At 43.1% G+C, this 144,179-nt stretch overlaps 1 protein-coding gene across 2 annotated transcripts; it reads left to right on the plus strand.

Annotated features, from left to right (window-relative positions):
- Positions 1–31,588: 31,588 nt before the first annotated feature.
- On the plus strand, positions 31,589–98,271 carry TMEM170B (transmembrane protein 170B). 2 transcript variants are annotated; one of them, XM_077492194.1, is made up of 3 exons: positions 31,699–32,210; positions 72,818–72,988; positions 89,556–98,271. In XM_077492194.1, the coding sequence occupies exons 1-3, from the start codon at positions 32,114–32,116 to the stop codon at positions 89,684–89,686; spliced, it is 399 nt and encodes a 132-aa protein (XP_077348320.1). In that variant the 5' UTR covers positions 31,699–32,113; the 3' UTR covers positions 89,687–98,271. The 2 variants fall into 2 exon arrangements, 1 of the variants encoding a protein (XP_077348320.1); XR_013277610.1 differs by lacking the exons at positions 72,818–72,988; positions 89,556–98,271 and adding an exon at positions 47,001–47,810 and having other exon boundaries at positions 31,589–32,210.
- Positions 98,272–144,179: the final 45,908 nt, after the last annotated feature.

Below are 144,179 nucleotides of genomic sequence, written 5' to 3' on the forward strand. Positions count from 1 at the left end.
ATCTTATTTTACCGTCGAGAGGGCGCATCAGGTTCCCCCCACCCCGGGCCCCCCGGGGGTGCGACCGCGCACGCTTATCTTTAGGCTCCTGCATTTTCGAGACCGGGACGAAGCACTCCGGGCGGCCCGTCGGATGGGAGACCTGAAGTACCAGAATGCCACCATCATGATGTTCCCGGATTACTCCTTGGAGACGCAGAAATTGCGAAGATCCTTTGACCATGTGAAGGCTGGATTGCGAGCCCGGAATATTAAATATAGCGTTCTCTTCCCGGCTCGGTTGCGGGTGCAGGATGGTGAGGCCACCCGATTCTTCACCGACCCGCGTGAGGCTGCGGCCTGGCTGGACTCCCTCCCTCCACGTCGGTGAGCCTTAGCGATGGAGCTACATGACTGTTGTTATCCCTGATCAGTCTCATCTATGTTTTTTCCCCCCTGGTTTGTTCTCCCTACTGTATGTGCGAGACTCTCCTGTTGGAGGTAAGCTGGGGGGATTTGGATTTCTTTTGGATTTCTTTTGGATCTCTTATGTTTTTGTGCTCATGACCTGCCTTCAGGTGCGGGACTGTACACCAGCGGATGTTCGGGTGCAAACACTTGAACCTAGCGCCCACCATGAGCCTGGATGGATACTGTCCTCACCTGTGACAGCCGCTGCGGACCTCATGGGGGCCCGAGATTGTGGTCATTTGCCTCCGCAGGACTTGTTGGAAACTGAACATACAATATGGAGGTGGGGATGGAGCTTTGGACATATAGGGCTCTGAAACAATGTTAACCGCTGTAGCGTGGGGTAACTCTAGCGGCATACCCACTCCACCTGGTTGTGACTGAGGCTGCATACAGCTCCGGGGGGGACATGTCCTGCAAACGGTTACCTTCCAGCAGGCAATTGAGCAGTCTTCTTATCCTGCAAGCTTTCTGATCGAGGTGATGTTTCAGGGATTAACTGTTGTTGTAACTTACGTTTGAAACCCCTACCGGGAGGTGGGAGACTCGTTCTGCATCAGTCAGCATCTCTACGGCCCACATATGCCTTTGGGCAAAACCTCTAGCTATGTACTAGTACCCTCCTTAGTGGATGACTTGGTTACGAGTTTGGGAGATTGAGGTACCCCGGGGTTTGGGGGGGGGGGGGGGGTGCGGGGAGGGGGGAGGTGTTCCTGTTATCTGCTGTTGCAGATGGGGTGTTTTTCCTTTTTTTAGTTCTGTTTTTTTGTTATTTTAGTTCCTGTTGGAGTGGCTTTATGATTCAGGGGAATGTGCTCACTTTTCACTGCTGTCGGGTATGGATGGGTTCTGCGGGCACCTTCTCATCTGGTTTTGATGTGGGGGGGCACCTGTGGATTGTGACACATTATACACTTTCTTGGCCTGATGGGTGAAGTCTCGGTTATTTCTTGGAATGTCCGAGGTCTCAACTCGGCGACCAAGCGATCTCTAGTATTGAAATTTTTGCAAAGGTTTAATCCTCACATCTGTATACTTCAAGAAACTCACCTGATTGGTTCGCGGATTCTAGGGGTCCGTAGGGCCTGGGTAGGTACTCACTACCACGCCACTTACTCTAATTACGCTAGAGGTGTCAGTGTCCTGATCCACAGGTTCCTCCCGATCCAAGTCAAGGGGGTGCGGACGGACCCTGGATGCCGTTATGTAATTATACATATGTCTGTGTATGACAAAGATATGGTATTGGTGGGACTCTACCTGCCCCCCCCCCCCCCCGTAAACGGTCAGTTGCTATACGACATTATGCAAATAGCCTTAGGATTCCATACTCCGGAGGTCCTCCTGGTTGGGGATTTCAACTTGGTCCCCCAGCAGGACCTGGACAGACTGCACCCTACTTCCCGGGCTGGTGATGAGCTCCGGAGTTGGGCGAACACTTTTTCCCTAACTGACCTCTGGCGCCACTATCATCCCGATGGCCGCGAATTTACTTGTCACTCGGCCACCCACCGGGCAATGTCTCACATAGACCTGGCCTATGCATCCCGATCATGCCCCGCTCATGCTTGTGTTGTCTCTATCAAACCCACCAAATTCGAGGGTGTGGCGTCTGTCTGGGTTCTGGGCCACTGATGAGCGACTGAGGGAGAAAACTGATGAGGCTGTTAGTAATTTTTGGCAGCATAACGATGACCCTGAGAGAGGTCCTATTGTATGGGATGCATTTAAAGCTGTACTCCGGGGCCACTACATCGCTAATATTGCCTCCTTGCGCAGGGAGGCGATGGCTTCCCTTACAGACCTAGAGGAGCAATGTGGTAGGCGGGAGGTGGAGTATGTTAGATCGGGAGGGGAGGAGGCTTACCGGAGGTGGCAGGAGGTGGTCCGGGAGGTCTCCCTGGTGGCGGTGACCCATACTCAGCAGTCGATGCTACACTCTAAACAGAGGATTTTTGAGTGTGGGAACAAGAATGGTAGGCTATTGGCGTGGTTGGCAAAGGTTCGTTCAGCCTCCACACACATTGCCAGTATCCGTGATGCTCAAGGGCAGGAGCTCACCTCCCCTGGGGACATCAATGCCCGGTTTTATGAATTCTTTAAGGGGGTGTATGAATCTAGGCGGGATTACTCGGACGCGGCGCTTCAGGACTATTTAGCGGGCATCCCCTTTCCAGTGTTGTCTGCGGATCATAGGGCGCTGCTGGACGAGGGGATTTCGCTGGAGGAGATCCAGTCGGCGATCGGCAGCCTTCAAAAGGGTAAGGCCCCGGGCGCTGGCGGTCTGCCGGCTGAGTTTTACTCCCAACATGCTGATGTGCTGGCTCCTAAATTTAAGAAGCTCCTTGATGGGCTCGGAGGGGAGGACTCTCTCCCGGAGTCTATGGGGGATGCAATCATTGTTTTGATTCTGAAGCCGGGTAAGGATCCTCAGGATTGTGGGGCTTACCGTCCCATTTCCCTCCTAAATGTGGACGCCAAACTGTTGGCAAAAATCCTGGCCGCTAGGTTGAAGATAGTGATCTCCACACTGATTCATGCTGACCAAACCGGCTTTATGCCCGGAAAGGGCACTGACATCAACATTAGACGTCTACTCCTTAATCTCTCTATAGCTCCTGAGACTCCGGGGTCCCGTGCGATTGCCTCTCTCGACGCCGACAAGGCATTCGACTCGGTGGAGTGGGAGTTCCTTTGGGGAGTGCTCCGTTGCTTTGGGTTTGGCCCTAAATTTACCGGATGGCTTAGGTTGCTCTATAGGGCTCCCAGGGCCAGAGTGAGTACCAACGCTTGGCTATCGGAACCTTTTTCTCTTCGAAGGGGTACTCGGCAGGGGTGCCCTCTCTCGCCGGGACTGTTTGCCCTGGCCCTGGAACCCCTGGCAATCCTCATTCGGGAGTCACCGGTTATTAGAGGTTTTTGTACGGGGGGCTTGGAGGAACGGATTTCCCTATATGCCGACGATGCCCTACTATACTTGAATGACACCGGCCCGTCGCTATCGGAGGCGCTCGCGATTTTTGACAAATTTGGTTCCTTCTCGGGGATTTGTATAAATTGGTCCAAGTCAATTTTGTTTCCCGTGGATGACCGGGCGTCCTTACTGGACAGTAATATTCCATTACAGAGGGCCGCCGAGTTCAGGTAACTTGGGGTGCAGGTGACCAAAGACCCTAATCAGTATTACACTCTGAATGTGCTCCCCCTTCTCCGCACCCTGCGAGAGAGATGCCGGTCTTGGTCCGGGCTCCCTCTGAATCTCATAGGGCGTATAAATATTCTGAAAATGGTGCTGTTACCCAAATTTAATTATATCTTTCGGAACTGCCCTGGCTGGATTCCGGGGTCTTTCTTCCAGGAGGCGGATAAAGTTATAGGTTCGTTTATATGGAATGGATCGTCCCCCAGGCTGGCGAAATCTATTCTACAGTCTCCGACGAGTATTGGGGGCCTATCCCTCCCCAACCTACGGGCTTACTATTGGGCAGCTATACTAGTCACAGTGTCGTGGTGGTTTGCCGCGTCGGAGTCAAACGGGGCTGTGCGCTTGGAGGCGGCTGTCGCGGGCTCTTTACAGGTCCTGCGGGAGCTAATCTACAGGGGGGTGAGGGCAAACGCGACGCTTCCCGGCCCGACGAGGACGACGCTTAGGGTGTGGCGGGTGGCTGGGTGACGATTTGCGAGACCGAACTGCTGGTCCCCGGCCCAACCATTATGGGACAACCCGAACTTGCCGCAATTCAGGTCGATCCCAGACCCGCAGGTGTGGGTGCGCTTTGGAATCTGCAAGCTGGGGGACATTATGCCGAAGGGGGGGCTGCTCTCCTTTGCTCGGCTGACAGAGTTGCACGCCATGCCTGGTTGGATGTACTTCCGCTACATCCAGCTGCGCCATGCCGTCAGAGCCCAGTTCCCTGAACCTCCGACCCTACAATATACTCCACTGGAGGAATTGTTTACGGGGGAGGGCCTAAAGAAACCTCTTTCCGATGTGTACCGGGTGGTCTTCCCGGTGGAACCAGCGAGGCTGACTTTGCTCTGGAATAAATGGCAGGTTGACATCCCGGGGCTGGAGAGGGAAGATTGGGAGGACTGCCTGGAGAGGGGTACTAAACTAGTTATATCCGCGAGTGACAAACTCATTCAGACGAAGTTCCTTCATCGGGTGTACCTTACTCCAGTACGTCTATCCAGAATTTACCCCACTAGAGACCCCCATTGCCCCCGGTGTCAAACTAGGTTGGAACGTACCTGCATATGTTCTGGGAATGTCGACGCCTGCATGACTTCTGGTCAGGTGTTTTTGAACATTTGAATGTACGGCTGGAGCTGGGGGTTCCCCGGACCCCTGCACTAGCCTTATTGGGCATTCATCCAGATGATCTCATGCCTTACCACTCGAAGTTGTTGCTTTTTTATCTCCTCTTCTATGCGAAGAAAGCGATCCTGTGCAAATGGCTGTCGACTCGCCCCCCTAGCTTGGCCCAGTGGGAACGAGACATCAATGCTGCCCTTCCATTATATAAACTTACATACCACAATAGGGGTTGTCCGTGGAAATTTGACAAAATCTGGCTTCCATGGACCTCTGGGGATACCGCTTGAGGGATAAGTGATGACAATGGCATGCATGTCCCCTGCTGTTGATGGCGCCGGCTCCCCCCCTCTTCTCCCCCCCTCCCCCCCCCTCGCCCGGTCTTCATCATGTTGGCCAACGCCAATTATATACTGTGTATATTAAGTGATGTGTTTGGTAACAGGTACCATGCTCTGAGAGTTAATGTAGGTGTATTTAACTGCTTCCTTTTCACTGTATGACACTCTGTGTTATAATGATTGTCTCCATTCCCTAGATTGTAAGATGAGTTGCTCTTCTGTCTCATTCTGCTGTATCCTGTCATGATTTCTTTGAAATAAAGCACTCCTGTTGTTTAAAAAAAACATGCACTAATGCACCTTTTAATATACTGCAGTAAGCATGCACCAGCGTTAGTGCACCTTTACTACAGTATATTGAACTATATACTGTAGTAAAGGTGCACTAACGCATGTCAATATACTGCCGTAAAGGTGCATTAATGCACGTCAATATACTGCAGTAAACGTGCACTTACATACCTCAATATACTGCAGTAAAAGTACACTAATGCACCTCAATATACCGCAGTAGATATGCCCTAAAAATCTCAACTGACACTAAAGTAAAAACGGAGGGTTGCACTACACTCAAACTGCACTATCACTATATTCACACTAAACTCACACTCTACACTTACAATAGAATCACCATAACACACTAATGCCACATACACGCGATCGGAAATTCAGCTAGCAAAAGACCGATGAGAGCTTTTGGTCGGAAAATGCGACCGTGTGTATGCTTCATCTGAATTTTGCTGGCCGAATTCCTGGCAGCAAAAGTTTGAGAGCATGTTCTCTATTTTTCAGCCGTATGATCGTCCAATCGTCAGTACAAATTTCCGATGCACAAAATTCCTACGCATGCTCAGAAACAATTTGACGCATGCTCGGAAGCATTGAACTTAATTTTCTCGGCTCGTCGTAGTGTTGTACGTCACTGCGTTCTTGACGGTCAAAAGTTCAGATAACTTTTGTGTGACCGTGTGTATGCAAGGCAAAATTGAGCGGAAATTCCGTCAGAAAAACCATCCAAGTTTTTTCTGATGGAATTTCTGATCGTGTGTATGGGGTATTACTTGCTAGTAGCAATGAGAAAATATCTGCAAATATCTGCTGTGGGAAGGATCTTTTTATAGAAGGGGGTGGGTCTATGAGCAATGAGCCATGATTGGGCACATTCATCATTATTTTCTCCAATCATGCCTCTGACAGTGTTCTGTGCCCTGATTGGGGAAATCCTTCATTTCTTTAGCCAATCAGGGCTTCCAATGCACTGTGCAGTACACAGTACACTGTGGGGCACTCGGCGAGCCAAATGGTCGAAAAAAAAAAAACTATTCCATAGTTGCCAACATTGTAAAAAAATGTAATGGGACACTTTTTTCCTGTGGGGGGGGGGGGCATTAGTTTGTGGGGCGTGACATAGCGGGTAAAGAAAATGGGCGTGATTTAAGCAGAAATGTGGGCATCGCTTAAAGGGGCATGGCTCAAATTGGGGTGTGGTTAGAGTCTGAGATGAACAAGGGATTTGGAGGGAGAAAGAAAGTGAGAAAGAGGGAGAGAGAGAAAGAAAGAGATGGAGAGGGAAGGAGCGAGAAGCAAGGAAAGAGGGATGGAGGGACAGCAGGCCCAGATCCTACACCACAATATAAATGTGTATTCCAGAGTTTAACAATCAGCAGATAAAGATACTCTGATCTGGTGTTAGCGCTTCAATCATCACAGCACCATGGTGTCAGGGCTGGCTTAGCCCTTCCTTCTCTGGGCTGGCCGCTCAGCTGTCGGCTAATTGCCAGCTCTTTTCTCTCTCCACAGTTACCAGTTGTTCCTGATGATGCTCGTCTGACCTGCCTACTTAAAGCCTTCCAGCTCACTTCACCTCTGCCTTCGCCTTGGTCACATCACTAGAAACCATCTCCTGTGGTTTGTTTAAAGACTGGCTTGCTGATATCGCTTCTGGCTCCTTATCCTGCTTGCTGTTGCTCTCCTTGGATCCCTGACTTCTGGCCTGGCTGACTACCCGATCTGGTTACTGGACTCTGGCTATGCTTGACTACGCTTTTTCTATTTATCTTTTTATTTTTATTAATAAACAAGTGTGATTTAACTGTACTTCTGTCTTAGTCTGATTCATGGTCTCTGACAGTAGGCGAAGGCTATGAATTCAGAAGATACAGTCAATCCACTTGTTGAGCAAGATCCATGGATCAGTTTGCCATGGCGTTACAAACGCTCCTGAATCGGCTCACCTGGAATCCCCCACGGTGGCTGCTCCGGTACAACCTGAGTTGCAGTCCATCCCTGCTGCTGCGCAAGTCTCTGTGCAGGCACCCGCCTCGAGTATTACCTCTATAAGAGGTATGTCTGGTTCTGCTCCGCTTCCCCAGCGATTTGGGGGCAATCCAGTTCAATGCAGAGGGTTTCTCAATCAGGTTGAGATATACTTTGAGATGCTGCTCCAGGCGTTTCCCACGGACAGAAGCAAAGTAGGTTTTGTGATATCTTTGCTTTCTGAGAGAGCCTTGGCCTGGGCTAACCCTCTATGATAGACGCAACAACCTGTTGTCTTGAGTTACCCTCAGTTTGTGGCCTCCTTTAAAAGGGTATTTGACGTTCCTGCACGCTCCGCTTCTGCTGCCAAGTGCCTCATGTCCATCAAACAGAGTACGAGAACTGTTGCCGACTACGCCATTGAATTCCGTACTCTGGCAGCTGATGTTGCTTGGAACAATGAGGCCATCGTGGCTGCTTTTTTTCATGGTCTCTCGGATTCCATCAAGGATGAGATAGCAGCCCGAGATATACCCACTGAGCTGGAGAGCTTGATCTCCAGCTTAGTGGGTATCTCTTGTTCATTGACTCCAGACTCAGAGAAAGACTTTCTCTTAAGGAGCGCTTGTGGAAGCCTCCTGTATGTTTGCCTCCGAGCTTTGTAGTCCCACCCATGCCTCCCTCACCTCCCATGCCTCCTGGTACCGAGTCGGTCAGTGAAGATGAACCCATGCACCTGGGCTTCACGTGTCTCTCTGCAGATGAGAGAGCCTTTAGGAGGAGGGAGAGATTGTGCCTTTATTGTGGCCAGGCAGGTCACTTTTTGAAGTCTTGAAGTCTTTTTGAAGTCCAGGGAACACCCGAACCTTGAGGTCCTGTCATGGACAGACCTTCGGTGGCGTTGTTTCGTCCCCAGTTATCCAGAAGGATAAGCCCCTGGTTTTGGTCACCCTTTCTTGGGCTGAGTCATCCATCAAGATACAGGCTCTAATTGACTCTGGGGCTGCAGGCCTGTTCATTGATGCTGCATTTGTTTCCCAGCACTCGATTCTGCTGCAGCTGCGTGACACTCCACTTGCCATTGAGGCTCTTGACGGGAGACCTTTACAGCCTGCCCATGTGACTCATGATCCGGTTCAGTTTTCCATGGCCGTAGGGGCTCTTCACCATGAGATAATCCAATTCCAAGTTATTTCCTCACCCAGGTTTCCGCTGGTTATTGGTTATCCTTGGTTACAGAGGCACAACCCCTCTTTTGATTGGCTCCGTGCTGAGGTTCTCTCATGGTCACCACAATGCAGTGAGACATGCTTCCTGAAGGTATCCAAGGTCCTGTGCACCTCTTCATTCCCCTCCCTGCCGGAGGATTACCGCGATTTTAGCAATGTTTTTGATAAAGGTCAAGACGGTAGTTTGCCTCCACACCGGTCTTATGATTGCGTAATTGACATTCAACCTGGTGCCAGACCTCCTCGTGGCCGGGTTTACCCTTTGTCGGTCTTGGAGGATAAGGCCATGGAGGAGTATGTTGCTGACGCACTTTTTCCTTGTCTCCTGCTGGTGCTGGTTTCTTCTTTGTGAAGAAGAGGAGCGTTGAACTGAGACCTTGTATAGATTATAGGGGTCTCAATCGTTTCGCGATTAAGAATGCCTACCCGATTCCATTGATTACAGAGTTATTTGACCGCCTCAAGGGAGCAACGGTTTTCACAAAGCTTGACTTGAGGGGGGCATACAATCTCATGTGCATTAACCACCTTCAGACCGGACCATTTTGCTGGTAAATGACCAGAGGTCTTTTTACAATTTGGCACTGCGCTGCTTTAACTGGTAATTGCGCGGTCATGCAATGTTGTACCCAAACAAAATTTGCGTCCTTTTCTTCCCACAAATAGAGCTTTCTTTTGATGGTATTTGATTGCCTCTGCGATTTTTATTTTTTGCGATATAAACGTAAAAAGACCGCAAATTTTGAAAAAAAATGATATTTTCTACTTTTTGTTATTAGAAAAATCCAATAAACTCAATTTTAGTCATACATTTAGGCCAAAATGTATTCAGCCACATGTCTTTGGTAAAAAAAAAGTCAATAATTGTATATTTATTGGTTTGCGCAAAAGTTGTCACATCTACAAACTAAGGTACGTTTTCTGGAATTTACGCAGCTTTTAGTTTACGACTGCCTATCTCATTTCTTGAGGTGCTAAAATGGCAGGGCAGTACAAAACCCGCCCAAATGACCCCATTTTGGAAAGTAGACACCCTAAGGAAATTGATAAGTGGCATGTTGAGCCCATTGAATATTTTATTTTTTTGCCTCAAGCGATTGAATAATGACAAAAAATATATATTTTTTTTTTTTTACACAAAGTTGTCACTAAATGATATATTGCTCACACATGCTATGGGCATATGTGAAATGACACCCCAAAATAAATTCTGCTGCTTCTCCTGAGTATGGGGATACCACATATGTGGGACTTTTTGGGAGCCTAGCCGCGTACGGGGCCCCGAAAACCAAGCACCACCTTCAGGCTTTCTAAGGGCGTAAATTTTTGATTTCACTTCTCACTACCTATTACAGTTTTGAAGGCCATAAAATGCCAAGATGGCACAAAACCCCCACAAATGACCCCATTTTAGAAAGTAGACACCCCAAGCTATTTGCTGAGAGGCATTTTGAGTCCATGGAATATTTTATATTTTGCCACAAGTTGCGGGAAAATTACAAACTTTAATTTTTTTTAATTTTTTTTTCACAAAAAGTTGTCACTAAATGATATATTGCTCACACATGATATGGGCATATGTGAAATGACACCCCAAAATAAATTCTGCTGCTTCTCCTAAGTACGGGGATACCACATATATGGGACTTTTTGGGAGCCTAGCCACGTACGGGGCCCCGAAAACCAAGAACCGCCTTCAGGTTTTCTAAGGGCGTAAATATTTGACTTCACTCCTCACTACCTATTACAGTTTTGAAGGCCATAAAATGCCAAGATGGCACAAAACCCCCACAAATGACCCCATTTTAGAAAGTAGACACCCCAAGCTATTTGCTGAGAGGCATGTTGAGTCCATGGAATATTTTATATTTTGCCATAAGTTGCGGGAAAATTACAAACTTTTATTTTTTTTTTCACAAAGTTGTCACTAAATGATATATTGCTCACGCATGCCATGGGCATATGTGAAATGACACCCCAAAATAAATTCTGCTGCTTCTCCTGAGTACGGGGATACCACATATGTGGGACTTTTTGGGAGCCTAGCTGCGTACGGGGCCCCGAAAACCAAGCACCGCCTTCAGGCTTTCTAAGGGCGTTACAGTTTTGAAGGCCATAAAATGCCAAGATGGCACAAACCCCCCCCAAATGACCCCATTTTGGAAAGTAGACACCCCTAAATTTAGGGGTACACTAGTGAGACTAGGTAATAAATGGCGGGTGCCCTGAAACTATAAAAAAAATAACTAACCAACCAGCGTCACCTGTAACAGTTATATGGTGATCACTGGTGAAAGGGTTAACTAGGGGGCAATCAGGGGGCTTTATGCGGTAGTATATGGGGGTCCCTGGCGCTATAAAAACCTGCGGCGAACCTAAATACCTACCTGCCTAACTAGCGTCACCTGTGACACTAATACAGTGATCAGAAAAACGATCGCTTATTAGGCTGGGTTCACACTGGAGCGATGTGGGAACGCCACGAATGCGCGGCGGGTTCCCGCATCGCATGCCTCCCGGCGGCAGTTCACACTGCCCTATGCGAACTGCTGGGAGTGTCAGTGAAATGTTAATGACACCCCCAGATCAGTTCGCATATCGCAGTGCGATCTGCAAACTCGGATCGCATGGTGTGAACACCCATGCGATCCGATTCTGCTGCGGACCAAAAAAAGGGTCCCGTGCGAGTTTGCGACGGGTGCGGCGGGTGCGACACGAATTCAGCCATACTATCTGTATGGCTGAACTCGAATCGCACAGAGATCGGATGTGATTTGCACTGCAGTGCGGTGCGAATCACATCCGTTCTCATAAACCGCTGCAATGTGAACCCAGCCTTAGTGACACTGGCGACGGGGGGTGATCACGGGGTTAAACCTTTATTGGGGGGGTTAGGGGGGTACCTTAGAACTAAAGGGGGCTAACCCTAACTGCCCTAACAGTTATTACAGTCACAAATGACACCCGCCGGGTGATCAGGGGGTTAAACCTTTATTAGGTAATAAATGGCGGGTGCCCTGAAACTATAAAAAAATAACTAACCAACCAGCGTCACCTGTAACAGTTATATGGTGATCACTGGTGAAAGGGTTAACTAGGGGGAAATCAGGGGGCTTTATGCGGTAGTATATGGGGGTCCCTGGCGCTATAAAAAGCTGCGGCGAACCTAAATACCTACCTGCCTAACTAGCGTCACCTGTGACACTAATACAGCGATCAGAAAAATGATCGCTTATTAGGCTGGGTTCACACTGGAGCGATGCGGGAACGCCACGAATCCGCGGCGGGTTCCCGCATCGCATGCCTCCCGGCGGCAGTTCACACTGCCCTATGCGAACTGCTGGGAGTGTCAGTGAAATGTTAATGACACCCCCAGATCAGTTCGCATATCGCAGTGGGTTCTGCAAACTCGGATCGCATGGTGTGAACACCCATGCGATCCGATTCTGCTGCGGGCCAAAAAAAGGGTCCCGTGCGAATTTGCGGCGGGTGCGGCGGGTGCGACACGAATTCAGCCATACTATCTGTATGGCTGAACTCGAATCGCACAGAGATCGGATGTGATTTGCACTGCAGTGCGGTGCGAATCACATTCGTTCTCATAAACCGCTGCAATGTGAACCCAGCCTTAGTGACACTGGCGAGGGGGGGTGATCACGGGGTTAAACCTTTATTGGGGGGGTTAGGGGGGCACATTAGAACTAAAGGGGGCTAACCCTAACTGCCCTAACAGTTATTACAGTCACAAATGACACCAATGCAAAAAAAAAAAAAAAAAAAAAGCAATTGGTGTCACTGTGACTGGGGGGGCAGGGGTAATTGGGGGGTGATCGGGGGGTAAAGGGGGGGTGTGAGTGTGCCTGGCATGTTCTACTGTGTAGTGTAGTGCTTGTGCAACTCACCGATGCTCTCTCCTCGGTGCCGGAACGAAAAATACCGACACGGAGGAGAGAATACATCACTTCCTCTCCTGTGTTTACATTACAGGAGAGGAAGTGATGTCACCGGACATTTTCATTCGTCGGGAGCGATCGCGAGGGGGTGGCCATGAATGAATGGCCGTCCCCTCGTCCGGGATCGCTCCCGAACGAATACCGACCGCCGCAGGCAAGGACGTACATGTAAGCCCTTATGCCTGCCCGTGCCATTCTGTCGACGTACATCGTCGTGCGGCGGTCGGCAAGTGGTTAAGGAGGGTGATGAGTGGAAAACTGCGTTTAATACCAGAACAGGCCTTTATGAATGCCTGGTAATGCCTTTTGGCCTTTGTAACGCCCCGGTAGTTTTCCAGGACTTTATTAACAATGTCCTCCGAGATTTGTTGCAGTTATGTGTGGTGGTTTCTCTCAATGATATCCTCATATTTTCCAAGTCCCTGGAGAGCCACCACACAGATGTCTGACGTGTGCTTCAGAAACTAAGAGAGAACAATCTCTGCTGTAAACTGGAGAAGTGTGAGTTCCATCGTGAGCAGGTTACATTCCTGTGCTATGCCATTTCCACTGCTGGTTTTTCGATGGACCCAGAGAAACTTTCAGCAGTCCTACAGTGGCCTCGACCCGTGGGTTTACGTCCTCTGCAGCGTTTCCTGGGCTTTGCCAACTACTATCGGAAGTTTATTCGTAACTTCTCGTCTCTGGTCAAGCCCCTGACTGATATGACAGAAAGGACGGTAACCCACAGAGTTGGTCTCCAGAGTCCATTAAGGCCTTTGAGACTCTCAAGGCTGCCTTTGTTTCTGCTCCTGCGTTGGCACATCCTGATCCTATGTTGCCTTTTATCCTAGAAGTTGCTGCTTCTGAGACTGGAGTTGGCGCCCTTCTGTCTCAACGTCCTAACTCTGAGAGCGCTATGCATCCGTGTGGCTACTTTTCCAAGAAATTGTCACCTGCTGAGTGCAATTATGAGATTAGTGACAGAGAGCTGTTGGTCATCATTTTAGCCCTGAAAGAACGGAGGCATCTCCTTGAAGGTACCACTGTGCCTGTTCTTATTCTTACTGACCATAAGAATCTTACATTCTTGTCTAAGGCTAAGTGACTCTCTCCCAGAAGGGCGCGATGGGCTCTTTTCTTGTGGAGCTTTAATTACATTGTCTCATTCTTACCTGGTGCTAAGAATGTAAGGGCTGTTGCCTTGTCATGACAATTTTCCTGCACTTCCAAGTCTGAGTTGGTTTCGGTTCCTGTGATTCCTCCTGATCGTATCTTGGCTACGATTCGCACCAGTCTTACTTCTCCTTTGGGTGACAAAATTCTTGCTGCTCAGGTCCATGCTCCTCCTGAGAAACCTTGTGACCGCTGCTTTGTCCCAGAGAGTCTCTGTACTGCTGTGCTCCAGACTTACCATTCTCCCAAGGCAGCTGGCCGTCCTGGGAAGAATCAACTCATTTGGGCCATTTCCCAACAATTCTGGTGGCCTAGTCTACGGGCTGATGTTACTGCCTTCGTAGCTGCCTGTCCCGTGTGTGCTCAGAGTAAGACTCCATGACATCTTCCAGTGGGCCTGCTACAACCCATACCCAATGGAGAGAGGCCCTGGACTCACCTGTCAATGGATTTCATTGTGGAGTTGCCCAACTCCCAAGGCAACACTGTTATCCTTATGGTGGTTGACCGGTTCTCAAAGATGTGTCATTGTATTCCACTTAAGAAGTTGCCTACCTTCCATTTTTGCTCGGGAGACCTTTTGCTTACATGGGCTACCCAAGGTGATTGTCTCGGACAGGGGCAGTCAGTCTGCCTCCCGGTTCTGGCAAGCCTTTTGTTCACATTTGGGAATCCAGCTTGCGTTCTCTTCTGCGTATCACCCGCAGTCTAATGGGGCCGTAGAGCGAGCCAATCCATCCTTGGAGCAATTCCATCATTGCTATATTTCTGACCACCATAACAACACGTCAGACCTATTACCAAGGGCAGAGTTTGCTCACAACAGTGCCTTGAAATCTGCCTCCCGATTGTTTCCATTTATGGCAAATTATGGTTTCCAACCTTCCATGTTGCCTGACTCGTTTGTTCTACAGAGTACTCCTGCGTTACAGGAGCATCTCCGTGGTCTTCGTTCCACTTGGGTACAAGTCCAGGAGGCTTTGCGTCACGCTAATGATAGGTACAGACTCCATGCTGACCACAGACGCCTGCTTGCGCCTTCCTACCAGGTTGGGGATAGGGTCTGGCTGTCATCTCGCAACCTCCGGCTTCGTGTTCCCTCACTGAAGTTTGCACCTTGGTTTATTGGGCCTTTCCGTATCCTTTCGCAGGATTAACCCAGTGGCTTAGGCTTTGGACCCTCCTCCTGGTATGCGTATCTCCAATGTATTTCATGTCTCCTTATTGAAACCGTTGGTCTGTAACCAATTTACCACCTCGGTGCCACGCCCTCACCCTATTCAGGTTGAGAACCATGAGGAGTATGAGGTACAATCCATTGTTGACTCCCGTAGGTTCCATGGGCTCATACAGTACCTCGTGCATTGGAAGGGGTATGGTCCGGAGGAATGCTCCTGGGTTTCATTCTCGGACGTACATGCCCCTGTCCTCCTCCGCGGGTTCCATAGACAGTTTCCTCTCAAGCCCGGGGGCCCTCCAAGGGAGATGGGTCATTGAGGAGGAGGTACTGTCAGGGCTGGCTTAGCCCTTCCTTCTCTGGGCTGGCTGCTCAGCTGTCGGCTAATTGCCAGCTCTCATCTCTCTCCAGAATTAACATCTGTTCCTGATCATGTTCGCCTGACCTGCCTACCGTACTTAAAGCTGTCCAGCTCACTTCACCTCTGCCTTCGCCTTGGTCACATCACAAGAAACCATCTCCTGCAGTTCTGTTTAAAGACTGGCTTGCTGACATCCCTTCTGGCTCCTTATCCTGCTTGCTGTTGCTCTACTTGGATCCCTGACTTCTGGCCTGGCTGATTACCCGATCTGGTTATTGAACTCTGGCCTGGCTGACTACTCGATCCAGTTACTGGACTCTGACTATGCTTTAACTACGCTTTTTCTATTTATTTTTATTTAATAAACAAGTGTGATTTAATTGTACTTCTGTCTCGGTCTGATTCATGGTTTCTGACATCTGTTCTGTAGGTAAGTTACAGTCATGACTGCTTCTCCCCAGTACATGTGAGGTAGGTTGGCATCCAACAACATGCATCTGGCCATTTCTATAAGAGTGCGATTTTTTTCCTTTCTACTATGCAGTTTTGTTCAGGAGTGTATGGTGCGGTTGTCTGGTGTACTATTCCTTGTCTCTTCTTTGCTTTTGTTTTCTCCCCCCAATATGGTTATCATTGATGTCCTCTCTGATGGTGCAGCTACTCTGTGATTTCTAGCATAGCTTTCACGTGGTCACACATATGCTGGCCTTCTTCTAGTCTCATATTATATAACTTTCTTAGTAGAAAGAGCTTGCTGTTTAGGCTTGAATGCTGATGCAGTTTTTGTAATGAAGTCCACATACCTTTGGCCGTTATCTCTGTTCTTATGTGGATAAGCTGGTCATCTTCAACTAGTAAGCTTATGTCACATTTGCCTGTCTGTCCTTCCTGTCCTATTCCTCCATCTCTCACAAGTCATCCTTGCTAAGAAACATTTCCAGTTTAAACTTCCACAGCTGGTAATTAGCATTGTTCAGCTTTGCAAATGTCACTGAACCACTTGCCATCTTTCAAAATCATTGTAGAATTCTTTGCTCTAGTGCCTGCTGGGTGCCTGGGGTATTCTCTCCAATGCCTGGGTGCAGCTGGGCCATAACATGTTGTCAGAGTATTGAGATAATGCGCTGGAAGCTTCTTGGATGCAGAAAATACTTTATTTTCATGGAGGATATTAGATTATGTCTGTAGCGGTACCCTCTTGACTGCGGAGTCTTGTAGGCCATCTGTCATCCTGCCCAGCCAAGCACACAGTTCTCCCTCACCCTCAGACAGAAAACCAGTCCTTGAACTTTGTTTTTATTTTTTATTGAGAGGAATAGACTTGGATGGGGATGGGATTTTCATGAGATGCCCAAACTGATTAGCAGAACAATATATATGGGACCAAATATATACACCTCTGGTATATACAACTTCAATTCCAGTACAACACTTGCTTGTAGACTATCTCTCCTCAACACCTCCAGCACATCACTTGCTTGCACTTCCCAGACCAGCTAGCACAGATTTATAAAGTGGACATTGACTCAGCCAGGCCTAAGGTGAATTCCCTTTGCAGGCAGGGACCGAGGGCCCCTTTAGTGTAGCAAAACCACGGTAGTCCTTAGTTCTAGCTGTCTACATGGGTACTGAGCCCAGTACCACATTTTCAGGCCCTGCCAGCCCTCATGGCTGCAGCTGCCTCTCTCCACTGCCCGTAACACCTCAGTCCACTCCTCTGGCTCTGCATCCATCTCAGACTGCAATCTCCCAGTCCTCTCAGGCGTGCCTCCTCAATCCTCTCCTGACTGTGTGTCACTCACCAGCCCTCTTGGCTGCAACCTGTTGTTCCTCTCCTGGAGACTTTGCCTGGCAGTACTCTCCTACTGTCGTCTCTTGCTCCCGTGCCACCTGTCCAGGACCCCTCCGTGTGTGGTGAGAAGGGTCCTGTCCACACCCAAGCCTCAGGCCAAATGTCACCTCCCCCAGACTGGGGAGCTCCCTCAAAGGCCCCAACAGCCTAACACTTCATCTCCAGCTTCCACCCAAACAACTCCTCCCCAGCTGGGCTGACCCTCATTATTTAAGGAGGCCTGCCCCCTGCCAATTCAGATTGAGGATTGGTCAGGGCTCTTTAAAACATCTCATACAGAACCACAGCCCCTCTTCCTTTCCAGAAAACACTAGAATATTCTGGAAAGAAGTGGGAAGTCTTGGTGATGCTGCCTATGAGTCACCCAGCTCTGCTCTGAGTCACTCCCAACCTAGATCAAAACACACCTAGGCTTGGCTGCCAGCCAAGCTTGGAAATTAAACTACTCTCAGAAAAAAAAAAAAACACTATCCTTCTAGTGGACTAGAGGGTGCTACATGTCTTACAGCATGAAACAGGAAGAGAACAACAAACAAGTTCACTGAACATAGATAGACAATACATCCTGTTATATCATAGAATACATTCACTATACCCAGGGCAGGCAACCTTAAAGAGGTGATCTACCTGAACAACATGGGAGAAGTCAGAGATCACCGTGCACAGTGTTGCCTCCACACACGTGATTTAAACCTCCAATTGCCGTACTACCACGTCGCAATCACGTGCATTACATGACAATCATGCATTTAAATCAGGTGACATATCGCCTCACACCACCTGTCAAACTCACTTGGATCACTTTTCAAAGAAGCAGCGGGGCCTGCTGCACTTATAAATGAGTCCTTGCATTCACCCTTAGGACTCGTTCACAAAAAGATGTGGGGGCGGTAAAACCCTGCTGTTGAGTTGCAAATTTACCACCACCAATCCCTACTCCCTTTTAGCTGCTGTGGCTGCAGCCAAAGATGTACACCACATGCAGGAATTAAACACCCTGTTGCTTTGGGTGGGTGCTCTCACCTGTCAAAATACATCTTAGTTATGGGGTTTTACCGCTCCACAAGCTACAAATGTAAATGAACCCTTACTGTTCTGAGCCCTCTGTAAAGCTGCATCTACACTGATGTGCTGTGGTTTACCTGCATTGTGGGTGCAGCACAGTGCATCAGTGACCTTCTTGGGTTAGCTGCACACCAAACCCACAGGATATAATAAAAGTCTATGGCTAAGCACAGCAAACCCACAGGAAAGCTGCAGGTACACTGCCCTGCACATGCAGTGTGGGTAAACCACAGCACATCAGTGTAAAAGCAGCCCTATAACATTATGTCCAATGTATTGTATTTATGCTGACCTGAAGATCTCTTCTTTCCTGCTGCTGCCACCACTCTGGAGACTGCTAGCTGGGATAAGAGGTGGAATATCACTCTGCATGGGGCAGGAGTCAGTACAACAAAGGAGGCATCATCTTATGGTACTCTTGCTCCCTACTCCAACTCCAACTTTACAAGTAGTCTCTCTGCATTGTACTCTGTTTGTTGCTCTGGTACGGTGGGTCGGCAAGCTTAGACTGTGATCTACCAGTCACCTGGCCCTGATCTATTAGTTGCTGACCCCCACACTATAATACTACAGTGCCACCTGATGCATAGATAGGTATAATGCATACAGTATTGTCAGCTTATTAGCAACCATGTTGTTGTTCTTTCCAACACGATCTAATCGCCGGGGCTTCCCCCAACAGCTTGTTGATACCGACTTATACGGGGGAAAGAGCCTGCTTGAGGTTCAATGAATTGCTTGCAGTGAGATGGAAGGACAAACAGAATGTTTTTGTTCTGTCTTCCATTCACACAGACATGGCAGTCCAAATTACTACGGCGACTGGTGTTGTTGAGAAGCCCTTCTGTGTCCATGAATACAACCTTAAAATGGGAGGGGTGATGATGGGGCCGTATCTAATTGCCCATAAGGCCACACTTGTACAAAAAAGTGTTTGTATACCTATTTCAATTGGCTCTCTCAAAATGCTTATGTACTATACATAGAGTCTGAAAGAACTGAATCCTTCCTAAAATTCCAGGAAGAGATCATCACAACCCTTCTGTATCCAGAAGGTGCTGTGGCCCAATTTCCCAATCAAAATGCAGTGAGCCGGCTGCATGAGAGTCATTTTCCATATGACCTCCCTGGTACCCCTACCCAAAGAGCACCCCAAAAAAAATGTCGTCTCTGTGGAAAACGTGGACATAGGCATGACATCCGCTGTTATTGTCCTTCCTGTCCTGGCTAACCTGGTCTCTGCATAGGGGACTGTTTCCATCGCTACCACACACTAGTGGAGTATTAGTATAAGGTACAGCACAACACAGTCCTAGGGCACACTTTCACACGGGGTCTCGAAAGATGGCCATCGTATTTTGAGAGACCTAACCTAGAACGTTTATAGTTATAATAAAAGTGTAAAAAAGTGTAAAAAAAATAAGATAAAAATAAAAAAAAGCCCAATATATATATATTTTTTATTGTTCATACTGTTTTACTGTATTTTATGCTGTACTGTAATGTTTTATTGTTACTGTATTTTATTGTGTTAGCTTTGCAGGCATGTCATTCTCCTGTTTTATTGTACTGTTGCTGTGATTTATTTTTAACCATTGTTTGCTTTGCAGGTACATCATTTGGCTACAGTGCTGATTTGTTTATTTTGACAGCAACAGGGTTTGCGCTCACAATAGATAAATCTGTGACTCCAGCGCTGTAGGAGGAGATTTCACCACTACAGTTAAAATAAAGAGCATATATGGCAAAGCATAGGGGCTTCGCCAAATGTTTTTTACTCTTTTTTTGGCACAGATTGCAATAAAAAGAAATGTGTTTTTATTGAGTCAATGTTTTATTAATACTGTGATTTATTGTTAACCATTGTTTGCTTTGCAGGTACGCCATTCATCTGCAGCACTGATTTATTTATTTTGACAGCAACATAGTTTTCTCTCACAATACATAAATCTGTGACTCCAGCACTGTAGGAGGTGATTTCACCACCATAGTTTAAAAAAAGAGCATACATGCTGAAGCATAAGGGCAGGGGTGGACAGGCTTCTTCATATATTTTTACTTTTACATATTATATTTTTATATATGCATTGGCATATATTTTTATTCACTTTTCTTGGCAGAGGTTTCTTCAATCCACATCGATCACTGTGAATGGAAGAATCTGTTTTTTCGTTCAGCTCAACAGGCTGCATGAAAAAAAAGAAAATTACAATATATATCCAACAAGGACCAGCAACGTACTGGTATGTTCCTGGAATTTGAGTGATTACACCAGAATGATGCCTGCAGGTTTTGCCATCATCTTGGTATCGTTTTTTTCAGCTGGCGGTCAGCTTTCATGTAAAAGCAATCCTAGCAGATAAATAGCTGCTAGACTGCTTTTACAAGCAGTGGGAGGGGGATACCCCCTCCCCCGCTGCCTTCCATGTTTTTCTCAGGCTCTCCTGTCCCACCAGGGAACATGAGAATGCAGCCCGGTGGTTCTGCCAGCTGACCATAGAGCTGATCAGAGACCAGAATGGCTCCATTCATCTCTATGGCCTGAGAAACTGAAATCTGAAAGCTATGAGAATTTCATGACTTCGGTTTTGCCGGATATACTATGCAACTATGCATCAAGCTGCATGGTGGAGCGGCATCATGTGGTTTGGTGCATGTGAAAATGTGCTGTAGGTGTGGATGTGTGGGGGTGCTATAATAAAAAAATGATAAAGTGCAGCATATTTCTTTGTGGGTGGGGAACACATACGATTCGCACATGTTCCCCAGCCAAAGAGATGTGAACCTAGTCTAAGAAGAGGAAGGCTGTAATTTGAAGGATATGACTCAAAGAACAAACGTGATGCGGACCTCTGCTGAAAGAAAATTTTACTCATTGACATCAGTGAATTTTATTTCAATAGGCTAGGTATAGAGGGAAACTGTATTATCCTAGAAATGGAGGGATGGTAAAAAGGGATAGATGTGTGATCTTAAAATGACAGGAGGAATGGTATTGAGGGAGAAATGTGTGACCCTAGAAATGACAGGAGGGATGGTATAGTGGGAGAAATGTGTGACCCTAAAAATGACAGTAGGGATGGTATAGAGGGAGAGATGCGTGACCCTAAAAATGACAGGAGGGATGGTATAGAGAGGGATATGTGACCCTAGAAATGACAGGAGGAATGGTGCAGAGGGGAAAATGTGTGAACCTAGAAATGACAGGAAGGATGGAATAGAGGGGGAGATGTGACCCTAGAAATGACAGAAGATATGGTGTAGAGGGGGAAATGTGTGACCCTAGAAATGACAAGAGGAATGGTTTAGAGGGGGATGTGAACCTAGAGATGACAGAAGGGATGGTATAGAGGAGGAGATGTGACCCTAGAAATGAAAGCAGGGATGGTGTAGAGAGAGAGCTGTGACCCTAGAAATGACACGAGGGATGGTATAGAGGGGGAGATGTGTGACCTTAGAAATGACAGGAGGGATGGTGTAAAGGTGGAGATATGACCCTAGAAAAGACAGGAGGGATAGGGTATAGCGGAAGATATGAGCTTAGAAATGACAGGAGGGACATTGTAGAGGGGGAGATGTGTGACCCTAGAAATGAGAGGAGGGATAGTGTAGAGGGGGGGGGATGTGACCCTAGAAATGACAGGAGGGACATTGTAGATGGGGAGATGTGTGACAATAGAAATGACAGGAGGGATACTGTAGAGGGAGAGACGTGACCAGAGAAATGACAAGAGAGATAGTGTAGTGGAAGAGATGTGTGACCCTAGAAATTATAGGAAGGATGGTGTAGAGGGGGACAGGAGGGATGGTATAGAGGGGAAGATGTGACCCTAGACATGATGGGACGGATGGTGTAGAGGGAGAGATGTGTGATCCTAGAAATGATAGCAAGGATGGTGTAGAGGGGGGCAGGAGGGTTGATATAAAGGAGGAGATATGATCCTAGATATGATAGGAGGGATGGTGTAGAAGGGGAGATGTATGACCCTAGAAATGACAGGAAGGATGGTTTGGAGGGGGAGATGTGACCCTGGAAATTAGAGGAGGGATAGTAGAAAGGGGCAGGTGTGACCCTAGAAATGAGAGGACGGATGGTGTAGAGGGGGTGATTTGACCCTAGAAATGAGAGGACGGGTGGTGTAGAGGGGGTGATTTGACCCTAGAAATGACTGTAGGGATGATGTAGAGGGGGCCAGGAAGGATGGTATAGAGAGGAAGATGGGGCCCTAGAAATGAGAGGACGGATGGTGTAGAGGGGGTGATTTGACCCTAGAAATGACAGGAGGGATGGTGTAGAGGGGGGCAGGAAGGATAGTGTAGAGGGAGACAGGAGGGATGGTGTAGAGGGGGGGATGTGACCCTAGAAATGATAGGAAGGATAGTGTAGAGGAGATGTGACCCTAGAAACTATAGGAAGGATGGTGTAGAAGGGGAGATGTATGACCCTAGAAATGACAGGAAGGATGGTTTGGAGGGGGAGATGTGACCCTGGAAATTAGAGGAGGGATAGTGGAAAGGGGCAGATGTGACCCTAGAAATGAGAGGACGGATGGTGTAGAGGGGGTGATTTGACCCCAGAAATGAGAGGACGGATGGTGTAGAGGGGGTGATTTGACCCTAGAAATTACTGTAGGGATGATGTAGAGGGGGACAGGAAGGATGGTATAGAGAGGAAGATGGGGCCCTAGCAATGAGAGGACGGATGGTGTAGAGGGGGTGATTTGACCCTAGAAATGACAGGAGGGATGGTGTAGAGGGGGGCAGGAAGGATAGTGTAGAGGGGGACAGGAGGGATGGTGTAGAGGGGGGGATGTGACCCTAGAAATGATAGAAAGGATAGTGTAGAGGAGATGTGACCCTAGAAACTATAGGAAGGATGGTGTAGAGGGGGAAGATGTGACCCTAGAAATAAGAGGAAGGATGGTGTAGAGGCAGAGAAGTGACCCTAGAAATGAAAGGAAGGGTGATGTAGAGGGAGAGATTTGACCCTAGAAATGATAGGAGGGATGGTGTAGAGGGGGAAATGTTACCCTAGAAATGATAGGAAGGACAGTGTATAGGGGAAGATGTGACCCTGGAAATTATAGGAGGGATGGTCTAGAGGGGGGAGATGTGACCCTAGAGATGATAGGAAGTATGGCGTACAGGGGGAGATGTGACTCTAGAAATGAGAGGAAGGATGGTGTACAGGGGGAGATGTGACCCTAGAAATGATAGGAAGTAGGGATGGCCGAACGGTTCGCCCGGCGGTCGTTTCGCGGCGAATTTCGGCTGTTCGCCGTCCGCTCGATCGACGGACTATTGCTGCCGTTAGCCCGGCGGACTTCCGTGTTTACTGTGTAAAAGAACTTTGACCTATGATGACACATCCATCATGGGGTACAGGACAGCCAATTGAGACATTACAGCACATGGACACTTGGACATTCCCCCTAACTTATAAATAGACCCGATCCGGTGGCCATTTTACATTCTTTCGTATGTCACTATAGGGAGAGGTTGCTGTGTGGAGCAGGGAGAGACTGCAGTGACCCAAATCGCTAGCTATTAGGTCCACAAAAGTTATTTTCAGGACTGGTATGGTATAGGTGTTAGGTGTAATTCAGGATATAGGTTTGAGGCACTGCTGTGCTAGTGATTGTTGCAGCAGCCTGTCTTTTGTCAGTGTAGAGAGAGGGACAGGATGCTGTGTGCAGCAGGGACAGTCAGTTTAATCATTAGCTGTTACTATTAGGTCCACAAAAGTCCTTTGCAGGACTGGTATGGTAAAGTAGTACAGGATATAGTTTTGAGTGCTATTCAAGTTATTGTTCCAGCAGCCTGTGTTTTGTCAGTTTAAATAGGGACAGGCAGGAAGCTGTGTGTGGCAGTGAGGGACAGTCAGTTTAATCAGTAGCTGTTACTATTAGGTCCACAAAGGTTCTTTTCAGGACTGGTATGGTAATAGGCTTGTACACGTATAATATTCTTTCTTCCAAATATAGAAAGAATATTATACTTGACTCATGCCCTTCTGCTGCAGTAGTCCTTTATGAGTATAGGGACTGAGGTACAGTCTGCTAATCATTTACAACCTACTAGTTCCACAAAGGTCCTTATAAGGACTGGTAAGGTATAGGGTACTACAGTACATAGGGTTGAGTGAGGTACAGTCTGCTATTCCTTAAGGACTGGTATAGGTCCACAATATATAGGGTTGAGGTGCACTACTGCTGACTGCTGCCTTCTGCTGCAGCAGTCCTTTATCAGTATAGGGACTGAGGTACAGTCTGCTAATCATTCACAACCTACTAGTTCCACAAAGGTCCTTATAAGGACTGGTAAGGTATAGGGTACTACAGTACATAGGGTTGAGTGAGGTACAGTCTGCTATTCCTTAAGGACTGGTATAGGTCCACAATATATAGGGTTGAGGTGCACTACTGCTGACTGCTGCCCTTCTGCTGCAGCAGTCCTTTATCAGTATAGGGACTGTGGTACAGTCTGCTAATCATTCACAACCTACTAGTTCCACAAAGGTCCTTATAAGGACTGGTAAGGTATAGGGTACTACAGTACATAGGGTTGAGTGAGGTACAGTCTGCTATTCCTTAAGGACTGGTATAGGTCCACAATATATAGGGTTGAGGTGCACTACTGCTGACTGCTGCCCTATACTGCAGCAGTCCTTTATCAGTATAGGGACTGAGAGTTTTGTCACAGGGTCATTTAAAAAATGACAGGCAGAGGGAGAGGCAGGCCCTTCCGCAGGGGTGGTAGGGGTAGGGCAGGAGCAACAGGCTTGAGCCAAAGTGGGAAGTTGCAGAATGTGCGTTCAATTACTTTAAAGGACGCACCAGACTTGGTTGAGTGGCTCACTCAGCCTTACTCTTCTGCACCCTCCTCATCCTCTCGATCTGCACCCTCTTCTTCACTCTCTGCTATGTTCACCCCCAAAGACACTACCACCAACAACACCACCACCACCACATACCTTCCGCTTGAGTCACAGGAATTAGTTTCTGATCCATATCAAGACATTTCTGATGCGCAGCCACTCTTGGCATTGGATCAGGAAGAGGAGGTAGCAACAACCGCCACTTAGCAGTCTGAAGACAGTACCCAGATCAGCCCAAGGAGGAGGTTGGTCCCCGGTGTTGCTGCCTACTTCGAGATCTCTACTTATAGCAGTGGGGAAGGTGACGTCCATGATGACGTGTCTAGTGATGTCATGTGGGTGCCCACAAGAGAGGAAGAGGAGGGGAGTTCAGAGGGAGATATGGACCAGCAGATAGGGAGGAGAAGCAGGAATAACTTACATTGCACAGGACGGACAAAGCAGACTGCTAATGTATCAGGAGCGAGTCATCGACCATGTATGGTAACATCTGGCGCTACCCAGGACGCCGGCACATGGCTCCACAGTGTGGGCTTTTTTTAACGTGTCCGCTGCTGACAATAGCGTTGCCATCTGCAATCTTTGCAGTCAACGCATTAGTCATGGTAAGCCCAACACCGCTCAATTTGACAGTTGGTAAAGTGGTGTGTGACAACGGTGCCAATCTGCTTAGCGCATTGAAACAGGGCAAAATGACGCACGTGCCATGCATGGCACACGTCTTAAACTTGGTCGTGCAGCGATTCGTTGTCAAATACCCTGGGGTCCAGGACATCTTGCGCCAGGCAAGGAAAATCTCGGCCCATTTCAGAAGATCTTACACGGCCATGGCTCGCCTTGCTGACATTTAGCGGCGACACAATCTGCCGGTCAGACATCTTATTTGCGATTGCCCGACGCGATGGAACTCAACCTTCTATATGCTTGATAGGCTGCTCCAGCAGAAACGTGCAGTTAACGTCTACCTGTATGAACTCTGCGGCAGAACAGGTTCTGGGAAGCTGGTTTTTTTTTCACCGTGCCAGTGGCTGCTCATGTGCGACACATGCAGACTTCTGCGGCCATTTGAGGAGATCACCAAACTGGTCAGTCGCAGCCATGGCGCCATCAGTGACATGGTACCTTATGCCTTCTTTATGGAGCGTGCATTGCGTCGTGTCATTGATCAAGCTGTGTAGTAGCAGGAGCGGGAAGATGAGGAAGTCGCAATGCTGGATGAATTCCCAGGGGGGGCTACTCTATCTGAGACAAGTCAACAACAGGAGTCTGAAGAGGAGTCAGAGGAGGATGGTGCCGGGGCGGATGAGGAGGAGCAAGAAGAGCATGCTTTAAACCTTTCTGGGATCCCTGTTGTTGTGCGTGGATGGGGAGAGGAGAATGAAGAGGACGGCATTATCCTGGATGATGAGCAGGAGCCAGGCCACCACACCGCTTCCAGTTTAGTGCAAATGGGGGCTTTCATGCTCCAGTGTTTTAATAGGGACCCCCGTATAAAAAGCATAAGGGTCAAGGACCAGTACTGGGTGGCAACGTACTTAGACCCCCGGTACAAACACAAAATGGCGGAAATGTTACCGCCGTCACAGAGGGCTGTCAGAATGGAGCACTTCCAGGCCTTGCTTTGAGAAATGCTGCATTCTGCTTTTGCGTGCGCTGGCAGAGGAGCAATTCCCACTCCCAGAGAAGGAGTTGCGGGTACCAATCCAACAGCGCCTGCAAGAAGAGGCCGGTTTGAAGATGTGTTGGTGACTTCGGATATGAGGTCATTCTTTCAGCCGACCCATCGACAGGTGTCATCCAGATCCAGCATCAGGGAACACCTAGACCGCCAGGTGTCCGACTACATCGGGTTAACGGCCGATGTGGACGCTCTGAGGAGTGATGAACCCCTGGACTACTGGGTGGGCAGGCTTGACCTCTGGCCAGAGCTTGCCCAATTTGCAATCGAACTGTTGGCTTGCCCCTCGTCCAGTGTCCTGTCCGAAAGGACGTTCAGCGCAGCAGGGGGGATTGTGACCGATAAGCATACTCGCCTAGCTCACGACAGTGTTAACTACCTCACATTTCTAAAAATGAATGAGGCATGGATCTCGGAGGAATTCAACACATGTGACCAGTAGACTATGTATATGTCTATAAACTATTTTTTTAATCGAGCACACAGACCTTCATTCTTCATTTGGCTCACTTCCTTGTCCAAAAAAAAGCACACCGTACTATATGCCTGTACCCTCCTGTTTGAAAAGGTTGAGCGGTGTCATTTTTCTACTGGGGCTGCTTATTATGAGGGGCTCCCACCATCCCTGTGCTGTGCTGACTTCCTCCTGGGGCTGCTTATTATGAGGGTCTCCCACCATCCCTGTGCTATGCTCATTATGAGGGGCTCCCACCATCCCTGTGCTATGCTCATTATGAGGGGCTCCCTGTGCTGTGCTGACTTCCTCCTGGGGCTGCTTATTATGAGGGGCTCCCACCATCCCTGTGCTATGCTGACATTCTCCTGGGGCTGCTTATTATGAGGGGCTCCCACCATCCCTGTGCTGTGCTGACTTCCTCCTGGGGCTGTACCTCTGCTGTGCATATTATGAGGGGCTCCCACCATCCCTGTGCTATGCTCATTATGAGGGGCTCCCACCATCCCTGTGCTATGCTGACTTCCTCCTGGGGCTGCTTACGGTGCAGGTGTCAGTGCTGTATATCACGGTGCTGGTGTCAGTGCTGTATATCACGGTGCTGGTGTCAGTGCTTTATGTCACGCTGCTGATGTCAGTGCTCTCTACCACGGTGCTGGTGTCAGATCACTCTATTACGGTGCAGGTGTCAGTGCTGTATATCATGGTGCTGGTGTCAGTGCTGTATATCACGGTGCTGGTGTCAGTGCTTTATGTCACGCTGCTGATGTCAGTGTTCTCTATCACGGTGCTGGTGTCAGTGCTGTATATCACGGTGCTGGTGTCAGTGCTTTATGTCATGCTGCTGATGTCAGTGCTCTCTATCACGGTGCTGGTGTCAGATCACTCTATCACGGTGCAGGTGTCATTGCTGTATGTCACGCTACTGATGTCAGTGCTGTCTATCACGGTGCTGGTGTCAGTGCTGTATATCACGGTGCTGGTGTCAGTGCTTTATGTCACGCTGCTGATGTCAGTGCTCTCTATCACGGTGCTGGTGTCAGATCACTCTATCACGGTGCAGGTGTCATCGCTGTATGTCACGCTGCTGATGTCAGTGCTCTCTATCACGGTGCTGGTGTCAGATCACTCTATCACGGTGCAGGTGTCATTGCTGTATGTCACGCTGCTGGTGATCATCTCCTGCACCCTCTTCTTTGCCTACCCTGACCTTCCCTCTCCTCCATTGCCTTCATGCGCTCCACAGTCCTGAATTGTCAGAACAATTTCACATATAAAAAAAGAATGCTTGTAGTTGTCGATCCCAGATTCACCTCATACATGTGTTATGTCATTGGCCATGTGGTGGGACTATGTTTGCACAGCTAGTAATTATTTTGTGGCTGCAAATTTGACCTGTAGGTTTGCAAAGTTCGCCTCCCATTGAAATCAATGGGGCCCGCCACAAACGTTACGGTTCGTGAACTATCGGCCGCGTTCGCGGTCTGCGTTCGCGAAATGTCCCGTCGGAAGTTCGTCCATCACTAGTAGGAAGGATGGTGTAGAGGGGGAGATGTGACCCTAGAAATGATAGAAAGGATGGTGTTGAGGTGGAAATGTGACCCTATAAATGATAGAAAGGATGATGTAGAGGGGGAGATGTGACCATAGAAATGAGAGGAAGGATGGTGTTGAGGAGGAGATTTGACCATAGAAATGATAGGAAGGATGGTGTAGAGGGGGAGATGTGACCCTATAAATGATAGGAAGGATGGTGTAGAGGGGGAGATGTGACCCTATAAATGATAGAAAGGATGGTATAGAGGGGGAGATGTGACCCTAGAAATGTTAAAGGATGGTTTGAGAGGTGACCCTATAAATGATAGGAAGAATGGTATGAGAATTGACTCTAGAAATGATAGGAAGGATGGTGTGAGAGGTAGGGTTGCCACCTCATTCCTTTAAAACTGAACACATATGAATTACACAGGTTGTGTGGCTGATTAAGATGGTAATTAAATTTACTTAGTACCTTACCTGTATTAAATTATCCCCCAATCCTGTGTATTTAATATGGGTTCAGTTTTAAAGGGATGAGTTGGCAACCCTAGTGAGAGGTGACCATAGGAATGATAGGAAGGCTGGTGTGAGAGATGACCCTAGAAATGATAGAAAGGATGATGTGAGAGGTGACCCTAGAAAGGATGATGTAGAGGGGGAGATGTGACCCTGGAAATGAGAGGAATGATGGTGTTGAGGAGGAGATTTGACCATAGAAATGATAGGAAGGATGGTGTAGAGGGGGAGATATGACCCTAGAAATGATAGGAAGGATGGTGTAGAGGGGGGAAGAGGTGACCCTAGAAATGAGAGGGAAGGTGGTTTAGAGGGGGAGATGTGACCCTAGAAATGATAGGAAGGATGATGTAGAGGGGGAGATGTGACCCTAGAAATGAGAGGAAGGGTGGTGTAGAGGGGAGAGGTGGCCCTAGAAATGAGAGGAATGGTGGTGTAGAGGAGGAGAAGGGAACCTAGAAATGATAGGAAGGATGGTGTAGAGGGGGAGATGTGTCCCTAAAAATGATAGAAAGGATGGTGTAGAGGGGGAGACGTGACCCTAGAAATTATAGGAAGAATGATGAAGAGGGGGAGATATGACCCTAGAAATGATAGGAAGGATGGTGTAGAGGGAGAAGATGTGACCCTAGAAATGAGAGGGAAGATGGTGTAGAGGGGGAGATGTGACCCTACAATTGATAGGAAGGATGGTGTAGATGAGGAGATGTGACCCTAGAAATGATAAGAAGGATGGTGTGAGAGGTAGGGTTGCCACCTCATCCCTTTAAAACAGAACACATATTAATTACACAGGTTGTGTGCCTAATTAAGATGGTAAATAAATTTAATTAGTACCTTACCCGTATTAAATTAGCCCCCAAACCTGTGTATTTAATATGTGTTCGGTTTTAAAGGGATGACTTGGCAACCCTAGTGAGAGGTGACCCTAGAAATTCTAGAAAAGATGGTGTGAGAGGTGACACTAGGAATGATAGGAAGGATGGTGCGAGAGGTGACCCTAGAAAGGATGGTGTGAGAGGTGACCCTAGAAAGGATAGGAAGGATGGTGTAGAGAGGGGCAGGAGGGATGGTGTAGAAGGGGTGATGTGACCCTAGAAATTATAGCACGGATGGTGTGAGAGGTGACCCTAGAAATCATAGGAAGGATGGTGTGAGAGGTGACTCTAGAAATGATAGGAAGGAAGGTGTGAGATGTGACCCTAGAAATAATAGGAAGGATGGTGTGAGAGGTGACCCTAGAAATGATAGGAAGGTTGGTGTAGAGGAGGAGATATGACACTAGAAATGATAGGAAGGATAGTTTAAGAGGTGACCCTAGAAATGATAAAAAGGATGGTTTAGAGGGGGATATGTGACCCTAGAAATTATAGGAAGGATGGTGTAGACTAGAGGAGGAGATGTGACCCCAGAAATGATAGGAAGGATGGTGTGAGAAGTGACCCTAGAAATGATAGGAATGATGTTATGAGAGGTGACCCTAGAAACGATAGGAAGGGTGGTGTGAGAGGAGACTCTAAAAATGAGAGGAAGGATGGTGTGAGAAGTGACCCTAGAAATGATAGGAAGGATGGTGTGAGAGGAGACCCTAAAAATGAGAGGAAGGATGGTGTGAGAAGTGACCCTAGAAATTATAGGAAGGATGGTGTGAGAGGTGACTCTAGAAATGATAGGAAGGATTGTGTGAGAGATAGGGTTGCCACCTCATCCCTTTAAAACTGAACACATTATTTAAACAGGTTGTGTGGCTGATTAAGATGGTAATTAAATTTACTTAGTACCTTACCTGTATTAAATTAACCCCCGAACCTGTGTATTTAATATGTGCTCGGTTTTAAAGGAATGAGTTGGCAACCCTAGTGAGAGATGACCCTAGGAATGATAGGAAGGCTGGTGTGAGAGGTGAACTTAGAAATGATAGAAAGGATGATGTGCGAGGTGACCCTAGAAAGGATAGGAAGGATGATGTAGATGGGGACAGGAGGGATGGCGTAGAGGAGAAGATTTGACCCTAGAAATGATAGGAAGGATGGTGTAAAGGGGGAGATGTGACTTTAGAAATGATAGGAAGGATGATGTAGAGGGGGAGATGTGACCCTACAATTGATAGGAAGGATAGTGTAGAGGAGGAGATGTGGCCCTAGAAATGATAGGAAGGATGTTGTAGATGAGATGTAACCGTAAAATGATAGGAAGGATAGTGTAGAGGGGTAGATTTTACCCTAGAAATGATAGGAAGGATGGTGTAGAGGGGGGGATGTGACCCTAGAAATGATAGAAAGAATGGTTTAGAGGGGGAGATGTGACCCTAGAAATTATAGGAAGGATGGTGTAGAGGAGGAGATGTGACCCCAGAAATGCTAGGAAGGATTGTGTGAGAAGTGACCCTAGAAATGATAGGAAGAATGGTGTGAGAGGTGACCCTAAAAATGCTAGGAAGGATGGTGTAGAGGAGGACAGGAGGGATGGATGCTCCATGCACAGGCTCCAGTCTCCTCCTCCAGGATGATGATGGTGACTCGGATGATGATGGGAGGAAGGAGGGGACATCTGATGATGGTGGAGGATGCAGGTTGGTTGCTCGGCTATATGCTCGGCACACACACAGTGTGTAGAAGGTCGGTGTGTGCTGTGTACTGTGGTCGGTAGCACGTCTCTGGCTACCTATAAGAAGTGCACCAGGCTGGGGTTCCTCTTCCTCAATGTCTCCCCTGCGAGGCTGCTTGTCGTCCCCGGTCCAGCTGCGCCCTCCGCTCATCCCCCGGCCATCCTTACTTGGCCTCTTACTGCTTGAGCTCCTTGTGCTGCTGCTGGAGGAAGAGGAGCAGCAGCTGTCTGGGAGCCCCGGGACTTCCTCCAGCACCCCGCCGGCTGACGATCAGCCAGGGACCGAAAATGAAAGCGGAGAAGGAGGACATTTCCATGATCAACCTGTCTGTACAACAAGTCCTGAGCCTATGGGCTCACGGGACAGTGCTGAGGAGCCTGACCGGTAAGTGGCCAGTCCTTCTAATGTAGCCTTCAGCACCATGGATAGCGCAGCAAGGATGGCGCCCCCTATCAGGGGGTCATTAATACCGCACTCTGCTCTAGAGGGCTGTGTATGGGAATGGGGGCATGGAGCATCTATTGTTTACTGCAGCTCTGATTCTGTCCTTTGTGCATTGCTTGGCAAAGTTTACATGACATGTAGGATGTTGGTGCAAAAGACTTTTGTGGGTCACAATCAATTATGGGGTAAAATTAAGGCATCTGCCCCAGACTTCATGGGGTAGTGCTATAAAAGTCCTAGCACTTTTTTCTTGCTTTGTAACGCATGTGTATGGCGGCAAAGAGGGTAGGCTTTAGCGCCCACATACGCACCCATGGTTTCTGTGCGTCCAGCACAGTGACCGAACTGTCAAAGGGAGGTCCTAGGATTGTTTTTGGTCATGTGACCACTGTGATAACGAATCACAATGGTCATGTGATCAGGCAGCCCTTCCAACCCCCTGGGCAAAAAGACCTATTTAAAGGGACTTTAGGCTAGGCATGAAAGGGTTACAAAGGTGGTCAGCAGGGGCGGACTGACAACTCATGGGGCCCCGAGCAATAGGAGATTATGGAGCCCCCGGGCAATCAGAGATTATGGGGCCACACAGTATACACACACATAGTATAAAATCACACAGTATACACAGTTATGCTTCTATTGGCTGAGAAGGTACTGGAGAGGTGGGGCAGCTATAATCTCAGGATGTTTAGACCAAAAGGATGTCGGTAAGGGACATTTCAGAGACAGATGTAAAAAAAACACAGATTTTTACATACTGTCCCTGGTTTTACTGAGGCTGGCAACCCTGATTTGGCCCCCTAGTGGCCCTGGGCCCTTGGGCAGTGCCCGAGTGGCTGAATGGTCAGTCCGCCCCTGGTGGTCAGCAATGCCAACCTTTGTATCGTTGTTAGTAAGGCCCCTTTCACACAGACCATGCCTGGTCCAATCAGCAGGTGGTCCATGGACAGACCCCCTTCTGAATCAGAGCAGACTGGAACCGGTGCCACTTTTGTCATATCCACTTTTTTTTTTTTTTTGCTGCAGGGGCTTTTTAGACCCATATTTGATCTATGAGTGGTCAGATCTGTTTACATCAGACTACCTTGATCTGTCTTGTTTAGGTCTGAAAAACAGAAAACAACACAGACCTTTTCCATGTTTTTTTTCTGGACCTGGATGGATGGAAGTGATCAGATGTAAAGGAACACATGCTGAATCGGAGCAGAATGGAACAACTGTCACTTTTGTGACATTCTTGTCCATTCATTTTTTTTTCTCTGCAGGAGCTTTCATATTAGATCTATGTGTGGCCTTTGGTATCCATTTACCGCAGACTACCTCTGATCCATCATGTTTAGGTCCAAAAATATAGAAAAGGACATAGTCTTTTTCCATTTTTTAAGGTAATAGGATCAAACAAATGCATGCTGAATTGGAGCAGAATGGAACCAATGTCACTTTTCTGACAGTTGTGTCCATTCAGTTTTTTGCTGCAGGAGGATTCTGGACCCATATCAGATCAACTAGCGATCGGATGTGAACAGACTTGGATCCGCTTACATTAGACTACCTCTGATCCTTCATTCTTAGATCAGAAATAAAGCAAATGAACATAACCTTTTCCAATTTTTTTCCAGACCTAAATGGACTTGTTAGTAGTTGGATGTTTACATCCACCTGCACGTACACTTAAACCCCTTTCCCGTCAGTGGATTGATTGGGTCAGTTTTTCAGGCAGACCCGATCTGACCATCCATAGCTCTCTATGGGGAGGCAGATGTCAGCGGACAAGTGTCCTCTAACACCTGCCGGCATCTGATCCGATAAAAACAGATTGATGTGGATATGTTCCCCATTGGTTCGGCGGATCGGATGACAATCGGATGGAAAGGGACATGCAGTCCCTTTCTATCTGACCACCCCATAGAGGAGAGCGGGTCCTGTCTGCTCTGCATAGTGGAGCGGACACGGACCTGTCATCCTCCTCAGCGGAGAGATGAAAAGGGCCATCTGAAAGGGGCCTTGCATAGTGCTTCCTATCAGGTCCGCTCGAAGAACTGATCAGACCAACCATGTGAAAGGGGCCTAAGGTGACTAATGGGGAAACAGCACATATTTGATTTGCACCAGATTTCGTTCACACCATGGTGCAGAGACATAAGTTTACATTGATTTTTATGTGAGTTTTTATGCACCTTAACATCAGTTTTCATGCACATCAGTTATGTGCCCTGTTCACACCAATGTTGATTTCATCTTAGTTTTTTTCTGTGCAGAAAACCTCATACACTTTGCAGATTCCTGCACAGAAAAAAATATGCACGTTGTGGTGTGAACAGGGCATGTAGATAACCATTGTTTTCTTTGAGCCCTTGCAGAACGCGTGCAGAAAAGCTGTTCCATGGTGTGAACGAGGCCTAAAGGAAAATAAGCAAATGATTATACACAAGACACACTTCCTATACCTGGAAACACTGTTTCGATATCATCTAAGATCACCAATTGAGTAATTTGCAGAGGATGTATACCACCACATTTGATCCACTACTACACGACAAATCATTCAGAAATGCTTCACAAGCTCATGTTAGAAGCAAAATACAAATACCTCTGTATACGATGACCCTTCTGTATAATACAAGAAACTGGAGGGGGCATGCATTGAAAATAGGTCAGGACCTACTGTATAATGAATCCACCACTGGGCACAAAGGCATGCATCCAGTATAGTGTATAATTACATATCTATCGCTATGATTATAAAATTCAGATCCAACAACAAAGGTGAGAATGAAGACAGAGTGGTATTCTTATGGCACAATGGTCGCTCATTCATTCTCAAGCTTAGCACAGTCTTCCTGATATTTTATTTTGGCATCCAAGGCATTGCCTCTGTTACTTGGCTCTGGAAATGGGGACGTAGAATGTTTTCAGGGTTCTTCATGTTTGTTAGCACCATCCCTGAATACAAAGTGGGATCTTTGTTGTAGTTAACAGTGGTGTTTTTGACTTTGGGTAGAGCTATACTTAAGGGCCTTTGTGATGAGAATTCTACAGCCATAGTATCCAAGCAGCATTCCTTTTACTAATTGCCTTCAAGTCAAAAGGAAAGTATAAAACGGACCATACACTGCATAATGTCATGTAAATCTACACCTATGTAGCACACAGGCTTGCCAAACTGAGTACAAATTAATGAATTGTTTAGTTGGACTTTAATTTTCCATAGTTTTGGTAAATCTAAGGCGATTGTACAGAGAGGGGGGTATTTACTAAAACGGGTGCACAGCTGTGCATATTAGCCAATCAATTTCTAGCTTTTATGGTCAAAAGCTTAAAGCAGAACTTTACCCATAACAACTTGATAAAAAATAATGTTCTTTAGCAATTAACATGCAGTCAATATTAATAATTATTCTACCAAAACGGCGTGCACTTTAAATTGCCTCCAGGATTGTTCCTGTTTCTTCTTGCCAGAGGCATCAAATGGCTGGCGTCATAACTGAGCACATGTGCAGCACCATGGCAGTTGCAGATCAAACAGTAGCAGCTTCATTGGTTGTAAAGGATAGGAGGGTTTAATTCCATTTTAAGGCTGTCAGCAGATCTACAAACTCGGCAGTGCCTGAAAATGCATAAAAATGGAGACCAACTGAGCATGTGCAGAGGGTAAGACTATGTATTACTGGATTTAAACAGTATAGACACTTATTTTTATGTACTTCAACCCCTTCCCAGCCATGCTATAGCAGAAAGACAGCTAAAGCATGAGCCACAATTGCCGTGAGGGCATCCATGTACATACTCCCGAGCTCGATCAGCCTGTGTGCCGCCTGCAGGGCATGCGCAGCACGCTCTGTGATCAGCCAGTCAAGGAGATTTGGCTGATCATCGGAGTAAGGGGCCGATCCCGACCCTTACTACATGATCAGCTGTCAGCCAATGACAGCTGATCACATAATATAAACAGAGCTGGTATTTTTCTCCTTGCGCTAATAGCCCCCAATGGTTGATATATCATAAATTACAGAGGACTCTCAATGCTTCCTCTGTTAAGGCCATCAAAAGTTCTAATACTCTTTACTTTTTTTTGTTTGTTTTTTGTTTGTTTTGTCTACAGAAACACCTCTAGGTAGGTTAGTTAGATTAAATAGTTTAAGCTAAAGTTTATGAAAAAAAATAAAAAATGAGGATGGCATACAGAACCAGTGTAATAATGTACCTTTGATGATTTGTATCTAATATTCTCTAACATTCTCATGGCTTCTGATTACAGTATAATTAATCTCTCAAGGGATGCCAGGGATGAACATATCTATGAAAATCTGGCACTGAGCGGGTTAATAGCAGTGGCTGCAACTCTGTAGGACTTGCATAGCTCACCCTACCTTTCTTTTCCCCTCTGCCATTAACAAAACACTTAGTATTGTTGAAAGAAAATGGAAATCCGGACGTGGAAATCACCTGTTATAAAAATTGCTAAAAATCATCAAGGAAATATCAGCAGAGGAGCAGGGTGAACCGCTAGCATGTTTCGCACCACACGAGCACCTACTTATAGCAGTCTCAGCCCTGTATCCCATCCACAGTGAAACCGACAGGGCAATCAGGAAAACAAGGTGATAGAAAAGAAGCCACCCACAAGAGTTGCACATTGTAAAGTAGTGAGTGTGCAGCTTGTATAGCAATGTACATTTGCTATCCCCTCAAAATAACTGACAAGTGGCAACAAAAGTGAGTAAACCTCTAAGTGAAAATGTCCAAATTGGGCCCAATTAGCCATTTTCCCTCTACAGTGTCATGCGACTCATTAGTGTTACAAGGTCTCGGTGTGAATGGGGAGCAGGTGTGTTAAATTTGGTGTTATCACTCTCAATCTCTAATACTGGTCACTGGCAGTTTAACGTGGCACCTCATGGCAAAGAACTCTCTGTGGACCTGCAAAAAAAGAATTGTTGCTCTACATAAAGATGGCCTAGGCTATAAGACGATTGCCAAGATCCTGAAACTGAGCTGCAGCACAGTGGCCAAGACCATACAGCGATTTAACAAGACAGATTCAACTCAGAACAGGCCTCACCATGGTCAACCAAAGAAGTTGAAGGCACGAGCGCAGCATCATATCCAGACGTTGTCTTTGGAAAATAGATGCATGAGTGCTGCCAGCATTGCTGCAGAGGTTGAAGGGGTGGGGGGTCAGCCTGTCAGCGCTCAGACCATACGCTGCACACTACATCAAACTGTTCTGCATTGATGTCGTCCCAGAAGGAAGCTTCTTCTAAAGATGATGCAAAAGAAAGCCCGCTAACAGTTAAAAGACAAGCCGACTATGGACATGGGTTACTGGAACCATGTCCTATGGTCTGATGAGACCAAGATAAACTTATTTGGTTCAGATGGTGTCAAGAGTGTGTGGTGGCAACCAGGTTAGGAGTACAAAGACAAGTGTGTCTTGCCTACAGTCAAGCATGGTGGTGGAAGTGTCATGGTCTGGGACTGCATGAGTGCTGCCGGCACTGGGGAGCTACAGTTCATTGAGGAATCCATGAATGCCAACATGTACTGTGACATACTGAAGCAGAGCATGATCCCCTCCCTTTCAAAACTGGACTGCAGGGCAGTATTCCAACATTATAATGACCCCAAACACACCTCCAAGATTGCTAAAGAAGCTGAGGGTAAAGGTGATGGACTGGCCAAGCATGTATCCAGACCTAAACCCTATTGAGAATCTGTGGGGAATCCTCAAATGGAAGGTGAAGGAGCGCAAGATCTCTAACATCCACCAGCTCTGTGATGTCATCATGGATGAGTGGAAGAGGACTCTAATGGCAACCTGTGAAGCTCTGGGGAACTCCATGCCCAAGAGGGTTAAGGCAGTGCTGGAAAATAATGGTGGCCGCACAAAATATTGACACTTTGGGCCCAATTTAGACATTTTCACTGGGGTGTACTCACTTTTGTTGCCAGTGGTTTAGACATTAATTGCTGTGTGTGAAGTTATTTTTAGGGGACAGCAAATTTACTGTTATACAAGCTGTACACTCACTGCTTTACATTGTAGCAAAGTGTCATTTCTTCAGTGTTGTCACATGAAACAATAAAATAAAATATTTACAAAAATGTGAGGGGTGTACTCAGTTTTGCGAGATATTGTATGTGCGAGAAACAAAATTAAAATAAAGATATACATATATCAACTTATAATAAACATCCTCAAGCCTCAGAAGAGTAATAACATAAAGTGCAATCTTGCAATGCTAAATTAAACGTAACAAAAACATATCATACAAAACACTAAAACATTGTATTATTTGTGTTTGTTACTTTTAATCTAGCATTGCAATATTGTATATTATTACTCTTTTGAGGGCTCTGGATGTTTAATATAAATTGATATACTCTATGTATATGTTTATTTTAATTTTGTTTCTTGTACATTCACGTTTCATTTTTTGTGGTTGGATTATTCTCTTTCACCTTTGTACTGATTGCCCTGTCGGTTTCACCTGTGGATGGAATACTGATGTTGATTTACTAAGGCCTCTTTCACACGGGGCGGATCAGTAATGATCCGCCCCGTGAAGATCCGCTCGCTCAGCGGGGATCGCTCCGTTGTCCCCGCTGAGCTGGCTGCGGACAGGGCGGTCTCCGCACACTGTGCAGGGACCGCCCTGTCAGCTCTCCATTCTCCTCTATGGGGATCGGATGAGCACGGACCATCTGTCAGTGTTCATCCGATCCGCTCTGCAGACGGATAGAAAAATAGGATTTTCCTCCGTCTGCAGAATCGGACTGTTGCGGAGGCGGACGAAATCGGGTGTCTGCGGATGCTCATCCGCAGACACCCGCTATCCCATAGGGATGAATGTATGTCCGTATTTCATCCGCAAACGGATGGATGAAATACGGACATACCATCCGCATGTGTGAAAGGGGCCTAAAGCTGGAGAGTGCAAAATCTGGTGCAGCTGTACATGGTAGCCAATCAGCTTTTACCTTTAACTTGTTCAATTAAGCTTTGACAAAAAAACTGGAAGCTGATGAGTAAGCACTAGTGTAGTGTGAAACATGTCAACAGAGGACCCTGCTCCTCTGCTGCTATTTCCTTGCTATTCTTACCCTGCTTGGCCATTTTCTAAATTAAAGTAATTTCTACAGTAGCTTCATTTTTCTTGCATCATCAGCTGTGAGCTGGGCCATCACCTGTTTAGTGCTATTGTGGCAGTTTGTGTCTGGTGGACCTGGAGTGGTGTCTTTTTCAGCTACCTAGTATTCTTCCCCCAAAATGCATTGCATTCAGTGAATGGACAGGGGAGATCCTGTCATTCATCCTCCTCCATTTACTAAACATATTTCATTCTAGGAGAAAAACACTAGGAATTTTGTGACTGACCAAGGGCACAGGACGGGTAAGGCAAGCATTGCCACTGCTGTTAAACACTACAGTGCCTGAAGACCACTGCTGTGGGGGGTCTCCAGCATCACTGACAAGGGATTTTTAATGTAACCAGAAGCCAGGAGAAGTAAGGTAGACATCAATAGAGATACTGTACATTGTTACACTGGTGCTATATGCCCCCAAAAGGTGTTGCTAAACTTCAGCACCAACATATCAACTTTAGCTTTATCATATCGGGAAGACAACATAAATCATTATTAAATTAATAAAATGTTTAAAGGTTATTTGGTTTTGATATAACTAATCCACACAATAGAGAAGGGAAATTGTTCTAAAATTAAAGAGCACCAGTAAGCTTTTAGAAACAAAATATAAATGTGACATTGTAAGACAGAATAGTGGCAGGATATCAATTCTGAGACGGGATTACTTTTTTTGTCCCCTTACACCTGTAAATGTTTTCACGGGTAACTGGTTAGATCATTCACCCTAGGTTCACACTCCCACGTTTTATGCGGGCTGCAATTGTGCGGACGCAACAGATTATTCAAATGAATGGGCTGCTGTGCCTGCATTTCTGCAACAAAAAGTTGCATGCACCTTTTAAAATACACCATGCGATTTCCCTGTGGTTCTGCACCCACAAATGTGCTGTGTGCTGATGCATAGGGGTGCCATTCAGAATGACCTTGATTGCAAAATGTCATGAAATGTCCTTTGTGCTGGTGGCTACTCTCTTAGGTAAAATTCTGCACTTTTCTGCGCCCCCTTCCAATCCCCTGTAGAATTGCATCCTCTGGCGCTGGAGGGGTTTATAAAGCCTTTGGACCTGTCACCGGTACTTGTGATGAGTGCTGACTATGCCCTATAGATGTTGTGCTATAGTTTCCATTAATGAGAAGCGTTCTTTGAATGGAGGATGGGCGGTTGAATGTAAGGTCCACCTCCTCCATTCGTAGAATGTGTTTCATTGATGTAGAGCTTATTTAATACAGCAGAGAAGATGAATGGGGGGTGGTGGAGAGTGGGGAGGTCAGAGGACTTATTATATCCATCAATAAAAGGAACAGTTCACAATGAATAAACAGTATAAATGCTATATCATCATGGCGCAAAGATGAACTAGAAACTAGAGCTAGCTCGCACCACACATACTCCCACAATTAAAATAAATATGAATAAATACGTGCAGCGCTTAATATTCTCAATACTCGTTATGTTGATTGTAAATGAATCAATAAATACCCAAACATACATAAAACTCCAACCTATAACAGTTACATGTGCTCCAAGACATATACAAAATGTGCATACTTTGACAAACCTTCATTAAATGTGTATAATAATGAGAAAAATTAAAATGCTCACAAATTCAACATAATAATAACAACATAAAAACATAACAATAACATCCCCGTGTGCACACATTATGTGTAAAAAAGAAGTCCATAGATAATAGTGTTCTTTTTTTTTTTCACCACCAATGATCACCACCTCTTGCTGATCAACACCATCACTCATGAGACAATGGTTGGATGCTGACCCTCATTAGTTGACTCCTTAGGCGACAAGAAATCAAGAAATGCCCGCCAGGAAATGTGTCTGCTTCCAGCAATCAAGCCACCCCAGTGGAAAGTGATTGTAAAGCTCTTCCTCCCGGACAGGATCTCCTGGCTCAGACCTCTGCAGCTCCCCCTAGGGAAGTTATGCATTGCATAATCCCTACAAATACAAAAACAATGACAAGTGTTTATTAGACATCATAAAAAAGCACTTACATAAAATGGTAAGCAAAGGTGCTTTCTTTTGGACCCATTAGCATGCACAGTATTCGCTATCACACTCAGTCTAAAGCCTCATACACACGAATGGATTTTCCGATGGGAAATGTTCGATGACAGGCTGTTGCCAGAAAATCCGACCGTTTGTACGCTCCATCGGACAATTGTCGGATTTTCCGCAGACAAATGTTGGATCGCAGGTTTTAAAATTGTCCGCGGACAAATGTCTGTTCGGAGCATGTGTACACAAGTCCGTCGGACAAAAGTCCAAAGTACAAACATGCATGCTCGGAAGCAAGGACGAGCCAGAAGCGGTCGGTCTTGTGAACTAGCGTTCGTAATGGAGAATTAACATTCGTGACGTGGGAAATTATGAAATCTCAAAATGCAGCGCATATTCTCTTCTTCTTTAATAGGATAATAATGAAGCTGCTTTGCTGGTGATACTGATGGAGTTATTGCAAACACATTTTAAAAGGCTTTTTTTTTCTAGTGATGTCAAGAATAATATTATTTAAGATAAAAGATACAATTATGTTGGTGTCCCTTGTCAATTTTACATTGTATTTTTTTAAATGTAACTGCCTACTCCCAAACTGTCATTTGAAGTAAAACAGATAGCCAAGTATTATTCTCCACATTTTTTTATTGTGCATTAAAAAAAGAAAACAAATAAAATTAGACATGCTATTTGCCAAGAGAACTTAACCAAAAAAAGTGCATTGTATGCATCCAAAAATATAGAAAATATAAAAAATCAAATCATTATTATTCAACCAAAAAAATAAATTAAAAGCCTCATGCATGTGTCCTGCTTCTTAATATAGGGGGTCAACAATGCCAAGAGTTGGTGAAAGCAGGGGTCCGTCATCTGGAGATATTTCCAAAAATCATCTGGATTATTCTCCTGGAGCTCCCGCAGCAAAAGCATATGACATAATTGGTCACAATTAATAAAGCAACCAATTTTTGGTACAAGAAATTCTCTTCCTCCTGTTCTTGGACCAGACTTGGGTCAAAGCAATAACTCCAAGGCCAGTAATAAATAACACGCTATCTCCTCTGATTCTGCAACATGGCTGGTTGACGAACGGCCGTTTAGAAATGAACTGAAGAGCACAAAATGAAAAGCGCAAACTCAAAAGCGCTAAATGAAAAGCACAAACTCAAAAGCGCTAAATGAAAAGCGCGAATCAACACTAACCAAACTACTAACATGAAATTAGCAGAAGGAGCCCAAAGGGTGGTGCTAAAGAGCTGAAAAACCACATGGTACGTCAGTACGTTCATGTTTGCTGGCCAACAATTCCTTGCCATTTGTATGCAAGACAAAATCCAGGCACACGCCTTCGGACAAAAGTCCGATTTTTTGTCTGCGGAAAATCCGATCGTGTGTACAAGGCTTAAGTATGACAGCGATTAGACTGGGTCCACGTATTAATTACTATTTTCTTAGATTTTTTTTTTTGTGACATTCAATAGGGAATTCAATAGGGTTTCTTTTTAAAGAAGAACTAAACTGTATCTGAGCACCACAACTGAAAACAAAATTAATTAATTTTTCATATTCAAAGCAAGCTCACCCATCTATTCATTCCTGCTATAATTTCTAGCTGCAGCTATATTGAGTAAGGGCAGATGATTCATGTAGCATTTATTTTCTGGAATCCATCTGCCCTTAACTTGGGCTTGCAGGCAGGAGGGTGTGCTTAGCTGGGAACCCCCCCCCCCCCTTTTCTCTATATGAGAGAAAAAAAATGCCCATGAGGACTCCTGTATGACATCATTTTGGCTTAGGCCAGAAATCAGAAAGCAACTGAAGAAATGTAAAAAAAAGTTTAAAGCAAGTACCGTATTTATCGGCGTATAACACGCACAGGTGTATAATGCGCACCTTCTCATTAAGAGGGAAGTTTCAGGGAAAAAAAGGTAATTTTAAATAAAGAACTGTGAAGCAAAATAAGGGTCAGTGCCCATCATTACAGCCCCACCATTGCCCATCTGCAGCCTTACTATTGCCATGAATGCAGCCTCACCATTGCCAAGAATGTAGCCTCACCATTGCCATGAATACAGCCTCACCATTGCCAGGAATGCAGCCTTACCATTGCCATGAATGCACCCTCACCATTGCCATGAATGCAGCCTCACCATTGCCATGAATGCAGCCTCCCCATTGCCATGAATGCAGCCTCGCAAGTGCCATGAATGCAGCCTCGACATTGCCATCAGTGCAGCCTGATCTATGCCCATCTGCAGCCTCGGAGGGGACAGGGAGGGGGGGTGGGATGAGCGCCTACAAATTATATACAGTTAGAATCTCCTGTTTACTTGGCAGCTTCTTTAATACAATGTCCCGCCTCATATGATAGACAAAACAGTTATCCAATGCCAGCCCAGGAGATGGGACTTCCTATTACACAGGCTGCCAAATAAACAGGAGATTAAAAATGTATGTAATCTGTCGACACTCGTACCGCCCCCATCCCTGTTCCCTCCGAGGCAGCCAGAACCAAACGATCTGAGTATAACACGCACACACGATTTTCACTTGATTTTCAGGCAAATATGGTAAATATAATATACAGTCCTATCTATGTGCTGATGCTAGAAGCATAAGGATTGAAGAATAGTTAAAGTAATATTAAAGATTTTTTTTTTAAGAAACATGTCATACTTACCTGCTCTATGCCCCTATCCTCCTCTTGTTGGGTCCCCTGCCGGCGCTCCAGGCCCCTCCCTCGTGCTGAGTGCCCCCATAGCAAGCAGCTTGCTATAGGGGCACCTGAGAAGACTCGCTCCTGAGCCGCTGCCCCGTGTGTCCATTCACACACAGAGCACGGATCGGCCTTGCCCCTTCTCTCTCCTCATTGACTTACTGGTTGTGATTGACAGCCAATGGCTACCACTGCTGTCTGAGCCAATGAGGAGGGAGAGACCCGGGAGAGTCGAGGCTCTTGTACACATCACTGATGGGGTTCGCATACGTTTTAGGGGGGCCTTCTGCACACAGAAGGTTTTTTTACCTTTATGCATAGAATACGGTTGTGCTCATAAGTTTACATACCCTGTCAGAATTTATGATTTCATGGCAATTTTTCAGAGAATATGAATAATAATATGATGACACAAAAACTTTTCTTTCATTCATGGTTAGTGTTTGGCTGAAGCCATTTATTATCAATCAACTGTGTTTACTCTTTTTAAATCATAATGGCAACAGAAACTACCCAAATAACCCTGATCAAAAGTTTACATACCCCAGTTGTTAATACCATGTATTGGCCCCTTTGCCAATACATGGTATTAACATGCTGCCATTATGATTTAAAAAGAGTAAACACAGTTGATTGATAATAACTTGCTTCAGCCAAACACTAACCATGAGTGAAAGAAAAGTTTTTTGTGTCATCGTTCATATTCTTTGAAAAATGGCCAAGAAATCATAAATTCTGGCAGGGTATGTAAATTTATGAGCACAACTGTACATGAAGGTAAAAAACCTTGAGTCTTTACAACCACCATTTTTTTGATTGAGAGAGTTCTATTCTGCTTAAAGCCTGGCATTACAATTATTCATTGCAATAATGCCCACATTTCAGTGTGCTTTACTGCAACGCATGTTCCGCAGTGTAGTCTAGTGCCATTCACCAATCCACCTGTAATGCACACTAAAATGCACAGTATATTCTATTGTACTGAATTCAAAAAACAATGCATGTCTCATTTTAGGTCCATTGTGTTGGGTTGCCAGCTTATTTAAATGCATTGTCTGCCCTAACACAATGCACATTGACACATGACCGCATCACATCAGACATGTGGGAAGGGGGCCTTAATGAATAGAAATATTTTTTTAGCTTGGATTATTTGAATTTGAAGTGGTAATATACAGCAGGTAAAATAATTGTTGAACACCTCATCATTTTTCTAGGTAAATATATTTCTAAAGGTGCCATTGACATGAAATTTTTACCATGTGTCAGTAACAACCCATGCAATTCATAGATACAAAGAAACCAAAACAAATAAGTTCAGAAATTAAGTTATGCGAAATAAAATGGAATGACACAGGAAAAAAGTATGAAACATGTGAAGAGAGGGGGAGAGTGCAGAAAGTCATGGAAAGCCAAGAAACCAGCTGAAATCTATCAGTAATTAGAAAGCGTGTTTAGTCTCAACTGATGGCCTATAAAAAGTTGTTTAATTCCCAAGGTGTCACAGAAGAAACATCTCATGATGGGTAAAAGCAAAGAGCTCTCTCAAGACCTTTACAACCTTATTGTTACAAAACATACTGATGGCATTGGTTACAGAAAGATTTCTAAACTTTTGAATGTTCAAGTGAGCACTGTTGGGGACATAATCCAGAAATGGAAAGAACATAATTTCACCATAAGCTTTCCATGACCAGGTGCTCCTCACACGATTTGTGACAGAGGAGTAAAAAGAATTATCAGAAGAGTTGTCCAGGAGTCAGAAAGACCTGGAATTAGCAGGTAAAATTGTTTCAAAGAAAACAATAAGTCATGCACTCAACTGTCATGTGTACTAACAGTTACCCTGCAAGACTCCATTGCTGAAGAAAAAACATGTTGAATCTCATTTAAAGTTTGCTGCACAACATTTAGACAAACCTGTGAATTATTGTGAGAATATAGTCTGGTCAGATGAGACCAAAATTTAATTCTTTGGATGCCATAATACACACCATGTTTGGAGGTCTAATGGCACTGCACATCATCCCAAAAACAGCATACCAGAAGTAAAGTTTGGTAGTGGGAACATCATGGTGTGGGGCTGTTTTTCAGCATATGATACTGGAAAACTTAATTTCATTGAAAGAAGGATGAATGGAAAAATGTACTAAGAGATTTTTGATAAAAACCTGCTGCCATCTACCAGGATGATAAAGATGAAACAAGGGTGGACATTTCAGCAAGACAATGATCCCAAACAGAAAGCCAAGTAAACTCTCAATTGGTTTCAAAGAAAGAAAATAAAGCGGCTATAATTGCCCAGCCAATCGCCTGACTTGAAACCAATAGAACATCTATGGAAAGAACTAAAGATCAGAGTTCATAGAAGAGGCCACGGAACCTTCTAGATTTGTAGATTTTGTGGAAGAATAGGCCAAATTCACACCCAGGCAATGCATGCGATTAGTTTTTCCATACAGGAGGCATCTTGAAGCTATCATTAACAACAACAGATTTTTTACAAATTATTAAATTAATTTTAGTTAGCGTGTTCAATACCTTTTCACTTTGTCATTCCATTTTATTACACATAACTTAATTTCTGAACTTATTTGTTTTCATTTCTTTGTATGTATGGATTGCATGGGTTGTTACCAACACATGGTGAAAAGTTCACGTCAATACCACCATTAGAAATATATTTACCTAGAAAAATGGCGACATGTTCAATACTTATTTTACATGCTGTATATAATATTTTGTCCTAGCAAACAGAATTTAATTGAATGTTACACTGTCTGCATTGTAGTGCTGTATACATCCTTATACCCCCCTTTCTATTGTCTTTTTTTTTGTCTCCATGAAGCTAACCATAATTATTCACCAATATTCACAAGAATGTGAGCAGCTCTTTTACTGGCCAAGAGCATACTCATTGCCTCTAAGAAAAATGACTGTCGTCTGGAGAAAAGTCACAGCATGCTTCACAGACTCCTGATTGCTTAATATACACAGTGCTTCTATGTAGTACAGTTGTTTTTTTTGTTCTCATGAAGTTATTTGTAAGAACAAATGCATGTTGTAATTCAGCAGTTAGATAAAGACCAACTCCAACATTTTTTCTTTTAAATGAGGAAAAGTCATTTAGAAAAATAACAATGTGAGAGCCTATACGAACAAAATATTTGGTGCATTGAGCCCCACCTACACAGACTGCACTAAAACTGTGCTGGTTAAAACTATTTTATTTTTTTCGATCAAAGAAAAAAAAATTAAATATTAACTAACAACTGGTCAGAATGTACATGGGGCTAATGTGCCAGGTTGGTTAAACCACTTCAGCTGTTGCACTGTTATACCCCTTATTGACCAGAGCAATATGGACATTGCAGCTGTTGATCTACCAATTTGGCAATAACTTTACCTAAAAATGTAATACATTTTTTTTTTCACTTTTTTGGTACAAGCAATAGTGGCAATATTGTCCTGATAGATTATATTATTTTTTAGGAAATGTATATATATAAAGATATACAAATGTGAAAAGTTACCAGTGTAAGTAATTATTGATAATTTAGATAAAAGTGTAGGTGTTATTCTATAATTTGTCCCATTAATACAACAAAAAATATTCTGATACAGAGCTTGGCAAAAAAAATGAAATAAAGGCATTTAAAAAAAATTGTGTATTTTTTTTAAAGTGTTGCTACAAAACTGTACAAGATCTGTGAAAACGAAAGAAAAAAAAAAAAAAAAAGTTAAATATAAATTAAAAATACATTAAAAGAAAAAAATCTGCCAAATATTAAAAAGTTAAAATGAGAAGGGGGAGAAGAAGTTTATTGGGGCTGATTACACTTAAAGTGGTTGTAAATGCAAAAGTTTTTTTTTATCTTAATACATTTTATGCATTAAGCTAAAAAGTCCTTTGTGTGCAGCAGACCCCCTCAGCCCCTTTAATACTTACCTCAGCCCCATTTCGATCTAGCGAGGATGCATGAAGACTTGGTTGCCCGGAACTCTCCCTCCTCATTGGCTGAGACAGCAGCGAAGTGCCATTGGCTTTCGCTACTGTGATTCATAGTCAGTGAGCCAAGGAGGAGATAGAGTGGGCGGGGGCGGAGCCGGGACGGTGCGTTGTGTTTGAATGGACACACAGAACTGCAGTTTGGCTCAGGTGCCCCAATAGCAAGCTGCTTGCTATAGGGGCAGTCAACAGGAGGGAGGGGCCAGGAGCGCCAAAAAGGGACCCAGGAAGGGGAGGATCTGGGCTGCTTTGTGAAAAAACACTGCACAGAGCAGGTAAGTATGACAAGTTTGTTATTTTTAACGAGAAAAGGAGACTTTAGTATCACTTTAAAGAGCTCCAGGCTAAAAGATTAAAAGTTAGCAGCTAAGCTACAAATTCTGTAGCTGCTGACTTTTAATATTAGGGCACTTACCTGTCCAGGAATCCAGCGGTGGCCTCACAGGAGATGATTTTTCAATCACCTCAGGGCAACTGGCTATGAAGCCTTGTGGCTTCACAGCCGGATTTGAAGCCTTGCGGCTTCACAGCCGGATTCCTACTGTGCAAACACGAAGCCTTGCTGCACTTTGTGAATGGGCGGGCTGCAGGGGAAGGTGGGGGGCCGAACTGAGCTAAAAGTGGAGCTTCCCCTTTTGGGGGGAGCCCTGTTTTAACTAAGGATCAATAAGGGATAAATAGGTGCAATTTCTATTAAGAAATAAAAACACTCTTTTACTTGCCAGGTTTAACTGAACTCCTTTCATATACACATAAAACAATAAAATAACTAAATAAAAAATATTCTGTAACAATAAATTTGGTACAATGCATTTATGAACAAAGCCTTTTTTTCAGGTTTCGTGTATACAGGAGCAATGTTCGTTCCTACTGTTAAAGTGGTTGTAAACCTCAGACATGATATATGAACAAAACATATCCCACTATAGTGTGTACTTCTATCAATCCAGAGCACTAAAGACGCATATACACGTAGCCGTCTGTCCGACGTACTTAGTCTGGCGGACTTTCCGCCAGACTGTCCGTCGGACTTTCCCAACGGGCTACTTGCCCACACATGGCACTTTTTCAGCGGACTAATCAACATGGGGACAAGCCGCTTTGGGGTGGGGGGGGCACGCGGCCCCCCCTTCCCCAAGGCACCCCCCATGTTGATGAGGACAAGGGCCTCTTCCCGACAACCCTGGCCATTGGTTGTCGGGGTCTGCGGGCGGGGGGCTTATCGGAATCCGGGGGCCCCCTTATTAAAGCCGCCCACCCTAATGTACAATGTACCCCTACCCATTCACCTGTCAAATAAAGTACAAAGAAAAACACAACACACAAGTATGTTGAGGGCACGTTGAGGGCACGCGGCCTGGTACGGCTCAGGAGGGGGGGCGCTCGCTCGCCCCTCCTTTCCTGGCCGGCCGGGTAGCGTGCTCGGACAAGGGTCTGTTGTGGACTTTGGGGAGACCCGGCGTTGGGGTTCCCCTTTAAGTCCATACCAGGTGGCGGGGCCAGCGGCGTCTCCTTCGCGGGCCCCGCCTACCTGCAGACCCGCTCGAAATGAACGGACTTTTCTCCGGGCGGGAAACGTCCGCTCATTTCAAAAGTACGGCGGACTGGCATACACACGGCCGGAATGTCCGCCGAAATGCGAGTCCGGCAGGAAGATTGGAGTGCAAAACTTCTTTCTAAGTCCGCCGTACTTTCGGGTCAAAAAATATGCCGGAGGCTACACACGGGGGGATTGTCTGGCGGACTTGAGTTTGCCGGACTTTTCCACCCGCTTGTTTGATCGTGTGTACGCGGCATAAGGGGGTTATTTACAAAAGGCAAATCCACTTTGCACTACAAGTGCAAACTGCAAGTGCACTTGGAAGTGCAGTCCCTATAAATCTGAGGGGAAGATCTGAAATAAGGGGAAGCTCTGCTGATTTTATCATCCAATCATGTGCAAGCTAAAATGCAGTTTTTTTTATTTTCCTTGCATATCCCCCTCGGATTTACAGCAACTGCACTCCCAAGTGCCCTTTCAGTGCAATTTCAAGTGCACTTTGCACTTGTAGTGCAAAGTGGATTTGCCTTTTGTAAATAAACCCCTAAGTTTCATCTCTGTCTGCCACTTTGATCCTCTGCTATTTGCATGAGTCACTTCTGACTAGTTTTCCTGACACCAAGAGGTAAAAAGGTGACAGTGGAGGGAACTCCAGTACAGCCTACAGCCTGTGATTGACAGCCTCAGCTCAGCTGTTTCTTCCTTCCTATCAGGGCTCAGAGCTCTCCTTACTGAGATCTGTATTGTGAGACTTCAGATCCCCATGCCCTGCTTTTCAGAGCTAAGAGATATTGTGTAAATTCTGAACTTAGAATGAATACAGAGGAAAGATCGGTGCAGATAAACATGTACAACTTACGTAAGAGGATGTGTATCATCTTAGGCTAGTCACTTCACCGGGCTAATGCAAGAGTTTACAACCAATTTAAATTCATACAGAAGCCTCTGTCAGAGCTCCTGCATCACAGACATGAACTTGGCTGCCAGCTGGTCCTGGACACTACCTCATATGCCCCCTTCCCACAGTAGAACGCATGGGCACGAGTCTTGGGATGGGTAGAAGCTCTCTAAGATCACACTTTTTGAAACATTGACTATTTCAACTAACCCTTGATGTGTGGCCTTTATTAATTTATACAATATAAAAAAAGGTAATAAAGCTATATTAAATCTAAAAGGTGATATACTGTACATATTTACCCTGGTTCTAGGAACAACATACTGTATATTTGAATGTGTTATATAAAAAAAAAGTTTAAGAAACTAGACAATTTATAATTTTGCCTATTTATATGAATCTATTTGTGATATAATTGTTAACATTTCAATGTAGCAATAGTAAGGGGCCTTGGTGTATTTTGTTAAGTGGATGCAGGTTGCTGCGCCCAACTAGCAATTACAGCGGGAAAATAAATAAACAAATAAATAATATTAAAAAAATTAAACTCGACTCCCCTACATTTCCCCTGAATCACCAGAGGTTTTTTTAATTGAAAAAATTCACTATTCATACCTTTTCCTGCGGTCTTCAGGCAGTCCAAAGACATTACAAGTGGTTCTCCTTCCTCCTCTAGTGGTGGCAGGCATTCTTCTTAGCAGCACGCATCTAATGACATAAAAGCGCCACTCATTTCTGAAGTACTGCAAGCCCAGGCTCACAGGAAATGGACAGAGTGATGGAACTGTCATTCGTCTAAAGTGGACTACAGGCGCTGGATAGAAGAGGAAGCTGGGAACAGAGCTGGAGCATGGACAGAGGTAAGTAAATCTTGGGTACCTGTTTCTCCTATACAGGAGGGGGCTAGGTACTAAAATATTTACAAAAAGTGGTCTTGAGAAAAATGAGATTGGGACTTGAATGTTTAAAGCAGAGTTCCACCCATAAATTCAACTTTACATAAATCCATAGCATTCTCCTTGAGCAACAACATTTGGAAAATCTTTTTCTTTTTACTCTCTTAGTAACCACTGTTGCTATGGGGTCCCTTCTATTCTGCCACTTCCTCTCTGCGGTGATTGACGTCATATCCCTTGGCACGTGCACTTGCCTGTGCTCCTGGGAGATGTGTGTCATCTTTCCCAGGAGTCAGTGGGCAGCACCGAAGGCTAGAACCGCGTTGTTTAGAAACTGGAAATGACATGAGCAAAGGCAACAACGGGGCGGGCACTTCCTCCTTCACCGACCTTTGTTATGGCAACAACATAATCCTTTCCCTGCACCCTGTATAAACGGTGCATTGCTAAGAACGGGAGGTGCATGCTGGGTATCTAGCATCACCATATCCAGGAAGAGAATGCTAATGGGCTTCATATGCCCACACTAGAGATGGAAGCGCTCTACAGAGCAGAAAATAAAAAGTAAGTTCTATAAAAAAAGTGACTTAAGTGGCAGTTTAATTAATAACATGGATTAATAGTGTTTAAAATTGTGTAATATAACGGATTACCTTTAAAATAAAAATAAAAAGTTCTGGGTGGAACTCCGCTTTAAGTGGCTGATGTATTTAATGGCGAATTGCTGATATAATCAATCGTTTTCCATGTGAAAACAGAAATTGTTTGGTGCTAGTGAATGTAAAGGGCAATTGTCTAAAAATGTGGCTCAGTTGAGCAAATTCTTGGGTTATCAATGCTGATTAAAGCGTATATAATCACCAGAGCAAAAATATAATATATTACAGCTTGCCAGTCCTTAGAGGAGCTGCATTCATTTTCCTTTTCAGGCTTTATTTCTTTATTTTGGTAATCTTCCTGGTAATCCTGCGAATCAGGGCTTTTTTTCAGCTCGAACGTGCTGGAACCGAGTTCTGCTACCACTGGTGCTGGCCCTTTGCATCGCTAATCGCTACTGTCCCTTAAAAACACAGAAGCCTGGCTTCTGTGTTAACAAGTGAAAGCACTTCTTTCCTGGTGGCATGCATAGAACCCTCACTGCCCTCCTTGTTCTGCACATGACAGCAGATGAGGGGGTGGGGGGGGAGCGGGGTATGTACAGTTGCGCTATCTTTGGAGCTGCAGCTCCTCTTGAAGCTTACACCGGCAGCCTGCATTCTTTTTTTTTTGTTTGTTTTTTTATTGTAATTTTTATTGAAATTAAAAGGATAACAGTTATACACATTTAAAGGTGCACAGTTGAACATTGGTGTTTTGTATACAATACAAATCATAAATGAAAGAGAAAAATAAAAATAAAATAAAAAATTCATCAGTACAGTCATCGCACTACCAGAACAGCAGAGACTTGCATCACAGGTCATAGTTCGTTACAAAAACATATGTCGAAGGAGGTGAGAAGTTAGGGCATTGCTATCATGTAAAAGAGTGTTTAGCAGATAGGCACACAGATTCAGGTAGTTAACATATCATTGGAGGGCATGGAATAAGAACCAGGGTTAAATTCAGAATGGTCCCATAGATCCCAAGTTTTAGAGAACTGTGGGAGATCGTGGACTATTGCAGTAAGACGTTCCATTCGGCAAATTTGTTCCAGTTCCTGTAGGACTTGAGAAAGAGCGGGTGGTGTAGGAGAGAGCCACCGCAAGGGGATGGCCATTTGAGCCGTTAGTAAAATAAAGGTAGCAAGTTTTTGGGCATGTTTGGAGAGTCCAGGGATGGGCAGGCTCGGTAAAAAATGCATAGGGTCCAATGGGAGGGAGATATTGAACAGATCTTGGATAAAGGTCTGAATCGTCAACCAAAATGAGCATATTAAGGGGCATTCTCAAAAAATGGGGAAGTGGGAACCTATGTCTCCCTGGCATCTCCAACACACCCTAGGGGTCTTAGGGACATATTTGTGTATAATTTCAGGTGTTTTATACCAGAAAAGTAGTATTTTATATGCTGTCTCTTTCTGTTCCACACATTGACCTGGGGATGGCTTCCCAGATTCTCTGCCATTGCGGAAGTGGTATGGGACGTTTTAATACCTGGGACCATTTCCGCATATAAGAGTGGGATGTGTCAGTAATAGACGTAGAGTCATGGAGGAATCTATAAATGTCTGTAATCAAATGGGTCTGATATGGTCCCTGAGCACATAAAAGTTTGAATGGGGTTGGTTTGTCAAGACTCAGAGTGGGGGATTTTGAGGCCAAATAGTGTCTAATTTGCAAATAGGAGTGGAATAGCTGTTTGGGGATCTGGTGTTGTTTTTGCAATTCTGCAAATGATAGAAGTGTTCTGGGCAGCCTCCATTCTTACTGTAAGTCATAGCTGCTCTTCTGCAGCAGTCCCTTCTACTCAATATTCTGCAGGCGGGGAGAGTGGATTTGGGGGTGGGAGGTGAGCTCTGTACTGGAAGAGGAAGTGCACATACTCCTGAACACTGCACTATGTACATAGCATGCTCCTGCACTTCGTACATTCTGCACACGTAGCGTACTCCTGAACTGTATACTCTGTATGTAGATCACTCCTGAACCCTGCACTCTGTACGCAGTGCACTACTGAACTCTGTACTCTGTGGGTAACGCACTCCTTAACTCTATACCATGTATGTACAGTGGTGTGAAAAAGTGTTTGCCCCCTTCCTTATTTCCTGTTCCTTTGCATGTTTGTCACACTTAAGTGTTTCGGAACATCAAACCAATTTAAACAATAGTCAAGGACAACACAAGTAAACACAAAATGCTATTTGTAAATGAAGGTGTTTATTATTAAAGGTGAAAAAAAATCCAAACCATCATGGCCCTGTGTGAAAAAGTGATTGCCCCCTAAACCTAATAACTGGTTGGGCCACCCTTAGCAGCAACAACTGCAACCAAGCGTTTGCGATAATGTGCAATGAGGCTTTTACAGCGTCCTAGAGGAATTTTGGCCCACTCATCTTTGCAGAATTGTCCTAATTCAGTTACATTAGAGGGTTTTCGAGCATGAACGGCCTTTTTAAGGTCATACCACAACATCTCAATAGGATTCAGGTCAGGACTTTGGCTAGGCCACTCCAAAGTCTTCATTTTGTTTTTCTTCAGCCATTCGGTGGTGGACTTGCTGGTGTGTTTAGGATCATTGTCCTGCTGCAGAACCCAAGTTCGTTTCAGCTTGAGTACACGAACAGATGGTCGGACATTCTCCTTCAGGATCTCCTGGTAGACAGCAGAATTCATAGTTCCTTTTATCACGGCAAGTCTTCCAGGTCCTGAAGCAGCAAAACAGCCCCAGAACATCACACTACCACCACCATATTTTACTGTTGGTATAATGTTCTTTTTCTGAAATGCAGTGTTCCTTCTACGCCAGATATACTTGGACACACACCTTCCAAAGAGTTCCACTTTTGTCTCATCGGTCCACAGAATGTTGTCCCAAAAGTCCTGGGGATCATCAAGATGTGTTGTGGAGAAATTGAGACGAGCTTTGATGTTCTTTTTGCTCAGCAGTGGTTTTCTCCTTGGAACTCTGCCATGCAGGCCATTTTTGCCCAGTCTTTTCCTGATGGTGGAGGCATGAACGCTGACCTTAACTGAGGCAAGTGAGGCCTGCAGTTCCTTGGACGTTGTTGTGGGGTCTTTTGTGACCTCATGGATGAGTCATCGCTGCGCTCTTGGGGTAATTTTGGGCGGCCGGCCACTCCTGGGAAGGTTCACCACTGTTCCATGTCTTCGCCATTTGTGGATAATGGCTCTCACTGTGGTTTGCTGGATTCCCAAAGCTTTGGAAATGGCTTTATAACCCTTTCCAGACTGATAGATCTCAATTACTTTCTTTCTCAATTGTTCCTGAATTTCTTTGGGTCTCGGCATGATGTGTAGCTTTTAAGGATCTTCTGGTGGACCTTACTGTGTCAAGCAGCTCCTATTTAAGTGATGCCTTGATTGTGAACAGGTGTGGCAATAATCAGGCCTGGGTGTGGCTAGAGAAATTGAACTCAGGTGTGGACAACCACAGTTATAGTATGTTTTAACAAGGGGGGCAATCACTTTTTCACCATGATGGTTTGGATTTTTTTTCACCTTTAATAATAAACACATTCATTTACAAATTGCATTTTGTGTTTACTTGTGTTGTCCTTGACTATTGTTTAAATTGGTTTGATGTTCCGAAACACTTAAGTGTGACAAACATGCAAAGGAACAGGAAATGAGGAAGGGGGCAAACACTTTTTCACACCACTGTAGATCATGCCTGAACCCTGCACTCTGTACATAGCTTAGCCCTGAACCCTGAACTCTGTAAGTAGCACACTGCTGAACTCTGCACTCCATACACATCGTACTCCTGATTCCTGCACTCTGTGCTTTGCACTCTCCTGAACCCTGAATTCTGTATGCACCGCACTCTGGAACCTTGCACCCTGTGCATAACTAATTTTTGGAATTTAACAATGCCCAATTAAAACATCCCACTGCAATTTGGCCAAACCCTCCTTTTGATGTGTTCTACTTTCCCGGGGGGAGGCGGAGGGGGGTGTTGATGGCATGCAGTGCAGGCATAGTTAAGTTTCTGCACCTATTTTCTGAGAAAAATAAAAACCTGTAAATAATAAATTTCCTGCCCATTAATTTCTACCTTTTTTTCTCTACTGTATAGGGGCAGCCATGGTTGTCTGATAGGCTGGACTTCACACATGTTCTTCTCCATTATATCGTGGATTAATGGGACTAGTAGTTTACACAATAAATAATTTTTTTTCGAGGTTTTCGTTTAGGCTTACAGGAAGTGACAAAGATAAATTTCTTGCATTTTTGGCAAGATCAACAGATATGTTCTATGCTTGCTAAAAATGTTCGCAGCCTGTAAAAACAAAAACAAAAACAAATGCAGCTACCACATCTACCCGCTAGTGGCCAAAAAAGAGTTAAAACCGCCCTGTGCTGCAGCGGCACTTTGCCGGCAGTATAGCTGCACTGCCCCATTGATTTCAATTGGTAGGAGCGGTTTAGAAGCGGTGAATACACCGCTCCTTCACCGCTCCAAAAATGTGGCTAGCTGAACTTTTTTCACCGTCCTGCCAGCGCACCGCTCCAGTGTGAAAGCACTCCGGCTTTCACACTGGAGTGAAAGGGGCCATATTTTTCAGGCGCTACACAGACGCTATTTTTAGCACTGTAGCGCCTGAAAACCGCCCCAGTGTGAAAGGGGCTTTAGAGAAGGGTTTTTATTTTTCTATATATAAGCTAACATGGCAATTAAATTAGACTTAGAGGAAGGGAGTACCCAGAGAAGAGCTTTAAAACAATACAAAGTCTGCACAGACTTAAATTACTGATTAATAACAGAAACCTTGGTAAACATTGCCAAACATTTTTTTTCTTTAATAACAAAACCATTGTAAGATGAAGTGGGTGTGGCCTCCATACCAGCCCCCCTTTTCTTAAGGACCAAAACCTGATTTATGTTTTGCACCAGGGTTGAAAGCTATTTAGCTGATTGGAAAAGGGTTATTTAAAAAGTTATCACTGAATTGTAAATCTATTTTAACATCTCCTGCCATAGTAATCTGTGTGTCTAAAAAGAATCACTGCAACCCATGCATTCCATTGCTAGTGATGAGTTCTGGGTTCACTGCTGCTGTGAGTTTGCTGTAGATTCAGTAGGTTTGAAAGTCACAGTCGCGAACTCCAGGCTCACTTCACCGCGGCAAACTGTGCTGGAAAAAACAGGTACCCGCTCCCCCAAAAGGTGGCAAATGTGACAGCAGAGGGGGGGGGGGGTGGCAGACAAGGGAGCTTCCCCTTTTGGGTGGAGCTCTGCTTTAAGTCAGCTGGCTTATAAGAGCCAATAAGGGAGGTTTTGGATAAGACAATCTCCTCATTATAAACTGGAGTGGTCACAACAGCCATATTGGCAACATGCTTCATCTGTAGGGCATGCTGATGACAAACGTTATAGAGAGAAATTACATTGTATCTTTAAGTGGTAGTAAATCACATCAAAAAAATTTAATAAAAATTGGCATCGGGCAGTTTAGGTCACAATGTGCTAATACTGTATGCATCGCATACTAGCACATCATGACACAGACTTACAGTGCCTTGCGAAAGTATTCGGCCCCCTTGAACTTTTTCAACCTTTTGCCACATTTCAGGCTTCAAACATAAAGATATAAAATTTTTATTTTTTGTGAAGAATCACCAACAAGTGGGACACAATTGTGAAGTGGAACGAAATCTATTGGATTTTTGAAACTTTTTTAACTAATAAAAAAATGAAAAGTGGGGCGTGCAAAATTATTCGGCCCCCTTGCGTTAATACTTTGTAGAGCTACCTTTTGCTGCGATTACAGCTGCAAGCCGCTTGGGGTATATTCCTATCAGTTTTGCACATCGAGAGACTGAAATTCTTGCCCATTCTTCCTTGCAAAACAGTTCGAGCTCAGTGAGGTTGGATGGAGATCGTTTGTGAACAGCAGTTTTCCACTCTTTCCACAGATTCACGATTGGATTCAGGTCTGGACTTTGACTTGGCCATTCTAACACCTGGATACGTTTATTTGTGAACCATTCCTTTGTAGATTTTGCTGTATGTTTGGGATCATTGTCTTGTTGAAAGATAAATCTCCGTCCCAGTTTCAGGTCTTTTGCAGACTCCAACAGGTTTTCATCCAGAATGGTCCTGTATTTGGCTGCATCCATCTTCCCCTCAATTTTAACCATCTTCCCTGTCCCTGCTGAAGAAAAGCAGGCCCAAACCATGATGCTGCCACCACCATGTTTGACAGTGGGGATGGTGTGTTTTGCATTGTGGGCAAAAAGTTCGATTTTGGTTTCATCTGACCAGAGTACCTTCTTCCACATGTTTGGTGTGTCTCCCAGGTGGCTTGTGGCAAACTTTAGACGAGACTTTTTATGGATATCTTTAAGAAATGGCTTTCTTCTTGCCACTCTTCCATAAAGGCCAGATTTGTGCAGTGTATGACTGATTGTTGTCCTATGGACAGACTCTCCCACCTCAGCTTTAGTTCTCTGCAGTTCATCCAAAGTGATCATGGGCCTCTTGGCTGCATCTCTGATCAGTCTTCTCCTTGTCTGAGCTGAAAGTTTAGAGGGACGGCCAGGTCTTGGTAGATTTGCATTGGTCTGATACTCCTTCCATTTCAAAATGATCGCTTGCACAGTGCTCCTTGGGATGTTTAAAGCTTGGGAAATCTTTTTGTATCCAAATCTGGCTTTAAACTTCTCCACAACAGTATTATGGACTTGCCTGGTGTGTTCCTTGGTCTTCGTGATGCTCTCTGCGCTTTCAACAGAACCCTGAGACTATCACAGAGCAGGTGCATTTATACAGAGACTTGATTACACACAGGTGGATTCTATTTATCACCATCAGTCATTTAGGACAACATTGGATCATTCAGAGATCTTTGCTGAACTTCTGGAGTGAGTTTGCTGCACTGAAAGTAAAGGGGCCGAATAATTTTGCAACTCTGAAGTGGAGTCCATCACTTCTTGCAGAATGTTCTTGTGAACATCATGCCGCTTCTTAGACTCTGCTCCTTGAGTCTGGGCAAATTAGAAAATATCACCACAATTTCAAAACAAGCACAGGCCCAAATTTGGACTCACAAAATGAAGGCCAAATATTAAGACAGAAGCCACGCAGAGTTTTGTTCTAAATAATACTATTACTAATAATAATAATAATAAATAAAGCTCCAACTCTTTTTGGATTTAAGGGGGGCATAAATATTTTGGCAAAAGTTAAGGAAGAAAGAGAAGAAGGAATATATATGTGTCAGGAGGTGGAAGTGTTGGCATCAGTGACAGCAACAGTGAGAATAAGAGGGAAATGTCTTTGGTCTTTTCTTAGTTAAATGGATATAAAATAAATGTATTGACTTTATTAGTACCATTTGGTAGTCCTCTGTGATCCAGGTCTGATTTCAGCTCCTTAGTTACAGATCCGCTCATTGCATCAATGGCTGTCTTTGACATGTCATCTGCAGCAGGCAAGGCCATTACCTTGAGCACACATTGGCCAGTTTTACATCCTTGACACCTAGCAGTCTATCTTTTTATGTACAGCCTTAGTGTCCCTGCCCGTGTTTGCTTGACCGTGGCAAGGACAGCATTTTCCTGAGAAAAAAGTGATAATAAAAATATAATACAATAATAAAATTATTATACATATAAAAATATACATATTTTTTAAAATAACATATATTTAAAAGAAATTGCAAGTGGGAAATTTCCACTAGATATAAGAGCGCTTGAGCAAAGTGGGGCTTAGACCTCTGGACTTGAGTGTGGTTATAGTGTAGCTTTTTTTCTTTTGCAGGTGGTAGCTGATGCCCGCTGTACAGTCCCTCTTCCAGCATGCCATTGCTCCACCACCTGTGCCTCTCCTTTTGGAATGTCCTGCTTTCCCCCTCATTGCCTTCTAGGTACAGTCTCACACATCATGTTTGAACTGCTTACTGGGACCCAGCTTGCAAAAAGCCCTAAACATAGACAGAATATGCTAATAGTAAGTAATATTACTATTAGCAGATTCTGCCTTTGTTTATGGCTAATTGTCAGACTTCTGTAAAAAAAGGCATTGGAAGCTGAGCACTGCCACAGAAAGCCTTTGCCATTGCCAAAAAAAAAAAGTAGGGACAAGGTCCTGTTCACATGCCTTCGAGGGTGTCATGCAAAATATAAAAACTTGTCAAATAACAGATTTAAGGGATTTGGGATTTTGAGTTAAGATTCAGTGAACTCTTCATGAATCAAGCTTGTGAAGATCGCCCATTACTACCTATTACATTCATTTGTTGCCCAATTATTACTATGTGCATCTGCGTCAGAATTTTTTTAAAGTTTTCAACTTTATCACAACAATCTGTATAAAAAAAAAAGGAGCCATAAAAAATCATGTTAACAGTTCCCACTTCCCAGCATTTGTTACACCTACACACTGTAAGTGCATGAACGTAATTACCTTGCATTGTAAAAGCATAGATCAAGTGTGTGATTACAATGCATCTGTTGTGTTTTTTCTGCACTTAACATGCTAATATTTTAAACTGATGAAAAGTGCTCTGCAAGTGTGAATGAGTGCTCACATTATGTATGCATCTACATTATACAATTTATATAACTGCTAATAGAAGTCAAGTGCTTCAACTGGCACTGTAGGCTAATTCCAGATATAACTGTAGTGAACTGGCATTGGCGTTGACAATAGAATATTAACAATAAAGACACACAAAAAAGTAAAAGAATATTTTTTTTCTGTACATTGTGCATATATCCTCATTTAATATGCCAGGACATATGCCTGCGGTGTTGCACCTTAGGGTCAAAGAAACCGCCACTTGTGTAACAGTTATTACTGCCATTTTGTTGCATTGCTTGTGAATATTATTGCTATACTTATTGATCAATGGCAAGTCTCCCAGGCAGGGTCTGCCTGACTGAAAATAACTGACCTAATTTTTCCTGTCAGCCAGAAAACATGTGATCTCTGTCTATGCATTGGGTCACACGGCAGAGCATGAGAGTAGTATTTTTTATTTGTGTAATCTTAATGAAAATAACAGTATATTTTGGTAATGATGATATGGTTCTGAAAGCTAATGCCACTTCCCCCCACTGGATTTTTTGACAGCAAAGGTCCGACGGAACAAATCCGTCAGACAATTAGATCGTGTGTGGGCTCCATCAGACCTTTGCTTGCCAAAAATATGATGTACCTGGTTCCTAGCGGGAAACCCATTCGTCTGTATGCTGGTCCGACGGACCAAATACGACACAAGGGCAGCTACAGCACCTGCCCGCAAGAGGTTCTCGGCTGCAGGGTACTGTACATCTCGCACTCACTACAATAGGAAAAACACATTTTCCTATTGCAGCGAGTGCGAGAGAGAGGTGACAATGTCCCTTTTAGGTCTGGTATGGATTCTAAGGGGAAGCCCCTATGCTGAAAAAACGGCATGGGGTCCCCCCAAAATCCATACCAGACCCTTATCCGAGAACGCAGCCCGGCCGGTCAGGAAAGGGGGTGGGAAGGAGCGAGTGCCCCCCCTCCTGAGCCGTACCAGGCCGCATGCCCTCAGCATGGGGGGTGGGTACTTTGGGGAAGGGACCTGGGGGAAAAAGTGTCAATAAAAGAACACACTAGACAGGTTTTTAAAGTAATTTATTAGGCAGCTTCTTCCAATTTCGGGGATCTCTTCCGACTTCTCCACGCTTTCTGCCTCTTCTCCCACTCTCCGATTCTCAGATTCACGCTCTTTTGATAGCGGTGCCCCGGTTTTCTCCTTTGTCGTCTTCTTCTTCTTCTTTATCTTCCTTCTTCTGTTCTTCCAATGTTGACACGACGCTCTCTCCCGCTGTAATGCTGTGGACACAGTGCGCAATGACTTATATAGGCATGGGGCGGGGTCACCGGGTGATGTCACCCGGTGACCCCACCCATTATGACATCACAGTCCCGGGGCATGCAGGGGCTGTGACATCATAAGGGGCAGGGTCACCGGGTGACATCACCCGGTGACCCCACCCCATGCCTATATAAGCCATTGCGCACCATGTCCACAGCATTACAGTGGGAGAGAGCGTCGTGTCAACATCGGAAGAACAGAAGAAGGAAGAAGAAGACAACGAAGCAGAAAAACGGGCCACCGCTAGCAAAAGAGCAGCAAAAGAGCAGAAGATAGCGGAGGAGCCCAGGAGAAGAATCGGAGAGAAGAGGCCGCAGAGCGGGAGAAGAACCGGGAAGTGCGGAGACGTTGGAAGAGACCCCCGAAGTCAGAAGAAGACCCCCAGAGCTGCCTAATAAATTACTTTAAAAACCTGTCTAGTGTGTTTTTTTATTGACACTTTTTCCCCCGGGTAAATGGGTAGGGGTATGATATACCCCATACTTATTAACATAGGGTGGGGGGCCGGAATCTGGGGCCCCCTTATTAAAGGGGGATCCCAGATTTCGATAAGCCCCCCACCCACAGACCCCGACAACCAACGACCAGGGTTGTCGGGAAGAGGCCCTTGTCCTCATCAACATGGGGACAAGGTGCTTTGGGGTGGGGGGGCCCGCAGGGCGCTCCTCTTTCCCAAAGCACCCACCCCCATGTTGAGGGCATGCGGCCTGGTACGGCTCAGGAGTGGGGCACTCGCTCGTCCCCACCCCCTTTCCTGACCGGCTGGGCTGCGTGCTCGGATAAGGGTCTGGTATGGATTTTGGGGGGACACCACGCCGGCGTAGGGGCATCCCCTTAAAATCCATACCAGGCGACGGGGCTCGCAAGGTGTCAATCTCGACGATAAAAGTGGCGAGATTGACTTCTTTTTCTAGTCCCGTCATAACTCATCACATTCAAAATGAACGGACTTTAGTCCATTTGTGGGCAAGTCTGTTCATTTGGAATCCGTCGTAACTCAGTCGGAACTCCGTCGGGATGAACAGCGGACCTAGACTGCAGGAAAGTCAAGTCATGTGTGGGCAAGTCCATTTGTTCAGAAAGTCTGTCGGAACTCTGCCGGAATTCCGGCGGGAAGTTCGTCAGACCTAGTCTGCTGGAAAGTCCAGTCGTGTGTACAGGGCATAAGTGATTTTTACCTGCATTCCCTGCATTAAGATAAAAAGCAACCCACTACTCCCGTTGCACGACTTTGACAGCCGACATCATGCGTGACTTAATTGTGGCTTGCTTGCAACTTCATTAGTAGAAGTAAATGCAAGCCACGATGAAGTAGTTCAGAAACCTTTTTCTAAGTCACTGCAAATTGAGTTGCACAGACTAGAACGTTTACATATTAGGTAAGGTTGAATAAAAACAATTGTCCATCCAGTTCAACCTGTGTAGGTGCACATGTGTCAGTGTATAATTATTTCCCCTTACATCCAAGAGTCTCTTAAAAATATCCATATTCCCCGCTGCTACCACCAATTGTGGAAGAGAGTTCCACATCCTTATTGCCCTGACAGTGAATAACCCCCTACGCGGTTTAAGGTTAAACCGCTTCTCCTCCCGTTTCATTGTGTGGCCTCGTGTCCTCTTACACTCCTTGAGACGGAATCATTTTTTTCCTATGCTGGGTTTGCCATTGAGTTATTTTTAAATTGCTATCATGTCCCCTCTCAAGCATCGTTTCTCCAGCAAGAATAAAATTAATGTTTGCAATTGTTCCTCGTAGTTGAGGTCCTCCAGTCCCCTTATTCATTTTGTTGCCCTTCTTTGGACTCTTTCCAGTTCCAACCCATCCCTTCCGAGGACTGGTGATCAGAACTGGACAGAATAATCCAGATGTGGTCTAACTAGAGTTTTATAAAATTGTAGGATTATAGTTTTATCTCTGGAGTATATCCCATTTTTATGCATGCTAATATTCTGCTGGCTTTGGTAGCTGCAGCTTGACATTGCATGCTATTGCTCAGTCTGTCATCTACTAGGACCCCCAGATATTTCTCCATCCTTGATTCCCCCAGCGGTTCTCTGCCTAGTGAGTAGTTTGTATTTATGTTTTTTCCCCCCAAGTGCATTACTTTACATTTTTCCACATTAGACCTCATTTGCCATGTAGTAGCCCACTCCATTATTTTGTTCAGGTCTTTCTGTAAAATTCCTATATCCTGATGTGCAGGTATTGCCCTGCTTATTTTACAGAAGTTGAGCTATTTATCCCATCCTCTATATAATTTATGAATAAATTGAATAGAATTGGTCCCAAGACAGAACCTTGGGGTACCCCACTTACCCCTCCAGACTAGTCTGAGTACACATTATTTATCACCACCCTTTGGACACGCCCCTGTAACCAGTTTTTTATCCAAGAACAAACCTTATGGTCCATGCCTTCGGACCTCAGCTTGTTGATTATGCGCTTATGGGGGACTGTATTGAATGCCTTTGCAAAATCTTGGTACACTAAATCCACAGGCCTTCCGCTGTCTAGGTGGTTTATTGCAGTTAATGGGAACTGAGCCTAAGGCTGGGTTCACACTTATGCAAATTGGATGCCGGTTTTCCCAGATTGAATTCGCATGACAGGAGACCTATACAATAACAAAGTGTTGCACTAAAAATTACACAAACGTAAGTGCACAAATCTGTGACCAAATTTGTCTCTAACCTATATATCATATGTGATTTAAATGACATAAATTATCATAATTATCAAAAATTGACACAAATTAAAATTAAATGACTTCAATATAAACATGTGTGTGAAAATTATACAAAATAAATGAGTATCACTCAAAAAACTCAATAAAGTCCTTTTTCAAAAGAACAATCAAAGTCCCCCTAGGTGCAGTAGAGAAAAGAAGATATGCCCTCCAATCCTCAGGATTATGATCTACGAACACCCTTGTGCCAATACCACCACCTTGGCAGATGCAGGCTTACCGAATATATTTGACCCAAAAGAACATATATTCCAAGGGTCAATCACGCTTTAGTGTGGAGTAACTGTAGATCAATCCAACCAACGGGCACTGGAACACGGAACTCAACGGGAAAAATTTCTTCCAGAACATAAATATACACAGAACTGGTATCCTCCAATCATAAAACAGACCAAACTGCCGAAGATGGAATTTAAATAGTTGATCTAGCGCTTTACATAAAAAATTGAATGTTGTTCTGGAAGAAATTTTTCCCATTGAATTCCGCGTTCCAGTGCCCGTTGGTTGGATTGATCTACAGTTACTCCACACTAAAGCGTGATTGACCCTTGGAATATATGTTCTTTTGGGTCAAATATATTCGGTAAGCCTGCATCTGCTAAGGTGGTGGTATTGGCACAAGGGTGTTCGTACATCATAATCCCGAGGATTGGAGGGGATATCTTCTTTTCTCTACTGCACCTAGGGGGACTTTGATTGTTCTTTTGAAAAATAACTTTATTGAGTTTTTTGAGTGATACTCATTTTTTTTGTATAATTTTCACACACGTGTTTATATTGAAGTCATGTAATTTAAATTTGTGTAAATTTTTGATAATTATGATAATTTATGTCATTGGTCACAGATTTGTGCACTTACGTTTGTATAATTTTTAGCGCTACTCTTTTTTATTGTATAGGTTATCTGAACTAAAATATCAATTTTTAGTGTGTTAGCTGCTTTTTTTGTGCAGATAGCGCAGTGCTTTTTGTTATTAGAAATTCGCATGACAGGAGAGCCTGACCAGCTCTCAATGGAGTCGGTTCACACATCTCTGGGACGGCCGAGGTCCACATTGAAAAAGGGTCCTGTGTGACTTTGGCTCCAATTCAGGTCTGCATTCAACCAAAAATTCAGACCTAATTTGCGCCTGAATCTGGGGGACCAGAACCCTGCTGTGAGCCACGGCTGCAGCTACTGTGAACCCAGCCTAAAACAGGGGAATACCAAAACACAATCACATAAATAAAATATACCAGACTACTGTGGTAGCACAGGTCTATTGATTCATGTGAAGTATTTACTTTAAACTTTATTTTAATATTCTAACTTTGAATATATCTATACAGTACCTTACGAAGACATAAATAAACAAATACACAGTAAAATCATGCAAAATATTTTTTAAATGTATCTGAGTTTAAGATCGGCCACCTATCAACACTGCAATACAGGACTTGGAGAGGTAGGATCAGACATTTGGGCTTTATTACATTGTGATTTAGTGTCAGTCAACACTGTGTACATGCTTATAAGAGAGTTGAACACAGGTATGATGTCATCAGTGTATCACTGCTTCATTACTGTCCATTTACAGGTTGGGCTGGGTTCCAAAAAAAAGCTGTATTGGTTAGCTGCAGTATAATCTACAAAGGCACAGGGCATGGATGTGCTGTGTGGCAGGGTTACTTGGATCACAAATCAGCCTGAACAGAATTACAAATAATTTTGCAGGTAAAATAATTCACAGGTTTTCTGACTGTATTCAACTATCTGTCGGGAGTCCATCTTTAAACATTTTCTGTTTCTGTCCCTCTCTTTTTCATGAGCAAAGCATGTCAGTAGGAAAAGAAATGTACAATTTCAAGAAAATCATAAAATCACATTTTGGTATTTAAATATATTTGGTATTTAAAGTGTTACCAAACATAGGATTCTGCATTCACGATATCCGATCTCCCACAGTACACAGAACATGGAAATGCAATTATTTTAGTAAATATAAACTGCTAAATACCCTTGCTCATCAGCAGTATATATCAGTTTTTTTTAAAAGAAAAGTTTCTGATCCAGTAATGCCTCCAAAAACGTGATTGTCAAAGCGTTTCACTAAAATATTAGCTTCCTCAGGACATATACTGGGTAGGTTCTGGTGTATTTAAAAACAAGAAAGTTCATGTGTAAGTATTCAATGTAATATATATCTACATAAGTATGAATTATGATTGTTACAACATTTCTCCAGGAGGAGTACATATACACAGAGACTAATTACATATAAACATAGTAAGTGTACGCTTGCCTGGTAAACTTGTGGCTAAAGGTGTGGGAGAACTTGACCAAACTGACAAACAGCCGAAAAAAACTGATTGCATATGTGTGTCTAAAGTAGTGGGATACACATATATCATATGGTCTATAGTAGATACCACTAAATAAACAAGAAACGACAAACATATGAGTTATAGATTAAGGTGCTACTATAAAAGTCCACCAATTCAAAGATCAATTTATTCTAGACTTAGCTCTCACCTGGTATATAGTAGTCATGTATAGGTATTTGCGTATAAAACACACACAGCGGTAAGTGGTCACAAATTCCCACTAGAAGCTTCAGTAAGCAAGACTGCATTGTTTGTCATCATAACACATCACAGGAAGCACCCTCATGGCTAACAGAGGACAGAATTAGAAATAGACTTGGGAAACTTAACATTAACCAGTTCCCGACCGGCGCACGCTGATGTACATCGGCAGAATGGCACGGGCAGGCATATTGGCGTAGAGGTACGTCCAATCCTCAATGCCGCCCTGCCATCACGAGCGCCGCCGGCGGCATGCTCGCGTGCCGATCAGGACCCCCGTGAGTCCAGTCACGGGTCCTGCGGACTCGATCGCCGTGAGCATACCCGCGATCGTCTCACGGGGCTGCTGAATGGAGGAAATGCCGTGTAAACAGCATTTGCCCATTCTGCCTAGCAACTAGTGACGCTGATCTCTGCTCCATGTGATTGGAGCAGAGATCAGTGTTCACTAAATGAAAGCCCAGCCCCCACACAGTTAGTAACACACCCCTAGGAACACTTAACCCCTACACTGCCACCCACTGGTTAACCCCTTCACTGCCAGTGTCATTTACACAGGAATCACTGCATTTATATAGCAGTGATTACTGTATAGATGACAATGGTCCCAAAAATGTGTCAAAAATGTCCGATGTGTCACAATAAAAATCGCAGATTGCCGCCATTACTCTCCCTATTATGTAAACGCTATAACTTTTGCGCAAACCAATCAATAATCGCTTATTGCGATTTTTTTTACCAAAAATATGTAGAAGAATACGTATCGGCCTAAACTGAGGGAAAAAATTATTTTTTATATATTTTTGGGGGATATTTATTATGACAAAAAGTAAAAAATAATGCGTTTTTTTTTTAAATTGTCGCTCTATTTTTGTTTATAGCGCAAAAACTAAAAACCGCAGGGGTGATCAAATACCACCAAAAGAAAGCTCTATTTGTGGGAAAAAAAGGACTTCAAATTTGTTTGGGAGCCACGTCAGTTAAAGCGACGCAGTGCCGAATCGCAAAAAGTGGTCTGGTCTTTGACCAGCAAAATGGTCCGGTCTGTAAGTGGTTAATAAATCACTGGGACCAGATGGCTGGCACCCGAGGGTACTTAGGGAACTCAGTCAAGTAACTGCCAGACCATTGTTCTTAATTTTTACTGACAGTCTACTGACTGGAATGGACTGGAATGGAACCAGCTGATTGGAGAAAAGCCAAAGTAGCACCAGTATGTACAAAAAGGGCAAAAATACATCCCTGGAAATTACAGAGCAGTTAGCCAAACTTTAATAGTATGCAAGCTCTTGGAGGGGATGATAAGGGATTATATACAAGATTTTAGTAATGAAAATGGTATCATTAGCAGTAATCAGCATGGATTCATGAAGAATATCTTGCTAAATCAATCTATTAACCTTCTATGAGGAAGTGAGCTGCCATTCAGATAAAGGAAAGCCCATAGACGTGTATCGGGATTTTGAAAGGGCATTTGACACAGTTCCCCATAATCGTTTACTGTACAAAGTAAGGTACGTTGGCATGGACCATAGGGTGAGTACATGGATTGAAAACTGGCTACAAGGGCGAGTTCAGAATAGGGGAATAGTCAGAATGGTCCGGGTGAAAAAAAGTGGGTTCTGTCTTGGGACCATTCCTATCTAATTTATTCATAAACTACCTGGAGGATGGGTTAAACAGCTTAATCTCTGTATTTTCAGACGATACTAAGCTAAGCAGGGCAATAACATCTCCGCAGGATGTGGAAACCTTCCAAGAAAATCTGAACAAATGAATGGGGTGGGCAACTACATGGCAAATGAGGTTTAATGTAGAAAAATGTAAAATAATGCATTTGGGTGGCAAAGATATGAATTCAAAGGGATGAACCTCTGGGGGAATCAAGGATGGAAAAGGACCTGGGGGTCCTAGTAGATGATAGGCTCAGCAATGGCATGCAATGCCAAGCTGCTGCTAACAAAGCAAACAGAATATTGGCATCCATTAAAATGGGGATTAACTCCAGGGATAAAGCGATCATTCTCCCAATCTACAAGACTCTGGTCCGGCCTCACCTGAAGTATGCTGTCCAGTTCTGGGCACCAATCTTCAGGAAGGATGTACTGGAAATAGAGCAAATACAAACAAGGGCAACAAAGCTAATAAAGGGTCTGGTAGATATTAATTATGAAGAAAGGTTGTGAGCACTGAACGTATTCTCTCTGGAGAAGAGACGCTTGAGAGAGGATATCATTTCAATTTACAAATACCATACTGGTGACCCCACAATAGGGATAAATCTTTTTTGTGGTAGGGAGTTTAATAAGACTCGTGGCCACATTAAATTTAGAAGAAAAGAGGTTTAACCTTAAACTGCATAGAGGGTTCTTTACTGTGCGACAAGGATGTGGAATTCCTTTCCACAGGTGGTGGTTTCAGTGGGGGGCATCGATAGTTTAAAAAAAACGATTAAATAAGCACCTGAACGGCTGCAACATACAGGGATATACAATGTAATACTGACATATAATCACACACATAGGTTGGACTTGATGGACTTTTTTCAACCTCACCTACTATGTAACTATGTAAGTACATTCAGTGTAAAAGTCACTGATACCTTGGCTCTCAAATGAATTAGCTCGTTTAGCTATCTATAATATATATATATATATATATATATATATATATACAGTATATACCTTATTCTAGGGTTTGTTTTTCACCAAGTTTCATTGAATATATCTCATAGAGATGAGTCATGTACCAGAAATATATATATATATATATATATATATATATATCCTGTCATGAACTCAACAGTCTGTGAAATGTAATGACTGATAATAATTAGTGGTGACTATTTTTTAGAGCTTTTTTTATCACATATATATATATATATATATATATATATATATATATATATATATATATATATATATATATAGATTTGCAAGATAGAAAATGTCTAAACTTATTTTTAAACATAGTGATGTGCAGTTAACTGTAAGCCCTTTTAGTTTTTATGGATTCTCTGCACATTAGCTGAAATGTCAAGGCAGACAGAAACATGGAGATGACTTCACTACATAAATCACAGGGAAGGAGAGAAAAGCCATGTATGACATGTTCAAATTTGTGGCGCTCTGTATTTTCCATACCCAACAGTTAGAAATTTATGAAACTTAAATCAAACATTAGAATTAATTCATCAAGCTTTAATGCTCAGGATAAAAATGGTCATATTCATTTTAGACATGTGACTGTAATTTTCAAATCTGATTGGTTTCAGCTGAAAATAACTGTCACTTAAAAAAAAAACATAAGTATCCTTATCCTGGTGTTAAATATTTGTGAACTGAGCCTTAAAGTAATATTAAACTCAGAGTACCATGACCCCAGCACCTATAGTATACTTACCCACTGTAGTTGTTTTGGGGTTTTGATCACTTTATTGGTACCAACTGCTCTTATGGTTTTGTTCTAATGGATATGGCTTTAACAACCAGACAGGTTTCTTTTTTTCGTTTTATGTAAACACACTCTTGATACCTTTTAATATGGTTACTCTTGTAGCCTTAATTGGTTTCAATAAAAGTACCAAATTTTCATAGATCATCCTCTTTTGCCACAATATAATGATACATGTATTGTATATATAACAGCAAAAAATTGCCCCAAATAACTTGTAGAAGAGTTCATACAGGACTGTCATGTGAATCTCTCAATCAGTCCCAACAGCATATTGAGATATGGAGGAGGAGCTAGGAAGCAGAAAGGCTTTCCCCTGTATGTGCACAGCGCCACCTAGTGATGTTGCGGTCAGATGTTAAATAAAAAAATATTACGTGCCAAAAGACTGGCAGTGGGGCACTCTGAAGGAGCTGCTGGCAATTACAATGTATAAACACAAACCCCAAGCTTGTTTAATTTATCTCATGCTGGGCACCTAGCAGTAAGAGGAATCTGTCAATCATCCCTGCTAGATCCCTCCACTTGATGATGAGGTTGTGATTTGTGTAGGGATGGGGAGGCAGGGAGGACATGTGTGTTTACATGCTTAAGCCACTCCAAAGTCTGATGCAGGTAGTCATGTGGGCGACTCTCAGGAAAAGGTGAAATTAGTGCAATCCACTGGCAGAGCATGCATATTGGAGTTGGCAACGTTACAGAAAAATGGCTGTAATTTTGTTGCCACCTACAATGAGGGACTGAAAAGACATGGCAGGATCAACTATGTTGAATAAAAAAGAGAAAAAGTACTCACATTGCCTCATCCGTAAATATTGGGAACAAAAAGAAAAAAAAAGAATTTAAAGAAAACATGTGGTCGGACTTTAAAGGCACAACAAACACTGGGAGTACAAAAAATTTTTTAGCATTTATTGAAAAGTACATATGATATAAAGACCAGAGACATGAAAGAAATAATAAAAATCACATATACAAATAAGAATCGATACATGATGTGAGCCCTAATGTGTCTACACATTTCATTGTACACTTCTTCAGGACACATTTGGGGTTCAGAAATTGCAAAGAAGAGAAGGATCTCACTATCATGCAGGAGGATCACATAAATACGTGTTAGTCAATCAGTGATTGGACAGAAAAAGGTTTTCAATAAAGAAAAACGTGAAAAAATGGTGGTATCACAAAAATCCCCTGGGAGAGAGTGAACAACTCTGACCAAAAGCTCACATCCTACTTTTGCTGGCAGAATTTCTGATTGTGTGTATGGGCTTTAGCAATGCCCTCATCCTGCCTTTTTGCACCTGTAATGCTGTATGAGTGAGCAACCAACAGTTTTCAAGAACTAGCAACAAGGCAAGACCTGGGGACTAACAACTGGGAGTTTTTCAGCCAGGCCTCTTTGGTGGTGGGGGGGCAAAATAGCCTACATGTATGATGATAAAATTAATTATCATTGTACAAAGCAGCACAGTTTTTGTAATACCTACTGGGGCCTCTCGACTTTATAGGCTTGTTTTTGGAAAATGTGAACTTAGGTAAGTCTTCTGTTTGAGGAAGAGGAGATGGGTTACTGATACAGTTAAGGCAGAGTTCAAACAATCTTGCGTGGAAACTAGACTCTGGAAACTATTGAGACATTGTACATTCAGCTAACTGATAGAACACATTAAATCTAGCTTGGGAGAAACTCCGGGGACTGCAATTTCTCTCCTTACTTTCTATAAATGCTAATTGGCAGGCTTCAGTTCTCTTTTCAACAGTAAAATGGAATAGGTATTCATATCAGGAGTTCTTGCTTTACCCTGATTTCACCTGCTCATGCTTATTCTGCATCAGTGGCTCACAATACGAAAGCAGTAGATATATAATATAGATATATAATAATATGTAACTAGCATTTTCATAAGAAGGTCAGTAATTACAGTATATATGTTTTTTCAATAGTCAGACACCTAAACCCAAGTTGACTGCTTGAGACGTATTGTTTCTCCTTTGAGTCTAGTTGCTATTTAACTTCTCATTAATGGCATTTATCTTTCAGAGATGTGGTATTGGGTTTTCCTATGGGCCCTTTTCTCCTCTCTCTTTGTCCATGGAGCAGCGGGAGTTCTGATGTTTGTCATGTTACAGAGGCACAAGCAGGGGAGACTAATTTCTGTGGTCTTGATCAGCATTGGGTTCCTGGCTTCTGTCACCGGAGCAATGATAACTAGTAAGTGATATTTTATTGCCATTCTTTTAAAAAAAATCTATAAAAATTATACTCACATTATATTTTACAGATTTGTAAATAATGTATGATATCTGCCTATACACCATAATTTAACGAATGTTACGATTATCCTAATGCAAAAATTGTATTCTAAGGCTAATCATTTTACTCTATATGTGTGCGTGAAACCGTATTGGACAAATACTATCCAATGTCCCAGCTCTCTCTTCCAGCAAACACATAACACAAAGAATGTAGACAGTTTTTTGTAGACCATAAAACGTATGGTGTACGAAAAAATTGTAGACCGTACATTTTCCGGGCCAAATGGTACAGTGAAACAAATTGATTTCTCCGGGCAGCCAAGCATTGAAATGTTTTACAAAATCATATCAGGAATATTTATTATTAAAGTCTAATGTCATTTTAAACCAATATAGGCTAGAAAAATTTAGTAAAATCTGGCTTACTTTGTATGGCTTCATAGGCTCTCTTTTGGCTGTTTCGTGTCCATTACAAATCCAAATTGCTATCATGTATCTGTGCAAAATCCACTGATGTGTTTAATTGTTCCTTCATAAAAGTCTGTTAAGTTGGCGTGGTCTTGGTCTAATATATATAAAAAAATTGTTGTGTGAATGGCTTAGCATTTGCACAGCCATCACAAGTAATCCCTATAATTTGTCTAAAATGTGTATGTCACATGATTGTCAGCGCCATCTAGTGGCCCTAATGCAGTATTTCCTGATTGTCGTATTTCAGAGAAATAATACATTATGGCCACTAGGTGGCACTGATGATCATAGAACAAATACACATTAGATGCATTCCCTGTATTTAGTTTAATTTCTGGGATTTCTTGCCTGAACCAACTATAGCAGTGTGCTATATATATGCTGACTGCCTTCATAGTGTAGACTGTACTTATGCATTCAGCAGCTTGTTTGTAAGTGCAATACTTGCTTTTTTTATTGCTATTTTTAATAAATGAGTGACCTGCACTGTGCTGAGTACCTGTGCTTTGTATATTTTGCTATTTAGATTTCGAAGCATTCCCACATGCAAGTGACATTGCTAAAATGTACAGTATATTACTCTAATACTGGTTGAACAGTACAGTGGTTGGAGTAGGCTCGGTTAACACTGCTGTGACATGGGATCTGACTTGTGAGACCCTAAGTCATATTACATGTCAAATTCAATGTTTCCCTATGAGAGCCATCCTAGCTGATACTACACAAGTTGCTCCGACTTTAGAAAAGGTTCTTTCACTACTTTGTTTCAACTTGGGTGTGATTTCAACCCTTGTACATGCTCCTAAATGGCATCCAAGTTGGAAGCAAGTCACAGGGAAAAGTCTCAAGCAAAGTCGTATGACTTTCCATTGTAGTAGTGTGAACCTAGCCTAAGGCTGTGAGCAAGCACAAATGTATTTATTATTTGTACAGTAGAGAACGGTTACAATCCGTTTTAGACATTTTTTACTTTTTAATTCCTGTTCTGCAACTATAACAAGGCGTAAAAATAAACCTCTCCAAAATATAGGAGTTTCCCTCCTTAGCCCTTGTACACACGGTCGGAGATTCCGTCTGAATGTTTCCTATCGGACCGTTTTGTCGGATATTCCGACTGTGTGTGGTCTGCATCGGACTGTTTCCATCGGAATATCCGACGGACCAATTTTTCCAACTTGCCGGTAAAATTTTCCAACAAAATGCTCCGATCGGACATACTCCGATCATGTGTAGCCTACTCCGACGGACAAAGTGCCACGCATGCTCAGATCAAATTCCTAGACCAAAGCTATTGGCTACTAGCCTGAACGTAGTCCCGTCTAACGAAATAACATCATTACGTTATGTACAATCGGATTTTCCGACAACTTAGTCCGACTGTGTGTATGCAACATCACTTCCGGAACTCTTCCGGAATTAATCCGTCGGAATTACTCAGACGGATTTGGTTGTCGGAATCTCCGACCGTGTGTACAAGGGCTTAGACTGTTATCATTAGAAAAAGCACCCCCATTGGAAAATATCTTTCTGTTTAGGTGCTAACTAAAATTCTGGATAAACTCTTACTTTCTGCCCCAGTGACAAGGACAATAAACACCAGGACATATAAAAAAAAGGGTAAGTCTCCTAATCGGGGACAAGAACAGCAATACAAATCTCACAGTGGTTCAAACCATTCCCTATTTCATCTAAAATAATAAAAAAAAAACACTTTAGATATACTTTAGAAGTAGAAAAAAAGGCTCACGCAGTAAAGCAAAATATTTTTCCTGATCAGGATGTGGGACAGTGTGAGGCCATTCCACTGTGTAAGAATAGGCAAAAGTTACACATGGTTCTTACGTATACAGAGTGTTAGGCTCCAGAATATCACTTCTGAGTGGAGACGACAGGCTTTTCAGTTTTCTCTGAGTTTTGTAATTCCTGAATTGGATTCTGGAGTACAAAGACTTCAAAGAGTCTTGAATGGGAGAATGCCTTTAACTCACTGTCCAGGTCTTGTTGGAGACTATCAGGGTGTGTGTGCAGATGTGTGTAAACTTTCAAATCAAAGGCCTGACAGAGCATATGGAGGCTTCCGTTACCATATAAAACCATGGAGACGGTACTCCATGTTGGAGTCTGGAGGACTGAGTGGGCTGAGACAACTGAGTAAGTCCAGAGGACTGAGAGAACTTAGAGGTCTGAGGAGAACTGAGAGAGAGACCAGTGACTGGGCCCATGCAGCAGGGAGCTGCAACTAAAGAAAGCTGAAAAAGCTGCAGCTGTGGTACATGAGCCACATGTGTGCTGTTGATTGGTCTGCAGCAACAAAGACAAAAGGGCCAAGCAGTGGTGCTGCAAGAAGAAGCCAGGTGGCTTGGTATTATTTTGTGTTTGTCCCGTTTCTGTCTTGAATGCTGTATGAACCTGAAACCCCTGCATTGGAAATCCTGATGTAAGGAACTTTGCTTTATTTTGAAATAAAAGTAGGCCATCAAGCCCTGAAAATGCACCTCCTGCTTGGCATGAACTCACTAACAAACACTACAACCATTGAGCTTCCCCAATATCACAGATGTAAAAAAAAAAAAAAAATGTGATGACATTTTTTGCAGAGTTGTAAATACATTATGAAAGGAAGAGTATGTGTGGCGCTGTTCCTATGACCAATAATGCTGTATTATACACTCTGCAGGTTATAACCTTATATATGAAAACGGCCAAAAAATTTATAAAATAGGTCCACTAAAAACAACCCTGGGGCTAGGGATATATATCCCTACTATATGCCCCTCCCTATGGCGGGATACACTCTGGACTATATGCTTTTATGTGTTTGATCCTCAGCCTATACTTGACTGCTCTGCTGTGAACTTTTTGTTACTTCCCTCTATATTTTTTTGAGGTTTTTTTTAATTCTTTTAAAATTAGGCTATTAATTGCCCCTTTGTAAATGATGGATTGAAACAGGGCTAGGTCAGAGTGTTTGTGTTACACCCTCTGAAATGTTTTCCTTAATTAGTTGGGCCTAGTACTGACATTATCCATTGATACCAGGCTTTTTTTGGGTTTATACCTGTTCCTGTGTTATACTACATACTCACGTGGTGGACTTTTATCACAATTGTTTCTTTTAGTATTATTGGTACACAATATACTTGTTTCTGTTTATTAGTACATTTTAGTGTTGCATTTTTTCTATTTTATGTTATACTTACCTTCTCTGTTACAGTGGATTTGCACAGAGAGCCCAGATCCTCCTCTTTTTGGGTCCCACTTTTGTGATCCTGGTCCCTCCCACTTGTTCAGTGCCCCCACAGCAAGCAGCTTGCTATGAGGGCACCCGAGCTGAATCACAGCTCCCTGTGTCCATTCAGCCACAGAGCACCCACCCGACCCCACCCCCTCTATTCCCTGATTGACTAGCTGACTTTGACAGCAGCAGGAGCCAATGGCGCCACTGCTGTGTCTTAGCCAATCAGGAAAGAGAATCTCGGACAGCTGAGACACTCATAGGCATCGCTGGACAGAGAGGGACCTCAGGTAAGTATCAGGGGGGCTGAGAGGGGCTGCTGTACACAGAAGGATTTTTATAAGAAAAAAAAAAAACGTCTGCCTTTACAACCCCTTTAAGCTATTACCACCATTAAAAAAAAAAAAGCTGGAGTATACACTTTTTTACAATATAAAGATTTTCTTACAAGTCTGTGGGAGTAAAGCAGCTACATATCTCCACGGAGACCTGTAGGCTCTGAGTCTGCAGGGTTTTCGCCCACAGCATTCTTTTGACTTTTTAACAGACAATATCAGAGTAAATCCGTAGGAAAGATGCTAATGTGCACCCATGGTAAAATTGTTAAATTATAATCCCCTCCTAGGATTTTCGTGAATGGTATAGTAATTATTTTGTCATGCTGTGAACAGCTGGCACTGAGAAATTACCTCCATGCATTTTGTGCCTCATAGATATATGGTTATATATAAGGAGAAAATTGATTCCATCAAAGTACATTGAAGTTTTATCAAGATAGGACAGAAGATTGAAAAGCAACATACTTGTGTACAGAGGTAGACTTGGGAAACAATGGTAACCCATCAGAGAGTTTAGCCATTAAAATGGAGGTAAACCCTTGTACCTACAGGCAGGGGTGGCCCCCCTATCCATGCATACGGCCCCTATGCAGGACGCCGGACGCATGAATTACAATGAGGTGGGGGGGGGGGATTGAAGCACCTAATGAGAGCCTGAGGCTCTAATAGGCTTCAAAATAGGATGTGCTCGGGGTGCAGAGAATGCGACCCGAGCCCACCCAGGTGTGTTACATTAGAGAATCAATATTTGCTATTTTTAACACTGAACCTCCTTCCGGCCAATCAGGAAGTGGATCTTGAGACCCATCACCCGATTAGCTGAAAGGATAGGCGATCCTATTGGATGCCTAGGAGAAGGGGAGGAGACACACAGTGGAAGCTGCTGTGATGGAGAAGAGGACGCAGGAGCCACTGCCAGCTGGCCGATGTCCACCGCCCGCCAGCTAGAAGGGGTAAGTGTTGAATAGACCTGCAGACAGCGGGTGAGTGGGTGGGGGGAGTGGTGCCACCAGCCGGCCACTCGCGAGGGGAGATAGGCATTTGCCGCTCCCCCCAAAGAAAAACCCACCAGCCGCCACTGCTTAGGAGACGGACTTCCCTAAAATTTGTGTTTTGCGTTGCCAAACTAATAACTGACTAGTAAAAGGGCTTCAGTGGCCAATAAAATAGAACTATGGTCAAAATATAAAATCACATATGAACTGTCGGCTGTCCATCGCAGTAAGACCTGTCTCTCTATATTTCCAAATAGCCTCTGGATTATTTTGTTGATACCAATTGATCCTGCTAGCCAGTATGATTTTATAGGAATTTCCTTTGGATAAAGTGTTAATGCTTTTCCTTTGTCACCCTTGCTGCACCTGTAGCTGCTTAGATGTTGGCATCTCTGGTAGCCCTTTCAGTGAACAGCGATGCCTTTCACCCATCACAGTATTTTAGACTGACTGAACATTACTGTATCTGCATAAGCTGGTACATCACAGGAAAATATCAGCCCTCCCCACCTTTCCAAGCACTGTCTAGCATGGCATACCAGCAATCCATCTTTTTAGCTGCATTTACTAGTTAACCACCTCAGTACTTGCATGTTTAACCTCCATCATTACCAGGCCATTTTTTAGGTTTCAGTTTTGTGATAGTTTGACTGACAATTACTCTGGTAAAGTTGTACCTATAAAGTTAATTTTATTTCATTTTTTTCACAAATGTTAAAATACAACTTTTAAACCCGATGATTAGTTAAAACACTCAAACAGTATATATATATTTTCTGAAAAAAAAAACACCCTGGAGAATAAAAAGGTGGTAATTGCAATTTTTTTAATGTCATGTGACATTGATGCAACAGTTTATCAAACCCTAAAGTTAAACACAATATACGGTGCCTGGAAAAAGTATTCATACCCCTTGAAATTACAAAAGATGAAGTTGTGCCAAGTAGATACCTGTAATACTCGTCGCTTCCTGGTACATTCCCTGGAGAAGGATCGTGACTTCCCCAGGTGCACAGGTGTAACAGTGGAGTTCCCCTGTATGGTTAATGGCTAGATAGATTCATGCATAGCATGGATCTATCTACGGCCACGGCAACAACCCTCCGTTCATGCATCCAGCCCCTTTTAGGATGCCGGGTGCATGAATTACAGCGGCAGGGGGTGTTTTTTTTTAAGCTATAAGCTCTAATAGGCTTCTAAATAGGGTGGACTTGGAGCGCAGAGCATTGTGCTTGGAGCCCACCCAGGTGTGTTAGCAAATGAATATTTGCTTTTCTAACACTGAATCGCCTAGCGGCCAATTAGGAAGCGTGGGTCTGATACCCATTTCCCAATTGGCTGAAAGGTCAGGCAATTCTATTGGACGCCTAGGAGGAGGGGAGGAGACGCACGGCGGAAGCCGCCGGGATCTCAGAAGAGAAGAGGACATAGGGGACGCTGCCAGATGCCTGCCGCAGCCTGATCCCCTGCCTGATGTTCCTGCCAACCCCACCACCGTGTATCCGCAGATCCCTACCATGTGTGCCTGCTGATCCCTGATGCTGTGTACCCACCGATCCCTGATGTACCCGCCGATCCCCACCACTGATGGGGTAAGTGCAGGTGGACCGGTAGAAAGCAGGGGGATTTGAGGTTCCACACAGAGGAGGTTGTTTGCCGCCCCACCCAAACAAAAAAAAACACCAGCTGCCACTGCTAGGATACCTGACAAGATGTCGGGGGGGTGGGGGGTGCTTGCACAGTTTTATAGCCGCAAAAATTACTTTCAGTTGACAGTCCAGCTGACAATCGTACACACTGCCTGCTATAGCATTCTGCAGTATGTTTGAGATTCCTAATCCCTTGACCCCAGGACCACTGTTTGGTTTTCTACCATATACATTTAAAAACAATTATGCTGAAAAACATATCTGATAAATATTTTTCTTCAGAAATGTAGGCCAAAATGTATTATGCTACATATATTTAGCAAAAAAATATATATATATATTTTATTATTTAGTCAGTGTGGAAGTTATAGAATCTAAAAACTTCATATATATTCAAAGTTTATTAGATGTGATGTTCTGGCTGCTCATCATATTTCTGTAGCCTCTATAATCCCAGAACAGTGTAAACAGCCTTTCCAAAAACCTTTTTTGAAAAGCAGACACCCCAGTGTATTTAGTGTGAGGTATGATGAGTATTTTGTGAGTATTTTGTAGATCTCATTTTTTTAACACAATATTTTGGAAAATGGAGAAAGTAAATTATATGTTTTTGTTATCAGTTTAATAAGATATTTCTCACACACAGCATGGGTATAAAGTACTTAGAATTAGAAACCAAAACGCATTTTCCTATGCCTCCTGTGTATGGAGATAGCACATGTGTGAGAATTTTTTGCAGGCTAGGCTTTCAAGGAGTGTCAGTTATGCATTTGATTTCCTGACTGCCTATTATACTTCCAGAGGCCCTAAAGTTCCGGCACAGTAGAAACACCTGCTAGGTATTTGCTGAGATGCATGGTGAGTCTTTTGGAAATCTAATTTCTCTTATATTCACCGACCGACACAGCTCCTCTCTGTAACAAAATGGGTTGTCAGCCTTATCACTAGAGATTACTAGGCAAAGTTGTAACACAACACTTCAGAACTTTTAGTTCTGCCAAGGGGGCAGTCCCTGGGCTACAACCCCCACAGCCTGCCCTAGCAGACTCAGTTTTATTTTGCCTAGTGAAGGAGATGCACCTAGGAACCCTGCGGGCCCATAGTTCCGTGTTTTTTTGATGCAGAAGCTTGGCTTTTTGCGCAAGATGAATGATCCTGTGATCTTCTATCAACAGCTGGCTGGGTGACAGGCTGGTTCACTTATCCTTGTAGTCTCCCCAGTCTGGCCATCGAGCGTGTACAGGTCGCAGCTACGGCTCGGCAGGCCACAACATACCTCAGCTCCAGAGGTGGTCGGTGAGCTTCATGCTCCGGGTCTTACATATGACCGGGCTACTGATGTCTGCATCACAGTATGCCGGGCCAGTAGTCTTCCCTGTACTGATCAGGAGTTGACTACCATGGGATGTCCCCCAGCTCTTCAGGACTGGTAAGTACAGCTCTCCCTGTCTCGGCAGGGTGGAGCAGCTGGGCATTCCCTGGGAGGTCGATTCGGGGGCCCCCCTCACCCCCTCTCTTCTCTCCATGGTCCCTAACTCCTCTCCTTCCCCCCCTCACGGGGGGGGCATGATGCTGAGCGGTGCTCACCTGGGGGTTTAGCTGTACTGGTGTGCCTGGGTCCTGCAGCTTAGTCCCGCTGGATGCCTGTGTGGTCTGCCCCTGTGTTGGTGCAGCGCTGTGTCTGCCACATGTTTTCTCTAGCCTCTCATAGCGCTGATCGGCGGCCATTTTAAGTATGGGCAAGGGTCAGGCATGCTTCTGGCTTTAAGCAGCCATTTTCCTAGTGATTCTCTATTAGAACACTGGCGGACAATTTCTTGTAGCCAGACCGCGTTTTTGTGCTCTAGCAGCAGCCCCTGTGCCCTCAGCTTCCTGTTTGGTTATCACAGAGCGCTGGGAGGTTTATCCTGTGATTTTGGACACGTGTGTCAGATCGCTCACCGATCACGCGACCGGCCGGCCACCTAAACAGTTTTTCTATCTCTGCATCTGGGAGCACTGGGGATCGACAGGCACTGTTGTAATACAGTGAGGAACTGCTCAGGGTGGTGAGTCCAGTGGGTTAGAGCCCCTCAGTCAGCGGCAGCAGAAGGGTGGGACTGTCATAAAGCGCTAGTTGGAGCACTTAACACAGCTGTGCGTGACACCCTGAAGATTCAGGAGCCAGCGGATCCCTCTGCTGATGTACCGGTCCCTTTTGGGTCCTGCAAGCCAGCACGTTCACCCAAGTTGTTCCCGTATCTGACTTATTTTGATTTTAAGTTAATTTACAAGGAATGGGGTCGCCCGCAAAGGACTTTTGCGGTCCCCAAATGCATGGCGATGCGTTACCCCTTTGAGGAAAGCCTTCTCAAAAAGTGGTCGGCTCCTCTGGTTGTGGACCCCCCAGTATCCAGGTTAAATAAAGTAACCACGATCCCAGTTGAGGGGACTCCTGCATTCAAGGATCCCACGGACAGGAAGGCCAAGGCGGTGGCTCGTTCTTTGTTTACGGTTGTGGGGTCAGCCGTGCGACTTGTACTGGCATCCGCACTGGTGTCGCAGACACTGACTGAGTGGGCAAAACTTTTGCACCGCTAATTGGGAGAGCAACAGGCCTCCCCTGTCTGCGTGGAACTAGCAGACCAACTAGTGCAAGGCCTTAAGTACGTTTGTGACGCGGTCCTGTATACTCTCCCTCTGTTATCCAGGGCTCCAGTGTCAGCTGTGGTGCTGAGGCGCCTGATTTGGCTAAAATGCTGGTCTGCTGACCAGGCATCCAAGAAAGCCCTAACGGATCTTCCTTTCCTTGGCGACCGGCTCTTTGGAGCCTCGTTAGATGACATTATTAAAAATGCCACTGGTGGTAAGAGTACTCTACTCCCACAGGCCAGGAAGGCTAAGGAGCCACGCCGCAGGCAAGGACCCTCTTTTTCCGTTCACAGGTGGCTTTTTCATCCGCCCGGCGCTTCGACAAAACGTCCCCAGCCCGACAGGACGCCCACGGACAGTCAAAAACATCCCTGGAACCGCAAGCCTAACAAGCCTGCGAACAAAAGTGCTACCGCATGAAGGTTTGCCCCAAATCCCATGTCTCGGGTGGGGGGGTCGCCTCCGGGAGTTTGCAGCCCGGTGGTCCTCCCAGTTATCCGACCAATGGGTCTGTGATCTGATTTCCACAGGCTACAAGATAGAGTTCCTCTCTTGGTCACCAAACAGGTTCTTCCCCTCCAGCATACCCGTGGTTCGCTGGGAGGCCCTGTTGGGGGCTGTAAGGGACTTGCTGAATCGAGGGGTGATTGTACCTGTTCCGGAGCCGGAACGCTTCCAGGGATTCTACTCAAATCTGTTTGTGGTTCCCAAGAAGGAAGGGGTACGTCCAATCTTGGACTTGAATGCCCTCAATCACTTTGTAAAAGTGCAGAGGTTCAGGATGGAATCAGTTCGCTCAGTAGTCGCTGCACAAGGGGACTCCCTGGCGTCCTTGGACATCTAGGATGCATACCTGCACATACCCATATGTCTTTGGCATCCCAAAGTTTCTGCGTTTTGCAGTTGGGGTAGCCCATTACCAATTTGCGGCTCTTACTTTTGGTCTGGCATCAGCCCCCCAAGTCTTTACCAAAGTATTGGATTACGATCGTGGGCTACCTGGACGATCTCCTCCTGAGAGCATCTTCCGCCTCAGAATTAGAGGAGGATGTGGCGATCACCATGCAGACCCTGCAAGAATTTGGGTGGCTGTTGAACCTAAAGAAGTCGGTGTTTGTGCCAACCCAGCGTCTGGAGTACCTAGGTTTGCTGTTGGACTCCAGGGAAGTGAGAGTTTTTCTCCCTTCAGACAAATTGCAGACTCTCAGGTCCACGGTGAAACTGCTGATGAACCGCAAGTGGTCGTCGCTCCAGTTTTGCGTGCGAGTACTGGGGCTCATGGTAGCCTCCTTCGAGGCAGTACCTTACACCCAGTTCCACACCAGAGTACTGCAGAAGGAGATCTTGCTAAAATGGGACAAGTCTCAGTTGTCCCTGGATCGACAGATCTAGTTGAGCCAACCAGTCAGTGACTCTCTGATCTGGTGGTTGAGGCCCCCAGTGATTCAGTCCGGAAAATCGTTCCTTCCTCTGAAGTGGACGGTGGTCACTACAGACGCCAGTCTATCCGGCTGGGGTGGAGTGATGGGAGTTCAATCGACTCAGTGCCTCTGGTCGACGGTAGAATCCGAGTTGCCGCTCAATCTGCTCGAATTGAGAGCGATCAGGCTGTGTCTCTGCACATGGTTGGTGAGTCTTCAAGGGCGTCTGATCAGGATTCAGTCGGACAACACCACGGCGGTGGCATACAAAAATCACCAAGGGGGAACAAGAAGCGCAGCCGCTGCTCAGGAGGTCACTCACATACTTTGGTGGGCAGAGCGACACATTCCAGCCCTAACGCCCATTTACATCCTGGGTATGGAAAACTGGCAGGCGGACTATCTGAGTCAGCAGATGTTGGACCCAGGAGAATGGGCATTACATCCAGAGACATTCAGGCTGCTGTGCCTGAAGTGGGAAACACCAGATGTGGATCTATTGGCCTCCCATCTCAATCGAAAGGTGCCAAGATTTGTGTCCAGGACAAGAGATCCATGGGCAGACGCGTCAGATGCGCTGGTGGCCCAGTGGGATCGGTATCAGCTGATCTACGCCTCTCCTCCACTGAAATTGTTGCCATGTCTGCTTCACAGAGTGGAAGCCGAGGGGATCCCAGTGATACTGGTTGCCCCAGATTGGCCTCAGTATCCCTGGTACACAGATCTGGTGCGTCTGGTGGCAGACGCTCCCTGGCGACTGCCGTTGCGAGAGGACCTTCTCTCTCAAGGTCCGATTTTTCATCCTGCTTTACCATCACTGGCTTTAACGGCATGGCTGTTGAGAGCCAGGTGTTGAGGAACCGGGGTCTGTCGGACTCGGTGATTCCAACTATGTTGAGGGCACGAAAATCTTCTTCTAGGAAGATATACCATCGTACCTGGAAGGCTTACATCTCCATGTGTGAAGAGAATGGTTGGCATCCACGTTCCTTTTCCATAGCAAGGATCCTGTTGTTTTTCCAGCGAGGAGTAGACCAGAGATTGGCATTGAGCACCATCAAGGGGCAGATCTCAGCCCTGGCTGTCTTTTTCCAATGACTCCTGGCATCGCACTCCTTAGTGGGTACCTTCGTTCAGGGGGTACGACATGTAGTCCCTCCAGTGCGCCCACCGTTACCCCCATGGGATTTGAACCTGGTGTTGTCGGCGCTTCAAAAATCGCCTTTTGAAAATATCAGGGAGTTTCCCCTGTTGACTCTTTCCCAGAAAGTGGTCTTTCTAGTGGCCATTACCTCAGACAGGAGGGTTTCGGAATTGGTGTCCTTGTCTTGCAAGTCGCCCTATCTGGTCATCCACAGGGATAAGGTGGTGTTGCGTCCGCAACCATCTTTTCTACCGAAGGTGGTCTCGGCTTTTCATATCAATGAAGACATTTTATTACCATCTTTGTGTACTAAGCCGAAGCACCCCAAAGAGGTAGCCCTTCAAGCTCTCGACGTGGTTAGGGTTCTGAAGGTGTATTTGTCGGCCACGGGTCCCTTTCAGAAGTCAGACTCACTGTTTGTTTCGGTGGTTGGTCCAAATAAGGGTATGACGGTCTCGTCGGCCACCATTTCCAGGTGGATCAGACAGATTGTAGTACAAACCTACGCCTTGAAGGGGCAGGTGCCCCCCTTTCTGGTCACGGCCCACTCTACATGGGCAATCGGAACATCTTGGGCCTTCCGACACTAAGCGTTGGTCGCTCAGGTGTGTAAGGCAGCGACCTGGTCATCTGTCCATAAGTTTACCAAGTTCTACAAGGTAGACATCAGTGCATCGGCTAATGCCTGTTTTGGCCGCAAAGTTTTGCAGGCGGCTGTGTAGTTGTAATTGGATATGCAAGCTTTGTTTTTCCTGGTTTTTCGATAAAAACGCAGTACTTTTGTGTTTATGCACTGTTGCATTACTTCTGCAATGTTGCGGTATTGTTGAGGATACCCGGCTATATGGTGGTGTTTTTCCACACACTGCTGTTTTTTTGTGAGTTTAGTTTCACTAGTTCCCACTTGCCATGGTAGATGACGTTTTTATGCTGCCCCCCCCCCTTGGCACTGCTTTGGGGCGTCCCATTTTGTTACAGAGAGGAGCTGTGTTGGTCGGTGAATATAAGAGAAAATAGGATTTTTTGTACTCACCGTAAAATCCTTTTCTCTGTAATTCACCAACCGACACAGCACCCGCCCCTCCTTTTTCTCTTTACGTTATACTGCTTGTTGACGTACTGAGTCTGCTAGGGCAGGCTGTGGGGGTTGTAGCCTAGGGACTGCCCCCTGGGCGGAACTAAAAGCTCTGAAGTGTTGTTTTACAACTTTGTCTAGTAATCTCCAGTGATAGGGCTGACAACCCATTTTGTTACAGAGAGGAGCTGTGTCGGTCGGGGAATATAAGAGAAAAGGGTTTTACGGTGAGTACAAAAAATCCTATTTTTTTGCCGCAAAGTTTTTGGAAAACAAAGGAAGAAAATAAAAAATATACTTTTATTTACTTTCTTCACCACATTTAATAGACTGGTACTGGCTAAAATCAGATGTTTGCACAGACTCTCAGCAAATTCATAGTACAGAGTCCCTCTGATTGTCTCTATACCTGTTCCCTGTGATCCACTGTGTCTAATCATAGCACGATCACAGGACTGTGCAAGCACGGGCTTTGTTTTAGGGGGACTTCTTGGAACAATAGGGTAGTGGACCAGACATTAAATATAGTGGGCGGTTCTAAATGTTAAATAAAGTGGCAAATTATATTTCTTTTGAAGTGTTATTAAACCCTCCATTAAAAAATAACATACACCAGCATATATCTGCACTTGTTATGTTTGCTGTTTACCTTATGTTGTCCTCTTTTCCTAGCAATTTTGAGTTCCCTATAATTTTTTTCTCTTTTTAGGGTGGCTCTGTTCCCTTGCAGGGTTCACTGGAGTCACCCATATCAATATGCTTTTGCCCAGGACATCAGCCTGATGTACCAATGCTTCATGCACCCACATACTCAGGCAGCTCAGAACCCCACTGAATGGCTCAAACACAAGCTCATTCTACATCGATTGCCTGGCAGCCATGTTTGGAAAGACCAGCTGAAATCCTTAGCTGTCCATGCATGTACCTTGTATTATTGGTGCGAAGGATGATGGAACTTGCACTCCAGCCATGGTCATTCGTATGAGTTTTACATTGTGCACTCATCAAGACTAGAAGTTTAGGGAAAGCAGGGCCAGGGGGCTGAGGAGCAAGTCATTATTAAATAGTAAATGACTGGCACATATTTTTGAAAACACATTGAGCTATGCGTTTACTACATGGACATGAATACATTCATGGTAACGAAGATGGGAATTTTATATTTCTTTAGGACATTTACAATGTCAAGTTGCATTTCAAATGCCTATTTACCAATCTTACAGGATAAACTGGATGCTTTATATTTGGATGGATTTTTAGAGAAGTCTTGTAGAACAAGATACAGAAAGGGGTTTTAGCATAATAATGGAACTAACAATTTGAAAGGCGTTCTGGCTAATAAATGTATTAGTGGCACCTTGTGGTATGTGCTATTAGCGGGTCTTGTACTTTTAAAGGTTTATATGGTCTCCTACGCCTTTGCACCTTAAACAGTCACCATGGCATGACACACTTCCTTGCTATCATCCTTTGTTATCCTACCTAGATGTTTACAAAGGAATTTCCTTAAATACAGAATAAACAAAACCACAAAGATTTTTCCCTTTCATAAAATAAATTTTCTGGTATTTTATCCAGTATTATGTACTCCTTAAATTCACTGAAAAGGAGGTTTCATTCTTTTACTTCTCACTACTTACATGTTATTACCATCTCAGTCTTCAAATGAGTCATGAACTAGCTAAAACATTTTCTCAGCCCCCAGAGCTTTTCTAAAAATATATGGAGTTAAGCAACACTCATTTTCCTGCGTAAATGCTCAGTTTCAATTTAAACAAAATGTGAATGGCAGCAACTAATTCATAGCAAACTTTGAATCCTGTGCACAGTTTATACCACTGCAGAACATTGCAGAAAAATGTAAATGCATTTATAGTATGCAAGTGCATATGTTTAAATATTTAAAAAGCTTACCCTTATTTGTTGAACAGAAATTAATTTAAAAAAAGCAGCTTAGAAAAAAGCTTGCAGCTTGTCTATCATCGGCTACCCACAACTAGCCTGGATCTGGCTCTTTATCACTTCTAACTGTGTCATTAGGTACACAGGTGCTGAACAGACATGCCCACCATTAGCTAAATTGAGCAGAGGGAACAGAGCAGTCTTTTCAATATAAGACTGGCTTTGAAAATTTGATAGGAATTACATTTGTGGTTCATTTTGTAAATCCTAGCTGATGATTACAAATTGACCATATTCTGGATCTGATGGATGCTAATAATTCTATTGCTTCATTTTGACACTCCAGACAAATCGACCTGGAGAAATAAAACTGTTCTGAAGAGCTTGTACTACTGTCCTTCTTTTCTGTAACATAGACAGTCCCTCACGTATGTAGAACAGATGACATTAAGGATGTGTGACATTAAGGGCCTGTGTAGATGACCTTTTGTAATAAAGGGTTAAACTTTATTACTTTCATGTTCCTATGTTTAACCTTTCAAATATGTGGATGTAGTACAATAATTTCAGAAAACTCAGAAGGTTAATAATAAAATGAATTTACTTAGCTTGGTTTAAAGATGTATTACAAATGATAACATAAATAAATAAGTTCACCATTTCATTCGAAATACCTAGAGGCAACAGTCTGCTTCATTCAGACTCGTCTTCTTTAGTTCTGAATAAAATTCAAATGGTCTTCCAGCCATATATACTTAGCAGCCCAAAAAATTTGTTAAAACTGGTTTAAAATATAAGGTTGTAAAGTGGATTTGGTGTTGCTTGTTTCTGGTGTGGGCACTGTGGTGTGTGCCTCTTTAAATACGCCTAGAGTGCTGATAAAATTAAAAATTTCTGCTCAATATATTAACTATGCAAATAAGCAAAAGTGTAAAATAAATCTAAAAAACGAATTAATATTTGAGCCAACTCAATGTATAAATGTGCCTAATACAGTATTACAAATGAACTGTGCAATCAATCGAAATATCTCATCGCAAAACACATAAGGTAAATGTGCAATAAAGTGACAAGTGCCGTGTCCAAAGTGGTTTCTTGGCATCCATGCTATAAAACAGTAAAAAGGGACATCATTTAATTTGAGTTCATAAATCTTGCAGTGTGTCGGTGTCTCAACACGTGCTCCCCTGCTCTCTCCTCACTCACTAGAAGGTTTTCCCCTTTAAGGGGTTATATCAGCATTTTACGATGGATGTACACTATGGGGCTCGTTTGTTGTGGTCTCTGCATGTGAGTGATTTGGATGGGCAGATGAAATAAGGAGAAGAGAGAGACAGCCCTAGATATGGATTTGGTATACAGCCACAGAGTGCTGTGAATGCTGATATATTTGTTTGCTTTGCTGTTTTGCAGTGGAAAGTATTGAATTAGGAACATGTCTTTTTTAGATACTCTGCTCACCAAACCAGCCAAGAGTGACCAATGCAGGCAGGGCTCATACAGCAACCTAAAAGGCCTTACAGCCCTAACTCAAACCACTGAACAAAAAAAGCAGCAGGAGGACTGAAGGGAGAGTTCCAGTCATAGATAAAAATGTGATCGTATTTATTATTTGTTTGCTTATTATTTTCCCTAAATTACCTGTTTTTAATCCTGTTCCAGGTGCTGCCGTTGCAGGGATTTACCAAGTAGCAGGCAAGAACATGGCTCCTTTGGAAGCGTTGGTCTTTGGAGTTGGACAAACAGTACTAACAGTGATCATCTCCTGTTCACGTGTCATTGCCACACTATGACACATAAAGTATTAAATCCTAATGGAGCTTAAGCCTAAAGGAACACATATGTATGTGATGTTGTTGAGTAGCTACACATTGCATAATATACTGATTTGAAGAAATCCCAAGCAGGATAGAGCTGTTTTAAAGGAAGTTGCATCTCTGCAAGTTAAAAAGAGATCTTCGATTGCTAAGCTGTTGCACTAATGAAATGCCTAGCACCTCACGTGCCTCAGTTAAAGGCAAGGTGTTATTCTTTTTCTACAATACTGCAGGAAGAAGCACCTTGCAGAACTGAAATATTTGAATATCCCTCTAGTGATGTGAGCATGCCTCTGTGGAAGTAGTGTTCAATGCTCTCCTCGTGAATTATTCACCACAACGCCATGATGGAACAAAAAGTATGAATGAAGTGACTGGACAAGCGGGACTCAGATGTTTCAGAAAGAGTGGTGGAATGCCATTGTGCCAAATGGATTCATTTCTTCATTCTTTTTTAACGTACTCAACATTGTTGGAAGCATGAAATGTTGGTAAATGATAGAATTACATGACAGTCATGGATGTGATCTCAACTAAAATGGAAACTATTTCATAAATGTTATTTGCTCTTGACTGATATTTGGACTATGAGAAGTTTGAAGAGGCACGATAACTTCAATTTGTGTTCCCTGATTCATCAAGTACAGATGGTCTGTGACAATGTGACACATGAATAATATACATTTCACTTCATGATGCATTCAATACCCAAAGTTAGTATAAATCTAACCTGTGCCAAATGCTGTAAACTAGATGCACAGATGGAGATTGTATTGTCGATATCAACTGTTCAGGATGTACTTGGCATTTCTCTTGCTTAGCATAGGAAATGAAATGATCAATAATTAGTGCAAAACTTCTATTCTTGCCCTTTTCAGTTTTTGTAATGAGTGCCACTGTAATAAGTGGGAGTTTAGGCTGATCGTAAAGCAGCTTTAATCAGCCTTTAATCAGCCTGATAACAGCAGTCACTCTCTGACTTTCAAACAACACTCTAGCTTAAGGGTAGTCAAATCATCCTCATTGAAACTGAGTAGGCTCATCTTCATCCCGACCCAGTATAAAGTCAGGAGTAAGGCAGTGGTTGCAACCATGGGAAAAATTAAGTTGCTTCTCCTATGGGTATTGACAGTTATGGCAGAGTTATCATAACAAGATGCATTTTGCAGTTTTTTTTTCATTTCAAATTTTGTAATGGTTCTAACATTATTTATAAGTAAATATTTGATCAAACCTAATGGAGAGATACTATACAGAATGTGGTACATGCATATCTGTGCACGCTTTACACTTATTCTTCTGTTGAGATCATACTCTAGGAACAGAGTATGAAATTCCATAAAGTAGATGTAAACCCTCACAGTGACGTGAACAGCCTCAGACGTTACACAGATATACATAGGTTTTACATGTGTATCTACTGTCTTCAGCTTTATATATTCTTTAGAATGTTCAGATCGTGTTACAGATTTCTGTTCAACACTGAGTGTGAAGTTTGTGCATACAGCCAAGACGGCTGATTGGAGGAAATTCACACACTCCCACTCCACATAGGCAGAGATTCTCAGAGCTGTTATGTTTATAGTTCAGCTCTGTGCTAATCTATTTTTAGTAACCTCCCGACACAATTTTCAGGCTGGTTTTATATCAGTTGTTGGAGGACTTGTCAGAAGTTATCAAAGGAACTGAGCAGGAGAAAGCCACAGGACTTAGTGCTTTGAAGAGAGATAAGAAAACACTACAGATATATGTGGCCAGCTCAAATTTCATGAATCTGGTTTACATCCACTTTAAGGTAAACATAAGTGTATCTGAGCACCAAAAACTGAAAAAGTTATTTAACTACTTCCCACCCAGCCAATGTATATATACAGCCGGGTGGGAGCCTTCTCCTTCTGACTGGACGTTCCTGAACGCACTTTAGAAGGAGGGTGATCACGCGCGCACGTGCCCGCGCAGTGGCGTGATCCCGATGCGCTTATGTCACCCGGACACGGCGCATCTCGGATCGGCATCACATGGTGGCTGTGTCCAATCACAACCATAATGTGATGTAAACAAACAGCCGGTTGCTAGGCAATGGGCTCTCCTCTCCTCACACAGAAGTCGTCACTGAGGAGAGGAGAGCGGATCGCTGCAGCCAGCTGGTGATCAGTGAGTATGAGCTGTTTTTTACAGCTTTTTACTCACTGATCACCAGTCTAGTGTAAAACAGTGTAAACACACATGTCCCCACACATGTCCCCAAAACACACATGTCCCCAAATAATAAAAACACATGTCCCCCACATATGTCCCACTAAAATCACATGTCCCAATGATTATCTGCACACATATGTCTGTGATCACCTGCACACATCTGTACATGATCATTTGCGTACATATGTCCGTAATCACACAAACCAATTATTATACACTTAACGGATTTTTTTTACCAAAAACATGTAGCAGAATACATTTTGGCTTAAATTTATGACAAAATTCGATTTTATTGGATTTCTTTTAAAATAGAAAGAAGAAAATATAGTTTTTTTCCAAATTTCTGCAATTTTTTTGCTTATATCGCAAAAAAATAAAAAACATACTCGTGAATATATACCACCAAAAGCAAGCTCCATTTGTGCAAACAAAATGTTAAAAATGTAATTTGGGTACATTGTAGCATGACTGCGCAATTGTCATTGAAATTGCGAAAGCGCTGAAAGCTGAAATTTGGGCTGGGAAGGAAGGGGGCAAAAGTGCCCTGTATTGTAGTGGTTAATTTATTTTAAGATTTAAAGCAAACTTAACCATCCATCTATGTTTCTATGCTTTACTTTGATGATAAGTCACTTTGAAATACACCCCCCCTAGCATTTCTAGCCGTAGCCATCTCCAGTAAGGGCAGATGATTCATGTATCTTTTACTTCCTGGAATCTGTCTGCCCTTAGCTTATATTTACCTGAGAAAGCCCCTTCTCCCCTCCTCCAAATAAAAGAAAAAAAGACCCATGAAGACTCCTAGGGTATATGATATCATTTTGGGCTAAACTACAAAGAAACCAGGAAGCAACTGAGGAAATGTGAAAAGAAAATTTAACACTAGTAAATATAGTATCCCTTCGTATCTATTTACTAATGCTAGCAGCATAAGTATTAAAAATAGTTAATTTTGATAGTTTACTTTCACATTAACTGCATCCAATTACTCTGAACACCAGAGTACCCAACTGTAAAAATCCAGCATGTTGGCATTTGGGAGCACTTTACTGTGTCCTTGTTATGTGGTTTTTATTAAAAATTAAGTGATTGTGGCTGTGGTACATTTCTAAAATACTATGAGCACTTCTCCAAGATGAGCAGTCACCAGTTCATACACTGTAATCATTCATTATCTAATATAAATTGGTATCTATTATAAATTGTGCATATGTGAACTGGTGTGTACTGTTCACATAGGTAGTCGCTGTATTTAAAAGATTAGTTTTGTAGTACAAAGCCCTATAAGCCCCTCTACTCCATTGAGTGGTATTTTTATCCTTTTGGACAGCAGGGCCACAAAAGATATATACCGTATTTATCGGTGCTGCCTCGGAGGAGTGCCATCAGATTACATAAAGGAGAATCTCCTATTTGCTCAGCGGCATCTGTAATAGGAATTCTTATCTCTTGGGCTGCCATTGGACGACTGTTCTGTCTATCATAAGAGTAAACAGGAGATTTTGTATGTAGTCTGTAAGTGATTGTCCCGTCCCCCTCCGTGTACCCTCTAAAGCTGCAGATGGGCAACGATCAGGCTGCAATGATGGCAATGGTGAGGCTACATTCATGGCAATGGTGAGGCTGCATTCATGGCAATGGTGACGCTGCAGATGGGCACTGATTAGGCTGCATAGATGGACACTGACCCTTATTTTTCTTCATAGTTCTTTATTTAAAAAAAAATTCCTGAAACGTCCCTCTTAAAGTGAAGGTGCATGTTATACGCTGATAAATACGGTATATCCAAATAACACACCCAAGCTCATCCTTGGTCCTGAGTGGCGCTCTGGGTTTAGTTGGGGGCCACAAAAGAGATATATATATGTGTGTGTGTATATATATATATATATATATATATATATATATATCCAAATAACACGCCCAAGCTCATCTCTTCACCACACACAGCCACAAGACAAATCTTGTCAAACAAACACACTTAGACCGAATTTTAATGGTTCAAAGAATGTCGGGCAAAATGGTCGGCCCTCATGCATGTTTACTTCATCAAATCTGGCCCTCTTTGAAAAAAGTTTGGACACCCCTGCTCTATACAGAAAGACAGAGGCAGAAAGTAAATCCTAAATTTTAGTTGCGAACAAGAGGTGAGGGTAAATCTTCCATTGGGGACAAATGTTCTGGTTGGGACCAGCCAAATTTCAATTAGTGTGTGATAATCCCCACTCAACAGAAGTAGATTGCTTGATAGCACCTGTTAAATGGACACGTTAGAAAACTTTGCTAGGTCAGCCGCTGTCAGAATACGATGTGTCGGCAGGGGGAATACCTCCATCTATCTCCTTTGTATGCATGGAGAAATCTGTTGTTAACAGTGCATGGTCAGCTTGAGTTGGGAATTCCTCCCACTTCAATCTAGAAGGACACACATAGCAGAAAATAATCTGGGTTTAACCCTATCCTATCTAAAATGAAAAAAATATTTTGGGTATATACATAAATGTTCCCTTAATCTATATTCATAAATGTCAATTTGGTTACAAAACAAAATTAAAACTTATATCTTTTAATTTTCAAAGACTGTAAATAGTTCTAAAGGATTATGTGGCCTCAAAATTCTAGAACCCTTTTTCTAAAAAAATAAATAAATAAATGCATGTGGCCTTTAACATTCTAACAAGATACAATTCATTGTTAGCAGTAATTGAATACATGATTTACCTAAAAGTTTAAATCCACTCCTCTTATGTTTTCTTTAGCAACTCAAGGGAAACCTAAAATACATGTTTTACTCAAAAATGTATAGGGTAATATAAAATGTAAGCTTTTTTTTTAAATCGATCTCCTTTCCTTAATAAAAGGTGTACTTTTTACTATATAGGCATATTTGCTGTGACGCGACCACATTGCTACTATGGGTACATATACTGTATGTCCTACATTTATTTCCATCTGTTGACATCATAAAGCTTTGGCTTAGATCTATACTGAGGTTACCATTCACAATCTCAAAGATGTACACATCATGCAGTCAAACTGAAATAAAAAAGCACATACTTATGCTGTTGGTTATGGTGCAGCAATTGCACAAGGACATTTCTGATGATACCCACACCGGTGCACATGTGCATATGCACAATTAATGAATGCATGATCAGCAAAAGAGTGTTTACAGAACTGTAGAATTTAGATATCACTTCAAAAAAAATGTTTATGCTGCAAAATGTAATCCAGCTTTTTAATAAAGGTATGATCTATGCAATAGTGGAGATAAACGTAAAGCTGAGCCCCAGTCAAACAATTAAAATTATTGTAAACAAACATATTATACTTATCTGCACTGTGTAATGGTTTTGCACAGAGCAGTCACAATTCTCCTTTCTTGGGGTCCTTTCATTTCACCTCCCCTGGCTCCTCCTGCCTTTGAGTACCCCCCAGCAAGCCCCTTGCTAGGGGAGGTACTCATGCGGGCTTGATCCTGAGTCACACTGTGTGCATCTATTGACACACAGTGCAGCTCAACCCTGCCTCCCACTCTCTTGTCACTGGATTTGACTGACAGCAGCAAGAGCAAATGGCTCCCACTGTTCTCACTGAGTTCAGTGAGAAGGGAGAGAGAGAGCAGCGCCACTACTCTTGTGCACAGTACTGGATCGAGATCGGGCTCAGGTAAGTATTTAGGGAGGGCCAGGGGGACATGCACCTATAAGCTTTTTTATCTTAATGCATAAAATGCATTAAGATAAAAAAAAAAAACTTTAATCTTTACAACCACTTTAAGTACACAGTTAAAATGCATATACAAAAGCTGTTTTGCTTGCAGAGGGATTTGTATTACCAACCATCTAGCCCTGAAATATATACATCTCTTTCAGACAGCAGAGCCAGATTGGTGACCTAACTACTCTCTGCTGCAGTGAAGCAATACAGCTAGGTTATCTCCTTGCCCCACTCCTGTGATTAGAATGAGAAGGCATACCACAGTGATGGGTCCTGTTTATCTCTTCCCTTTAGAATGTTTCTAGGCATGTGTACTGCACATGAGTGCAGCCACAAAGTAATAAATGTATAGGAAGATAGTACCAAATCCAGATCAGATACTTGCAGTTGCAATTAAAGCCCCATTTAATCATATTAATTAACCCATAACTGCTTTAAAGTGGAAGTAAACCCTTCTACCGTTTTCAGTCAATGAAGCTGCCATCTTGGCCTCTAATGATTCTTCAACTGCCATAATCCTGCACATGTGGTCAGTTATGAAACCAGCCATTGGATGGTTTGAAAGTTTGGTTGAGAGCACAACCAATGTGAAAGTTAGCATTTCCGGCATGCCGGGAATGTAAGTGTTTTTTGAAACTGGGTTTACTACCGCTTTAACTAATATGTTTATGTTTGCCTGGACTTCAGCTTTGATGTTACTACAAAGGCAGGAACAGACCAAACAGTTTGTTTTCTCAAAAATATACATTTATAGATTTATAACAAATATAGCAATTCAAAGTTACAATATGCTTTGAGAATGGCACATTTTATACTAACCAGCTGAAATAATAATCCTGTTATACTATCTAGAAGCATTTATGACCATAGTGTATGTGGTATACAAGAGTACTAAAGGAAAGTACTACTACTCTAAGCCTAATTTTTCACATGGAGAACAATAAGTACCTACTATTTGCTTCATTCATACTGACTCTGCAGCAGTATGTGGGCACTTACAAATGTTTACTATAGGTAAAAGAATAAAAAATGCAAATATTAATGTTTGGGGCAGCACTTCTGCCTTACAGCACTGGGGTCCTCAGTTCAAGTCACTATATTAATATTATTAGATTGGATTTATATAGCGCCAACTGTTTGCACAGCGCTTTACAGCACAGGGGCAAACAGTACAGTTACAATACAATTCAATACAGGAAGAATCAGATATGCATAGAGTCTGCATGTTCTTCTTGTGCTTGTGTGGGATTTTTCCAGGTACTTTGATTTTCTCCCACACTCCAAAGACAGTCTTAAAAATTGACCCTAGCATGATATTTTACTAAGTGTGTCCAAAACGGCTTGCTTACCAGTTAAGAGCACTTTATTTATTTCAGGTATTTATATTGCATTGACAATTTTACACAGCATTTTACATATATATTATGCATTCACATCAGTCCCTATGCTCAAGGAGCTTACAATCTAAGTTCCCTAACTCACATTTATATATACACATACTAGGGTCAATTTAGATAGGAACCAATTAATCTACCAGCATGTATTTGGAATGTGGGAGGAAACTTGAGTACCCAGAGGAAACCCGCGCAGGCACAAGGAGGCCGTACAAAATATTTAGGCAGGTAGTGCCAACAGCAAACATATCAAAGGTGTTATGTCATTTGGCTAAATAGACTACTCCCCCTCAAATTGGCAATCAGAAAATGAAAGATGAAGCTGAGAACATGCTTGTTTTAATATGGCTCTTTTTCAGTGCAGCTATTGGCAATACGAATTAATAAATATTCTCAGGGGTAGCATTTTCCCTGCTAAAGAATTTGTGCTGGAGGAATGCCATGAGTAAGCTACCTGGATGCACGTACCGTCATTTTTTTTGTGTAGCTGAATAATCATTTTTAGTCGACCTCTAAGGTTAGTGCCAAACTAGTTATTCAGTCAATGGTGAAAACACACCTTCAGGATCACTATAGAAATCAAAGAAATGCTCGCCTACTTCCATTGTGTCATTACCATGCTGTTAGTGAGGCATTACTTCATTGCTGGTGAATGACATTCTGCCACATCTCCTTTAGCAGGAGAATGGCACTGTGGATTCCGTTGAGTGCCACATTTTAGTAATCCTGTTGCTGGTGATTTTTCAACAACCACAGGACTGCAAGTATGACATGGCCCTGTAAGAAAATGTTTCTTTGAAAACATGAACAGAACAGTCCACTTCAAAGCCTGTATGGATTGAACCTTACAAAACCTTCTAAGGTTGCCCGAGATCTTACCAGGAGGCACCATAAGGTATTGCTTCCATACTTACTTGATCTTCAGGGCACAAAATCCATGGTTAATTTGGCTTACCTTCTACCCCTACCTACCCTTACCTTTCCTCCTGACCAGAGAGGTCAATTTTTATAGTTGTCAACAACTAGGAAGTTGTAGGAGGAGGACAGATGTTGATTATGGAATTTGTGGTTAATATTTGCAAGAGCATTTGCTTGGGGATGCCTGGGAAGAGAGCAGGCATATGGAGGTGCAGCATAACCTGCATAGATATAGGCTGCCTTTCAAGGTTTAGGTGAGGCTATAGATTCACTTTCAACTGGAACTATCTGGTAGGAATAAAATATGTTAAAGTGGTTCTGCACTCAAAATACAACATTTGCCCATTCTGTTGCCTATAGTTAATATATCTCATAATGCCACCTGTTTTTTTTTTTTGATTCACCTACCTTTTGTAATCTTCAGTACTTTATTTCAAACCCCTGCGGCGATGGGCGGTCTCTTGCGGCGATGGGCGGTCTCTTGCGGGGATCAGCGTAATTTCCTGTTGGAGATCACAGGAGACAGTGCGGCTAATGCACCCGACATCTCGCGAGATTTCGGGTGCTACAGCCGACATCTCGCGAGATTTCGGGTGCTACAGCCAACATCTCGCGTGATTTTGGTAATTACAGCCGAGATCTCGCAAGAGACCGCCCATCGCCGCAGGGGTTTGAAATAAAGTACTGAAGATTACAAAAGGTAGGTGAATCAAAAAAAAAAAACAGGTGGCATTATGAGATATATTAACTATAGGCAACAGAATGGGCAAATGTTGTATTTTGAGTGCAGAACCACTTTAATACAACACGGTACAAAGGGTAAACCGCGCTACTCAAACAACAAGAGAAAATAACCTATAAGCAGCAACCCTAATCGTAATACTCCGATATCAAACTAAATAGGTGAACAAGCGCAGCTCATTTTGTTCACCTATTATGTTAATACAACAGCCTACAGAAATGTTCAGTTTATTCACATTTCAATAGATTTTTGCTGCCACAAATATATTTATTAAGAAAATTAGCTGTAAAAATCCCCCCATACTCTAGTGTACAGCGTCATGGCTATTCAGAACAACATGGCATAATTTATATTTAGAAGAAATATTGTGACACATTTCAGCATTGAGAGGAAAGGCTTTCATAAGTACAGTAGGTTCTGTATTAGTAGACAATTTGCGGTTTTATTAATGCAGATCCCCATGCAGGAATAAAAAAAATAGTAATAATAATAATAATCCAGCTATTTATTCTTTAAAATATATTTTTTATATAAATTAGGACATAAAAGTATATCAAGTCTATATGTCATGCTCCTGCAGTCCTGTGCATAGGCATAGCCACACTAAAGGTCAAAACAAGAAGCCAGTGGGGAGTTTACTGCTTTGTATTGCACTGTCAGCCAAACACAGTATATATTTAGAGAAAAGAAGACCATAGAGATTACCTCATAACAGTTTAGTTGTGTTCTGCGTAGGCCAGAACTTGCTGCCTGACTGGAAACTCTGCAAGATGCTATAAAGGCTACTGAAAAGCTTACAGATAGTGATTTCTCTGTTTTATTACTGCAGCATTTACGTAGCCCTGTAATTACCCTTTAGCTTTTCATATAATAAGCATTGTCATATCAGTTCTTAGAAAAAAAAAGGATAGTTTGTTTAGAAATGTGTACAAAGACGTCAGATAGGGCGGTTTGAAAGTTTCATCTGGCTTGCATTCCCAGTCCAACACAGGTGCTTTAAATACTGCATTTAGAGGGCATTCACACCTGCGAATGCACCCACTCTGTAATTAGATGTGAGAACCCCAGCGGGGGTTCCCATGGTTAGCTGTGAGAGGCAATTAGGTTCTCACATCTAATTACAGTGGGAGTATTTACAGGTATGAATGAACCGGTATTGTCCCAAGGAATACTTTACATTTTTAATGCAGAAAAAGTTGTAAAGAAAGTGATTTCAGTGTTTAGGTTAAATTAATTTTTGAGATGGCTATCATGTTTTAAAGAGGAGGATCTTTAAAAAATAACTTACCTTGATAAGATAATTTAAATCAAGTGTATGTCTTTTACCTGTATTTCTAAATAAAATTGAAAAGTAGGTGCATTCATTTAAAAGGAATCTGTTACTAGTCAAAGAATGTTTGATCGTACTGTATATTAACTGTTGCAGTGAAAAAAATGCAGATAACAGAAAACTTACACTGATCCAGAGTCTTATACATCTTAGGAACACATTTGTGAAAATTGATATTTTGGTTTTAACATAAATACGCAACTTACATGGAGAAGAACATTGTATTGTTGGATTGTCTGTGAAGTAACTCATAAGTAAAATGATTTGCTTTGAATAGGAAATACTGTTAGTATACATTTTCCCTGTCTCTATCATATATAAGGCTCACCAAATCAGATATCTTTAGAACAAATGAAAAAAAATATGCTTGGTTTCTGAGCACTTTTTATAGTGATCTGGATCATGAAATCAGAAAAGGGGAAGCACTTTTAGACAATTAAGGTCATAGCAATGAAAACATAACATACTTCCATTTTATTATGTAACTTTGTCACATGAACAAAATGTCAACTGACTACTAAGCATGAGCGAATGGGGTTTTAGAAGTTACATTTTGTGTGCAAATTGTATTTGGTGTGGTGTTTAATTGTAATTGTGTGGGTTAAATGAAAATGCTATAAGTGGTGCTGTTTGTAATCCTATAGTTCTTTATTAAGTATGAAATGATTGTTGGTTATTTGTGTTGTTTAATTGTGGCTATCCGATGAACAGTTAGATAGACTGAGGCTCTCATATTTTTATTTTGTTTAGTACTTCTGAATGTTTACTAAAAAAAATTATTTTTTTAAATTTTCACATTGTGATGGTTAGACCTGTCACATAACGGACATGCCTTTAAACATATTGTGTGCCAATTCATTTAGAAGAATTAATCCAATGTTATGTTTGATCTCGAAGATATCACTGTCATGGGGATTAATGTGGAACTCAGGCTATATATATATATATATATATATATACACCCTTTATACCAGTTGGGTGTTCATCAACAACGTATTAGAACATTTTAATACTAGTATCATTGCCTGCAATCTCTCTAAGGTCTAAAAACCTTAGATGTGTGAGGGGGTGGGTGACACAGGAAGTTCTAAATCTGCAACAGGAAATAATGCTGTCCCTCTGCTCCCCGGTGTGGTTCAGCTGCAGTGTCACTTTAAAGCTGAACACATGTCAGCTATATAAAAAGTAACCTTACCCCCCTCATATTGAGGCTCTATTAATATGAGTGAGAATAAGAATTAGTTCATTAAGTTAATTGAGTACTGTAAGACAATAAAGAAAACACATTTTATGAAAGCCATTTTGTCCAATGAAGTCCGAAGATTTCTTGGTAGACATCGCCATTTTAAAAAGCCGTAAATATTTTTAATCTAACATTTAAAATAACAGTTTCAGCGGCTTTAGGATGCTGGGAGTTTTCAGAAATGTGTGTCAGTGGCTGCTGAGTTTTAAAGGAACTCTTAATAGTAATGACAAAACTGGATATAAATTGTGTGAAAGAGGTTTCAGTTATTTATTCAATAATTATTATAACATATTAAAAGATATGCCATAGGAGAGAACAGATAAGATCATCCACTACATTGAAGATCTGATCCAGATTGTGCTGATCCACACGTGTGCAAGCCATTTACGCGTGGATACCAACTTACAGGGCCACGGGATCAGGTGATACATCCCTGAACCCATATGGCCCTAAATTTGAGCACCACTCAGTACAGCATTAAGCCGCAGCAAATTTTCAGCTATCATAGACGTTGACGGGCTGTAGGCAGCAAGGGTGTACACTGCACCTGTGCACAAAAACATCAGGATTTGACACACAGGAGCTAAATACTGAGTGTGTATATGGTCTTAAGTGTATCTAAATTAAAAAATACAAATGTACTATATTGCAGCTTACCAGCCCTTAGATGTAGTGACTGCATTTGTTTCATTTTCAGGCTAAGAACATTTTTAGAAAGTACAGAAACATAATTTTTGCCAGGAATTCAGCGTCTGAGCAAAAAGGGCAGCATAAACAATGTTATATCTCTTTGGCAACTTACTAGTCCCATTGATCCAACAGGTAATGGACATAAAAAAAGGCAGTAAGGTTTGAAGTCCCATTTGTGCAACAACTGTGGTTCCTACCATAGATACCATGGAGAAGTGACTATATACAAGATTTCTGTTATTTGGTTTAGATATGCATTTTAGAGTTGCTTTTGACAATGGCCTATTTGTATTCTATAATTGTATAACAGCTTATGAATTTTTGACTAAGTTTTGTTGCCAAGTTTCTCTGTAAGTATCTGCCTTTACATAGTTGTCTTCTCATGGTACCTTTGAGACAATGCAGTAAAAAGTCGTTTCTTTGCTAGAATATTGAAATATTCCCTCTACTGGAAGTTGTCCCGTTCCATTCTTTTAACCCAATTTGCCAAGTTATTTGCAACTGCACAGTGTTCCTATTTATTTTGTGCTGATGTTTATTAGTTATAAAAAAATATTTGATTCTCCCCCACAATTGGTAATTTCAACCCAGTCAAACAGTCATGTGGGCTGACATATCTTTAGCAAGAGAATGAACATGCCCTGTTATATAGGACTATATGTACTATACTGTACATGGCAGTACTGAATCAATATTTCAGGTACAAGAGCGTTTAAATGTCTTGCTTCCTATTGCCTCTTTATGCATTTGTTGCATTAATGGTTGAGAGTTAAAAAATAGATGTAAGTTTAAAAAAAGTGTTTTTGTTGAACATAAAGAACGTCTTTTCCCTACCTGTTGAAGAATGTAATAAAAGTTAGAAGAAAATAAAGCCAGATACTCATCATGTAAAATTTTACACCTTCTAGAATACATATACAATTTTATACCTTCTAGAATACATATTATTATTATTATTATATAGGATTTATATAGCTCCAATCGTTTGCACAGCGCTTTCGAACATGAGGGCTGACAGTACAGTTAGAATACAATTCAATAGCCTATTTTTACCTTTCCACTTGCAGCCATAAAAATATGGCCAGAGCTGCACGGGCGGTTAAATCTCTCTCAGCTTTAATATTTCCTCCCATTAACTTCTTAGTTTTCTGTGTGTTCCAAATGAGTTTACTGCCAATAATCAGTGAAATCTTTCTGTAGTAAAAAAATGTAGCCACTCACCCTAATCTAACTGCAATTTACTTCTTACCCTTTCTAAACAATTAGAGGCTTTTTCATGCTATGGCAAGCCAATTAGCTAAAAAAAACTGTCGCTGGGACATTCATTTCAATAAAAATATTCCCATTAGGTTATATATGCATTTACTGTATGTTATTTACCTGTAAATCCTCTTTTGTGCAGACATCCAAACGCCCTGAGACTGCATGTGGGTGATATTGTGGATATGATGTCAACAGGCCCAGTAGACACAAGTTACAATCTATAGTATTCCCCTTCACTCCATTCCCTGCAGCTACATTACATAAAAGGTTATTTAGGGAGGGGAAGGGAGGGGCAGAGATGCTGGGCCAGCACAGAGGATAATTAGACACTTCCAGGAGAGAAGAGGGCTATGACATGCAAGGAGGGAGAGGCCTGTGCAAATTGATTCTCCTGGAGTAGTCAAATTTTCTAACATATTCAAAATCACATTGCAAGCAAATAAATATAATTAAAGGAAACGAAAAACAAATGCAAGAATTATAAACTGTTGATTCTTCTGTGTTTTGCCTGCAAATTTTTTAAGTAAGTGACAGAGTCTCTTTAAGTTTGCATAAAGAAACATTTGTAGCTAATCTATTACACTGACTTCCAGATTGACAAAAATCCATTGATATTCACTACCCACAACTCATCCCAATCTGGGTCAGATCAAGATTTGTGTAGATTGGTTCGCTTATCTCTAGTTACGGAGGACAGAGAGATTAGAAATGGAAAGATGGTGCGTATTTACTTAAAAGAAGAGGGTACAGTTTGTCTTTTTAACAAATTTAAAGAAATATGTTTTGTAAGCTTTAAATAACACTGGCCTTATTCATTAAAGAGCTTTCATCCTTATAAATGCTAATTGTTAAGTGAAATAACCCATAATAACCAGCCAGAACTCACTCTGCTTAACTTAGACCAGCACAACATGTATTCTGGTTGTTGGGGTAACTGCATGTAAGAATTAGCACTTAGACATACTTTTTTTTTTTTTCTAAATAAGGCCTATCATCCTTATTTAACAGGGAATCATTATTTAATGTTTAATAGTAATTAAAAAAAGTCTTTAAATATTTTGTTGAGCTGCCTTTTCTAAGTAATAGCCCTGCATTACTGTTGCTTTAGTAATGTTCAAATTGTATTAATTTATTTTTGCCATTAACATATTATATTTGCCTACTACTGCATGCAATATAACTAAACTGATTATCAATCTACTGGAACAAAGAGAAATTAAACATTGTATATATTGTACAGTAATTATTTTTAATTTTATAAGATCAACTTTTTTATTTGCACATTAATGTATAAGTCTGGAAATAAAAAAGAAATCTTTTTTTAGTAAAATTAAGATGTGGTGTCATGCTTTTAATATATTTTTTTTCTCATTTGCATCTGAAGTGGCCTGCTAACTCTTGTTCTGAGTGTACTATTTATATCATTTTTATTTTCTTTAAATTAATAGGCATTGCATACTGTTTAAACTTATGAGAACTGTTTACATTTTTACTTTGTTTTCAAGCTGTAAAAGTGCTTCTTTGGCGTCTTAATAGGTAAAATGGATCTACATCTTATAAGCATGTAGAGTGAAAATATTTATATGTACGCTTCAATAATAATAATGGACCATTATTGCTATTTTTTATTAGGGCTTAATCTTATAAACATATATTTATTACAGAATGTGCTCATAATGCTGATATCACTGAGTTTCTAGAGAAAGAGTGCAGCAGTAACTTTTTGATTTCTCGCTGTCTCTCTCTAATTGAAAGTCATTACAAGTTATACAGTGCAGACAGAAAGAGATGAGTTACATTGTATATTGTGTGTTTAGAGTGCATTTATGCCCAAACTATGGAGATTAAATTAAGAGAGTATCTCCCAAAAGTGAGTACACCCCTCACATTTTTGTAAATATTTTATTATATCTTTTCATGTGACAACACTGAAGAAATTACACTTTGCTACAATGTAAAGTAGTGAGTGTACAGCTTGTATAACAGTGTAAATTTGCTGTTCACTCAAAATAACTCAACACACAGCCATGTCTAAACCACTGGCAACAAAAGTGAGTACACCCCTAGGTGAAAATATCCAAATTGGGCAAAAGTGTCAATATTTTGTGAGCCCACCATTATTTTCCAGCACTGCCTTAACCCTCTTGGGCATGGAGTTCACCAGAGCTTCACAGGTCGCTACTGAAGTCCTCTTCCACTACTCCATGATGACATCATGGAGCTGGTGTATATTAGAGACCTTGCACTCCTCCACTTTCTGTTTGCGGATGCCCCACATATGCTCAATATGGGTTAGGTCTGAAGACATGCTTGGCCAGTCCATCACCTTTACCCTCAGTTTCTTTAGCAAGGCAGTGGTTGTCTAAGCCCTTGTACACACGGTCAGAGATTCTGACAACCAAATCTGTCGGATTTTGTCTGACGGATTTCGTCCAAAACTGTTGCATACACACGTTCGGACAAAGTTGTCGGAAAATCCGACGTGATGACATTATTTCGTTACGATGGGACTACGTTCAGGCTAGTAGCCAATAGCTTTGGTGTAGGAATTTGATCTGAGCATGCGTAGCACTTTGTCCGATCGTAATTCTCTACACATGATCGGAGTATGTCCGATCGGAGCATTTTGTCTGAAAATTTTACCAACAAGTATGAAAACTTGGTCCGTCGGATACTCCGACAGAAACAGTCCGATGTAGACCATACACAGTCGGAATATCCGACAAAACGGTCCGATCGGACACATTCCGTCGGAATCTCCGACTGTGTGTACAAGGGCTTAGAGGTGTGTTTGGGATCATTATCATATTGGAATACTGTCCTGCAGCCCAGCCTCCGAAGGGAGGGTTCATGTTCTGCTTCAGTATGTCCCCATACATGTTGGCATTCATGGTTCCCTCAATGAACTGTAGCTCCCCAGTGCCGGCAACACTCATGCAGCACCAGACCATGACACTCCCACCACAATGCTTGACTGTAGGCAAGACACGGTTGACACCATCTGAACCAAATAAGTTTATCTTGGTCTCGTCAGACCACAGGACATGATTCCAGTAATCCATGTCCTTAGTCTGCTTGTCTTCAGCAAACCATTTGCAGGCTTTCTTGTGCATCATCTCCTAGGATGACAGCCATGCAGACCAATTTGATGCAGTGTGCGGCGTATAGTCTGAGTACTGACAGGCTGACCCCCTCTCCTTCAACCTCTGCAGCAATGTTGGCAGCACTCATACACGTCTATTTCCCAAAGACAACCACGTGTTGCAGCTCAGTTTCAGGGACTTGGCAATCTTCTTATAGCCTAGGTCATCTTTATGTAGAGCAGAAATTCTTTTATTCGGATCCTCTGAGAGTTCTTTGCCATGAGGTGTCATATTGAACTTCCAGTCACCAGTATGAGAGAGTGAGCGCGATAACCCCAAATTTAACACACCAGCTCCCCATTCACACCTGAGACCTTGTAACACTAAGGAGTCACATGACACCGGGAGGAAAATTGCTAATTTGGCCCAATTCGGACATTTAGGGTTGAACTCCATTTTGTTGCCAACAGTTTAGAAATTAATGGCTGTGTATTGAGTGATTTTGGAACAGCAAATTTACACTGTTATACAAGCTGTACACTCACTACTTTACATTGTAGCAAAGTGTCATTTCTTCAGTGTTGTCACATGAAAAGATATAATTAAATATTTACAAAAATGTGAAGGGTGTACTCATTTTGTGAGATACTGTATGTACAGCTGTTGCCAAAAGTTTGGAGAATGACACAAATATTAGTTTTCACAAAATTTGCTGCTTCAGTGTTTTTAGACCTTTCTGTCAGATGGTATGGTATACTATGGTATACTGAAGTATAATTACAAGAATTTCATACGCGTTAAAGGCTTTTATTGATAATTACATTATGTTTATGCAAAGCAGTAAAAGAGCATTTAACCAAGTCTATCTTAACTTTGTATTTGCATATACTGTAATCTAATTCATCCTCAAGGATCACAGCAGAATAGTTCCTCATTATACCAGGAACGTATCTGAAATGGTGTGCATTAACTTAATATTAATGTAGCAATAATATCATGTATACAAATGCAATTCACTTGTTTTAACCAGACCAGGTGGAGCAATAAATTATGTCTCAAGCAGTCAATGAATTAGATGCCTGTCTTGAAAAAGTATTCATACCCCTGGAAATTTTCCACATTTTGTCATGTTACAACCAAAAATGTAAATGTATTTTATTGGGATTTTATGTGATAGACCAACACAAAGTGGCCCATAATTGTAAAGTGGAAGGAAAATGATAAATGTATTTCAAAATGTTTTACAAATACATATATGAAACGTGTGGCATGCATTTGTATTCAGCCCCCCTGAGTCAATACTTTGTAAAACCAACTTTCACTGCAATTACAGCTGCAAGTCTTTTTGGGTAGGTCTCTACCAGCTTTGCACACCTGTAGAGAGCGAGCGTCTGTGAACAGCAATTTTCACGTTTTGCCACAGATTTTCAATTGGATTTAGGTCTGGACTTTGATTGGGCCATCCTAACACATGAATATGCTTTGATCTAAACCATTCCATTGTAGCGATGGCTGTATGTTTAAAGTCGTTGTCCTGCTGGAAGTTGAACCTCCATCCCAGTCTCAAGTTTTTGCAGACTCTAACAGGTTTTCTTCTAAGATCGCCCTGTATTTGGCTACATCCATTTTCCCATCAACTCCGACCAGCTTCCCTGTCACTGCTGAAGAAAAGCATTAGCCACAACATAATGCTGCCACCAGCCTCTGTGGGAGGTTCCGACCGGGTATCTTAGACTTGCTGGTCTACCCACTGCAGTGAGCAGGAAGTATTGGCTGAACTGAACTACAGGAGGGACATGACAAGACTGGAATGCAAGGCATAGCAACCCGTGGTCTTGCAAACAGGAAACCACAGGGAATCAACCTCTATATTTTAAAAATGCACAGGCTGTTTCTCAAAAAGGACAGAAGCAATCAGAAGACAGACTACATATTCCTAGAAAGGTAAGAAAGCAGCATTAAAACTATTAAAAAAAAGTTTTTGCTCAGAGTTTTGCTTTAAGTACACTATATAAATAAATATCAATCCCTTTCAGTCCACCTCCATGCTACATCTTTGTGCCGGTGCTCAAGCAGGTGCACACACCAGCGAAAAAATTACCTATTTCAAACAAAGGTCATAAAAGGTTGCCTTTCTCAAACTTTTTTTAACCCCATTCACGTCAGATGTATGCAAATATGCAGCTCAACTGGACTGTTTTTTTTTTTTTCCATGGGGTCGCATAGTTGCGTATATATCTCCTTTTGTGCTAGGAGCAAGCCGCACGGCGTGCTTCCAGCACAGGGACCAGAGTCTCACCAAGAGCCCTAGGACCCATTCTAACGATCAGGACCCGGAAAAGCCGATTCCAAAAAACCTAGATCAAGGTTTGATCTAACAGTGCCAAAAAAGCAAAATGTGCACTATAGTTTCTGAGCTGTGCTACGGGTACAAACAACAACGAGCATATGTATATGGGGTATCGCTGTAAACATCATAAGCAGGAGAACTTATTTTGGTTTGTTCTTTGGTGGTAGGTTATGGTAGTAGCAAGAAATATACAGTTACATTAAAAAAAAAATTTGGGCCAGTTTTCCTTTGATAAAAAAAAAATCAGGAAGTATCCATTACCATTTACCCCCAAATGAAAGCCCAATTTGTCCTGAACGAAAACAAGGTATAATCCACCTGGATGCACAATGCAGTTGTGATGATATGTGCAGTTTTAATAACATATGTCAAAAATGGGCTTAGGCTTTTTGATTTGTTTTAGGTACGAAGGGGTTAAAGAGGCATTCCAGGTATGGCTTTTTTTTTACATATTTACTGTACTGTTACAATACTGACAAAGGCTGCAACCCTGCCCCAAACCAAAGTATTTCCAAGCTCTTCTGTTACTTCAGGAAGCTTATTACTGTGGTAAACTGGGCAAACAGTGAAAGCAGGAGGAGATAGAGCAACATCTGTTCCCCAATCTCCTCTGCAAGAAATGAAGCCAGAAGTAATCAGTAATATGTTACTTCTGGATTTAGAGCTGCCATTCCCTGGCTACTGTAACCAGGTTATCAGCTAATCAAGCTTGATCTGTGCTTGTTTAGCTGCAGTGGAGCTCAGGGGGGACCTTTGGTGTTTCCATAAAGAGAACCTATCACCTGCCCATGCTAACACATAGGGTGCATGTTAGCCCACTTTTGACAGTAAAAAAAAGTTAAAGCTCACTTGTAAACTCACTTGTAAAAAGTGCAGGCATACTATGGGTTAAGTACAATGAGGTACATGTCTCCTACTGGACTTATCTCTTTTTTTACATCTGACAAGTTTATGGTGCTTCCAAAGACAGCTATTGCCATAATTCCAGGAGCTCCAAAGCTGGACCTTCTAGTTTCAGCTCCTTCACCAGCAGAGTAGATGCAGCTTGTAGTTTTTTTGACAAAGCTTAGATGAACAAGCTGAAGTTAGAAACTGATTGGCTACCATACACAGCTGCACCAAATGTTATACTCTCCAGTTATAGTAAATTAACCCCTCTGTGTACTTCTCTCCTCTCAGAGCCCCACGTGTCTCCCCTGGGAATGCCATAAACTTGTCAGATGTAAATAATTAAGATAAGTCTAGGATGTGTTATGAACCTCATTGGACTTAATTAATAGTATAACTTTTAGCCCTTGTACACATGGTCGGACATTCCGATGGAAAATGTTGGATAATCCAACCATGTGTGGGCTCCATCAGACTGTTTCTGTCGGAATATCCGGCCAACAAAGTTTTAGACTTGGGCTAAAAAACTTTCCGACAACATGATCCGATCGCACTTTGTCCGATCGTTTGTAGAGAATTCTGATCAGACAAAGTGCTACGCATGCTCAGATCAAATTCCTAGACCAAAGCTATTGGCTACTAGCCTGAACGTAGTCCCGTCGTAACGAAATAACGTCATCACGTTACGAACAATCGAATTTTCCGACAACTTTGTCAAACCGTGTGTATGCAACACAAGTTGCGGACAAAATCCCACGGATTTTGTTGTTGGAATGTCCGATCGTGTGCACAAGGGCTTCCAGTGTGGCTGAATTCCTGGAATTCAGCTTTGAATGGCTTTTTAAAAAAGTGTAAAAAAAATTGCTTGTAAAAAAATAAATAAAGATAATAAAAACAATTTAAAGAACCCCTTCCACACACATAAACCTAAATGAAAACTTGTGTATTGGGCCTGCATATGTACATAAACAGCAATTGTGCCACACATGTAAATAAGCTAATGTCGGATTAAGAACAATGATTCTAGGGCCATAATTCATGGTTAACTCTAACCAGAGGTGTCCTGCAGATTCCTGTCTCTGTCCTTTTGCCCAGATGTTCATTAGAGCTGCAAATGGTGCAGCTCTTCAGATACAAGGGGCTGTGGGCTGGTGGGAGACAACTTCTGGCAACCCTGGGGAATGCGAGGGCCCTGGGCGATTGCTCAGTTTGACCACAACCAACCCAAGGTTTAGGCTTAGGTGTTGAATGAGAAGAGGAGGCCATAATAGTTCAACTCAGCTCACGAACACTTATGTTGTGTACACACGGTTGGACTTTCCGGCAGAAAAAGTCAGATGGAATCTTTTCATCGGATATTCCGATTGCGTGTGGGTCTCATCTGACTTTTTTTTTTTTTGAAAATTCCGACGGACCTAGAAATAGAACATGTTTTAAATCTTTCTGACGGAATCAATTCCTATCAGGATAATTGTTCGTCTGTATGCTGTTCCGATGGACCAAAAACGACGCATGGGCAGCTATTGGCTACTGGCTATTGAACTTCCTTTTTCTAGTCCCGTCATACGTGTTGTACATCACCACGTTCTAGATGATTGGACTTTGGTGTGATCGTGTGTAGGCAAGTCCGTTTCAGTGGAACTCCGTCAGAAAAACCATCAGAGTTTATTCTGACGGAAAAAACGGCCGTGTGTACACGGCATTAGATACATTATCCTGTTCTAAAAATGTCAAAGCTAGCAAATTGAAAGTCAGTGCTGTGTTTGGCTTAGTTCACACATACGGTGGGTGGGGGTCAATAAAATAAGAATTGAGTCATGTTTTCAGTGCCCCTCCTTAATCTGTAAAAGTTGCTGGAAGATGGATCGTTCCCACTTGTGATGTAGTATTGCCATTCAAAAAGCCAATTCGACTGTCAAAAAAAAAGGAATTGAGTAGGCAGCAGTATCGCCTCCTAACCTCCTAAATGCCTGTCAGCCATACCTGCAACCAATCTCTGAAAAGCAATCCACCACAGATCCCCCTTCAGAGAGTGATGCAGGCATATAAAAGTCCTTTCATTACATAATTTATATACATTAGAAACATATAGGAATTTGTTTTCTTTATTCAGACTAAGCATAAATATATATTCACCCTCACAGGTAAATGTGAATTTTGTTCTCAGTGTAATATAGTACAGTAGTACCCAAAAACCCAGCTTTGCCAAAATTCCCCAGTTTTTTAGCTTCCCACAGATATTTAAATCAGATATTCTTTATCATATTTCTTCAAGGGCTAGCCTGATAACTCTGTAATTATTATTTTATGTAAATCTACTGCACTACAAGAACACTATGCATTTTTTTTAACAATTTCGTGTTTGTAGGCTTTGCTGTCTGTGGCTCTGTCATATTTAATGTACGGCTCCATTAAAAAAAAAAGCCAGGGGAGGATAGCTGGAGATGAGACTGTTGGGAAGAAGGTAGGTGTTATAATAATGCGTGGGCTTGAGTAGGCTAGTACTGGCAGCAGTGAGAATTAGTACAACAAAAGCATTGCTGATATTTTCAATGCAGTGGTGGAATTTGTGAAGAAATCTGAGCCTGGACAGAACAGGTACTGTACCTGTACTGTAATGCATTGACAGAGCATGATCTTATGTTGTTGCACTTCATGTCTACTGACTTATCGATTAGCCTATATTTGTTTTAAAAAATGCACAATCTTTGTATCCAAGTCTATTTTTAATGAACTAGATGATTTTCAGCTTTCTCCATTTCTTTTCACCAGGCGACATGTCATAACCAGGTTAAACCAACTGCTGTAATGATGATAATTAGAAAAGGGCAGGTGAAAACTAAAATTCCCTTTCCAGCAAAACCCTAAACAGAAAAGCATTCAATGCCTTTAAAGGACACCTTGTCCTGTCTCCTACTATCTTAAATGTAGATTTCTCAAGTCTGATCAAAAACTACAATTAAGTATGGAATGCTTATAACTGCATACACAATAATGCATCTTCTTGTTATAAGCATGTGATTAGTCCAATAGTGACCTAATTATATTGGCTAGCTGAGTGACAGACCCAACTGGGACAGGGACGTTTGGAGGGGGATGTGGGATAGCCTCTTGTCTACTGACTATGGACCCTGATGTTTGAGGGAGCTACAAGCATTCAGGAATATGTAATGTTATATAATGCAAGATGACATGTTACTACCACATTTATCAGTCAAGAAAGCCATTATGGCCTCTGCCAGCTTGAAACTCAGTGAGCGGTGCCGGACTATCTGGGGTGGGCACTTCCTGACTAATCAAAGCTTGTCTAGGGGCCTAACTATTAATTAGCTTACCGGTTAATTAGTTAGCTGTTGATTGGATTGCTGTTTGATTAGATCACTGTTAGCTGCTAGCTGTTTATTAGATGTACTGTTAGATGTATGGATGATGTTACTGTTTAAAGTTTGCATTGTTTAGGATAACGTGATCAATCTCTTATTTGATTTTGCACGCTATTAATTCAGTGTGAACTTACAATAAAGAGTTCCTGTTTGCACCTAAGCTAGTATTGTCCAGTTCTTGGGTGCAATTCTCAATTATAATGGTTCCTGGTTCCAGAGTGGAGAAAGTTGTATCTTGGCAGACGCACCTAAGCGGATGCCAGGTGCTCCGTCACAAGCTGCATATATATTTTAGGATTAGAAATGTTTTGTAATTAGGAATATGTTCCCAGTTGGGATCCAATTTTGCTTGTTCAGGCATTTATGTGAAGGTCACACATTTAGCCCATTTGGAGGATACTGAACGTCATGTATAATAGCAGGTTATTCTCCTATCCCTATAGGAGGCTCTGTCACTTCACCTCTACTTGTGGAGCACTGATTATACTCCATCAATCTTTCCTGCAGAGAGATCTCTGTTCGCAGTGCTCTCCTCAGCAGTCCAATTTACTAGATCAGTGACATGTGATTGCTCTCCCCATCCTCCCTGCACACACGGACTCCCTTACATGTGGACAGGACAGGAGAGGGACGGAATAGAGCCCGGTGACCGGCCACAGAAAAGAGAATAGCCCCTCCGGGAGATGATCCTGTGTGTAGATGGAGGATGATCGTCACACACTCCTTTAAAAGGGGCTATGGGGGAGGCAGATTTAAATATACAGAACACAGCGGCATCTCTAGATCCTAGCTGCTTGAGCCTACAAGATAGCCTGGGGCCACAATTGTGAGTACCAGACATGCTGCCCTCCTCTTTCTCTCTCACCCCTCTCTCTCTCTCACCCCCTTCCCCCCTCTCTCCCCCCTCTCTCTCACTTTCTCCTTCACCCCTCTTTCTCTCTCACCTCCCCCACTCCCTCTCTCTCACATGCCTCTCTCTAAATCCCTCCCTCTCTCTCACCCCCCTTACCCTCCTTTCTCACCCCCCGCTATCTCACTTCCCCCTCACTCCCTTCTCTCTCACCCTCCCACCCAACTCTCTATCGTCCTCTTTCTCTGGTACCCCCCTCTCTCTCTTACCCCCTCCCCTCTTTTTCATCTCCTCTCTCCCTCTCTATCCCTCCTCCACCCTCTCTTTCTTTCACCCACCTCTCTCTCTCACCTCCTCCTCTCACCCTCTCTCACCTCCCTCCTGTCTCAGCTTCCTATCCCTCCCCCATGTATTTCCCCCCTCAGGGGGTGGGGTCTGGGGCAGCATTGGGCCCTTGTCCAGAGGCTGTACAGGGCCTCATGATTTCTAACAGTGGTCACTTTGTGGCCAAAGATATCTGGTGAGCACATTTATATGTCACTTCGGGTGAAGCACTTTGGTTCCTTCAATAATTAAGCACACTGCACTTTAGGAGGCACGGTGTTGGAGAATTATTATATAGAAGATTTGAACCACTATATTGTTTTATTTACATGTATATTTGTACTAGATTGTTCTGACACTTAGTCTATGGTGTAATTGTTGTCACCTAATATTATACTCATGTCATGTTGGGTGATTTATATATACTTTTTTGCTCCCAATTTTTCACTAATTATACATTCTTTTTTTTTGGGCAGGTCAGCCGGTGTCAGGCATCAAAATGGAGGGCCCAGTATTTGGGTCCCTTCTTATTGTTTAAGTGGGCTTCCAGATTTCTATAAGCCCCCTGCCAAAAGACCGCCACAACCTCTGGGCCAGGGTTGTGGGGCAAAAGCCCTTGTCCTTGTCAACATGAGGACAAGGTGGTTCCCCCTGGCAAGGTGTGTGAAGAACTATGGTGCTACTGTAATACTGGTGGGTGGGAATGGAAAGGGGGAGGGGTAAATCAGAGGGGGCAGCAGGACAAAAGTGCAAGTGGAGGCTGCTCCTCTCAAAAATAACTCCTCGATACCTTTATGGAGTGGATGCAAGTAGAGGAAGACGACACCAGCCTTATGGAGTTAAAAGGAGCAATGGTAGATAGCGAGAAAAGTACACTGCAGTAAATTAGGAGATGATTGAAAAAGATCAGTAAACATATGTACCTATGCCTAAAGAACTCACTGGTCAGGTGCAATCCCAATAATTATTTGCAAAAAAGTACAGCCATGGACGGGACTTTGAGGCACCAATAACCAACATGAGGGCTAGAAGCCTAATGGTAACCCCTACGTGTTTCAACTCGCAGAGTCTTCTTTCTGATGAACAGAATAGTAATGAATTCTATAAAATAATAACCATATGTAAGAGAAATGTGTATATATATACTGTGTAGATATAGATATAGATATAGATATATTATGTGTATGTGTGTGTGTGTGTGTGTGTGTGTGTATGTGCAAAACATATGTAATCATAAATAAGCCAAAGGCCCAATTATCCATAAATATCATCAAGGATAGAAGCCTAATATGAAGAATAATATACATTAAAAGGGCATTAGCAATTCGAATAATGCGCAGGCAAAACCAGGATTGTATTAGAGCCACATACTCAATCATAAATCAGAATAATAAGACCAAAGTAGAAGGTAGTTTAACCAACAGGTATTGGAGTGATTTAGCCACACAACATTCAACAGAAGCAGGTGCACTTCATAAGAGACTGATAATGGCCAAAACGTATAGAAAGATATGGCAGCATCCAATTCAACAAGGATAGATGTGTCTAGAAGTGAATAATGTAGACTTCTCAATAAAAAAAAAAGTTGAATAACTGCAAAGAAGTATAGAGATAGCGGACCACGCTATTAGAGCATGGATAAGTCCATAAATAAATTAATTTTATTTATAAAAAATTATGGAGATGTATGGTATGATTACTAAAAGGGACTCTTAAAATAGATAGTATGACATATCGTCCTAAAAATTATAATGGGTCAACATAGAGTTTGTCAAACCCATATAGCACCATTTGCAAAAGACGGTGCAAGGGGAAAAAAAATAGGATCCCTCAACCCATAAGGGTAGTGGCAATACTCTAACATACCTATAAAAATAGAACATCAAAGCAAGAGGGGAAGGCTGTGTATGTTGTGGATGATCACTCCAAACCATGATCTCTGGTCATTAGTATAGAGACAAACAAACCCCCTTGATATAGGGTCAGTGAACAATGGGTGGAGATAAAATTGTACCAATAGTGGCACAATATCCCGGCTTAGCTCATGCTCTGTGATTGAAGGGTCAATGAAAAACATCCACATTTTACTAGGGAGGGATAAGGTGTTAGTACAAATGTTATGACAATGTGGGTGCTTTATTCATGGCAACAGAGAGTCTGCATTCATGTCAATGTGGGGGCTGCATTCATGCCAATGGGGGTGCTGCATTCAAGAGGCCATCAAGAGAACAGGAGTTTCTCCTGTATGTCTGCTGAGGCTCGTCCCGCCCCCTCCCTGTCTCCTCCAAGGTTGCAGATGGGCATGGATCAGGCTGCACTGATGGCAATGGTGAGTCTGCATTCATGTCAATGGGGGTGCTACATTCATCACAATGTGGGTGCTGCATTCATGACAATGTGGGTGCTGCATTCATGGCAACGTGGGTGCTGCATTCATAGCAACGGGGGTGCTGCATTCATGGCAACGGAGGTGCTGCATTCATGGCAACGGAGGTGCTGCATTCATGGCAACGGGGGTGCTGCATTCATGGCAATGGGGGTGCTGCATTCATGGCAATGGGGGGTGCTGCATTCATGGCAACGGGGGTGCTGCATTCATGGCAACGGGGGTGCTGCATTCATGGCAACGGGGGTGCTGCATTCATGGCAATGTGGGAGCTGCATTCATGGCAATGGAAAGCTGCATTCATGGCAATGGGGGTGCTGCAGTCATGGCAATGATAAGTCTGCATTCATGTCAATGTGGGTGCTGCATTCATGGCAATGGTGGGGCTGCATTCATGGCAATGGTGGGTGCTGCATTCATGGAAATGGTGAGTCTGCATTCATGTCAATGTGGGTGCTGCATTCATGGCAATGGGGGTGCTGCATTCAAGGCATTGTGGGTGCTGCATTCATGTCAATGGGGGTGCTGCATTCATGGCATTGTGGGTGCTACATTCATGGCAATGGGGGTTCTGCATTCATGGCAATGGGGGTGCTGCATTCATGGCAACATGGGTGCTGCATTCATGGCAATGGAGAGTCTGCATTCATGTCAATATGGGTGCTGAATTCATGGCAATGGGGGTGCTGCATTCATGGCAACATGGGTGCTGCATTCATGGCAATGGAGAGTCTGCATTCATGTCAATATGGGTGCTGCATTCATGGCAATGGGGGTGCTGCATTCATGGCATCGGTGAGTCTGCATTCATATCCATGTGGGTTCTGCATTCGTGGCAATGGGGTGCTGCATTCATGACAATGGGGTGCTGCATTCATGGCAATGGGGGTGCTGAATTCATGGCAAGGGGGGTGCTGCATTCATGTCAACGGGGTTGCTGCATTCATGTCAACATGGGTGCTGCATTCATGGCAACGTGGGTGCTGCATTCATGGCAACATGGGTGCTGCATTCATGGCAACGTGGGTGCTGCATTCATGGCAACGTGGGTGCTGCATTCATGGCAACGTGGGTGCTGCATTCATGGCAACGTGGGTGCTGCATTCATGACAACGTGGGTGCTGCATTCATGGAAATGTGGGTGCTGCATTCATGGAAATGTGGGTGCTGCATTCATGGCAATGGGGGTGCTGCATTCATGGAAATGTGGGTGCTGCATTCATGGCAATGGGGTGCTGCATTCATGGCAATGGGGTGCTGCATTCATGGCAATGGGGTGCTGCATTCATGGCAATGGAGGTGCTGCATTCATGGCAACGGTGAGTCTGCATTCATGTCAATGTGGGTGCTACATTCATAGCAATGGGGGTGCTGCATTCATGAAAATGAGGGTGTGGTTGTGGGGGTCTGTGGGCGGGGGCTTATCAGAATCTTGAAACCCTCTTTAACAAGGGGGTCCCCAGATTCCGCCCCCCATTTGTGAATGGGTAGGGGCACATAGAAGAAAAAAGAAGAAGAAAGCTCCGCCTTGATGGGAGGCTGACTGCTGTCTTTTCGATGTGACAGCTGTTATATAGGAAAGGGCGGGGCCACCCGGTGATGTAACCAAGTGATTCTGCCCCTTCTGACGCCATGTGCCGTCAAAGGGGGTTTAGTTATCCGGTTATATCACCGGCCTTGCCTATATAACAGCTGTCACAGTGAAAAGACAGCAGTTGGCATGACGCCCCCCTTTTTTTCGGGTTCGTCGGGGGATGTGATTGAAGATGGACTTCGTGGGACAGGATAGGAATTGTCAAAAACTATCTTTTGTAGTTTTTACTTTTTGACACTTTTTTGTTGAATGCTTAGAACCCCATACCCATTCACTTGTTAAAAGGGGCTTCCAGATTCTGATAAGCCCCCGGACCACAGACCCCCACAACCACCGGGCAAGGGTTGTGGGGATGAGACCCTTGTTCCCATCAACATGGGGACAAGGTGCATGTTGAGGGCATGTGGCCTGGTATGGTTCAGGAGGAGGGCACAAGCTTGCCCCCCTCCCCTATCTTGTCCTCCAGGCTGCATGTTTGGATAAGGGTCTGGTACAGATTTCGGGGGGACCCCTACACCAATTTTTTTTACATTTTGGCATTGAGTTCCCCTTAACCGCTTCCCAACCTCTGCATGACGATATACGCCGGCAGAATGGCACGGTTGGGCAAAAGGGCGTACAGGTACATCCCTTTTAAGAAGCGGCACTGCGGGCACGCACCCGCCACGTTCTTTGTGACTGTGACCGTGGGTCCTGCGGACTCGATGTCCTCCGGGTGCCTGTGATTGTGTCACGGAGAGGTAGAACAGGGAGATGCCTTTGTAAACAAAGCATTTCCCTGTCCTGCCTAGTGATATGACAGAGATCACTGCTCCCTGTCATAGGGAGCAGTGATCGCTGTCATGTGTGTTGAAGCCAACCCCCCCACAGTTAGAATCACTCCCTAGGACACACTTAACCCCTTCATCGCCCCTAGTGACAATGGTACCAAAATAGTGTCAAAAGTGCCTGATGTGTCTGCCATAATGTCGCAGTTACAATAAAAATCGCAGATTGCCACCATTACTAATAAAAAACATAATTAATAAGAAAAATGCCTTAAAACTATCCCCTATTTTGTAGACACTATAAATTTTGCGCAAACCAATTAATATACGCTTATTGTGATTTTTGTTTACCAAAAATATGTTGAAGAATACATATTGGCCTAAACTGAGGAAAAAAAAATGTTTTTTTATATATTTTTAGGGGATATTTATTATAGCACAAAGTTAAAAATATAGCTTTTTTTTTTAAATTGTCGCTCCTTTTTTGTTTATTGCGCAAAAAAATAAGAGAAAGCTCTATTTGTGGGAAAAAAAGGACCCAAAGGGACTGATATGGACGGGGGGGGGACACGCTGTTTTTGTCATTATCTATATTGACGGGATTCCGCGATACATTACAGCCGCAAGCAATTTTAAATGACATTTTTTCCTTTATAAATGTAATTTTTCTGTGGGACTGTAAAACACATCAGACAGATGCGCCACTTTACAGGCAGACTAAGAGGACCCCCCAGGCATGATATTTAACCACTTGAGATCCGCGCTATATAGCCGAATGACGGCTACAGCGTGGACCTGCTTTTCCGGGACGACGTCTATTGACGTCGTCCTGTGCACGAGCGGCCTGCACGTCCCCTGCGCGCTCTGTGATCAGTGAGTCCATGAGACTCGCCTGATCACAGATCGGAGCAAGGGGTCGATCCCGACCCCTTACCACGTGATCAGCTGTCAGCCAATGACAGCTGATCATGTGATCACAATAGAGTCCGTAATTGGTAAAAAAGCTGATCACCGGCGGCCGGCGGAGAGGGACTTCAGTCCAGATCATAGCGAGCTGGGGCCAAGTCATCAGTGCCCACCTGCCCCCTGCCAGTGCCACCTAATTATAGTAAAAGTGCCACCCATCAGTACCACCCCTTAGTGCCCAAAGTGCCACCCATCAGTGCCCATAGTGCCACCTATCAGTGCCCACAGTGCCACCTATCAGTGCCCACAATCTGCCTCAACAACAGTGCTGCACCTCATATGCCACATATCTGTGCCCATCAGTGTCATCTACTAGTGCCCATCAGTGCCCAGCAGTGCCACCTATCAGAGCCACCTATCAGTGCCACCTATCAGTGCCCATCAGTCCCATCTATCAGTGGTACCTATCCGTGCCCATCCGTGCCATCTTATCTGTGCCCATCTTTGCCCATCAGTGTTGCCTTATCTGTGCCTATCAGTACCGCCTTAACCGTGCCTATCAGTGCCCACCAGTGCAGCCTATCAGTGCCCACCAGTGCAGCCTATCAGTGCCCACCAGTGCCGCCTCATCAGCACATTTCAATGAAGGAGAAAAATGACCTGTTTGCAAAATTTTATAACTATTAAACATGATTTTTTTTTTTTGCATCTTTTTTTTGTTTGTTTAGCAAAAAATAAAATTCGCAGCTGTATTTAAATAAAACCAAAAGAAAGCTCTATTTGTGGGAAAAAAATTATAAAAATGTCATTTGGGTACGGTGTTGTATGACCGCGCAATTGTCATTCAAAGTGCATCAGCGCTGAAAGCTGAAAATTGGTCTGGGCAGGAGGGGGGTTTAAGTGCCCAGTAAGCAAGTGGTTAAAGGAATATTTCATTTTTATTGTTTCACTTTAAGCATTTTTAAAATTACTGCTCCTGAAAAAACGGCTGTTTTAAAAACTTATTTTTGCATTGATACATGTCCCCTGGGGCAGTACCCGAGTCCCCATACACTTTTTAGGGCAATAATTTGCATATAAGCCTTTAAAATTAGCACTTTGATTTTTCATGTTCGTGTCCTATAGACTTTAATAGTGTTGGCATGTTCGCACACATTTTTTGCCTCGCATGTTCTGGTGCGAACCGAACCGGGAGGTGTTCGGTCCATCCCTAGTGAAGACACTTACAGTATTGAGAAGCTTTTTGGTGTGCTTTTTAGCACATACTGTACAGTACTGCACATCCCTGTGCACACTTGCTGTAAAGCTTTTTTTTGTGTGCTTTTTATCCCATACTGTACTGTACCAAACATGCAGTATGGCTCCAAAGAAAATTCAGAGCAAGCACGGTGGTAAGAAGAAAGTGCAGAGCAGTAAATAAGGTGACAAATCTGTTCAGAGCATTCGTGTTTTTGAAAAGAAAGTGCAGAGCGGTAATGAAGGTGACAAGGATGTGCAGAGCGGTAATGCAAGTGACAATAACCGCCTCCCACGCCAGAAGTCGTCTCAAGCAAGGTTAGTGTTTTCTCTCATCATACTGTACTGTACTTTGTTTCATATTTTTGTGGTTCACAAAAAAAGTTCAGAATGGCTTAACCTGATTTACATTGAACCCTATGGGAAAATTTGCCTCAGTTCGTGACCAATTCAGTTCACGACCAGAGTCATGGAACAAATTAAGTTTGTGAACTGAGGTATCACTGCATATATAATTTTTTTCTTACATATGATTATTATTTTATAGAATTTATTACTATTCTATTCATCAGAAACCACCCTGAAGAAGACTCTGCAAGTTGAAACGCGTAGGGGTTACCGTTGGCCTTCTAACCATCATGACAGATTTACAGGAATGATGTTCTATTGTCTCTTTATACAACCTTTTCGATATTTTTAATCATGTTTCAATAAAATCTTTGTAATTTTTACTTAATTGTTGTTGGTTATTGGTGCCTCAATGTCCTGTCCATGGCTGTACTTCTTTGCAGATGGAAAAGGATGGATAAACTCAATTTTGGAAGTGAAGAGGTGTAAATCATCTGGAAGGTGTAGAGAATCTTGTTCAGGCTCTGAGGAGGGCATTTGGTAGTGCAGATGCCTGTGGCGGTGGTGTGATGCCTGCAGGTTGGAGGTCCGGCTGTTCAGATCGATGTTGGCAGCTTTCAAGTTGGGTGCCTGGCTGTGCTGGTGTTAGGTTTGCCACCTCATCTCTTTAAACCCAAAAACATATTATTACACAGGTTCTGAGGCTGATTAAGGTGGTAATTAAATGAACTTGGGGCCTTATTTGCATTAAATCAGCCTCGGAACCTGTGTAATTCAAATGTGTTTGTATTTAAAACAATGAAGTGCCAACCCTAGCTGGTGTATGTCAGCAGCTGTGGGTGGAGTGTCAGGCTTTTTGGAACATCAGAAGCAGGTGAGGGTCAGACTTGTGTGATGAGTAGCGGTGGCAGCAGATGAAGTGTAACTGCGGACGCGGGCGAAGTGTCAGGCTGACCGGGGAGTGAGGATGGCTGCGGTTGGAGCTGTCAGGCTGCTCAGATGTTGAAGGCTGAGGGTGAATGCTGAGGACTTTCAGGTCGTGTATCTGCCTCAGGAAATGTGATGGTGGTGTTCACTGGCCCAGTGGAGACTGTGCTGAGCTGTAGGCTGAACAAAAAGCAGGGACACTGGCTGCCCTGCAGTGCGTCAGCGTCCCGGATCAGTCAGTCTGCTAGGGGTTCCTGGGGCAGCCCCACGATCTGAGAGTCTTCAGTAGTGATGGACGAACTTCCGACGGGACGTTTCGCGAACGCGGACCGCAAACGCGGCCGATAGTTCACGAACCGTAACGTTCGCGGCGAGCCCCATTGACTTCAATGGGAGGCGAACTTTGCAAACCTACAGGTCAAATTTGCAGCCACAAAATATTTACTAGCTGTGCAAACATAGTCCCACCACATGGCCAATGACATAACACATGTATGAGGTGAATCTGGGATCGACAACTACAAGCATTCTTTTTTTATATGTGAAATTCTGACAATTCAGGACTGTGGAGCGCATGAAGGCAATGGAGGAGAGGGAAGGTCAGGGTAGGCAAAGAAGAGGGTGCAGGAGATGATCACCAGCAGCGTGACATACAGCAATGACACCTGCACCGTGATAGAGTCATCTGACATCAGCACCGTGATAGAGAGCACTGACATCAGCAGCATGACATACAGCAATGACACCTGCACCGTGATAGAGTGATCTGACACCAGCACCATGATAGAGAGCACTGAAATCAGCAGCGTGACATAAAGCACTGACACCAGCACCGTGATATACAGCACCGACACCAGCGCCGTGATATACAGCACTGACACCAGCACCGTGATAGAGAGCACTGACATCAGCAGCGTGACATAAAAGCACTGACACCAGCACCATGATATACAGCACTGACACCAGCACCGTGATAGAAAGCACTGACATCAGCAGCATGACATACAGCAATGACACCTGCACCGTGATAGAGTGACCTGACACCAGCACCATGATAGAGAGCACTGACATCAGCAGCGTGACATAAAGCACCGACACCAGCACCGTGATATACAGCACCGACACCATCACCGTGATATACAGCACTGACAGCAGCACCGTGATAGAGAGCACTGACATCAGCAGCGTGACATACAGCAATGACACCAGCACCGTGATATACAGCACTGACACCAGCACCGTGATAGAAAGCACTGACATCAGCAGCATGACATACAGCAATGACACCTGCACCATGATAGAGTGATCTGACACCTGCACCATGATAGAGTGATCTGACACCAGCACCATGATAGAGAGCACTGACATCAGCAGCGTGACATAAAGCACTGACACCAGCACCGTGATATACAGCACCGACACCAGCACCGTGATATACAGCACTGACACCAGCACCGTGATAGAGAGCACTGACACCAGCACCGTGACATAAAGCACTGACACCAGCACCGTGATATACAGCACTGACACCAGCACCGTGATATACAGCACTGACACCAGCACCGTGATAGAAAGCACTGACATCAGCAGCATGACATACAGCAATGACACCTGCACCGTGATAGAGTGATCTGACACCAGCACCATGATAGAGAGCACTGACATCAGCAGCGTGACATAAAGCACTGACACCAGCACCGTGATATACAACACCGACACCAGCACCGTGATATACAGCACTGACAGCAGCACCGTGATAGAGAGCACTGACATCAGCAGCGTGACATACAGCAATGACACCTGTACCGTGATAGAGTGATCTGACACCAGCACCATAATAGAGAGCACTGACATCAGCAGCGTGACATAAAGCACTGACACCAGCACCGTGATATACAGCACTGACACCAGCGCCGTGATATACAGCACTGACACCAGCACCGTGATAGAGAGCATTGACATCAGCAGCGTGACATAAAGCACTGACACCAGCACCGTGATATACAGCACTGACACCAGCACCGTGATAGAAAGCACTGACATCAGCAGCATGACATACAGCAATGACACCTGCACCGTGATAGAGTGACCTGACACCAGCACCATGATAGAGAGCACTGACATCAGCAGCGTGACATAAAGCACCGACACCAGCACCGTGATATACAGCACCGACACCAGCACCGTGATATACAGCACTGACAGCAGCACCGTGATAGAGAGCACTGACATCAGCAGCGTGACATACAGCAATGACACCAGCACCGTGATATACAGCACTGACACCAGCACCGTGATAGAAAGCACTGACATCAGCAGCATGACATACAGCAATGACACCTGCACCATGATAGAGTGATCTGACACCAGCACCATGATAGAGAGCACTGACATCAGCAGCGTGACATAAAGCACTGACACCAGCACCGTGATATACAGCACTGACACCAGCACCGTGATATACAGCACTGACACCAGCACCGTGATAGAGAGCACTGACATCAGCAGCGTGATATACAGCACCGACACCAGCACCGTGATATACAGCACTGACAGCCGCACCGTGATAGAGAGCACTGACATCAGCAGCGTGACATACAGCAATGACACCTGCACCGTGATAGAGTGATCTGACACCAGCACCATAATAGAGAGCACTGACATCAGCAGCGTGACATAAAGCACTGACACCAGCACCGTGATATACAGCACTGACACCAGCACTGTGATATACAGCACTGACACCTGCACCGTAAGCAGCCCCAGGAGGAAGTCAGCATAGCACAGGGATGGTGGGAGCCCCTCATAATGAGCATAGCACAGGGATGGTGGGAGCCCCTCATAATGAGCATAGCACAGGGATGGTTGGAGCCCCTCATAATATGCACAGCAGAGGTACAGCCCCAGGAGGAAGTCAGCACAGCACAGGGATGGTGGGAACCCCTCATAATGAGCATAGCACAGGGATGGTGGGAGCCCCTCATAATGAGCATAGCACAGGGATGGTGGTAGCCCCTCATAATGTGCACAGCAGAGGTACAGCCCCAGGAGGAAGTCAGCACAGCACAGGGATGGTGGGAGCCCCTCATAATAAGCAGCCCCAGGAGGAAGTCAGCACAGGGATGGTGGGAGCCCCTCATAATAAGCAGCCCCAGGAGGAAGTCAGCACAGCACAGGGATGGTGGGAGCCCCTCATAATAAGCAGCCCCAGGAGGAAGTCAGCACAGCACAGGGATGGTGGGAGCCCCTCATAATAAGCAGCCCCAGTAGAAATATGACACCGCTCAACCTCTTCAAACAGAAGGGTACGGGCATATAGTACGGTGTGCTTTTTTTGGACAAGGAAGTGAGCCAAATGAAGAAAGAAGGTCTGTGTGCTCGAATAAAAAAATTGTTTATAGACATATACATGGTCTACTGGTCACATGTGTTAAATTCCTCCGAGATCCATGCCTCATTCATTTTTACAAATGTGAGGTAGTTAACACTGTCATGAGCTAGGCGAGTATGCTTATCGGTCACGATCCCCCCTGCTGCGCTGAACGTCCTTTCGGACAGGACACTGGACGAGGGGTAAGCCAACAGTTCGATTGCAAATTGGGCAAGCTCTGGCCAGAGGTCAAGCCTGCCCACCCAGTAGTCCAGGGGTTCATCACTCCTCAGAGCGTCCACATCGGCCGTTAACCCGATGTAGTCAGACACCTGACGGTCTAGGCGTTCCCTGATGCTGATCCGGATGACACCTGTCGATGGGTGGGCTGAAAGAATGACCTCATATCAGAAGTCACCAACACATCTTCAAACCGGCCTCTTCTTGCAGGCGCTGTTGGATTGATACCCGCAACTCCTTCTCTGGGAGTGGGAATTGCTCCTCTGCCAGCGCACGCAAAAGCAGAATGCAGCATTTCTCGAAGCAAGGCCTGGAAGTGCTCCATTCTGACAGCCCTCTGTGACGGCAGTAACATTTCCGCCATTTTGTGTTTGTACCGGGGGTCTTAGTACGTTGCCACCCTGTACTGGTCCTTGACCCTTATTCTTTTTATACGGGGGTCCCTATTAAAACACTGGAGCAGGAAGGCCCCCATTTGCACTAAACTAGAAGCAGTGTGGTGGACTGACTCCTGCTCATCATCCAGGATAATGTTGTCCTCTTCATTCTCCTCTCCCCATCCACGCACAACAACAGGGATCCCAGAAAGGTTTAAAGCATCTTCTTGCTCCTCCTCATCCGCCCCAGCACCATCCTCCTCTGACTCCTCTTCAGACTCCTGTTCACTTGTCTCAGAGTAGCCCCCCCTGGGAATTCATCCAGCATTGCGACTTCCTCATCTTCCCGCTCCTGCTCCTCCACAGCTTGATCAATGACACGACGCAAGGCACGCTCCATAAAGAAGGCATAAGGTACCATGTCACTGATGGCGCCATGGCTGCGACTGACCAGTTTGGTGATCTCCTCAAATGGCCGCAGAAGTCTGCATGCGTCGCGCATGAGCAGCCACTGGCGCGGTGAAAAAACCCCCAGCTCCCCAGAACCTGTTCTGCCGCAGAGTTCATACAGGTAGACGTTAACTGCACGTTTCTGCTGGAGCAGCCTATCAAGCACATAGAAGGTTGAGTTCCATCGCGTCGGGCAATCGCAAATAAGACGTCTGACCGGCAGATTGTGTCGCCGCTGAATGTCAGCAAGGCGAGCCATGGCTGTGTAAGATCTTCTGAAATGGGCCGAGATTTTCCTTGCCTGCCGCAAGATGTCCTGGACCCCAGGGTATTTGACAACGAATCGCCGCACGACCAAGTTTAAGACGTGTGCCATGCATGGCACGTGCGTAATTTTGCCCTGTTTCAATGCGCTAAGCAGATTGGCACCGTTGTCACACACCACTTTACCAACTGTCAAATTGAGCGGTGTTAGCCACTGATCTGCCTGTGAACGCAAAGCTGAAAGGATTTCCGGGCCAGTGTGGCTCTTGGCTTCCAGGCACAACAGATGCAGCACGGCATGGCAACGTCTCACCTGGCATGTCGAATAGGTTCTGGGGAGCTTGGGTGGCGCAGCGGAAGAGACGCTAGCAGCGGAAAAGGAGGAGTCAGCCGAGGAGGAAAGGGAGAAGGATGGAGTAGGAGGAGGAGGAGGAGGAGGAGGAGGAGAAGAAGAGCCAGGCCTGCATGCAATCCGTGGCGGTAAAACCAAATCTACATGGGTGCCACGGGTTACATGCTTGACGGCCGTCAGAAGGTTCACCCAGTGGGCAGTAAAAGTGATATACCTTCCCTGCCTGTGTTTGCTAGACCACATGTCTGTGGTCAGATGTATCTTGGCACCGACACTGTGTGCCAGAGATACATTCACTTGCCGCTGAACATGGCCATATAGCTCTGGGATGCCCTTCTCTGAGAAATACTTCCTTTCTGGGACCTTCCATTGTGGTGTTCCAATGGCCACAAATTTTCAAAAGGCCTCCGAGTCCACCAGTTTATATGGCAGTAGTTGGCGGGCTATCAGTTCTGACAAGCCATCCGTCAACCGTTGGGCAAGAGGGTTATCCAGCGTCATCATTTTTTTACGCTCGAACATTAGGCCCACGGAAGCCTGCCTTTTTGCAGAAAAACGTGAGCTTGGCGTGATGGAAGGTGGAGTGGAGGACAATTGTGAGGAGAGAGGAGGAGAAGTAGAAGACGAGGCTGGACGGTGAGAGCCTGGAGTGTGGCTTTGTGTGTTCCGTTGCTCCCATTGGGCTTGGTGATGGCTGCTCATGTGCCTTCTTAAGGCGGTCGTCCCTAGGTGAGTGTTGGGCTTACCGCGACTAATGCGTTGACTGCAAAGATTGCAGATGGCAACACTATTGTCAGCAGCGGACACGTTAAAAAAAGCCCACACTGCGGAGCCATGTGCCGGCGTCCTGGGAGCGCCAGATGTGACCGTACATGGTTGATGCCTCGCTCCTGATACATTTGCAGTCTGCTTTGTCCCTCCTGTGCAATGTAAGTCATTCCTGCTTCTCCTCCCTATCTGCTGGTCCATATCTCCCTCTGAACTCCCCTCCTCTTCCTCTCTTGTGGGCACCCATGTGATATCACTAGACACATCATCATCAACGTCACCTTCCCCACCGCTATAAGTAGAGATCTCGGAGTAGGCAGCAACAGCGGGGACCAACCTCCTCCTTGGGCTGATCTGGGTACTGTCGTCAGACTGCTGAGTGGCGGTTCTTGCTACCTCCTCTTCCTGATCCAATGCCAAGAGTGGCTGCGCATCAGAAATGTCTTGATATGGATCGGAAAATAATTCCTGTGACTCAAGCGGAAGGTATATGGTGGTGGTGGTGGTGTTGGTGGTAGTGTCTTTGGGGGTGCACACAAGAAAGTGGAGAAGAGGGTGCAGATCGAGAGGATGAGGAGGGTGCAGAAGAGTAAGGCTGAGTGAGCCACTCAACCAAGTCTGGTGTGTCCTTTAAAGTAATTGAACGCACCTTCTGCAACTTCCCACTTTGGCTCAAGCCTGTTGCTCCTGCCCTACCCCTACCACCCCTGCGGAAGGGCCTGCCTCTTCCTCTGCCTGTCATTTTTTAAATGACCCTGTGACAAAACTCTCAGTCCCTATACTGATAAAGGACTGCTGCAGTATAGGGCAGCAGTCAGCAGTAGTGGTCCTGCTTTAGTGGCAGAAGGAACGTTTATCTATCTGTACACTTCACAGGTGTAAATTAGTTAATCTTTCCACTGGATTATTGTAGATAACTGAGTATTAATGGGAAAGACAGGATGCTTGTCATTTAAAAAACAACTGTATGGCATATTGTTTGATGTTTTGCCATTGGTGTAATCAGGACTCCCAATAATACATTCAAGGGGTCATAACTAAGCACCTTTGAACTAATATAAACTTATAGCCTTAAAAAAGTATTCATACTCCTTGAAATGTTCCACATTTTGTCACGTTACAACCAAAAAGATAAATGTATTTTTTTGGGATTTTATGTGATAGACCAACACAAAGTGGCACATAATTGTGAAGTGGAAGGAAAATGATAAATGTTTTTTAATATTTTTTACAAATAAATATCTGAAAAGTATGGCATGCATTTGTAGTCAGCTCTGTTACTCTAATACCCCTAACTAAAATCTACCGGAACCAATTGCCTTCAGAAGTCACCTAATTAGTAAATAGAGTCCACCTGTGTGTAATTTATTTTCAGTATAAATGCAGCTGTTCTGGAAAGCCCTCAAAGGTTTGTTAGAGAACCTTAATGAACAAACAGCATCATGAAGGCAAAGGAACACAATAAACAGGTTAGGGATAAAGTTGTGGAGAAGTTTAAAGCAGGGTTAGGTTATAAAATAATATCCCAAGTTTTGAACATCTCACGGAGCACTGTTCAATCCATTATTTGAAAATGGAAAGGGTATGGCACAACTGCAAACCTAATAAGACATGGTCGTCCACCTAAACTGACAAGCTTGGCAAGGAGAGCATTCATCAAAGAAGCAGCCAAGAGGCCCATGGTAACTCTGGAGGAGCTGCAGAGATCCACAGCTCAGGTGGGAGAATCTGTCCACAGGACAACTATTAGTCGTACACTCCACAAAAAACTATTGTGGAAAAAAGCCATAAGAAGTCTCATTTGCAGTTTGTGAGAAGCCATGTGGAAGAAGATGTTCTGGTCAGATGAGACCAACATTTTAATTTTTGGCCTAAACATCACTCTGAACACACCATCCCCACCATGAAATATGGTGGTGGCAGCATCATGTTGTGGGGATGCTTTTCTTCAGCATTGATAGGAAAGCTGCTCAGAGTTGATGGGAAGATGGATGGAGCCAAACACAGGGCAAAGTTAGAGAGTCTATGAACTGTGGTGCAAATCATAAAAAAATTATCACACCTGATGTACTGGTGGCCTATCTCATTTCTTGCGACCCGAACAAGCCAGGAAAGTACAAATACCCCCCAAATTACCCTCTTTTTGAAAGTAGACATTCCAAGGTATTTAGTAAGATGCATGGTGAGGTTTTTGATGTTGTAATTTTTTCTCACAATTCTTTGCAACATTAAGATTTTATTTTTTTTCCACAAAATTGTCATTGTAATAGGTTATTTCTCTCACATGGCATGTGTATACCACAAATGACACCCCAAAATACATTCTGCTACTCCTCCTGAGTATTACGATATCACTTGTGTGGGACTTTTCCACAGCCTGGCCACATAGAGAGGCCCAACACGCAGGGAGCGCCATCAGATGTTCTAGGAGCATAAATGACAAATTACACTTGTTGACTAACTATTATACTTTTGAAGGCCCTGGAGCACCAGGACAATGACATGTGACACTGATTTGACACTGATATATGGCACTGATGGCATGTGACACTGATGTGGCACTGATGACAGATGGCACTAATAGGTGGCAGTGATGACACGTGACAATGATGTGGCACTGATGACAGATGGCAATAATAAGTGGTACTGATGACAAATGACACTGATGTTGCACTGATAACAGATGGCACTAATACATGGCACTGATGACAGGTTGGCACTAATACATGGCACTGATGACAGATTGCACTAATACATGGCACTGATGACACATGACACTTATGTGGCCTAATGACAGATGGCATTTATATGTGGCACTGATGACACATGACACTGATTACAGATGACATGTGACACTGACAGGTGGCACTTTTGACAGATAGCACTGACAGGTGGCACTGGGGACAGATGGCACTGACAGGTGGCACTGGGGACAGGTGGCACTGGGGACAGATAGCACTGATAGGCGGCACTGGGGACAGATGGCACTGACAGGTGGCACTGATAGGTACTGTGGGCACTGTATTTACTGTGTTTTATGTAGTGTTCATTCACGCTGCAGTACAGGTCGTTCTTCCTCCTCACACGCGGCCTCTGTGTGAGGAGGGAGAGCCGGCAATGAGAGATGATCTTATGTGTTTACATTTGAGATAATCTCTCATTGGACGCGCCGATCGAGTGCTAAATGGCCGCTGTGATTGGCCATTTAGCACAAACTGTGAATGGCTGTGTCCAGGGATGCCCTCCCGGCAATTGAGCGCCGCACTGTAGCCGTCTTTTGGCTATAACGCGGACACCTAGTGGTTAGATAGTTATAAATTATATGCAACAATAGTTTATAATTGTATAAACCATATAAAACAAAAAAGTAAATAAAATTGACCCAAAACCATTATACATTTCCTTTAAGTAAGCTTCTGTGCCTCAGGGTCTTGTAAAAATGTTGTAGTACCTGGTGGTGCCACTGTTGGTGCTAAGAGTTGAGTACTTTTTTTAAGGATTAAGAATGTTGCTTCTCTGTAGTTATGCCTCTATTTTAAACTGAAGAAATCATATTAATCTTAGAGCTTCACTACTTAGTGAGTTTTTGACCTAGACTAGCAGACAGCCACAGAAGTCAAACCCAAAACCAAAAATATATGGCTGTATTAGTTTTGTTTTCTTTTGTTTTTCCGCTCTCTGTATTCACCAGCTGATCTAGCCAGTAACACATCTCCTATATTAGTGAGACACCACTCTGGAGGAATGAGCACAGGGGGCACAGCAGACAGCACCACTGTCAATCTGGGGGGGGGGGGGGATAGTGTTTAATGTATTAGTAGATTTAGATCCACTAACAAATTGAAGCCAAACTTCAGCCCACACTTTATAAGCAGTTACAACATTTTCTTTTCTTCCTTTTGGGATAAAGGTTTTGGATGAATCAATAAAAGCTTATTGTTTTAATCACATCTGCCAGTGTTAAGTTGTTTGTCTCATCCATGTGAACTATATTTGTTTGTAAGTTCTTAAGAGCTCAATATTATGCCCTCATCCCTCGATATCAAGCGCAAGTCCAAACAACAATCTGTTTGGGATTATAATGGGCATGGAATTATGTACAATTGTGTAAAAATATATCAAAGCTTTATTTATACAAAACAATACATTAGAAAGGCATAAAATCATGCTGTGTGGCACACATGTACAGATCAAACATTGCTGGATGCAAAAAGAACCCGCATAGTTCTATCCAGGACAACACTTGATCTGGAAATAGACATACCCATCGTGTTTCGAATTAAAAAAAAAAAATTCTTCCTCAGGGGTATGTATGTATATGGTATCACAGCAACCATCATTGCAAGAAAATACTCCTCTGAAATCACGTATATCAAGCTCAAATCAAGCTCTGTTACATTCTGCTGGAGAGTGTGTGCTTTTGAAAAAAAGTTGGATAACCAGAAGAAAACAGAAGAAAGAAAGCCTAAAAAGGAAGCTAATGCAGCTATCACATCTAAGAATTGGCAAGCTGCAATATAATACATGTTAACTTTTCGGTTTAATACTGCTTTAGAGTTAATCCTCTGCATTGTTTAAAAGGCTGTTTGAACCTGTCTCCTCTGATCCTCTCCTTCTTCCACTGCCCCCAATATATGTCCTGATAATACAAAGCCAGGGGACAGGCTGCACATGCTCAGTTTGGTGTGTATTGCTATTGTCCAGATAGAGGGTAAGGTGCCCTGCCTCCTGATAGGACAATCAGTGCAGAATAAAAACTCCTCCTACAAGCTTTAACCAAACACTCATAGAAGTCACATTTCCATGTTCTGTGTACTGTGAGAGACCAGATATAGTGAATGCAGGGTCCTGGGTTTAGTAACACTTTAAATAAGCAATGCCCAACTTCTCAATTGGAATTTGACAGCATAGCTGCAATTTTCAGATGTATTAAACTATTTTACCACTAGATGGCAATGTTCCCCTTCAAAAGTCAATAGTTCTACTCTTCATGAAAATAAATAATGTTACTGTGTTATGTAAATAGAATTATTTTACTGGTGGGAAATACTAAGCAAGCTGTATAGTTAGATGTAAAACATTTTTAAAATCTTTTTTTTTAAACAGAGACACAGACAGCAGTAAAAATCTAATAACAGTTCTAATCCTACCCCATGCTATCCAAAACCAAACAAAAATGTTTTGACTGTAATTTTGTTTGCATATTTTTTATTTTTTTTAAGTTAAGGACTAATAATAGTTCCATGCTGCCAATTGTGTCTGGCAATCTTTTGAAGGTGTCTATTGCAGCTTGGGAAACAGAACGACTCAGGAAAAATGTCATTTAAAGAAACCCCTTTTACATTTTTTTGCATACATATTGGATGTTTTGAAGCTCAGTTAGGGCTTCATCCAAATGGGTTTACTATAGCATATACTTTGTAAGAGGGCTGCGTTTGCTCGTAAGGGGATACACAGGTGCTCCATGCATTCATGTCAATTGGGAGGCAGGGGCTGCACAGAGCCGTCTCTGTGCAGCCCCTGCCTCCCAAATGACATGAAGGGTATGCCTGCGTGGGGATACACGGAACACCTGTCAAGCAAGCAAAAACACGCCAAACTCTAATGCCGTGTACACACAGTCCGACTTTCCGCGCAGAAAAAGTCAGACGGAATCTTTTCATTGAATATTCTGATTGCGTGGGGGCCTCATCTGACTTTTTAAAAAAAAAATTCTGACAGACCTAGAAATAGAACACGTTTTAAATCTTTCAGACGGAATCAATTCCCATCAGACAAACCGTTTGTCTTTATGCTGTTCCAACGGACCAAAACCGACGCATGATCTGAAGCAAGTACAAGATGGAAGCTAATGGCTATTGAACTTCCTTTTTCTAGTCCCGTCGTACGTGTTGCACGTCACCGCATTCCAGACAGACGATCAGACTTTGGTGTGATTGTGTGTAGGCAAGACCATTTCAGAAAAACCATCAGAGTTTATTCTGATGCAAAAATGGGTTGTGTGTACGTGGTATTAGTGATTCATTTCTTGTGGGACAGCTACCTTGGATGTTTTGTGCTGACAAATCTAGCATCAGACCTGGCTGTTATTGCTGTGCTGTCTCTTTAGCAAACCAATTGTGCTGTGGGATTTCTTTGTCATTTAATATTTGCTTTTTGTTTTTTTACTAAAACAATGACTATACATGTTGTAAGGGAAAAAAAAACACATTAATTTAAAAAACAAAATACAATTGACCCCAAACCATTACAGTTTCCTTTTAAAGGACAGCTAATGTGTACTATTAAATGCACATTTTAAATTATTTTATTCATGTTTACCTGAAATACAATTTTCAACATTTTCACATATTTTACACACACTTACACCATACAGTAGATGAACAGCTTTGTATGGCCTCTGTTGGTCAACCATATATCAGTGTTTTGATTAACATTTCCTGCTCAATGTCTTTTGACAATTTTTTTTTTGTCTTTTTAGAGAGCCTGTTTTTTATTTTTATTTTTTATTTTAACTCTGACCTTATTCATAGACTTGTGCTGAATTAGAGGAATAGTGAATCTTAGTTCTCGTGCAGTACTAGTAAGCGCAGGAAACACAGTCTGCATTTCTTTTCAGCAAACATGGCTGTCCCTATGTGCATATATATTTACAAATCATGCAGAGAAGCAATTTGACAAATTTATCAAAACTGGAGCAGTTGTGAATCGCAACCAATAAGCGTCTATTTCATTTTCAGCACTTAACTGAATGGAAGCTGATTGGTTGCCATGCACAGCTGCTCTAGAGTCTGGTTGCTCCAGTTTTAAAAAATGACCCCCGTGTATTTAAAACATTAGCTTTCTTTGGTAAGATCATTGAAATGTGAGTAGATCCAAATCATAACTGGATGTCATTTAGTTTGTTTACTTACGTTGTATCATAAATAAAAAAAAACACGGTGCCAAGCAGCTCCCCACCCCCAAAACAGCCCCCCTGATGCAGAAGGTTTTCTTCCCCATAGCAGCTGTCAGATTTGAAATTGAGAGAGAGAGAGAGATCTGTAAATTAATAAACAACAAGTCCTATCTGCCATTGCAGCAGACTTGTAGTTCTCAATGGAACACAACAGTGATTTCTAAACTTGCAGTCCATTGACACCTCCTTTGGCTTTCTAAGGATACATGCAGATAGGATGACGTCCTATCTGTGACTAAATAAGTAGGGAGGAGCAACGTGCTGACCAGCTTGATTTTTTTTTATGCTATAGATTACATTCCTTGAAGTAAATGCAACTTAATTTTAAACCAATAAACATTGAACATTTTAACACTATGGAGGCCTTATTTCTTTTTAGGGCTCACATGTGATCTAATACATTGCGGGTGGTGGAAGCTTGACGATCCCCCTGGACGATCCAAGGCCCTGGCTGGGTATATAGCCACAAGCGCCGAGGATCTCCTGTAACATGAGGTCATGAGGAGCTTGTAAGCGGCCATTCTACAAAGTGGAGGCTTTTTCTCAGAATTCATGAATATTTTGGTGAAAGTGTTAAGCACTGAGGGATATATATTGGACTTCGCATCACTTTATTGACTTTTCTTCTGTCTTCTTTCTCAATGTGCTTATGAACACAGATTAATTCATATTTTTTATAACCATTTATTTTAGCGCAATTTACTTTTTATTTTTTAATAATAAAAATATATTCAACCTAAATCAAAGATGCAGGTATAAAAGAGCAAAAGCAACCTTTTAAATTACAATAATGTGTTATAGTTTATATGAGATTTCCATGATTGGGTTTAGATTTGATTAGAATAGGCAGCGGTAATAATTATAATAAACAAGGGTAATTAATTATTATAAACTTTTTATTGCAAATTTTTGCTGCTGTCGTTTTTTTTTTTTTTGGCCATAAAAATAAAAATTCTTCCTAAGCGCTACTCTACAAGTTGTAGGTTGTATAGTCTTTATAATTGTTTCTATCAGCTGGATCTCTTTATCTACATTTAGACAAACTGTGAGGTTATAACATGCCAACTAGAGATATAAATCAGCTTGAAAATGCAAAACAGAGGTCTAAGCAGCAGCAAATTGTGAAGATAGCTGTCCAGCAGTGTGCCTACCAGGATATGGCTTATTAGCCAAATAAACAGATGCTGGGGGACACATCCTTTAGCTGTGTCTGCTGAGTGATGTATGACCCGGGAAGGAGGAAAACAACATTTTATCTGTGATTTCTGAAAATAAATGCTATGGGTCAAATGTAGCAGTCAGCAATTAGTTGCTCAAAACTAATTATTTTACAGAAGCATTTCGTTTCAGATTAAAGACAGTGCAGAGAGCAAATATTAACTAAGCAATGCTTTCAAAATATAAAAATAAATCTATGTATGAAAATAAAAAGCTCAATGAACAAAAAATAAATAAAAAATGTATGTTAAAATAATTTATGAACTTGTCTGCTGAGTCTTTTAAAGTAAATTTCCCATGCCCGAGGCTGAATTTACACTGAAAACACAGTCATTGGGGGGATTTGGAGAATAAAAGAAGGCAGCACACAACAACTTAGCTTAGTCATTTCTGGAGGGTATTCTGGTTCCACACTACAATGTCATTCCTGCTAAGTTGTCAGTCTTTTCAGTTGTATTTGGTCTGATGTAGACCTCTGTAAATATTTCATATTTAAAATGATATTAAATATTCAGTTTTTTAAACACTTTCAGGAGCTAACTTAATTACTTACTGAGTATGCAGTCCCTCTATCTTTTAGTCCTTGCTTATGTTCCAGCATAAGATGATGCCATGACTGCTGCTCTAGGTTTTCTGTCTTAGGATGGCTCCATACACTTGCAGTGTCCTATGCATCCATTCTTGCATGCAGGGAATTTTGTCTCCCTACACTGTGTGCATCAATAGAAACATATCTCTGTAACTTAGTAAGGCAAAGCATCCTTTGCTCCTCCCTCCTCCATTCCCCAAGCAAACATACTGGGCTGACACTGCACTGTTTATTGTTATTTCTTTCCTTTGAAGACTGGAAGTTCAGGGAAGCAACACTAAAAGAGCAGAAGCCAGAAGCTGTAAACTGCACGTGCTGGAGTAAGAATTTTAACAAACAGTTTACGGTGAGTGTTTTTTTATTGTCCTCAATGTGTTAAGCAAAAACATTGAAGGTTTAACACAACTGTTATTGTTATACTACACTAAACTTTATACTGAACTTCTCCTTTATTGCATGCAGGTTTTTTTAAACACTAGAATAAAGAATAAGTAGTGATGAAAAAAGTACATGTGGGTGTCAAGTACCTTATAGCAGAGTCCGAAGTGTAAAGGGAGGCCTTTTAAAGCCCCAGTTCAGGGACTACTCATGTTGAGACACTGTGTGCAAGAGCACAACGAAGTAGGAGTGCTTGTAAGTTGTCCAGCCGACCGTAGCCTTGAGAAGCAGATGTCAGAGATGGGTCAAATGGCCAGATGGCAGCAGGAGTGGTGGACCCTGGACTGGGCGGACAGCAGGTGGAAGTTGTTTGAAAGGCAGCTGGCTGGTAACAGGTGCTGAAGAATATGGCAGCACATGGCAGGTGAGGAACCAGGTAGTATGCAGCGCAGAACAGACAGATAACTGGATGTGTGGTCAAACAAGCCAGGTCAGCAACAGACAGTCAGATGTAGGCCTGGACGGTAGACAGAGAATGGTCAGGCCAATGAGCAGGAAGCAAATCAGAAACCAGAGACAAGCCAAGGTCAGGGCAGGTAGCATTCAAGCATGGTCAGGACGAACCTGGTCAATCACAGAAGTCAAACACAGGAACAGATGCAGGAACACGGGAATAGCTGTAGATCAGACAGCACTGGCTAATACAGCTGCTGCACTTAAATGCACATGTCTATTCTTGTGTCTATGCACACCAAGATGAGCACCTTCAGATCTGTATGCGCCTTCAGCCTTCATCTGTACTATGGCTGGTGCTTTCCTGACAGTGGGTTTACCAATCATTTTCTCAAAAAAATTCCTTATGATCTGTGTAACTGGATGTGTGGCGAGGCGTGTCCATTGCTCATTTACTTTGTAGTAAAAGGTGACCCTCTTTCTTATTTCAGAAATTTTGAAGGTATGCTTCATTCTCCAGTCCCCCCCTCCCCCCAGAATTAATAGTTGCTACATTGTGGCTGAAACCTTATTTTTTTGGATGTATAAATAAAATGGAAAATTTGTATACTCACCATGTATTGATAGCATTATAGTTCATTCCCAGACCTGTGCCTTGCCAAAGCATCTGCAACCGCAGCTTGGAGGTAAGACTGGCCAAGTAAACATAAAAAAACAACTGTTTGACAACAGATAATCCAAAACTTATACAATTATAGCCATTGTAAAATGTTGTACCTGCTGTTGTTTAAAAGAACAATTCCTAAAACATTAAAGTATATTTCTACTTTTGCAGCCAAATTGTGATAAGACCTACTTTATATTTGTTACATGTCCCAATTCACATAGTATAATTGCAGCTTACCTTCTTTAGATGTTCTATTCTGGACCCTCAAGCAAGGAAAAATCCTAGTTAGTTATCTTTGTTTATGATGGAAGGGGGGCTGGACAGCTGTTTTTGCCATAATTAACTCTATTTTGTGCAGGTGGATCTTCATTATAAAGTAGAGGTAGGGTGCTACTACCCAATAAGATTATTTTAAAAAATGTCAGCGCTTTCGGGTGCGGAAAGGCAGTCAAAAAGCTGCAATGACAATCATAAGAAAAGATGGTCTGCAACTCCTTGCTTGCTTTTTAAAATCATCAAAATGTGTTCACTAAAGTCCATAAGGCTGAAACGTGTATGCATTTGTTGCCTGTTACTGTGTCTTTTATGGAGGATCAATACATTTTCAAGATTTTAAATAGAAAGCAAGGAGTTGCGGGCCATCTTTTCTCAAGATCTTCATTATCAATTGTAACTAGGTTTGAACAGTGCAGTTGATTCGCTAAACCTGGAGAGTGCAAAATCTGGTGCAGCTGTGCACGTTAGCCAATTAACTTCTAACTTCAACTTGTTCAATTAAGCTTTGACATAAAAACCTGAAAGCTGATGGGTTTCTATGTAGAGCTGTACGAGATTTTGCACCCTCCAGTTTTAGTAAATCAACCCTGTCTGTCCTATAAAATTGGTTAAAGGTTTAGGGTTTGGTCTTTTTGCATTGAATATTTACCTAGGGTGATGACAGCTGCGTTAATGGACATAAGAGTTTTCTGAAGTAGGTTTGGTATAATTTGTAGCGTGTATTGTTGTGTCTGTGTGTCCCAATTCTAGATCAAGAAAGGCCAATGTGTCAGGGTCACACACGAGACAGATCAAGGTGGTTTGTGTTACAATAGGAGACAAAATAGTCTGCCTGGGACCGAATACCGTTCCAGATGATGACTATGTCATCTATGTAACGTCCAACGTAGATAATGTGCTTGGAGTATGGATTGTCATACCAAATAGAGCGATGTTCCCAGAGGCCCATTGTGAGGTTAGCATAGTTGGGGGCAAAGTTTGCCCAATAGCTATGCCTTGGACCTGTAGGTAATACTATTTATCAAACTTAAAATAGTTGTGTGTCAGGCAAAATTTGGTGAATTCCTGAATGAAATGTGCTTTCCTGGGATTAATTAAGGGATCTAAGTGAAGAAAATGTTGCACTGCCTCTAGCTTAATGTTATGGGGTATAGATGTATACAATGAACAGACATCTTAGGACAACCACAAGTAAATAGGTTCCCAATGATAGTTATGAAGAATATCTAGCAAGTGGATGCTGTCACGTATGTAGGCAGGTAAGTTGGTCACAGTCTCCATGGCTACCACAATGGGGTGTCCAGGCGGATCATTTAGGCTTTTACGGATTTTGGGAAAGTGAAAAAAATATATGGTAATTTTCACGTTTGAGGAAAGCAACCTCTAGTTTATTGACAATTCCTTCAGAGAGGCCAGGTCAACCAACGCATGTGCTTCAGATCTGTATGAGGGTAAGGGATCCTGGGAGAGTTTGGTGTATATATTCTAGTCAGACAGGAGTCTATAGGCTTCCTTCATAGTAATGCTCAACATCTCCACAAAGACATAAAATTTAAGTGGTTGTAAACCTCAGTCATTAAATCTGAACACAGCACATACCATATATATGTAGTGTTTACTTATCTCTCCCCGAATTTCTAAGTGTCATTTCTACCTGGTGCTTTGTTCCTCTGTTATCAGCATGAAAAAGGATTTTAACATTATTCTGCCCTTTTGAAGTGGTGCAGGGAAGAGAACGCTGCAGGTAAACAAGTAAAACTTATGTAGGAGGATTTGTTTAATCTCTGTATGCCACCTGAGACTGTTCACCTCACTGGGTATATGAGAGGGGTTTACAATCACTTTAATATTTAGCCACATTTTTTTGTTATGGATCTGGAGTGATTGTGCCTAAGGGCATACAGAACATGTGTGCACACCTGATTATCACCAGTCAAATATCTTCAGGTAATTTACTTTCCAAAAATATCTTATCATAATAGCCACAGTGTGTCATATTAATGAATAGTTCCAATGTCTCTGTAAACTTGGTAATATTTTCTCTGGGCCTGGTAACATGACACTGATCATTGTTCTGGTGAAATGAGCCATGTAACATGGCTCTAAAAAAATTGGTAGTATTTATTTTCAGCTCTAAATTTAATTGTAAGATGGCATAAAGTTTATATACGGCAATGATGTAATGGACACACTATACAGTATAATATCCTCCAGCAAAACCTACTTTAAAAGGTACAAAAAACTCTGCTTACCAAAAGTCTGTTTAACTGCCCTGATTGTAAGGAAGTAAATCTTGTTGTAGAATTGACCACAATTTTCACAAATATTTCCTTGCTCTTAACATTCAGAAAAGCCAATCAGAATGTACCCCTGACACTTTCTGATGTAACTCTGATTACATCAAATGTCGACTCTGCATCTGTGAACAGACTAGTGGTAAGTACCAATGCATTGATGTGTTGTTTGAAGAAATTTTCAATGACCACAGAAGTGCATCATTCTGTCTTTTCTACAGTGTAAATGTAGCTATAGTTATTCCATGCACTGGCCATTTATTAAGAGATTTAATTATGTAAATGGTAAACTCATTCTAGTTGTTAGCTGTGAAAATCCTGATACTTTTCCGTACTGCACACTCTTCTTGGCAAACCAAAAGTCCCATAAGACCTATGAAAATATTACTGGATTCCAATTATTCTAACTTTCCATTTTCCTTCTGTTCCACGTCAGCACTTTTCCAGAACTGAATTCCTTTCTGAGTACACTGCAAAACACTTAAAACCATCCATTATAGCCCCATGGCAAACAAAATCAGCCTTTGTTTGGATATTTAAAAAACAATTGTGCATTTTGGGACTTGACTAAAGATATTGCAGAGTAACACTTTTCTTCTTCCCCACCATCCCACTGCTCCTGTGCTGAGGTCTAGAGAGAGATTACGAGGTTGCTGTGCTATTTCCTACAGATGCTATAACAAAGGATTACTTGGCTGTTTAACTTCTTACGTCTTTTTACAGATGTTTTAGGTGTGAAAATAACAATGAGAATTATATTTAAAGTGCAATTCCAACCACAACTTATAAACTTAGCTAAAACCTCTGTCAGGTTTTTATTGTTGCCTGATCTCTCGATGGAAGGCTCAAAGTGTTACTAAACCCAGGACTCTGCATTCACTATATTTGGTCTCCCACAGTACACCTTTTAAGGAGTTTCATTCTGCTCTGACTGTTCTATAAGCTAGCAGGACACATGGCCATCTGTCTGGACAGTGCTGATTAGCCCTGTGCCAATCATATTCAGTCTCCCAAGAAAAAAAAACTCTAGCAATACACACCAAACTGAGCATGTGCAGAGTGCCCCCAAGGCTCTGTTCTATCAGCAGATAGTTTGGGGACTGTGGAAGAAAGGGAGTATCTACGCATAAAGGATCAAACAGCCTTCTTTTTTACACAATGCAGAAAATTAACCCCTTAGGTTTCACAGTGAGTATAACAAGCATGATTTACGGTGATTTTATTGTTGTGTGTTTAGTAGCACTTTAGGTTGCACACTGGTTGGTGGCACTGCGCAGGTTGAACCAGACACCAGTAGAATCATCCACATTTCAAAATTGTAGGTGCAGTGATTTGTATGTTGCACATTTTAGGTGTGTTCTACATTCATTTACATGTATTAGCAATGAACCCTATATATAAATATGAAAAAGGTCAGTGGGCTATTTGGTGATTTTTAAAAAATTCTGCACTATTATTAAGGAAAAGGGGGAGTGGGCAAATAACTTTAATGGAAAGATAACCAGGTATTTTTTAATGGAATCTGCAAATGTAAATGGTTTACAGTGCAATCAGAAAATATTCACAGCGCGTCACTCTTTCCACATTTTGTTATGTTACAACCTTATTACAAAATTAATTTATTTGAATGAATGAATTTAAATTCATTGATTTCCTCAAAATTCTACAAACAATATTCCATAATGACAACGTGAAAGAAATTTGTTTGAAATCTTTGAAAATGTATTAAAAATAAAAAACAAAAAAAGTCACATGTACATAAATAGTCACAGCCTTTGCAATGACACTCACAATTGAGCTCAGGGGCATCCTGTTTCCACTAATGTTTCTACAACTTGATTGGAGTCCACCTGTGGTAAAAAAAATGCAAATTCCAGCATAAATTTCTGGAGAGATCTAAAAATGGTTGTGCATTGAGGCTCCCCATCCAACCTGATGTAGTTTGAGAGGTCCTGCAAAGAAGAATGGGAAATACTGCCCAAAAATAGGTGTGCCAAGCTTGTAGCATAGGATTGCCACCTCGTCCCTTTAAAACCGAACACATATGAATTACAGAGGTTCTGAGACTAATTCAGTGCAGATAAGGCACCAAGTGAGTTTAATTACCACCTTAATCAGCCACAGAACCTGTGTAATCAATATGTGTTTGGGTTTAAAGGGATGAGGTGGCAACTCTATTGTAGCATCATACTCAAAAAAGACTTGAGGCTGTAATTGGTGCCAAAGGCACTTCAACGATGTATTGAGCAAAGGCTGTGAATACTTATGTACATGGGAATTTTTTTTTCGTTTATTTTTTATTTTTAATACATTTGCAAAGATTTCAAACAAACTTCTTTCCCTTTGTCATTATGGGGAATTATTTGTAGAATTTTGAGGAAAGTAATGAATTTAATTGATTTTGGAATAAGGCTGTAACATAACAAAATGTGGAAAAAGTGAAGCGCTGTGAATACTTTCTGGATGCACTGTAGATATTACATTTGAAATTACATATTCAACTAGAAAATGCATTTCCTGGGGAAAATGAGTGGGAATGCTGAATAGCATCAAAACTGCCTCATCATATTGCTCCCTTCAAAACTGCCCATCATATTCCGCTATTATAAATCAGTACATGGTGTGTCTGTGCTCTCCCCCACTGCCCATCACTGTGTATAAGAAGTGTTGGTAACTATGGAAACAAAACAGACAACAAAAGCCTGGCTTCCTAAATTTAATGAAATTTTCTGAAATCATCATTAAACTTAAACTTAGTGATTAAACTTTTCACAAAAACGGTAAAAGATATCAAACTGAAAAGATATAGCCAGATAGCTTAATATTTTGTGAACATTTTAAAGTTTGTTTGACTTCTGTATGTGAAAGTATGAAGGAGCTGAACCTTTTGGCAACGGAAGAAGATTTTATGGATTTTAAGCATGCTCTCATTGACTTCAATGTTAAAAAAAAAGTGTTAAAACGCTTAATATTTTAAAAAAGTATAAATAGTAGAAAAAAAGTTGAAGGAGAACATATATCAGCTGAAAGAGCTGAACGTTTTAAAAGTTGAATGGCTTTAATAGCTGAAAGTATGCAAAAGTTACACAGAGCCAAAAAACTTACAGAATAATAAAATTAAAAAGATGATGATGATGATTAAAAAAAAAAAATGAAAACAATAGTGGGACTGCTGAAGCATTCCCACTAATTACACATTCAATATATGAGATGTATTGGGTTTACATATACATTAATAGTGTTATTTGCAAAGTGAGTAACAAAAAAGCAA

The sequence above is a fragment of the Lithobates pipiens genome, unplaced genomic scaffold, assembly GCF_037356315.1.
Source record: "Lithobates pipiens isolate NorthernLeopardFrog02 unplaced genomic scaffold, aLitPip1_a1.2 Scaffold_19, whole genome shotgun sequence".
NCBI lineage: Eukaryota > Metazoa > Chordata > Amphibia > Anura > Ranidae > Lithobates > Lithobates pipiens.

What these genes read in the sequence shown, in the direction of transcription:
- TMEM170B (XM_077492194.1), top strand. Translation starts at nt 32,114, where the DNA reads ATGAAAGCGGAGAAGGAGGACATTTCCATGATCAACCTGTCTGTACAA. An exon ending in AGTGCTGAGGAGCCTGACCG is followed by an intron (nt 32,211 to 72,817) that starts GTAAGTGGCCAG and finishes TTTATCTTTCAG; the next exon opens with AGATGTGGTATTGGGTTTTC. An exon ending in CACCGGAGCAATGATAACTA is followed by an intron (nt 72,989 to 89,555) that starts GTAAGTGATATT and finishes ATCCTGTTCCAG; the next exon opens with GTGCTGCCGTTGCAGGGATT.